We start from the raw sequence: 121896 nt of genomic DNA, 5'->3' as shown, positions 1-121896 counted from the left end.
GCTTAATAAATCCTCATTGACTGCTCTTTGAACTCCCCTTGTATTTATTTTATTATATTTGTTGTAGGTATTCATCTACGTGTATATTTTTTCATCCTATGTATTCCTTGAGGTAAGCTAAGAGCATGAATTGTTTCATTTTGCATCTTCCACATTTCTCATATAGGAAAGGCCTTTATTGAGCTGAATTGGATAGTTGACTGCTCTGCCAACAGAAACCCACAAAATCCAGCTGTTTTAAAATTGGTTTTTATTGAAATGCTTTTACCTACCGAACCTTTCTCCCTTTCTCCTTCCCAAGAGCCCTCCCATTTTAACCCCTTCCCCCCACCCCCCCACTTGCGGATCTCCTCCTTCAGACTACTGGCTTTTTGAGAGCCTTTTGTATTCCCTAGAACCTAATTAGCACCGCATCCGGTACCTAGATACGCTTACTAAAAAGTTTTAACTGATTCACCTCCCGCCTCTGCAAAGGGAAAGGGTGGGTGTGTCTCCCCTGTCGAGCCATACTCATCTTTTATAATTTTCCATACTTTTTTTTAGTGTGTTCTTTCCATTGGGCTACTAGGAGAAGGCAGGCGAGATGGGAATGGCTCTGAACCTGGGTCTGGGTTTTAAGGCAGTCCCCTCCCGCCCCGCCCCTCCCCTTCTCTCCCCTCAGTAGGAGCGCTAACGGCCGTGCTACTCCGTAGGTTTCAGCCTTCCCGAGATGGATGAGAAGTCACGTGAGGCGGGGTGGGGGAAGGGGAAAGGCGGCGCTTAGCACCTAGCCACGAGATCGTCCCAGTCCCCTGACGCCGCCGCCGCCGTAGGCCCCCAGTGTAGGGGAGTGGAAGTCGGAAGGGGCGACCGCTAGGCTTCTCCGCTGCTGAGGCAGAGCCCGCGGCAGCACCGGCGACCTCAACCGCTCCGCCCCCTTCTCGCCCTCTGTCAGGCTTGCCCACGGCCGGGGGCGGGGCCCTCGCTGTGACCTTTCACCCCAACATGGCCGCGCCCATGGGACCCGTGAAGTTCTGGAAACCAGGTAAGGCCTTGGAGGGGGAGCGGGCATGGGGAATGTGGGGTGGGCTGGCCCAGTCCGAGGCCCCAGGGCGCAGAGATCTTCTTCTGGAGCACGCTTAGTAGTAGGCGGTCCCTGGACAGAAGCTTGCCCTCTTGTAGCCCCTTTCCGGGTCATTCCTGGACACTGCCCTTTGGCCTCGGCTAGAATTAAGGACCCCCTTGGCTCCCTTGATCCCCGTTGCTTTTCAGGGAAGTTGGGTTGCCAGAGCGGTGAGCGCCTTTCTCCTGGCGCTCTAAGATTTTACAAAGCGCTTTTCTTTCGACAAGGTCGGCTGGGTGGATGGCGGCATCCCCATTTTACAGACGGAGAAACTAAGACTTAAAGTGGGGAATTGGCCAACTCAAAGTCGCACAACTAAGTACATGGTGGACCCTTGGATTTGAACCCGCGTCTCTGGCTTCTCCTCCGGGCACCGGGGGTCTTTCGTATCTGAATGGGCAGGCTTTTCCACTCGCCCAGCTGTCAGACTTGGACGCCCAGGAGCCCTTCCCTACTGTGGTGCAGTTTCATAAATCTCTGTCACAAAGTTGGGTTTCTCTTTCCCCATCGCATCTTTCTTTTGTCCTTATCTGATCGCTTTGTGCTGTCTTTGGTCCCTTCCTGATCTTTGGCGTGTGGTACAATAGTACCTGCCTGTTGAAGCAAAGGGGGTTGCAGAAAAAATAGGATGGGGAAGTGATACTATGTGGCAAGTAGAATTAAGGCTTCAGGGTTTTTTCCCAGCTCCGAGACACGATGTTAACTATGAAGAACGTGGAAGATGAATGAGATCCTTAGGTATGGTCTGCTTTCTGTGTCTTAGGGAACCAAAAAGGCATTTTAAAAATTACTTTTGCTTTATTGTTTGTTAATTTTTAAATATTTGTTTAAAAATTTTTTTTTCAGTTCCAAATTCTCTCCCTTCCTCAATTGAGGGGAAAGCAAACAATATGCCATCCATTATACATGTGAAGTCATCAAAACATTTCTGTATTAACCATTGGGGGGGGGGAATAAGAAAAAGTGAAAAAAAATGCTTTATTTTGCACTGATTTCATCAGTTCTCTTTCTGGAGTTGAATATCCTTATTTCTTTGGAATGTCAATCAAACATACTTCAATTCTTTTTTTGTAAGTAATCTGTAGACTCATTTCCCCCCTAATGCAATCTTATGATTCAGCATTTTAAGTTGCCAGCAATTAACGAGTAGCCAGAAATAAATAGTGGTAATTAGGACAAAACTACCAATCTAATAAGTATCCTTAACAAATGAGATATATATTTATCCCCTCATTTTTTCAGGGAGTTAATGACTGGTCAAAATGTGAAATCTAGATGTAAATTAATAAAAGCCGATTTAAACGATAGCTATTTAAAGAATCAGATCAGGCTTCAATTTTGCTCATCTTAAATAGTTTCAAATTGCTGCAATATTTTTATCTTGTTCTGCCACATTTTGGAAGTGTGTCCCTGATCTGTATTCATACCCTTGCCACAGTTTTCTCCTTAGTTATCACAAAATTATAAATTTTTAAACTGACACTTCAGAACTAGATTTTAGTCATTGCAATAGCATTTGTCTTCAAGTAAACATTCATAAACTTTTTTTTTGCAAGCTATAGTCATTCATTCAGTAATTATTTACTGAGGAACTACTAATTACTCTAAGAAATGAGATAATAAATAGAAATAAGAATAAGAAATTAAAAAAAAAACTTGAGATGGTTTGGGCTTAGAAATATTCCAAATTAATTTTTGCATTATTAGGCCTGTTTTGGATTTTTGATTTTACAAAAAAGAGGGGAAAAGAGCATTGCTTTCGTTGTATGTAAGAACTTAATCAGATTCCCTCCCTTGTTTTTTGGTAGTCTATCAAAACTTACCACCTTAAACAATGTATAAACTTATTAATACTGCAGGATGTATCCTTTCTAAGGAAATGGAAAGGTTCACATTTTGTCATTTACAAACATAGAAGATTAAGATTCAGTTTCCCTTCTTGTTTGCTAATCCATTCCAGGAGACTTGCAATATTCTACTAAGCATTTTAGGTAGTAAATAAGTACTTTTTTTAATTTTGAAAGATGTACTCAGAGTTCACATAGAGACACAGTCCTATAAAAATCAATTCAAGGTATTTAAGCAAAAATATTCATTTTGTGCAATTCCTATTTTGAATTTTTATAAAAAGTTGTAAACATAGTCAATTTTCATAGACTACAGCTGCTAATCTTGTCTTTCCCTTTTTTTATATTCAATAATATTCTGAATGTATCGATTTCATTAGATTTTTAAAGTACAAAATCACTTTAAAATTATGGTAGAGGAAACTAATGATTTTATTGGTTATAGACAGAAGTTTTGAAAAAAAGAAAAACATCAAAGGAAGGGGAATATTGAATTAGTCATATTTTATAGACAAAGAAAATGAGCATCTCAGACATAATGAGTTTTCAGAAGTTTCATTAATAAATGGCATAATTTTCATTTCTTTAAGCAAAGAATAGTGCACCTAAGGCTGAAAATGATTATAAGCAAATATATAGTGGACTGGGGAATTTGCTGGTAGTAGAAAACATTATTAAATTTCTGATTTGGTTGAGTAGAAATCTTTTAAAGGGAGAGATCAGGCAAATACTGAACAATAGCTGTCATAGAAAAGATTTCATAACAAGATATAGTAATACACTTAACTATAGTAGAAGAAAGGGGTAAGTGAGGAAGAGGAAGCATGGGCATGGGTGGGCTAAAAAAGTGGTGATGGGAGAAATAGTCACTGAGAAGTAGTGCGTCAGTGGGTTTTGTAATAGTTATGAAGAGAATATCTTTACAAATAAATTTTTTTTTTCATATTGCTTAAATTTTCCCTTGGATCATTTTCTCAACAAGCTATCCCATATAACAAATTTTTTAAGAGAAAAAACATCAAGTGTAGTGATATATTCCTGTAATCCCAGCCTCTTTGGAAGCTGAGGCTGGTGAATCCCTTGAGCTCCAGAGTTCTGGTCTGCAGTGGGCTATGCTATTTAGGCATCATCACCAAGTTCAACATTAATATTGTAAGTCCATGGGAGCAGGAGGCCACCAGGTTGTCTAAATACAAAGAAAAAATAGAACAGGACAAAGCTCCCTTGATAGTCACTAGTGGGAACAGGCAGTGAATAGCCCCTGCACTTCTAGCATGTTTGAAATGGGTAGACTCAATATTTAAGAGAAAAGAAAAAGAGGAAAAAGAGAAAAATGGATTATCAAAAGTGATCAAAAGACTACAGTCTTTCTAATAAGGGCCAGAAGGAAAAGATTAAAAAAATATATATATGAAGGTAAGAGAGAACATTTAACACGATTAAAAAGATACAACTTAAAAAGAAAAAAAGCTATCAGGTAAATAAAGGTGATAGTAGGGAAAATTATTTAATAATAACTGACATTTACATAGTACTTTAAAATTTTCTAAGCATTTGCCATGTGTTATTTTGGTTAGTGTATCATAACATCCTGCTATTTTTCGGAGCTTAGACTCCTGTCTAGCCTAGTCCTTCAGGAAATATAAACCTAGAGATAAGTAAGAAAGACAACATGGAATCTGTGAACTTTTTTTTTTTAAAGAAATTTTGGTAACTGTATTTTAATGTAATTGATTTTCTTCCTTTTTTATTTTGAGCTTTTAAATACATTTGTTTTGAGAAGAGTTCCATCCATATGTTTCACCAAGGGAATAAATACTGAGGCAAAAAGGTTAAGATCCTTTCCTTATAGTATCTTCTATAGACAATTCAAACCTATTTTGAGCATTTCCATTGTTAGAGAGTTCAAATCTGCCTCACATAGCTAGAATTGTTAGAAAATTATTTTGATATTTAGTCAAAAATCTCCCTTATTAGAATTTATATCTGCTTTAGCTTTCTAGGAGCATACAGGATGATTCTTTTAAATAGTAAAATCTATGTAAGTAAAGGTTTTCTTGTTTTATCTTTGTCCCTTGCAATGTTTCTTCAGCATTGTAGGCATTCTAGAAGTATTTCTAGAATAATTGATTTGAATCCCTCTTCCATGTGTCAGATACTTGACAACAGGTATGTGTATTGCTACCTTCCTCACCTCAAGATGCCCGTTCTCCATTATGAACATCCTCAGTTACTTTAGCTTTTTTTCATATGAAAGTTTTTAGATCCTCCAGCATCTTCCTGGTTACCCTTTTTTGGATGCAGTACAGTTTGTTAATATCCTTCTGTCCTTGAATTGTATCACCAGAACTGAACACAGTGTAGTACAGTGGGATTATTAACCTTCCATGTTCTTTATGGTATAATCTGTACTAGGGTGAAAGTTTTCCTATTTTGATAGGCAATTTTCAAAAGACTTTGCCCAAGGTGAAATTTAGTAACATGAAATACCATAATATGAAAATGTATTGGATATTTTAATTTCTATATATTTTTCTGCTCACAAGATGACAGTACCTCAATAAATATTTATCTTACAGGCACAGAAGGCCCAGGTATCAGCATCTCAGAAGAGAGACAAAGTACAGCAGAAAGCTCTGGAACCACTGTCATTTATAATCCTCATGCTGCCCTTTCTATAGAACAGCAGAGACAAAAGTTACCAGTTTTTAAGGTACTCTGTTATTCCAATATGCCTGAATTGTGTACTCATTGACAAATTTTATATTCAATTCAACAATCATTTATTAAACCCCTACTATGTTAGGTACTAGATATTAAAAGACAGAAATGAAACAGCCTCTGCCTTTAAGGAGCTTATTTTCTGCGGGGGACAAACAACATGAACATAGATAAGTAAATATAAAACATATTCCAAGTAAATCCAAAGTAATTTTGGGGAGACAAGGAGAGTGCTAACTACTGAGAGACTAAGGAACGACTGGGTACTTGAGCTGAGCCTTGAAGAGAGCTATTGATTCCAAGAATCAGAAGTGAAGGGGGAGAGAGCTTTCAGGGCATGGCAAACAGGGCATGTTGAGCAGAAGTGATTATATTTTAGCTTAGAGGCAGTAAGGTGCTGCTAAAATTTTTTTAGCACTATATTGACCTGATCAGAACCATGCTTTAGAAATACCAATTTGGCAGCTATGTAGAGAGGGGAGTCCAGTTTGGAGGTTGTTGTAGTATTCCAGGCAAGAGGTAATGAGTACCTCTTGAATTATGGCTCTTTGAATAGAGAGAGAGGGACAGATGTGGAGATTTAAAGATAAAGTTGACAAGAGTGGCAACTAGCTGTAAATGGGGAAATGGAAAAGTAGATGATAAAAGAATGAGTGAAAAAAGCATTTGTTGAGTGATTATTATGTGCTAGGCACAATATTAAGTGCTAAAGATAAAGAATATATAAAAGGAAACAGTCCTTGCCTCAAGGGAACTTCTAGTCTGATAGGGTAAGACAAGATATAGGATACTAGTGGCTAGGGAAGTGAGTTTTATTGGTCAGATTTGAGGTGAGGGTGTCTCAGATATGAACTGTTATATAGGATAGTCAGCTGATATGACCATCCTTGAAATAATGGTACTACTGGTTCAGAGCAAGAGATGGAAAATAGGTTAGGAGAGAGGAGTGTGGCCAAGAGGGTATGGGACAGATGCCCTGGGTGGGTGACTGGATGTAATGAAGCATCATCTAGTGTCTAGACTCACCACTAGATATGTTGGGCTATTTTTCATTCAGAAAGCCACTAGTCAGCTCAAACCCTATGGGCAAGACAATAGGGCAGGAATTAAAAGATGAGTGGATTAATTTCTATAGGGACTAGATTGGGAATCTGGAGACTGAAATTATGGTAGTGTCCTTGATAGAAGTAGAGAAAATCAGAAGAGAGATCATGAGTTTTTTTTCCAGTCATGTTGAGTTTGAGATACTTACAGGGGACATCTAGAGATGGAGGAAGTAAAACTCAGGAGAAAGATGTAACTTTGGGAGTTGTCTGTTTAGAGATAATAATTGAACCCTTGGGAGCTTTGGCGTTCAGTGAGACAGATTATACATAGAAAAGAGTATATAGCCAATAATTTTAGTTTAAAATAAATTTTAATGCATTTAACTTTTATATCACCTACATTTTCCACTCCCCCTTCCAGAGAGCTAATATTTATAATGGAATATTTTTTTTAAAGAAGAAAGGAAAAAAAGTTTTGTAAAGCTAGTTAAAATATTAAAGAAGTCTGATGTCCTTTGCAGTTTTCTATGCCCTTATATTTTGATTTCTGTTTTCCCTGCGAGCCAAGTTTGGCAGTTATAATTTTGCAGGCTTTTGTTTTGATTGTTTTGTTGTTTGTTCATATTGCTGTAATCATTGTGCATATCCTTGGTTTCACATCATTTTGTATCAGTTGATCTTAATCTTTCTGTATTCTACTGTATCGATTATCTAAATCTTTCTATACTTCTCTGAATACTTTTATTTTTAATTTCTCCAAAACATTTATTAGAACATATTGAAGACCTATGAATCTTAAAACCTGTCACCTCTCCCAAGTTGTGAAAATACCTATAATCCTTTTTTGCTATTTTTTTGGTAAAGATATTTTATTTTATCAATTACATGTAATAAAAATTTTCCACCTAAGGTTTTTGAAAGTTATGTGATCTAAAATGTCTCCCTTTCTCCCTTCCCTCTAACTCCCCAGAGCTGGTAAACAATTTGATCTAGGTTATACATGTTTTATCATATAACTCTTTTTAATCATTAAAGGTAACCTTGAAAGACTGGTGGTTTAGATACTTGAGCATATGAAAACATTTTGAAAATCTTTCCTTTAAAACTAATCAGGAATTATTTTTATTATACATATTTTATATTTTATTCCATCAGTCATCCTTTTGTTCCTTAACGAGGCATGAATTTGACCTTGATTCTCAAAGTCTATGCCAGTTGGAGGAGCAAGCTTTGGCAGATCTGTAAGAACTTATCTGGAAGAACTTTAAGTATTGGCCCTCCAAAAGACTATCCTGTCTTTGTTTTTTGAAGACCTTCTACCTTAGTTTGGAGGGGCTTATCACCAGATTGGCTGCAAATTGATGTTACATAGCACATCCTAAAGACTGTTTTTCTCCTCTCTCCTCTCCTCCCTTCCCCTCCCCTCTCCTCTCCTTCCTCCCCTCCCCTCCTCTCCTCTCTCCTCTTCTTTTTATACCCTTACCTTCTGTCTTCAAATCAATACTCTGTATTGGTTCCAAGGCAGAAGAGTGGTAAGGGCTAGGCAGTGGGGGTCAAGTGACTTGCCCAGGGTCACACAGTTAGGAAGTGTCTGAAGCCAGATTTGAACCTAGAGTCCCTTGTCTCTAGGCCTGGCTCTGAGCCATCCAGCTGCCTGTCCTACCCCCCCCCCCCCCCCCCCCGCCCCCAATTGTTTTCTAAAGGCTTAGCTATATGATCTGTGTCAGTTGGGGGAAATGACTGAAACCAATACACAGATTCTTGAAATATTGAAACAAGAATCATTACATCAGTCAGTCAGTTGATTAATAAGTTTTTATTAAATGCTGGGCCATGCACTCCACTAGCCCTAGGGATATAAAGCCAAAGCCAAGTAGTCTCTGAATTCAAGTTTATATTCTAACAGAAGAGTCAGTCAATAATAATCCATAAATATTTATTAAGTGCCTCCTGTGAGCCTGGTACTGTGCCCCTGGGCATACAAAGAAAGGTAAAAGACAACCCTTTTCTTTAAGATTATTCCTTTTTAATGGAGAAGAAAACATGTACATAAATAGTATAGACAAGATATAGACAGTGTAGAAGGGGGAAACTGAGTCCTGGGATGCATTGGAAATGGTTTCTGAAGAAGGTGGCATTGAGGCTGTTCCTTGAAAAGGGCAAGGAAAACTAAGAAATGGAGGTGAAGAGGGAGATAATTGCAGGCAGGGACAGACAGTGCAAAGGTCTGGAGATAGGCATATTGTGTTTGAGGAATGTGGAGGAGGGTCAGAGTCATGAATCATAGAGGACATGTAGGAGAGTAGTCAATTAACTCCCATTGCCTGACCTTTATTGCTCTTCTGCCATGGAATCAGCATATGATTAGATAAGACAGAAGGTAAGGGTTTAAAAAAAAAGAAAGAAAAAGAAAAACCAGAAAGGAAAAATACTAAAATGAGTTAAGCTTAGCACAGTACCTTTTACAGAATTTATTATATTAAGAAAAGTGATAAGAAAAAGTCTCTCCTGGGTTTAAATTTGTGATCCCATGATCTAATCAAGGGATAGGTTTATTGTTTGGGGCAGATGATATAAAATGGACTGCAGAAATATTTTGCTTCCATCTTTTTTTGTCAAAGAGAATGATTTATAGGTCTGTCAAAGTAGGATGAACATTATTAAGCAGAACTACAAGCATTATAAGAACTATAGGTGGGGAGATAGTAGGAGAAGCCAAAGTCATTACAAATGAATTTTAGTCTCTTATTGTAGATGAGTACCACTCCAGTAATAGGAAACTGCTTGTGCTTTTTTGAGGAAATATGAAGGAAAAAATTTGATGCCAAAAGGTTTGAGATTGATATTTTAATTTTTTTTCCAGGAAGTATGGATTCCAGTAACTGTAGATCAGTGAACTTGATGCCACTTTCCAGCAAAATTCTAGAATGGATAATTAAGTAGTTGACCTTTGAACCTTTAGAATGAAAAGCAGTGATCATTAAGAGCCAGCATGGATTCAGTAAGAATAAGTTCTTCTAGTTAGTCAATTTTCTTTTTAAATAAGATTATTAGACTGATATGTCAGGGAAAGATATAGATCATATATCTAGATTTTGTTAATAATGATTATTATTATAGCCTACATTTATGGAATGCTTTAAAGTCAAAATACCTCCTCATTTATTCTTACAACTCTGTGAAACAGGCAGTGCAAGTATTATCCTGATTTTACAGTTGAGTATTCATTTGCAAATTATTTAAAAGTCTGGTATGATATACTTGTAAACATTGGATTATAGTATACTTAAGGTATATTTGTAAATGGTGAATGCCTGGATAAGTAATGGATTGAAGCAGGTTTGTAGAGGAGGATGCTAAAGAGTTTCAACAGTAGCTCAAATGACATAGATGAAGATGTATACCTGTGACAATGATATGAGAGAATAGATTATGGAATTTGTGGAAAGACTAATGGGTTTGGAGTTAGAGCAATCATCCTTCCTCTAAACTCTTCTACTTTCTACCTTTGTGACCTTCTGCAAGTTACCTAATCTATCTGAGTCTCAGCTTCATCTGTAAAAAGAGGGAGTTGGATTAGATAACATCTAAAGTCACTTTCAGCTCCAAATCTATTATCCTTTTGCCTATACTATCCATTTGGTTGGAGTGACAGGCTGAATTTAATAAAGATAAAAAGAAAATTTGTCCACACTAACCAGAACAATAATAAAAGTACAAAACAAGAAGCAAAATCTTATACAAATACCTTAGCCTTTTAATAAGGCCTAATCAAAAGAATTGACAAACAAGTAAATGTTTTTTTGTTTGCCTTAAAAAATCCTTTTCTTTGTAAATTTGACAAGTGGTCACATAAAACCACAAAATAAAGAATAATATGACTCAAATAGACATAAATGTAAAGTCTTGCAATTAGGATAAAAAAAAATCAATTACGGGAGTATAAAGTTTTATACCTGAAAGGAACCTTAGGATTGGGAAATTGTGCCTAGATAGCAGTTCACTTAAAAACAACTTGGGGATTGCAAGCTCAATTTGAGCCTGTAATGTAAAGTGACTGCCAAAAAAGTTAAAAGTGAACTGCTACATTAATAGAAATGTAATATCCAGAACAGTAGTTAGGTGGTGAAATGGATAGGGCTTCACACCTGGAGTCAGGAAGACCAGAGTTCTGCCTTCTCAGACACTAGCTGTGTGACCCTAGGCAACTTAATCTTTGTCTCAGTTTCCTTATCTGTAAAATGAAGTTAATAATAGCACATGACTCCTAGGGTTGTAAGGATAAGTGAGTATTTGTAAAGCAGACTGCAAACCTTAAATTTAGTTCTCTTTATAAATTTAGTTGTTATCAGGGGAGGTAATGTTCTGATTTGACCACAGATGGAAGTATTCTTTTCTATTTTGAGCACTGTATTTTGAAAGACACTGACTATGCCAAAACAAGTACAGAATGACTGGGGTTCTTTCCTGGATGCTAACATCTGGATGTGGGGGTGGAAGATAGATTTGCACTTCTCACTCAGTGCTGGTAGTCCAAATAATCCATTTCTTCTCTTTTAATTGTCCCCCTCCTAAAGACTTGCAACTAGCTGTATGGCCCCTCTCCCACCCAGTCTTCTTACTCCACTTCCCCTGAACCTACATCGCACCCTGTCTGAGGACCTTGAGTTTGGGAAGGTTCAGATCAGAAGCACCTTATTGGCCCTCCCATATTCTTTTTATATTCAACTTAATACTTGCTCTTCTTGCTTCCTATCACTTTCTTCCTTCCTTTTCCCTTGACCATCTAAATCCTTTCTCTGTGATAGATGACTGTATTTAAACTGTAACGAATCCTGACTTAGGCTTCTGACTGGGACACTTTATAGTTTTGTGATTTTAGGCAAGTAATTTCCCCTTTCTGAGCCCCAGATTCATTTTCTGTAAAATGAAAGGGTTGGAGTAGATAACCTCTATGGTTAGTTCTAGCTCCATATCTGTGATTCCCATTATCCTAAAGCTCTTCCTTTCACATTCCTTCCATCTTCTAGATCTCACTGAAACTCAGTCTTTACCTAAAGACTTCTTGATATCTTCTAGTCTGGCTACTCCTTTTCTCTTAACCTCCTGACACTAGGCATCACTGGAGGCATACTCTTTGCTTCCCAATATCACTTTTAGGTCCTTCCTCTAATACCAGCAATCAGAAACCACTTATTCTCCCTTAAAGTTCATTTCATCCTGTTCACAGATGCTTGTTGCTGCTATCTTGGGACCTCTAGGTCATTCTGTCCCTAGCCCCCAATAAATTCAGCACTAAACTCAGTCTTCTCTACCCCAGCTTCTATACCCTTCAAATGTACTGGCCTTAGAGTTCCTTATTTATGTTCATCAAATTCCTGAACTCATGTCTCTAATTTACTTTAACCACACATAGGAGCACTAGTTTATGCTGCCCTCCTGCCCTCTCAGAGCACCTGAATTTGCCCTAGGTGCCTGGATTCCTTTTTGTGACTCTAGATCAGGGCTTCTTAATGTTTTTTGGCAGTCTTGCTTAGAATGTTTTGATTGGAAAGGATAGCAATTTTATTGAAATATAGTTATCAAAGATACATTTTTAGAAGTTCAGGTTAAGAACTCCAGCTCTAGATATTGACAAACTGTAACCAGTCCAGAGATTAATGAGCCAGCTAGTGGAGGGATTTTAACCTGCCATCCACAGAATGATTAAAGGAACTGAAAAGGTTTAGCCTAGAGAAGAAAAAACATAGAAAGGAGGACAAGATAATTCTTCCTCAGGTACTTGAAGGGCAATCATGTGGAAAGGGAATATTGATAATAATAGCTCACCTTTATATAGGTAGTACTTTATTAATATCCTTCATTGCAATCTAGGAATAACTTATACCACTGGTTCGTTCCCACGTACTCTAAGTAGCTGAATTGCATGTATTTTCATTTAAAATAAGTTGTCCTTTAGAAAGAAACATTTCATAGATTATAAGAATCTTTGTCTTGGTTGTTTTTAATATAGCTCATTGCTCTTTAATTTTTTCCCATTTCAGCTTAGAAATCACATATTATACTTGATAGAAAACTATCAAACAGTTGTGATTGTTGGAGAAACAGGATGTGGGAAAACTACACAGATTCCACAAGTGAGTATGTGTTCAATATTTGTTAGGTTTTGCTTAGAATCAGATAAAATGTTTTTGAGGAATGATTAATAATTTTAAAAATATTTATTTTCTCTTGTACTGAAGCATTTTAGTTACATTTTATTAAAGATATTTTGTTGATATCTATCAAGGATTTTTTTTTCTTTTAAAAAAATTTATTTTTATTGCATTTAAGACACTTCCATATTGGTCATTGTTGTAAGAGCAAACTCATATGTAACCAAAACCTCAAAATAAAATCATAAATACACTGATATATGAAAGACGACTCCAACAGTTCTTTCTCTGGAGGTGGATGGCATTCTCTGTCATAAGTCTTTCAGGATTGTCCCAGATCGTATTGCTGTCCCACGATCCCAGATCGTGTAGACAAGTTTTCACAGATAGTCATTACACAATGTTGCTGCTGTTATGTAGAATGTTCTTCCAGTTCTGCTTATTTTGCTCTGCATCAGTTCCCGTACATCTGTCTAGCTTTCTCTGAAATCATCTTGCTTATCATTTCTTATGGCACAATAGTATTCCATCACCAGGATGTACCACAGTTTGTTCAATCATCCCCCAATTGATAGACATCCTCTCAATTTCCAATTCTTTGTCACCACAAAAAAGAGCTGCTATAAATATTTTTGTATAAGTAGGTCCTTTCTTCTTTTTTATTATCTCTTTGGGATACAGATGCAATAGTGCTATTACTAGATCAGAGTATGCACAGTTTTATAGCCCTTTGAGCATAATTCCAAATTGTTCTCCAGAATGGTTGGATCAGTTCACAACTCCACCAACAATTTTGCGACATCCCTTCCAGCATTTACCACTTTCCATTACTGCCATATTGGCCAGTCCAATAGGTGTAAGGTAGTACCATAATGTTTTAATTTGCATTTCTCTAATCAAGAATGATTTAGAACATTTTTTCAAGTGATTATTGATGGCTTTGATGTCTTCATCTGAAAATTGCTTGTTCATAATCCTTTGACAATTTGTCAATTGGGAAATGACTTGTATTCTTATGAATTTGACTTAGTTCTCTATAAATTTGAGAAATTAGATCTTTATCAGAGATAATATGAAATTTTTTCCTACTTTATTGTTTCCCTTTTAATCTTGCTGACATTAGTTTTGTTTATACAAAACCTTTTTAATTTAATATAATCAAAATTGCTCATTTTACAACTTAAAATATTCTTTATCTCTTGTTTGATCATAAATTCTTTCTGTGTTCCCCTAATTTAGTTATGGTATCAATCTTTATATCTAATCATATATCCATTTTGACTATATCTTGGTATAGGGTATGTGGTCAAGAATTTTTTTTTTAGGCCATCTGAGCTGTTTTAATAAATTCTTTGACAATATACTAGTAACCATTATCTTATTTTTCTAGACTTATGAATCTATATATATTTAAATTTATATATATATATAATACCTTTCCTTTGAACTGTTCAAAGTACTAATTCTATGTGCACTAAACATTTCTGAAATATGTAACTCCTACTTGATGCTATTATTCAAAGAGAATATATATTTCTCAACATAAGCAAAATATGAAAACAGGTAATTTTCTAATGAACTGCTTGACTTAATGGAAATGGCACTGAATATAAAGTCAGAGGTCCTAGTTTCAACTCCTACCTCTGTCAATTACTGTCACTCCTTGTGTGACCTTGAGCAAATCTGGCCATGTGAAGTTGTGAAGTTGGACTAGATCTTTTCTAGGGTACCTTCCACCTCTAAATTTATAATCTCATAAACTTTTTTTTTTTAACCCTTATCTTCTGTCTTAGTATCAGCTCTAAGACAGAAGAGCATAAAGTGCTAAACAATGGGGGTGGGGGGTTAAATGGCTTGCCCAAGATCCCAGAGCTAGAAGTGTCTGAGGTCACATTTGAAACTAGGGCTTCCTGTCTCTACAGCCTGGTGCTCTAGCCACTGCGCTACCTACCCCTCATGTATACTCTTTTGATCAGTCCTATTTTCAGTAGAATTCTTTGTAATTCAATTAATAAGCCCTTGCTAACTCTAGCAAGGATTGTAAATGTAAAAGACATGAATTCTGGAATACCAAGAGGAAAAGATTTCTGTAGTAATGCAAATCAGTTGGCTTAAAATAAATTGTTTATTGTATGTTATAGAGGTTTACTTTATTTGCAGTATCTGGCAGAAGCTGGCTGGACAGCCGAGGGAAGAGTAGTAGGAGTGACCCAGCCAAGAAGAGTGGCTGCTGTTTCAGTGAGTTTCATTGGTATTTCTTTTCCTTCCCAGTTTTTGTCTTTAATTTCAAGAATTATTTTGTATCACTTTGTAAATACCTAAGATAAAAAAAGATTCTTAAATTTTTGACCCATCAAATAAAAAAAATCAATTCTGTGATGTTCTTCAGTGATTTCTCCAATGAGGTCCAACTTTATTGTCTTCAGGTTAGAAATAATAATAAAATTGATTGCATTTGTTATTGGCCAGCATTTCTCTGGTCATACATATGGAAAAAAATTCAGGCCAGTATTTGAATAAATAAGCATTAAATTGGCAGAGGATAAAGCTGAATGTTAATAAAACAGTACCTACTTACTGTCAATTGGATTGCAGAATCTTTTTACCATATAGAAAAGGGTTTTTTTTTTTGGTTGTTCTTATGTTTATTGCTCAGATTGATCTGCTTTTAACACATTACAATTTGGGTATTATCCAAGAATATTACAATAAATCCTCTATTCTGAGGGCAAGTTGTTTAATTTAATAAGTTACATTAAAATAATTATAGTAGTTATCAGTATTTTCAAGACAAGTTTTTCAGGAATCCAAATCCCAATCTACACCCAACATCAGCCACAAGTCTTCCTAGAGGCAAAGCTCTGCCTTTTAAAGGAAATGACATATGCAAATTAATTTATATAGCATATAAGTAAATCTATTGCATTTGGAGTGTCATACCCCAGAAGCTATTTTTCTTCTTTCTAAAGCCTGTGTGAATTTCTAAAATCTGAGAGCACACATATACCCAATGCAAATCAGATTACTTTACCTTTCTTTTGTTTAATTTTTTTTCATCTGTCAAATGGATAATAGTATCTGCCGGTCTGTCTTACAGAGTTGTCATGAGATTAAATGCTTGTAATGAAATACCAGGGCTTTTCCTAAGGAGAAAGAGTAGGGAAGGACCAAATATTTATCAAGCACCTCTACATGCCTGACACTGTCCTAAGCACTTCATCAGAAGCATTTTGTAGACATCAACCTTGGGGTATATGAGCTATTATTTCCTCCTTTTTGCAGATGAACAAACTGAGGCAGATAGAGATTAAATAATCAACGTTATATAGCTATAAGTGTTAGAGGTTATGGGGGTTGAATTCCTTTGGTCTTCCTTACTCCAGGGCCTGTGTTCTACTGTGTCACCTAGCTATTACAGATTCATATATTTTTATATTTTGTGATTTGAGAAAGTAGTCACATGTTCATTCCTCCAGCACCATTTCCTTTATTTTTTTAATTATGAGTACAAATATTTGAATAGTTTGTGATTTCATTGATATATGGGCATTTTTCCAACAATGTGGGTCATAACCCATCTATGCCTTCTTATCTTATGCTTTTCTTGTTCACATTCTCCTATGATATGGGTCTTCTTCAGTGAAACTTCCCCATGGTTTGGGGGCCTTCTTCTAAATCTCTTAACGTTGAGTAGGTATCAGTGATGTATATGAACTACCCATTTTTTTCCCCCTCACTGTCACTCTTTTGACTGGACTACCTCATTTTCTGGTCATAAACCTCTCTAATAATATCCTTATGCCACTTCTACTCAGTTTTTCTTGGATAGTATTTTGCCCACCATACACTTTGCATTGTATACTAGGTGACATAATTTTTATTTTCCTGAGACTTTGGTTTTTTATGATTTGCAACAATACAATATTACTTGTAGAATATTGATATTAAAAAAAATTGGCCATTATTACAGCTTCTGGTTTTCAGAACTCTACAATTAGAAGCACCCAGGATACTTTGCCCCTCATTCAGTTCTGGATCTGTTTATTGACCATCTGGAGTGTCTGTTGACTGATGGATCCTGTGCCATTTAATTGAGTGCCATAGTCTAGATATTGTGTCCTTTATTTGGCTGATTTTTCCAGTAAATGCTTTTGAGTAATTTTAGATCTGGTTAATAGGTTATGCATTAAAATTTTTTATATTTATTGATCCCTTTGTTTTTTGATTGCATTAATTTTAAAATATATTTTTCCCTTTCACCTGCATCTGGGTAATGCAGTGGATAGAATCAGGTAGCAATAAATACAAATCAGGCCTCAGACATTTACCAGTTTTGTGACTCTAGGCAAGTCACTTACTTGCTCTCTGCCTCAGTTTCCTCATTTGTAGAAAAGAGATAATAGTACCTACTTCCCAGGGTTGCTTTAAGAATTAAAATAATATTTTTAAAGCACTTATACAGTGCCTGGTACATAGTAGATGCTTAGTAAATATTTTTTCCCTCCTTTTCCAACCTCCCCTTTCTAAGTCAATCATTCCTTATAACTAAGATTTAAAGAGGAAAAAAAGCAGTTCAACAAAACCATCTAACATTTTGAATGAGGCTGACTTTACATAATATTCCACATTCATGGTCCCCCACTTCTGCACTGAAGGGAATATGATGCCTTATCTGAACTCTTCAGGGCAAGATTTGGTCACTGTATTACAGTATTTGGGTTTGTTTTATTTTTCTTTTGGCTTACATCATTATAGTCATTGCATATATTATCTTCCTGGTTCTTCTTAATTTACTCTGCATCACTTCATATAAACATGTTACTCTGTATTCTTCATATTCTTTTTTTTCTTGTGGTGCAGTAATGTTTTATTTTTAATTTAATTTCTTTTCTTTCTTTTTTTTTTAACCCTTACCTTCTGTCTTGGAATCAACACTGTGTATTGGTTCCAAGGCAGAAGAGTGGTAAGGGCTAGGCAATGGGGGTCAAGTGACTTGCCCAGGGTCACACAGCTGGGAAGTGTCTGAGGTCACATTTGAACCTAGGACCTCCCGTCTCTAGGCCTGGCTCTCAATCCACTGCGCTACCCCGTTGCCCCCAATTTAATTTCTTTTTAATTAATAAAAATTATATTACCTCGACCTTGAGGAAACAAGAAAAACAAAGGCCTTGTAAAAACAAAACAGATTCTTCCCTTGATTATGTTCCAAAGCTATATGTGGTAATCTGCATCCTTAATCCATCACTTCTCTGTCAGGTAAGTAGTAGGTGTCATCATTGCTTTTCTGTAATTGCAGTTCATCATTGCTTGATTAGTTCTTAAGTCTTTCAGAGTTGTTGATCTTTACAGTATTGTGATGATTGTATAAATTATTCTCTTGGTTCAGCTCATTTCATTCTTATTTCATACAGATTTCCCAGGTTTCTGTGAAACTTTATCCCCTTTGCCACCATGTCCTCTAACAAAGTAGTATTCCATGGTACATGTCATATATCACAGTTTGTTTGCTCATCTCCCAACTGATGGGTATCCTTTAGTTTCCAATATTTTGCCAGTACAAAAAGAACTGCTCTAAAATTATATAGCAATATTTCATTGTATGTATGTATGTATCATAGTCTGTTTATTCACCAACTTATAGATATCTATTTCATCTCCATTTTTTTGCTGCCACCAAAAGTGTTGCTGTGAATATTTTGGCATAGAAAGGATCTTTCTTTTTGGTTTTGGTGTCCCCAATATCATATACTTAGCAGCAAGACTCCTGGGATAAAAGATATGGACACTGTAAGCCCTTTCACAGTTTCTGTAGAGGCAGGCAACATGGTGTCATGGATGTAAAGGAGACCTCTGAGTCAGAAAGACCAGGATTTTATTTGATGTATTACCCTAGGCTCCATTACACTGAGCAAGTCACTCTTTCAATGCTGCAGGTAGTAGTTGGAAGAGTTGCTGATCTGTATTAATAAAAGTTTCCTGACTGGAAATTCCCCATAGCAGGGAACTTATAGGTCAGGTCCAAAACACATACTCTCCCTAATATCTTCTGTAAACTAGATTTTCCAATAGTTTCTTGCTAGGTTTGGAAAAGGAACTACGTGTTGATTAACAATTAAAGTAATTAGTTGATTGCAATAATAAGTTATTAATTGTATAACTGGTTTGGATTACTTGTAGAGCCCTATTAAGTTTTCATAAATGCTAACTGTTGGCTTACTCTGAAAACATATTTGTTTACTTTTTTCTACCTAAATCAAATCAATACTCTTTTAAAAGTTCCTACTATTGTCCTAAATCACAACAATAATTCTTCTGCTGTCATTCAATGATTCCTTTACATTTTATCATGCCCAGTTCAATCATAGTTTAAACGTATATTATCTATATAATTTTGACTAAACCAAGTGGTGATTGTGCATCATTGGTTCTTAAGTTTAAAGTTATAATTACATAATTTCTAAATTTCTCAAATATGTCAAACTTTTACCTAAGATTTTGCTGATGAACTTATATTACAATTTTAATTACACTGCAATTCTACTTTGCTATAGATTAACAAAATCACTTTGGCAGTTTGTGAGCAATATAAATAATTGATGTTTATTGCTCCCTTTCCTGAATATTCCTTTAATTTTTAGTTGCAGTGCTTATTGTTAACATGATAGCTCTGGGAACACAGATTTGTAGGTGGAAGGCACTTTAGAATGGCCATCAAATTAAAGTTCTTCATTTTTTAAATTAGGAAACTAAAACTCTAGGAAACTAAAATAAAGGAAATTGTAGCACCAATATAGGTGACTTTCCCAATGTCACACAGGTAGCCAGGGGCAGAATTAGAATTTCAACATGGGACTCTGACACAGAGTTCAACATTCTTTCATTGCATCATGCTGGGATTTGCTGCTTGGTGAATTGTAGGTAGGTATTGAGTAGCTGACTATATGAGTGGGTGGAACAAAAAGCAATTGATGATCCTGTAATTAATAGGTTACTCACTGAAGGGAGGGTACCTTCTTTTACAGCTCCCCAGTTTTTATATATTTATTTATTTTTTTGGTGGGGTCTAGCTGATAATACTTAATTTAGAACTTTTTATATATACTTAATTTTGTTGCTAAGGCAAATGTTGCCATTAATGTAGGGTAGGGATACATTCATAAGTAGCTTACATAGTGGAAACGTTCAACGATAATATCATCATTATCATATGTTTTTTTTTTTTTGGGTCCAGAGTTATGTGGGATTATGCTTGGAGCTGCTGTTTTTACATGTCATCTAGCACTGCTTTGCTCTGTGCAATCATGCCCTTAAAAATTCTACATTTTGGTGGGGTGACAGTGTAGACAATTCAGTTCAACTTACAGTGAAAATTCTACACATTAGATTTTGTTACTACTTACTCACCTCCATGAAACAACTTGTTTTTGAAAGTGGAAAATTAATATAATAGTAACTCTCATTCCTGTATCACATTTAGGGTATACAAGATACTTTCCTTATACCAACCTTGTGAAATAGATAGTACAGATGAGGTAAAGGAGACATGTGACTTATTCATGTAGATCAATGGTCGTCAGTACTTATATCCTGGCTCCTTCACTTCTTGTCTAGTGTTCTCTCTCTCTCTCTCTCTCTCTCTCTCTCTCTCTCTCTCTCCCTCTCCCTCTCCCTCTCCCTCTCCCTCTCTCCATCTCTCCCTCTCTCCTTCCTCCCCTCTCCCCTTTTCTGCCTTCCCTTTCTCCCTCCCACTCTTTCTCTCTCTCTTCTCTCTCTCCCATCATCATTCATCATCATCATCATCATCATCATCATCCATTGGAGTGCCTATGATGAAATCTCAAAACTTATTTTGAACTGTTATGGTAACCTATTCAGTTCATGAATTTGAAGAAGGTTAACCCCTCTCTCAGGACTGACAGAAGGGTAAAAAAATCATTCTTTTCTATTAGCTGAGTGAAAATATATTGTATTGTTCATAATCTTGACTTTTATTGCCTCCTCACCTATTTATTTATTCTCAACCAGTAAAACTGGAAAGGTGAGCAGGTGTCTAAAGGGAACTCCTTGTTAATTAACAATTAAAGTAATTAGTTAATGATTGCAGTAATAAGTTATTAATTCCATAACTGGTTTGAGTTACTTGTAGAGTCCTGCTAAGTTTTCATAAATGTTAACTGTATTGACTTACTCTGAAAACATATTTGTTTACTTTGTTCTACCTAAATCAAAAAGTCTTTTTGAGCCTACTATCAGCAAGGTACTCTGTTAGATCTCATGGGAAATCCAAAGAAAAATAACATTTTGTGCCTTCAGGTAGTATAGAAACCCAGTTAATAATGATAATGATGATTGTGATAACAATAAGTTTTATGTAGTGCTCTAAAGTTCACCAAGTACTCTGTATATATTTCATTAAAACCTTAAAACAACCCCATAAGTTATATACTACAAATGAGGAAACCTGAGACTGAGAGAGAGCTTAAATCCCTTGCTCTTGGTCACATATTTAATATAAAGTACCAGAGGTAGAATTTGAACCCATATCTTACGGATTCTGTGTCTGGCATTCTCTCGCCTTCACCATCCTGTCCCTTTTTTGCTGAGAAAAATTAAATGCAACCTGCTGTAGAGATTGTTCTTTTGCCATCTTTCCTCTTAGTGGTACTTATATAGTCACTCAAAGGAAGTTTATATTTAGTTTTTAATAGATTGTATGCAGTGGAATAATATTTTTGTTTTTGTTTTTCCCTCAAAGGTTGCAGGGAGAGTTGCTGAAGAAAGAGGAGCAGTGCTGGGCCATGAGGTTGGATATTGTATTCGGTTTGATGATTGCACTGATCCACAAGCTACAAGAATTAAGGTGAAATGTTCAAATTTCCCATTTAGTCTTTATCATGAGGAAGGTGGTAATTTCCTATTCATTTAAAGAAATGAAAAGATTTGTGTATATATATAGAGAACTTTAAAAAATGTTCCTGGTTATTCAAAATGTACCAAATTCTGGCTATACACTGTGCTCTGAAATAGGCACTGGGTAGAAGACCTAAGAAGTCTAAGCATGGTCCTTACTCTCCAGGAACTTTTAGTTTAATTGGGAAATATTTAATGAGAGTGAAGTCATAATACATATTTAGAACTAGAGAAAAAACTTAGTGATTAACTGAATTCTCTTAAGCAGTTGAGGTGTGTGTGTGGGGGGAAGTGAGGCCCAAGAGGTTACATGACTTGTTCAAGCAAAAGTAGCACAAAACTTGGGGGTCCTGATCTTTATTTCAGTGTTTTTCCCCCCATTATATCACATAGCTTTTCCATAATATTTATATTGAATAGGACTTAACACTTTAATCCAGGTAATGGAAATTGGTAAATTAAAGGATCTAAGTGCTACTTTTTCAACAATTATAACTTCTCCTCCTTATTACTTCGTATATCTCCATCTGCTTTTTATGTTTGCCAAGATTAAAATATTAGCACTTAAGCAATGAGTAAAATATTACAATATTCACTGTTCTTTATTTAACTATTAATGTAGCATTTCAATCAGGAGTCTAAGCACCCATTATGTGCCTACCCCTGTGCTACCCTTCATTTTAGAAAGAATTTTATTTTTTAAGTTAATTTTTATTTTAAAGTATTTTCCAATGTTAACATGATTCATTTTCTTTCCCTCCCCCTTCCCAGAGCTGACAAGCAATTCCACCGGGTACCCTTCCAAATTTCGAATGAGATTAGCAGTGAATTAGATTTAGTTGTGCCTGGAATAGGAATTCTGGAGTGAAGATTGAGATGTTAGTTTCTCCTGATTTTTTAGTATTTGCAACATAGACACAATTTTGTGAGCTAGAGAATTAACAGATAAAGCAAACTGTCAATTTGCATTTTTTGACTAGTTTAACCATACTTGTCGGATTTCTTTGGAAAACTACAAGTATATCTCAGACTACTTCCTCTATATACTAGATCAATAGGGAAAATGGTGTCCAAATGATATTTATGCATGTTTATACCACATAACTGTAAATATCTCTACAGAAATCTTTTAAAAAAAGACAAGCCCCACTTGATTGTCCACTTACTGCAACAATAATTGGTAAAAAAAAATTTCTCTACTGTACAGTTTAAAGCATTTAATTGTTTTCTTAGAATCTTTTGAGGTGGTATTAGTGTTGTACATAGATTCATCTTTTCTATAGATTATACTTTTAGTTCATTTAAGATTTTTTTGAGTGAGAATGTTGCAAATAATTAAATTATATTTCTTTTTTGCATTTAGTTTCTAACTGATGGCATGCTGGTCAGGGAAATGATGGTTGATCCATTATTAACAAAATATAGGTAAATATCTTTTCTATAGTTTTCCCTCAAACTTTGTTAATGCTTCAATAATACGAAGCATTTTCACTGAAATAAAATTTTGCTGGGAGAAGTCACTTTGTTGGATCAGGATGATGAGATAATAGTGATCTTATAGCTTAGATAGCAGATACACTTGCCGACATTTTAAAATAGTTTAAAAATATGATTGTTAAAACATCAGTAAATTGTGCTGAATTCTTCTTCCTGCTTATATACCAATGAGACCTTCACAGTGAAAGCCAAGTGAAAGAATTGTATAATTAATTAGCATACTTAAGACTATTGTAATAACAGAAAAAAAATCTAATAGCTACTGAATGAGCATCTACTATGTATCTTCATTTTTGTGTTTTAAGACAAAGTTGGGGAAGTTATGCTTTCATAGATAAAGCACAAGTTTCACACCTAGTTGTTTGTTTGACAATGCCCAGGTTAAATATGATTTTGAATTTACACTGCCCTTTGCCATTAGCTATTGTTTGGACTCACAGTTTTTCATTTAATACATAGTTTTTCTATCTGTGATACAATTCAGAATGAAAAATTGATGTCTTTTGTAATACTGTATTGATTTAAAACTTTAGAGATGAAAGTAAACACAGGATTGTTCCTTGAAAAGTCATTAAATATTAAGTTGACAGCACAAATTTTATTACTATTAATATCACTGCATTTTTAGATAGTTTCATTCCTATTAAAAGGCAATTGATGGCTAAATTCCCATAACACCTTTGGAAAGCTAGGTTTGACTATTCATATAGGGAAAACTTGGTTTTTAATGAAATATGTCCCTTTTTTATTTAATAGTGCTCTTATGCTGGATGAAGCTCATGAAAGAACTTTATATACAGATATTGCTATTGGCTTGTTAAAAAAGGTAAATGTGTATGGGGCTAGGGGACATTCTTGAGTATCTGAGTAGAATATGTATTCTTTGCTTCTAATTTATCTTTTTCATACTCTCACTGCTCAATCAACAGACTGCATTATCAGGGCATAAAGTGAAGTGTCTGACTTTTGAATATGCTGCCCTTCCATTAAGCCTACATATTATGTCTTTAAATTGATCCATATTTCATGCAACAGAGATTATTCTGTTTGGTTTATAATGAGTATTGATTCCAGAAAAACTTGACCACATCCACATCTGTATAGCATATTTGGTAAGAAGCGCAGATATTTGTGAAAAAGGACTAATTTCTCAGCCACCCATTTTCAGATAGCCATTCACCCCAACCTTAGTACTGCTTATCTCTATGTTGTGACATTGTTAAAGCATGTGCACTTCTCTACTCATTCATCTGTTATGCCATTCCTTCATGTATCCCCCACTACTCCAATATAAGAAAAGTGTTAATTGCATACTCCCATACCTGCAAACCCCTCATATATTCCCATTTTGCTGCACTTAACCATATACTGGATGTCAAAATCGCCTTATTAGTGATTACCCTTGGATTTGCAACATAACTCCATCCATCAGATTTAACCCCAAAGTACACCTTTGTACACCAGTTTATATTCTCTCCATAAAAACTTAAGACACTTTAATATATGCTTTTCATCATTCCTCAACCACATACTCCACATACTTTACCCTAGAGGTAGCCTACAATGCTCCAAAGTGTATCAAACAAGATTAAAACATAATTAGATACTTAAAAATTAAGTGAAAGTACATAAAACATATATATGTATATATATTTAAACTCTTACCTTCTGTCTTAGAATTGATGTAAGTATCAATTCCAAGGCAGAGGAGTGATAAGGGCTAGGCAACTGGGTAAAGTGACTTGTCCAAGATCCCACAATTAGGAAGTATAAGGCCAGATTTGAAATTGACTAAGCCTAGCACTCTATCCAGTGAGCCACCTAGCTGCCCCCAATAACATTATTTTAAAACCAAGTCAGTATGTGGCCCACAAGAATCCTCATGTATGGATTTAGTAGCCCTCATTTTTATTTCAGTTTGATATCACTGGTCTACCCCCATAAACTCATATCTAGCCATCTTCCTTGGCATGTACTTCCTTTCTTTATAATGATAGTTATGATAATAATGTACTAATAGCAATAATAGGGCAGCTAGGTAGCACAGTGGATAGAGTGCCAGGCCTGAAGTCAGAAAAAGTCATCTTCCCAAGTTCAAATCTGGCCTCAGAGACTTATTAGCTATGTGACCTTAGGCAAACCACTTACTCCTGTTTGCCTCAGTTTCCTCATCTGTCTGTGAGGCAGAGAAGGAAATGGCAAACCATTCCATGGTCTTTGCTAAGAAAACCCCAAATGAGGTCATGAAGAGTCAGAAACAACTGAACAACAACAACAACAACGATAGTTGATATTTATGATATCCATTTTATAGACACAGAATCTGACCTTCAGAGAAGATTGGTGATTTGTTCAGAGGCAACAGTTAATAAATAGTAATGCTAGGATTCAAACCTGTGAGTCTTTTGATCCTAAATCCAGAGCTCTTTTGACTATCCTTCACTGCCTCTCGTAGACTGATTCTTCTTCTCTCTCCAAATGAACATACTTGTATATATATGTACACTGATCTCCCCTTGTCGTACAGGTTGTTTCTTCCCTCTTCTCCTTAGTCCCCCAAACCTGTACAACAAAACCGAAAACATCTGATTTTTATTCACCCATATTGCCCTCTCTGTTCCACTCTGCCACATGCCATTCATTGTTTCTCTGTTTTGCATATATCCTTTACTTATTCCAAATCTTTCTCTCCATCTTTGCAGAATATATCTACCACTTAGTTCTTATAAAAAGTCACTTTTCAACATTACTGTTTCTTGATCCTTTATTTTATAGATTCAGAAGAAACGAGGGGATCTTCGGTTGATTGTAGCTTCAGCCACTCTGGATGCAGAGGTATTGCCTATTTCCTTCTACACTTTCTATTTTGTTTGAACTAAATACATGTCCTGTTGTACATTAGGAGATAAATTTTACCTTTTACAAAAAGAGTTCACCTTTAGTAGAATGACCTGCTTTTGCTGGGATTTCACATGTCGTCCTAGATTCAGTTATGATCAGAGGACACTCCCTTTCAACTTGTGGGTAGAAGTTAATTTGTAGCTAATTAAGTGAGGTCATGATTAAGTGACTTAAATTATTCTTCTACAAACTTTTTAGTATCTATGCAGATAGATTTTTAGTTTTTTGGGGGAAGTATTTTTATCTTTCTTTTTTTTTAAACTGTAAAACAAAAATTATAAATTCTTTGTGCAAATGAGCAAGGCTCTCCCACAGACCAAATTTTCAGCTTTTTAATAAAAAAGACTATATTTTGATTAGTACTATATAATGTAATTTTCATGGCTTAGTTCATTCCATATTTATAATTGGTAAAAGACTAAAATCAAAATGATATTATTTAGTCTATTTGTACACAGTCTTTTAATTTCTTAAGTCATTGTTGATTGATATTTAGTGAACATCTATGATTTTTAAGTTTCCTTTTTTCCCTCATATGTTAAAAATGAACATACTTTACTATTGTAAAAAGTTCATATAGATGATCTTTTTTATTTTACTTTCCATCTTAAAATCAATGTTTGTGTATTGGTTCTAAGGTAGAAGAGTGATAAGGGTTAGGTAAAGGAATTAAGTGACTCACCCAGGGTCACATAGCTAGAAAGTGTCTGAAGTTAAATTTGAACTTAAGACCTCTCTTCTATAGGTGTAACTCTATATCCACTGAACCACCTAGCTGCCCCCTTTGATGGTCTTTAAAATCAAGTTTTATTAGCTCCCTTGAAGCAAGATAATAGGAAGAAAATTATTGTTAATTAGTTCACATGCTTTGTTGTAATTAGTTCATCACTGTGTTTGTGCATGCTTATCCAAACAAATACTTATAAAGTGACTAGATAATAACTGAGGAGTATTGTATAATTTTTTTCCTTTATTTGTTTTTTCCTTTTATTTGTATTAGTATATATTTAATGCTTGCAAATTTTGCAAAAATGTTTGTCTCTTAGATAAATATTTGGAACATTTTGAAGATCACTTATTTTTTTTAAAGCAAAGTTTAAATTGCCGGCTTGGGGGAGGGGAAAATTCGGTTGACAACATTTTTTCATAAAAATGCACAAAAAGGTGTTTTATGGTAAGATATTTTATGAAGTAAAGTTTTTTTTTTTAAACCCTTACCTTCCATCTTGGAGTCAATACTGTGTATTGGCTCCAAGGCAGAAGAGTGGTAAGGGCTAGGCAATGGGGGTTAAGTGTCTGAGGCCAGATTTGAACCTAGGACCTCCCATCTCTAGGCCTGGCTCTCAATCCACTGAGCCACCCAGCTGCCCCTTGAAGTAAAGTTTTGATGAATATTTTTTATACTATTTTACAACATACTCGTAGTTGCTATAGTCACAAGCATCCGAGGTCAAATCCATACTTGAATGAGCATTCTGATGACAATTTAATGGGGAGAAGATTTTGGTTCAAAACCTTTAAGAAGGAAGATTTGTAATAGCCCTCATTTTTAAATAAGTTTTTCCTTTGATCAAACCTAAATCTGACTTTTTGCAGCTTCTACCTACTGTTCTAATTCTGACCATGGGCAGTTCACAATCATTTATTAAGCATATGGTTTATGCAGGCATTGGGGTACAAAGACAAAAATTAAACAGTTTCTGCTCTCAGTAGCTTCCATATCTGGGGAAATGATATAAATACAAAGTAATTTGCTAAGGAGAACAGTGTGGGGGTAGCAATGTTGAGATAAGGCCTCACATAGGCCAATTGCTCTTTTACAGACTTAATGTCTGTCCTTGTTCCTTCATTTGATCTTTATAACTCTTGATCTCAAGGCCCTTAACAGTCCTAGTTCCCCTTCTTTGGACACTTTGGTTTTCTAATGCCCTTCCTAAAATGTGAATTTGAGAGTAGGCTGTAGTACAAACTATCCTCAGCAGTGTGGATTACACCCATAGTTTGGAGAAGCAAGCAGCCTAGCATTTAAATTCCTTCTATGTGCCAGGCATTGTATTGGATTGGGCATTCACAGAGAAAGCAAAACAGACTCCAGTCTTTGAGGAGTTCACATGGTAATTGAGGAAGCAACGTGAATATAAATAGGTTTCCAGGGAGTAGATGGAAAGTAATTTTAGAACTGAAGACCCTAGCAGTTAGAGGGATTAGGAAAGGCCTCCTGCATAAAATAGTAATTGAGTTGAGTCTAGAAGCTATCTAAGGATTCTGAGAAGGTAGAGGTAAGGAACAAGAATATGTCAAACACAAGGGATAATCAATGTAAAGGCAAGGAGATGAGAGATGGAACGTTAGGTTTGAAGAACAGCCAAGTAGACCAGTGTGGCTTGGCCATTGAGGGGAGTGATTTATAAGAAGCCTGGAAATAAGATGGGATCAGCTTATGAAGAGCTTTAATGTCAAACAGAGGAGTTTATATTTGATTTTTGAGATATTAGCCACTGCAGTTCATTCAGTGAGGCAGGGAGGATATAACATGGGCAAAATTTTTCTTTTAGGAAGATCAGTTTGGCACTGTTTGAAGTATAGGTATAGATTGAACTAAGGAGAGATATGAGGCAATGAGACTGATTAAGAGGTTTTTGTGGTAGTCTAGGCTCCCTCACTCCTTTTTGCTGTTCATTTTTTACTCCATTTGTTTTGAGGTGGTTTTTAAAGATTGGTTTGGAAGGATTGTCAGAATGGTTTAGGCTTTTGCTGCTACTAAGCTACCATCTTGGCTCTGCCCCCTCCTTTGTGGTAGTCTAGGAAGAGAGATGGTGAAGACCTGAACTAAGATGGTAGCAGTATGAGTATTGAGAAGGGAATGGATCCAGGAGATGTTGATGGAAATGGAAAGGATAGAATTTGGCAGTGGACTAGATATGTGGGGCAAGTGAGAGTAAGGAGTTAAGGATGATACTGGAAGGTAGTGCTGCCTTTGACTTTAATAAGGAAGTTTGGAAAGGAGGTGAAGTTTGGGGAGGAAAGGGACAGAACATATTGAGTTCAAATTTGGATATTTTAAATTTGAGGTGATTGTAGGACATTTAGTAGGAAGTGTTCAATAGGCAGAGGATAATGTAGGAATGGCAGTCAGGAGATACACCAAAGCTTGGTACCTAGGTCTGGTAGTCATTTGCAGAGCTGATGATTGAACCTTTGAAAGCTGTTGTCAGAGTGGAGAGAGAAGACTCAAGATGAGAAGATTCAAGACAGAGCCTTGGGGTATACCCACAGAGAGTCAGTTTCAGATGGATGAAGATCTATCAAAGGAGGAGCATCATTCAAATTACAGGAGAATCAGGAGAGAACAGTGTTATTAAAAATCAGAGATAAGGTAGTAATGTGGTTAACTGTGGCAAATGTTGCTGAAAGTCAGTCTAGAAGGATGAGGACTGAGAAAAAGCCATTAGGTTTGGCAATTAAGATATTTTAAATTTGGAAGAAGCAATTTTAGCTTGAGGGCAGTACAGTAGATTCTCTTTATAACCCCTAATATACTGGTTTTCATATAGTAGGTACTTAATAAATATTGATAGGCTTATTCTATGAAATGATTTTGAAAAATGTAATTTGGAATTTTACTTAGCACCCAATTCTTTACTCAGTTTGCATTCTAGAATTTTTGCATTGTAAACTTTTTCTTTTCAACACAGGATTCAGTAAACCAGAAAGCATAAATTTCCTAAGAAAGAACTCCCTATCTGATAAGAACTATAGGGAAAATTGGAAAGTAGTTTGGTAGAAATTAGATTTAGGTCAACTTCTTATACAATATTCCATAGTAAATTCAAAATGGATATGTGACCTGAATACTAAAGATTTAGAAGAAGAGGATCAGGTACCTTTTAACTATTGATAGGAAATGTATTCTCTCTTTTTTTTAAACCCTTACCTTTCATCTTAGAATCAATACTGGGTATTGGCTCCAAGGCAGAAGAGTGGTAAGGGCTAGGCAATGAGAGTAAAGTGACTTGCCCAGGGTCACACAGCTAGGAAGTGTCTTAACCACCCAAAGGATAGAGGCAATTACAAAGAAAAAATAGACAGTTTTGATTATTGCATATGAAATTGAAAAGTTTTTATGCCAATTATATATCTAGGACAAAAAAGAAGATACAAAGAAAATCTTTTTGTTTGTTTATCCCAGGTATATTCACAACTAATACATATCACAGATGCATACGCATGATTAAAAGCCATTGTCTAATAAGTGAGTATTAAAAATATACGAAGAATTATCAAAAAAGAATTGCAGATAATTAACTGCGTGACGGAATGCCCCAAATCATAAATAAGAAAGATACAAATCAAAACAATCCTAAGGTTTCGCTTCACACCCAATAAATTGGCTTGATGACAAAAGCTAGGAATAGTGACTATTGACTGCAGAAAGAAAGGCACACTAGCATTTGGTGAATCAGTGAATCATAATCATTTGAGAAGGCAACTTAAACTTACACACATAAACTGCCTAAAATGTCCATTACTGAGATTTCTACTACTGTGCATATTTCTCAGAGAGATCATTGATAAAAAAATAAGGTCCCCATATATACCCAGATATTTACTATATTTATAATAGCACTTTTTGTGGTAGCAAAGAATTGGAAATGAATTAGATGCCCATCAATTGGGGGTTAGCTAGATAAAATATACTAAGAATATTGTAAAAAGCTTTTCAATTTCATGTACAATAATTGGCTAAATAAATTAAGGTAGATGAATGTAATGGAATATTACTATTCTGTAAGAAACAATGAGAAGTATAACAAGACTTAATATGAACAGATGAAGGTTGAATTAAAGTATATTCAAGAAAACTATACAGTGTTAGCAATGTAAATATAAAGAACAACCACCACAAAATAATCAAAAGCTAATGTTGGAAAATTTCAAAGAATAAGCTTGGCCCTAAAGAAAAGCTATGAGAGACATAAGAAGACATCTCCCTTGATTCCTTTGCTAAGGTGGGGAGGTATCCAGATGTGAGATATTCTATCTATTTTCAGATTTTTCCAGTGTAGTGATCAATTTTTCCTATTTTCCTTAAAAAATATTCTTTTATCTGGGATAGCTCCCTTGAAGTAGGACACATATGCAGCTGTAGACAATTAAAAAACAAACGATAGCAACAAAAATTATTTTTTAAAAAGAAATAATTTAGAGTTTGAGCTAGTATTTTAAAAGTACTCCCCAAATTACCCTCTTTGACAGCGCATATTTAGATTTTTATCTAAAATGTGGCATCTTATGAAATCAGGCCATAAGTACTACTTAAGGACTTCCCACTTTGAATTACTCATTAATTAATATGGGCATGTCATATTGAATGCAGTTTTGAAGGCTGATTTCTCTTTCTAAATTCTTATTGGAAATTCAGTAAAATTTGATTGCTTCAGACTATAATTTTAAAGACACCAGGGGATCTGTTTCATTATCATTATTAATATTTATGTATGCTATTCACATAGTAGGTATTTTTATATGTATATAAAATAGAAAGGATAATGATAGATAGTATTTCAAAGTTTGCAAAGTGCTTTACATGTATTATCTTATTAAAGCCTCACAGCAGCCTTGTGAAGTATTACAGGTATTCTTCTTTCACATTTGAAAAAACTAGGCTCCTAGAAACCTCCCATGATAGTAATAGTAATAGTAATAGTGATAGTAAGTGTGAGATTCTAACCCAGGTCTTCTTGACTCTTAAAAGCACATTACTTTCTCCACTATAACATTCCTGTAGGATTGTTTTCCATTTGCCCCTGTATTTAAATTCTCTTTTTGTTTGAAATATACATTTTGGAGATGCATGGTAAATTCTTAACATTTTTCTTTTTAAATATTATAGAAATTTCGGAATTTCTTTAATCAAAATGAAACCAGTGATCCTGGTAGGGATACATGTGTGATCATTACGGTGGAAGGGAGAACATTTCCAGTGGATGTCTTTTATTTACAGAGGTTTGTTGTTACTTTAATCCTTTAAATGGTGTTTTTTAAAAAATGTGTCTGATATGACATTATATACATTACTGTGTTCTATAGAGAACTGTCATTTGTACATAGTTAAATTGAATTGGTTTTTAGCTACCCAAAATTTATTGATATCTTAGAAATAAAGATTTAAGATACCTTTTAATTATTATTACATACAATATAATCAAAATATCATGTTATAAAATATGTAATATACTTAATTATTAACATGTAATTATTATAAATTATGATTATCAGTTAAGTATTAAGATACTTTTAATTTAATTTAATTTTATTTTTTTCCTTGATCAAAGCCTATTTCCATGTTGTTGGTGTTTGCATTAGGATGTTCATTTAGAGACTATATCCCTAGCCATATCCCCTTGACCCATGTATTCAAGCCCTTGTTTTTCTTCTGTGTTTCTACTTCCACAGTTTTTCCTCTGAATGTGGATAATGTTTTTTCTCATAGATCCCTCCAAGTTGTTCAGGATCAGTGCATTGCCACTAATTGAGAAGTTCATTACATTTAATTGTAACACAGTGTATCAGTCTCTGTGTACATTGTTCTCCTGGTTCTGCTCCTTTCACTCTGCATCAATTCCTGGAGGTCATTCCAGTCCCCATGGAATTCCTCCACTTTATTATTCCTTTGAGCACAATAGTATTCCATCACCAACATATGCAACAATTTGTTTAGTCATTCCCCAATTGAGGGGCATCCCCTCATTTTCTAATTTTTTGCCACCACAAAAAGCACAGCTATGTTAAGATACTTTTTAGATGGAGATCCAGTTTCTTTTATTATATGAATTGAAAGAAGAGACTTTGTTTAAAGTAACATTTCAGACCCTTGGTGCTTTGATTCCCATGGCTTCATAGAATCTATAATGGTGAAAAGTTTGCTTGTCTTTCTTTGGTTGAAGTGTAACATAAACATTTATTATTCTTTTCCTTGATTTGTTTTGCTATGTGACATTCTATATTTATTTACTTATGGATACACACACACACACACTCACACACACATACATGTTGTAGTGCACATATCCACAAATGAAGTAACTGGCCTAATTTTCTGGGCAGGTAAATGCAACTCTTGAACCTACCTCAGCATTTAACATTTGCAAAACTATCTCTGGAATTAAAGGACTTGGGCTTAAATATTGTTGTTGACACTATCTGTATGACCTTGGATGAGCCACTTAACTCTCTGAATCTTAGTTTCTTTATTTTTAAATGAAAGACTTGAATTAAGTGGCTCTGAAGTTCCTTCCAGATCTAGATCTAGGATCCTAATTTTCAGACTGGGAGCAAGTAGGACTTATGAGGTCTAGAAGCTTGTTTTAACAGTTGATTTCTAGTTAATATCCAGGTTACAGTAACCTTTTTTTTTTTTACAGTCCTGTTCCAGATTATGTCAAATCAACTGTGGAAACTGTGATGAAAATTCATCAAACAGAGGGTGACGGTGATATATTAGCATTTCTTACTGGACAGGTAATTCAATTGGATCTTTTTTTCTCTTAAGAACCAATGTTTCATTAATTTATTTTATTTCTTTATGCCATAAATCTTTCCTAAAAACTGTTCTTCCTGTAGTATCTTCTGTTACTTAATCATATACACACACAGAATAGTTTAGAATATAGATTCTTAATGCTTTCTTTAGCCATTCACTTAGTGTTGTGTATCATTTGCTTCCTGGATTCTAGAACACTGGCAGATCTCTGTGGTTTGAACTAATTTGCCATACTGCTTAAATTGCCAGTGAGTCATTAGCGTGTGGGGGCTCAGTGTGAAGTGGGTAGTCATGTTCTAAATTGACTGACTTGTTGTGTAGGAAGTTGGAGGGTGCAGCCAACAGCCTCAAATTCATTTGGCCTTTTTGTTTACAGAAGATATGTGTTACCACATCTTATTTTTTGTTGTGTAAATCTTGTTGCTGCATCCATCCAGCTTTTCCCAGGAATAGTCTTTCTGTCCCAGGCCAGTGGTACCAGCTAGCTTGACTATAACAAAACCCCAGTGCTGGTCTGTTATCAGAACACTCCTCAACTAACCACTTGAGTTGTAATTCTTTCCACTGTTAAACATTTTCCACAACATAATGATCTTTTCTGGAGAAGGTTTGCTGGAGTCTTGCAGGCCACAGCTTGTAGTAAATGTCTGTGTAATGTTTGGCTTCCAGTATAGTGCAGGAAAACTGATTAGGAGAATCACTGTTTTGATTCCCCAAGTACATCTTTCCTTTGTGCACAGTTCTCATACTTGAGTTAATCATTTTGTAACTGAAATTTGTTATCATCTTGGCAATATATATACCTAACACTCAACTGTATTCATTAATAAAGCTGGATCTCTAACCTCAGTTTTCAGTCTTGAAATTCAGTACCATTTTTACCACATTATACTACTTCTCAAAGATGCCAAGCATTAATTTCATTTAAATTTCATTAAGTATCACAAAATGCTATTTACCTTCTCTCTTCTTTTACTGTCTTTTTCTTTGCATTTTAGGAAGAGGTAGAGACCGTTGTTTCTTTGCTTATTGAACAAGCCCGAGCATTATCTAGGACTGGTATGAAAAGGCACCTCCGTGTTCTCCCCATGTATGCTGGACTGCCTTCATTTGAACAGATGAAAGTGTTTGAAAGAATGTCACATAATGTCAGAAAGGTAATTCTACTACCAATAGCTCCAATTTATATATTGCTTTATGATTTGCTCTGTGCTTTATCGATACTATTATTTTCATTAACCCTTACCTTCTGTCTTAGAATTGATACTCAGTATTGGTCCCAAGGCAGAAGAACTCTAAGGGCTAAGCAATGAAAGTTAAGTGACTTGCCCAGGATCACATATCTAGGAAGTTTCTGAGATTAGATTTGAATCCAGGACCTCCTGTCTCTGGGCTTGGCTCTCAATGCACTGAGCCACCTAGATGTCCCTTCCATTGCCCTTTTAAAAAATTATACTACTTTGTGTAACAAAGTAAAACAATTCTAAGTTATGTTCTTGAGATTTGACAAACCTGCTCTCTTATTGAGATTGAACTGGAGGTCATAATCTCATAGGGTATGGCATTATTTCCTTTTCTTCCATATATTTAAATTCCCCTTATGACAAAACTCCTTGGGCTTAGTGGCCATCCTAGCACATGATGCACCCATACACATAAGTCAATAATAAATAAACTATCATAGTTTTGGGAGTTTGGTTTCTAGTCCACTTGTTTTGAATCACAATTTGCCTGTAGTACCACTTTTAAATTTAAGTTTTGGCATGCCCAAAAGCACTTATTTTTGAGCCTGGCAGGGGGTTGGTAGGGAGCATTGCCTTGGGAAACTGAAGGAGCCAGCAATTCTTTTATTGTCTGTGCTTGGTTTCCCCAAGTGTAGCACTTTGTGCTTTTCCTTTGGGTTGGCAAGAATACATAGGCAGGTCAGAAGTTGGACTCTGCTGCCTTTAACATTGGGAAGGTGGGATGGTAGGGTAAGAGGGAAGCAGGGGAAATAGAAGTCTGGAGTCACCTCAAATTCTGGAGACTAGGGAAATGGAGCCTTGGGACATAGTATGGTCAAATTGTAGAGAGCAAAAGGTGGAGGAAGAAGTCCTGTGTTCTTTTCCTGGGTATATTATTAACTTGATATGTGATTTTGGTCGTCATTTATTTTCCCTGCTTTCAATGTTTTTATATGCAGAAAGGAAATGATCCTTGGCCTTCTTTTTTCACAGAATAATTGCCAAGGTAAAAATAAGAGTTTTAAAAGCACTATGAAAAAGTTGACCATGTTTCACAAAGACAAATTTATACCTTACCTACATCAGGAAAGCTCCTATAATAACTGAAGTAAGGCCTTAAAATTTGCAGTATATATGGCTACCTTAAAACATATTCTAAACATTAGGTTGTATTTGATTTTTATTTAAAATAAGAAAAGGTTATTTTGCTTTTTAAAAAATTATCTTTTGTTATTTTTAGGTGATAGTGGCTACCAACATTGCAGAAACATCTATTACAATCAATGGAATTGTGTTTGTGATAGACTGTGGCTTTATGAAACTTCGAGCCTATAATCCCAAAACAGCTATTGAATGTCTTGTGGTAGTTCCAGTGTCACAGGCATCAGCCAACCAACGAGCAGGACGTGCAGGTCGCAACCGCTCTGGGAAATGTTACAGACTCTACACAGGTTAGCATATTTATCTTGTTTTTATTGATTTCTTTTTTCATCTTTTTAAAGCCTTACTTCTATCTTAGAATTACTGACTGTGTATTGGTTCCAAGGTAGAAGAGTGATAAGAGCTAAGCAATGTGGGTTAAGTGACTTGTCCAGAGTCACATAGCTAGGAAGTGTCTGAGAAATTTGAACCCAGGTCCTCCCAACTCCAGGCCTGGCTATCTACTGAGCCACCTAGATGCCCTTGATCTCATTTTTCCATCACCCTTATTTTTGAAAATATCTCTGTCTTCTATCCAACCCAGTGAGTAAAGATTGAAGAACTAAAAAAAAAATCATCAGAACCAACTAATATATCAACTGTGTCTGATAGTAATATTCCATTTGGTAGGCTGTCTATAAATGTTAGCTAATATTATATTACATCATTTGACTACCCACCTTATTAATCATAATTAGCTCTGCCTGGCTCTTAAAATTTTTACATTAAACCCTTACTTTCTGTCTTAGTACAATTCAAAGATGGAAGGGCAGGGGCTAGGCAATTGGGGTAAAATGACTTTCCCAGGGACACACAGCTAGAAAGTGTCTGAGGTTGGATTTGAACCCAGGTCTTCCTTCTCCAGGCCTGGCTCTCAGTCTATTGAGTTACCTAGTTGCCTGCTGCCCCTCTGCATGACTTTTAAGTTTCCAAAACTGAACCCTCAAAGAATGAAGCCATTTTGTTATTCCTTAAAAAAATTCTGGTCTTCTCAGTTCTCTTTACTGAACTATAGTTATCTTTGTTTCCATTCTACTTCAGCTATCTGTAGTTTAACTCTCGTCACCTAATATTTAAGTATTTCAAATTCTAAGAATTGGACCTTTGAAATTGGTCTAGAAAGGTTGAGACACTTTCCCAACATTACACATGTATTGCTCTTTCCACTGTCCTACATTGTCTCTCTTATCCACCTGTTTCTCCTACTCTCTTATCTGAAAAGGGAGTATCTTGGTGCACCAGGAAAACTGTTGGTTTGGGAGTAGGAAGACCTGAGTTCAGATCCTTTGCTCATCTACAAGTTGCTTAATTGCTATGGGTCTCTACTTATATGTAAAAAGAAGGTGTTTGACTAGATGATTTTGTAAGTCCCTTCTGTCTATGAATCCATAATCCTGTGTCCTTTTGTAATAAGATGCTTCTCCAAGGCTAAATTTATACCTGTGCTCTTACTACTATCTTTTATTATTTCCTATGCCTTAACTATAGTTCAGGCAGCTGTGGTAGGGGGAAAAGAAGTCTGGATCTCTGGTCAGGAAACCAGCTCTGACAATTAGCTGTAACCCTGGCAAAATCACTTAATCTCCCTGACCTTTGGTCTCCTCATTGTAAGATGAGAATAATAAATACTAACAGTATTACATATCTCATCGGTTTTGTGGAAAAGTGGTTTGTTAACATTAAAATGTGAGGTTGTTGATGTTATGGTAAAGCTTAATTCCAGAAGTTTTTCTTTCCTGTCCTCAGAGGAAGACTTTGAAAAGTTGCCTCTGTCCACTGTACCTGAGATGCAGCGTAGTAACCTGGCACCTGTCATCTTGCAACTAAAAGCACTAGGAATTGACAATGTCCTCCGGTTCCACTTCATGTCTGTAAGTCCAGGCTCATTTTGAGCTCCCTCTACTGGCTGAAAGAATGCATCTAGTCCTCTAGCATCTAGCTTTCTAAGGTTGATTGTAAAGTATAATAGTTGAGCATTACTACAAAGATAATTCTCTATAGGTCATACTTAGAATGCATAAACACAATCCTCCTTTCCATTTGCCTTTTGTTATAGAGCTCATTATTATAGACTCAAAGATACCATAGGTCAAATTCATGATCCCTTAAATTACATTTAAGTGTTAATTCCATTTCCCAGTACAAACAGTATAAAACTTTCATACTAGTTCAGCTGTTGGGTAATAAATGTATAAAATCTCATTGAACAAAGGTCATTTATAATAAAAAAAAGCCATATAGGCCTTTATGTCATAAAGTGGAGTCAGGCTGAGGTAGAAATAGTTTTTCTTAAAATGCAGCTTTTGTTGTTAGCATTAGTTTCTACAGTTGCTTTAGTTATAGGTTGTTATAGTTGTTATATATATATAGTTATAGTTATAGTGCATTTTTCAAGATCCTTTTCTGGCTGATCACAAAATCAGTGTGGCATGTTATATTCTAGGCGTAGCAGAAAAGGCATTGGAGAATTGTGTTCTATTTCGTGTGTCTGTTATTACTCAATTATTTAAATCTGTGTTCTTGGCCAAGTCACATAACTTCTATCTTCCTCAGTTTATTATTATTGTTTTTTGACAAATGAGTATAATATTTGTTTTCTCACTATTGTATTAGAAACATAGAAGCTGTAGAAAATGTTTTGGGAAAGTGCTATGCAAATATAAAGTAGTGATATTGCTCTTTGGACCACTTTTACATGAAATTTTTAAAGATCTTTAGAATTATAAATCTAAGATCCAACAAGAAAAAGAAATAAATATGAAAAAGGCTAACATCTTACCCCAAACTCTTAGCCTGGAACCAAAAAAATTAACAAATAACAAAAATCAAGAAAGTGCTTTGCTCTGTCTCATTCTAAATTGACTCAAAATTTTGCTACTTTTTGACCTTGTCCTTTTTTCCCCTTTGCTTCTTTTCTTTTTAAAATGTGACTGAAACCAAAAATAGAGGTTTTAGAAACCAAGCAATATGAAGAAACTAGACAGAATCAGAAAGTAGTAACTAGATTAAAGTGAATACTTTCTTCAAACTCAGAAGTACATAATCCTTTCTCAGAAAAAAATATAATTATCAGTGTTTAGATATCATCTGATTGTTTCCCATTCATGTGGAGCTTCAGTGTGCTGTGTTTTAGTGATGGGATGAAGTTGATGTGACACCTTCTTTTTACACATAAGTAATGAGACCTACAGAAGTTAAGTGACTTATAGATGAGCCAGACAAAGAGTAAATAAACAGGAATTCAGGGGGGAAATTTTTCTTAATTTCACAACAGTGGAACAAAAGAGTTTAATTTAAACTTAATGTTTTTTTCATAGCCTCCTCCAGCACAGTCTATGGTCCAGGCTTTGGAACTACTTTATGCTTTGGGTGGTAAGCATATTTCTTTTTTCTTACTGTGTTTCTACTTATGTTATTCTTATAAGTGAACAGTAGGCTAACTCAGGTGGGTCATTAATACTCTGTGTGATATTAAAAGAATAGGAAGAAGGATTTGAGGCCTCGTGGAGTAAATATGGAATAATAGACAAAAGTTATATAAGATGAGATATTATGAAGGGTCTTTGATCCACCTCAGTGGAGGGGGTATCCACATTGATAAAACTGACTTTTTCAGAGGATCAAAATATATTGGAAGAAAGTGAAAAGTTCCTTTTATAGGTTATATTTTGTTTCATTAAGCTAACTAGGGTGTTAAAATACTAGTTTCTTTTATAGGCATGTCCTATTCATTGAAAAACCATTACATGGAATTACACACTTATGACAAAAAAGAAATTATAATGATCTTTTTGATAATACCTAATGTTAAGCCATTTAGACAGAGCAGACAAGAGATTAGGTTTTTCCAGGTAATATTAGTCTCAGGATAGAGATAAAACCTGACTTTAAACTGGGAGAAAAACATTTTCTTTTTTAGTGGCTCTGGTTCTGAGGGACTATATTATCCAGGATTATATTAAACTTTAAAACCATATTTTGACTTGTTTCAAGCATTAATATTAATCCCCATGGGATAAAGTTGTCATTGTTTCTTTACTTTTTTTGAGAGGAATTCATTAACTTTTAGTTATCCTTCATAAATGAAGGAAAAATGTAAGAAGTGTTCCTATACAGTAGCTAATAAACCTATGAAATAAACAAAATAATTTTAATTCTTTTCAATAAACATTTATTAAGTAGCCATTTTGTACGTGGTATTATACTAATATTCATCTCATTTCATAGATTTATTAAATACTATGTAAAGGAACACTCTTTACATGTTCCCCATATTTATAAACTTCATTTCATCTTTGAAAGTTAATGAATTCAATCATTCACTCTCCAGCTAGTCAAAGTATAAGGTAGAAGAAAACTTTTTATTCCTTTTAAACATTTTAAAAATATTGAAGTTTGGGGTTTGGAAGGACAGATATTCTTTTTTAATACTCTCAAGATGTAACAGGATGTAAATCTTTAGGAGTGTTCATTATTTGTCTATTTGATCACAGATCCTTAATGTTTTCCTTTTAAAAAGGCCACTCTCACCAAGATAATATGAGATCACTCATTTTAGAGTTTTTTCTTAATTATTTAGGTAATTGTTGTTGCTTACTAGTATGTCAGCATCCATCAGTTTAGTATTGATTCAATTTCATACTTTGGTTATAGACCAAACAGGATGTAAACTAATTAATTAATAACCAAAGAATTCCTCTTTGTAATCATCTTACATTGCACTATGGTTTGTGATAGTTTATGGTCTCTTACTTATTTTTGTCATTCATTTTATTCTAGATTTCTTCAGCTTTAAATCAGAATAACATTTTTGAAATGCTTAGCTTTGCAAGTTTCAATCAAAATATTGGACTGTCAAATTAGGTTCACTTTCAGCTCCAAAGTAAACACAGACACAAACATTTTTTCCAAGTCTGATTTAGGATAATTTGTCTGGTAATGTAGTTATGTATTAGCTCTTAGTTATCTGTTGGTATATAATTAAACAGTCAATTTGTATTTTGATTTTTTTAGAATTTTAAAAATATTTATACTGATTAAAAAAATTTAATGTCACCTACATTTATAAATATGTATTCTCCCCATCAACTCACAAGAGAGCCATCTCTTATAACAAAGAATTAAAAAGAAAAAGGGGAAAAATAGTTCAGCAAAATGAATTACTATATCCAACTGAGTCTGATGATATATGTGAATATGTAATGTCTTCTCCCATTGTTTCCTTCTTGTGCTAAAAAGGGAGACAGGTAGGGGTGTGCTAAAAAGGGAGACAGGTAGGGGTGTGCTGATAAGTGTTTAACAGCCAGCTATCTGGATATAAAAATTACCCATGACATACTTTTCAATTTAATCTACATTATTAACATATTCTCCATTACTTTAAGTTTAAATAATGAATAAAACAATAAATCAAACACAGATTTGTAGCATTTGTTGTAAATGTTCTTCCTGAAAATTTAATTATCAGTCCTTAAGAGCTAGTTCAAGCTGACCCCAGTTTCAATTAAGGCACATATTCTTCAAATGAGGCATGTTTTTTCATCTCTTCTTCTTGACAAAACTTGGTTATTATAATTACTGTGTTCAATTTCCATTTTTTTGTTCTTTCAATTTGTATTTTTGTGGTCATTTTATATGTTGTTTTCCTCTTTTTATTTAATTGCATTTTACTTCAGTTCTTATCTTCTCACTTTTTTTTTAATTCATTGTATTTATTATTTTTATGGCACATACTCATGATTATACAATGGTTTGTTTAATTGTTTCCCAGTTGATGGGCATTTGCTTTTTTCCCAGTTTATAAAAAAGCCACTTCAAAATGTTCTGCAGGGAATATTTTGGTAGTGTAAATAAATGACTTTCTCTCTTTGACTTCGTTGCATAGCAGTGGGATGTTTCTGTTAAAGGGTATTGACACTTAAGGCACTTTAGTCCCTTTGTAGCACACTTGCCACCTAGACCTCAGACAGCAAAACCAGAGTCCTTACTTTCTCCTGCCCCACTTCTCTTTCCCAAGTCTCAGTCCCCACTCCCTCCTTCCCAATGAGTGCCAGAAATTCTAGTAAAGTAGTTACTGCAAAGAATCCTTACCTCTTCTCTCATTTGTTGCCCCATTCCATTTTTCCTTCCCAGAGAAACTGTGACCTTTTACTTCCAACTCCAAAGTCCCACAAATACCCACTTCCTTTCAGTTCAATGTTTCAGTCCCCAATTCTTATTAATTGTGAACTGAATCCAACCAGACTTTTCTCTCACTTTCCCATAGGGTGGACATGGCCATTTTTACCACTTTGATGAACAGGGAGTCAACATCTATAATTCAGTAAGGTAGAACTGGTTGGCCTTACCATTTGCCCTGCTGCTCTGCCCTCCACACCCTTAGGCAGTTTCTTCTGCTCTGAGGGTGAACTTTTCTATATTGTGTTATCTCCCTGGTTAAAATTTGAGTTCATTGATAGGAGGGACTATCTCACTTTTCTGTTTGTATCCTCAGTGCTTAACACAATGCCTGGCACATGATAAGCACTTAAAAGTGCTTTTTACTTCTTTATCTATTTATTCCATTTCTTAGCATAACTTCAGATTGCTCTCCAGAATGACTGGATTGTTTCACAGTTCCACCAATATTAGTTTAGATGTGAGTATGGCTGTTTTTCCCGCATTGAAGAATATGTTTAGGTAGTCAAAAAACATTTATCCAGCACCTACTATGTGTGGAACACTGTGCTAAGTGATAGGGATACAAAGAAAGGGAAAAGGTAGGCTCTGTCTTCAGGGAGCTCCCAATCTAATGAGGAAGACAACATGCAGACAGCTATGTATTATCAGGCTATTCAGGAATATTGGGAAATAATCAACAGAAGGAAGACATAAAATTAAAGGAGACAATGAAAGCCTTCCTTTTTACAATTATACAGGTAGAATTTTAAGGGCAGGAAGACTCTTAGTCACTTCTCTCATTTTACAGATAAGGAAATTCCATAGGGGTTAATAGGCCAATGCAGTTTGAATGGTTTTTCAGTTTATATGCCTGAATTTGTTTTGATCCATTCATATTGCTGTGTAGAGTCCCCTCAGCTGTGGTAATGCCTTTTTTTCATATCTCTAATCTCATTCTGTTTTAATTTACTTATTGCTACTTGCCAGAATAAGAACCTAACTTTCTTCTTATAAAAAAATATTTTTGATAGCTCTTATTTTTACATTGCTTAGACTTCTTCCTCCCAGAGAGAGCCATCCCTCAAAAAAGATTTTTTCTTTTTTTTTTTTTTATCAAGTGACTTTTATTTATTTATTTATTTTTTAACATTATTTTATTTGGTCATTTCCAAACATTATTCATTGGAAACAAAGATCATTTTCTTTACCCCCCCCCCCCCCATAGCCGACGCATGATTCCACTGGGTATCACATGTGTTCTTCATTCGAACCCATTTCCATGTTGTTGGTATTTGCATTAGAGTGTTCATTTAGAGTCTCTCCTCAGTCATATCCCCTCCACCCCTGTAGTCAAGTAGTTGCTTTTCCTCGGTGCTTTTACTCCCACAGTTTATCCTCTGCTTGTGGATAGTGTTTTTTAGATCCCTGCAGATTGTTCAGGGACATTGCATTGATACTAATGGAGAAGTCCATTACCTTCGATTGTACCACAGTGTATCAGTCTCTGTGTACAATGTTCTCCTGGTTCTGCTCCTCTCGCTCTGCATCACTTCCTGGAGGTTGTTCCAGTCTCCATGGAATTCCTCCACTTTATTATTTCTTTTAGCACAATAGTATTCCATCACCAACATAATACCACAATTTGTTCAGCCATTCCCCAATTGAAGGGCATCCCCTCCTTTTCCAATTTTTGGCCACCACAAAGAGTGCAGCTATGAATATTCTTGTACAGGTTTTTTTCCTTTGGGGTACAAACCCAGCAGTGTTATGGCTGGATCAAAGGGCAGACAGTCTTTTATCGCCCTTTGGGTATAGTTCCAAATTGCCCTCCAGAATGGTTGGATCAATTCACAACTCCACCAGCAATGAATTAGTGTCCCTACTTTGCCACATCCCTTCCAGCATTTATTACTTTCCATAGCTGTCATGTTAGCCAATCTGCTAGGTGTGAGGTGATACCTCAGAGTTGTTTTGATTTGCATCTCTCTGATTATAAGAGATGTAGAGAACTTTTTCATGTGCTTATTAATACTTTTGATTTCATCCTGTGAAAACTGCCTGTTCATGTCCCTTGCCCACTTATCAATTGGAGAAAAGATTTTTTTTAAAAGAGGAAGAAGGAAATGAATAATTAGCCAAACCACTCAATTCACTGAAAAAAAAATCTGAGATTATATGTAATATTCCACAGTGTGGATCCTCTGCAAATGAGGAGGAGGAGGTATCTTCTCACTTCTTCTTTGGGGCCAGGCTTGTTCTTTTGAATTTTGCATCACTGAATTTCAATTGTTTTGTTGTGGTTTTCTTAAAAATTATTTTCATTATTATAATTATTCTATATCTTGTTTTCTTGGATCTACTTTATTATGCCTATGCTCATATGTCTTAATATGCTTTTCTGTATTCATCATTTTCATTGTTTCTTATGGGATAGTAATAGTCCATTACGTTCACGTACCATAATTAGTTTAAACATTTCCTGATTAATGTGCATTGTCTTTGTTGCTAGTTCGTTGTTACCATTAAAAGTGCTATTATAAATATTTTGGCATATATTCTTTTTTATTGGTGATCTCCTTGGGATATATACCTAGTGGTGGAATCTCTGGGTCAAACATTTTAGACCTTTTCTATTTGTTGTTCTTGCTTTTGTACCCTCTTTTTAGCCTTCTCCTATAAACATTATAACTTATAAACATTGATAAGGTACAAACCTACAAGTGAGAAGAAAGTTTATGTACTTGGGAGTATTTATATTTAGCACTTAAAGAAATCAGTTCTTGACCAGTTCTTTCTTATCCTTGATTTTTTCCTTTTTCTCTCCCCCTCCCCCTCCCTCTTCCCCTTCCCCTCCCTCCTTCTCCCTCCCTCACCTCTCCCCCCACCCATCTTTTCTCCTGGAATCATTACAATCATTCCAAGGCAGAAGAGCAGTGAGGACTACACAATTGGAGTTGTCATTTGCGCAGGGTTACATAGTTAGAAAGTTTCTGAGATAATATTTGAATCCAGGTCCCATTGAGCCTTTTAGCTGCCCCTCACTTTTGTCTCATTTAATTGACCCCTTGTGTCATCATTACAACAAAGAACTTTGTGGCTCTAGTACATGGTAGTTCACTAGGGCCACCACTATTCTCATATTTTCTTCAGTTTATATTGATCACCCTTCTCTTCTGTTCTAGTTCTTTATAACCATTCCTAGTCCTTTCTGTTGCTGATTTCTAGCCCCTTTGTTTTGATTTTTCCCCAGATTCATGACCTCATACCTGATCCGAAAGGTGGGCCCATCTACATCTTCCAGTTTCATATAGGACATTTTATTTTGAAGTAATGATAACCTTAATTATAGTTCTGTGTCCAGGCTTTCTCACTTCAGCAACCAATTCTAAAGTTTAAGATATTCTTGTTTTATTTTTGATTGCTTTTATAATTGCACTGAAATATGCCTACTCAGAGAATCACAGAATTTTGAGGTTAGAAGGGACCTTCATGACCATATAATCCAATTTATACCTGAAAAGGAATTCTTTTTATATCAAACCTAACATCTAGCTTGAGGGAAAAGGTCATTATTTCCATTCACTGATGACATTTTTGTAGGCTATAATTCTTAGACAATATTCTTCTTTTAATATAATATTTTGTTTTTCCTAATTACATGCAAAACCAATTTTTAACATTTATTTCCTAAAATTTTTAGTTTGAGATTTCTCTCCCTTGTCTCCCCTTTGGTTTTTTATCCTCTCTCCTCCCCCCTCCCTAAGATACTATGCAATTTTATCTAGATTATACTTGTACAATAGTCTTATAGAATATTCTTTATAAAAATTTCCGCCCAGACCCTAAATGACTTGCCTGCTTATTTTAATTGATTGCCCAGCATTCAGTTCAGCAAATATTCCTTCTACGATGGTACATGCTCAATGTATTCCATGATTGTTCTTTTTTCTGCTTTTTTTTCCCTCCAAAACAGTGGCCCATACTCATTAATTCATAATTCTGTTCCTTTGGCAGGTCTGGATAAACACTGTCATCTAACTGAACCTCTTGGAATGAGAATAGCAGAGTTTCCTTTGAATCCCATGTTTGCAAAGATGTTGCTAGAGTCAGGTAGGAATAAACAAATAGCTATCTTTGATTTTAGTGAATAATATAAATTTTTCTACTACCAAAAATGTTGTAGACTTGAGAATTAAGGAATTCCAAAATTGTGACATAGGATATCAGGTAAGAAATCACATTCATGTTACTAAGAGGTAATGAGTCTAAATTTGAGGGATTTGGGGAATATTTATTCTAATCCTAATCTCGAAATTTACATAAACCTCTGCATTAATAAGATGAGAGAACACTTAATCTCTTCACAGATTTTTAAATTTTGTGGTAAAAAAATAACAGGTAAAAAAATTATTGCTAACATTTTTAGTCAATAGTCAGTAAACATTTATTAAGCACTTATGTGCCTAGCACTTTTCTAAGGGCTAGAGATACAAATACAAAAAGGAAAAATAGTCTTTGCGTTCAAGTCTAACAGGGGAAGAAAATATATATATAGAAGCTGAAAAGGGGCAGGGAAGAATGTAACTCTCTAGGGGTATAATTTGATGTTCATGGAGTCAAAACCAAGCAGAACAGCTGATGGAAAATGAAGAGTTAGTTGAAAAGTTCTGAACCTTCTGTAAAGGCAAACTTTGGAGGAATTTTTCTGACAAACTATTTTTTCTGTTACCCGATTGAGGAGGGCATTTCTTATTAACAACACACACTTCCCTAACGTCATAATTCTCACATCCTGAAGACATATCCATGAGTATGGGAGAAGCTAGTTGGGCACATTTGGAGTCTTGGGATAGCTGGCACACCCTTCCTATTAACCTACCATGGCTTGCTCCATGCCAACCATTTGTTGTTCTAGAGGCAAATGTCATAGGTTTGAGGAACTAATGAAAATGGAGAAGGGATTCCGTTGATAAAACATTAATTTTTTCCCCCTTTCAATGCTCCTTTCAACTTTTGTTCTGTTTTCTACAGTCTTTGCTCCAGGATACGGCAGTTTCTCAGATAGTGGGGGTGAATTTCTGGTCTTGTGAATTGTCTGTGTTTGGCATCTGGAGTTTTGTAGGACTTGGCTAGGTAGGGGAGAGAACACTGGGCTTAGAGCTGATATGCCTTGATTTGAGTCCCAGTCCTGTCACTTATTCACACTGTGACTTTGGGCAAGTCATTTCAACTCTTTTAGGGCCCAGTTTCCTCACTTGTGATATGAATAGCTTTGGCTGAGTCACTAAAGTCAAGACACTAAAGTCACTAAAGTGAATAAAGTCACTTCCAGCATTCAATGTTTTTTGATTTTTGAGTAAATTTTTACCTGAAGGGTAGACATTTCAAAACAGAAACTAGTGGTTAAGGAGGACGGGAACAAGAAAAGTGGCGCAATCTATATGCTCCCTTGCCTCTCTTCTTCCTCCTAATTCTACAGTACAGGCCATGAGGTATCCCTGCTGGTAGCAGGGAGAGTGGGAGCTAGAGGGACAGCACCAGGTAAAGGTGAATAACTATAATCTGGACCTCTCCTACTTGATAGTCCAGCTGCTTTCTTTTCAAAGTCTCCATGTTGTGTTATAATGGATACCTATAAATTTCTAAATGCCTACTTTATACAAATAATGCATGACGCCTCAAGCATTTTTGTTTCACATGTCATACTTTGAGTAAACAACAATTTGTAACTTAATGAATCAATAGTATGGTACCTAGAATGCTTGACTAAGTATTCTTTGCTATAAGTCAGGACTGCTACTTGTCTTACAGGAAATTTTGGATGTTCTCAGGAGATTTTGAGCATTGCAGCCATGATGCAGATTCAGAATGTCTTTGTAATTCCACCAAATCAGAAAACTCAGGCTGTAAGTCCAATGATTTTACATGAATTCTGCATGCATTTCAGCCAACTTGTTCACTGTTGATTACATGACCAAAAATAATTGAAGAGAAAGTGCATCTTTCTACTTCAGCCCATTTTCTCCATCACTAGGCATAATCATTGTTTCACTGTCAACAACCTTTGAACGTTAAAATAACCTTCCCCTCATTTCTGTCTATCACTGCATATGTCCACTCTTAATGCCAAACTCCATCATTACTTCCTTCACAATTTCTTTTGGATACAGTGCTTTCTGTCTATATTGTCACAGACATTTGTCATCTGTCACCTATTCTTTTTAAACTTTCTTATTCAACTCCTCCTCTATGGAGTATATACCACTTTTGATATTGTTATCTTATCTAGAAATTACTTTGACCATTGCATAGATACTTCTTGCCTCAGGATCCTATGGTTATTTATTGCATCTATGTGACTTGAGCAAGTCTTTTCAGAGCCTCAGGTTCCTCATCTATAAAATGGGGATAATGATTCTTGCCCTACCTACCACATAGGGTCATTGGGAGAAAAGAGACTTTCAAGCCTTAACAGTGTCATATAAAATATTAGCTATTATCTCATCATCACCTCCTTAACCTTAGCTTGATTAGTCCATTTATTTGGCCTACAGTGTCACCTCCTAGAGGGCAGGGATATTGTAAAAAGCACAATCTAGTATAGTACCATATGCAACAAAATCTTAACTTAGTGCTTTCTTATAAATAAGATAATTGGATAAAGTAGAATGCCGAGAAAATTTGTAGGAGAGGATTGATTGAAGGAAATAGGTAAAGTGATCTAAGGAGACAGATAGTCCAAGGGATTTTGGTTTAAAAAAACAAACCAATGGAAAGCCATAATATGATTGCAAAGAATTAAGCATGGTCAAAACTTTAGACCAGGATAATTGGTAGCAACATTTAAAAACAACTAAAGAGGGTGGAAATTCAGTGTTACGTGGGATTAGATGGCAGGGAAAATTTTTGATAGTCTGTATGCACATGGTAATTGAATTTATGGGAACAGGTGACATTGCCTAGGATCTTGGTATATGGAGAAAGAAATAAGAAAACAAGGATGGAACTCTAGGAGGAAGGGATAAGGTTTAATGTTGCTTATCTAAAAGAGAAAGGATAGACAACAAATAGTAGATGAGTAATAACTACATAATAGTTAATAATACATGAAGATTTAAAACATTTTTCTTCTTTCAGATGAGGGAACACCGAAAATTTGCTGTGGAGGAGGGTGACCATCTCACTATGCTTAATGTCTATGAAGCTTTTATCAAAGTAAGCTAGTGAAAATATTTAACATACTGTTTTTCCTTAGGTGACCATAAGTCCCTGAAGATGAAGTTTATGAAAATAATGATGAAGCTATGAACTCTTGTTTCCTGTTTGTTTTCTCAGGAATACATCCATAATCTCTGGTTTGGGGTCTCTTCAGTTCAGTTTATTAATTATAATACTGTTGGATAGAGCATTAGTTCTTATGAATGAAACACGAATAAGTTTTAGTAGGCTTAACTGCTCAGCACTTTGTAGAATTCTCAGTCTTCTTAATCTGGTCTTGCCACCAGGGTAGTGAAATGACTCTCAATATGCATTTCAGAATTAAGACTTTCAGTTACCTTCTGTTCTGAATGAGGATCTAGAGGAGCAAGTTGTATTTTAATACTGAGTCTTTCATGTTTGATATAGTGAGACTATCTGGGAAATTTTCACACATCAGGTGTTCCCATTAAAACTTAACAGAATTTACAAAATTTTAACAAACATGGAGATTATGCTGGTACAAGGATCCATGAGTACACATACATCTTGTCAGTTGTGAATTACATTTAGTGTTATGTGCTATAAATGTGACGGGGTGCAAGTTAATATCTAGCTTCCTGCCAAGTGGCATATAACTACAAGTAGGGCACATTTTATCCAGTGGCTATGTTATATGTTGAGAAATTCTACACAAACTAATTTTCATAAGTTAAATCATCTCTTTATTAATTTAAAATATAATTTTAGAGTTGCATTCTAGGGCAAATCTTTTAAAATTGTACAAAAATATTAAAGTGCTTGTTTAAAGGGGAAATGATAATTTTTATATGAAATAATAACTAAGTTCACTGTAATTTGATTCCCATAAAACTGGCAAGATAAAGAGGCAAGGGAGCAAATGTAGTTTGAAGTCCCAACTGGATTAATAAAAACAATTTATGATAATAAGGTTGATGGTTTATAATGAAAAAGATTTGGTTTCATCTTCCTAATCATATTGGACACATAGGTTAACTAACATTAAAAATAATTCTGCTGGCCATAAAGTTTATTTTTGTCACTCAATGGTCATTGAAGTGAGGGCAGCCCTAGTCTGATAGGTGAAGGGAAAACCAGATTTTGAGCATAATAATTAACATCTAATTTGGAAAATAGTATCATAAAATCACCAGTCCCAAAATTAGGTCCTAAGATCTTTAGTACGTTGAATAGGGGGCATCTAGGTGGCATAGTGGGTAGAGTGATGGGCCTGGAGTCAGAAAGACTTGTCTTTCTAAGTTCCAATCTGGCCTCAAACATTTCCTTTGTTTGTGACCCCAAGAAAGTCACTTAACCCTACTTGCCTCTGTTTTCCTTATCTGTAAAATGAGTAGGAGAAGGAAGTGGCAAATCACTCTAGTATCTTTGCCAAAAAAACCATAATTTTTGGACATGACTGAAACAACTTAATAGCACATTAAATAAGCAAAGGTGGGAAGAGAAAATAGCTTCCTTTGTGTATATATTCCAGATGAGGAATAGTGCTGCCTGTTTGTAACAATTTCTTTTTTTGCAACTTTTCTTCACCTCTTCCTGTTCCTTTTCTTCCCCCTCTCTTATCCATTCCCCTTTCTCTCTTGTCCTCTCCCTTTTCTTTCTGTCTCTCCTTTCTTTCTCACTCTCTTCTACTGTTTTTTCTCCTCTCCCTCCCTTTCTTTCTCCTCTCTCTATTCCCTATCCCTTTTTTTTGTCTTGCAGCACAGTAGGAATTCACAGTGGTGTCAAGAGCATTTCCTTAATTATAAGGGGCTTATGAGGGCTGCGACTGTAAGGGAGCAATTGAAAAAGCTGCTTGTCAAGTTTAAAATACCGAAGAAATCTAGTGAAGGTAAGCAAGGGAGTAGGAAGGGAGCAAGAGAGGCTTTGTTCGTAATTTGACCTCCTCTGTCCCATTGTCTTATCCTGGAATTTTCTTTGTAAATAATAATGATGCTGTGTGTTTTAAGTTGGTGCTTTAAGGTTTATAAAACGTTTTCACAGTTTTGAACCTCACAACTTGTGCAAGTGTGTAGACACTACAGCCTCCCTCTCTCTTCTGTAGTGAAGACAGTTAACAAGAGGTTCCATGACTTGCCATGGTCACAGTTATTAATATCAGAGGGCTTTTCCTTTTATACTCCACTGACTCCTCTATCAGGGCAGATTTTTCCAAAGAGCAACATGCAGTCCTTATAACTGCAATTTTAGATTACAAGGTGTGTAGCTATAAATGACAAGTTTGATTATGCTGCAAGCTTTTGCATATCAAATTATATTTTCCCATAGTGATTTATTATGATTTCTGAGACATATTTCCAAAGAAAAATTGATGGCTATCAAAAATTACAGTTAACTTCCACCAACATCCACTTTAGAGAATAGTTAATATGAATTTGATTTTTTTCAAATGACCTCTACAAGAGGAGGTTAAATGGGAACTTTAGAAAATCTTCACATATTCATAAAAAACACTTATCATTTATCCAGCAAAGTGAAAAATGCTAAATGCAGAATAGTTTTATTAAAAAAAATTTTTTTTAAATGCTGTGTATTGGTTCCAAGGCAGAAGAGTGGTAAGGGCTAGGCAATGGGAGTTAAGTGACTTGCCCAAGGTCACAGCTGGGAAGTGTCTGAGGCCAGATTTGAACCTAGGACCTCCTGTCTCTCAATCCACTGAGCTACTCAGCTGCCTCCCAAAAAAACATTTCCAAAGAACTTGATTTTCAGTTTTCTTCAGAATTTATCCAAATGTGCATTAGTCTGATGTTTCATAGTGACTGCTTGTGTGGATAAATAATTGGGATTTTAAATAATTTCAGTAGGATTCTTCAAAGATCACTCTTCAGTTTTGTACTTTTGTTCTGGGAGCAAGGCAAGGATTAGAAGAAAAATGAATACATGTGACTTCAATGGTGTATAGTAAGTGGGTAACTGATAAAAAGTAAAATCAAGGTAGCAGGAGAATATAAAGTGAAGTTGACTACGAATGTACAATAAGACATATTTGTTGTGCATAAACTAAAGTTCAGTCATAGTCTAAAAATACATGAAAATTACCCCTTGTGTTGAAATTGACCTTTGAGACCCTGATTGTATCTTATATTATTAGATTGATAGATTCAAATATTTACAATTTAAAAAATTGATGTTGGGGTAATTTTCCAGTACTTTAATTTGTATAAAATGTTAAACATTGCCTAGCCTCTCTGGTGAGGACTGAACATTGCCCTAGTTCTGATCAGTATTTGTAATGTATATGCTTTTAGAAATGCTTTTGGTAGCTTGCATAATGATTGTATACATCCATGTTCAAGGTAAGATTGTTAGACCTTGACATTGGAAAACCTTAGATATTTGTTTCGAAAAGGTTTATTACTTTTCTGGTTAGAGAATAAGAAAAATTAACTTTTGTCTTAAAAGTTGTTTCAATGTATGCCAGTTTTTAAGGACTGATTCTTCTCCTTGCCTTTTAATGGAGGTGATTCTGCCTTCATAGTCACCATTTTATGTTAATAATGGATAAACTTCACATGGGATCAGTGTGGAAGGTCTGGTAGTTTCACTCTAGTCTTTTCACTTTTACATACAGATTATAATCATTGCTGTTAATCTCCTATAGCATTTAAAATTTTGCAGGCTGCAATAGTATAAAATAAACATACTTTTTAGAATTAGGAAATAAAAGAAGAGAGTAAAACTAGTTGTTTTCAAATAATGTTATTTTTTATAAATTTAGATATCAGAAAATGAAAAAACTGTTTAAAACTTAAAAAAATAAAGGCTTTGCATGAGAGAGGGAAAATATTACTATCAAGCACCAGAGATGTAATTGATTGGTTGAGTTTGGGAAATGTTGTAAAATTTTAATAAAATTAGTCATTTATAGAAAAATTTTTAGTTCACTGTTTACATGAGCTTAAAATTTGAGAGCTACAGAAAAAAATTTCCTTTATCTATGGAATTTTTTAGTAGCATCTTATAGCCATCTTGATAACCAAAGTTCTACCTTCCCAATTGTGATGAATATATTATTAGATCTTCAGCTAACAAAGTCACTGTGATTCTGAAATCTTTTCTGTTTGTGGAGGTAGGAAGCTAGAAAGGCTGATGAGCAGTATGAGGCTAGGTCAGAAGACAACTTAAGGAAACTACAAGGCATGCTGGACCTAAATCTTTCTGTAAATTTACTATTGACAATGTATATAGATTCTGCCTTCCAAATAGTCAGAGCTGTCAAAAAATTAAGAAATGGGGGGCAACTGGGTAGCTCAATGGATTGAGAACCAAGCCTAGAGATGGGAGGTCCTGGATTCAAATGTGACCTCAGACACTTCCCAGCTGTGTGACCCTGGGCAAGTCACTTGACCCCCATTGCCTAGCCCTTACCACTCTTCTGCCTTGGAACCAATACACAGTATTGATTCCAAGATGGAAGGTTAAGGGTTTTATTTTAAAAAAAAAATTAAGAAATACCAGGTTGTTTGTCAGCAGCTGGAACAGGAAGACTACAAAGTATGTTACAATTCACTGATAATAAAGTCCCTTAGGAGAATGGGATCCAGTTGATTACATTGGACTATTTAAATTAAAAATCATTTTGAGATGCTAGACTCATGAAGAAGTTGATGATAGTTTGGGATTCCCAACAGAAAGAGCAGGGACATATAATGTGGAACATATAACTGGAGTAAGGCAGTTTACAGATTGAATTTTTCAGAATATATTGAGAAGCAGTTATATTTCCTTATTAATTTATGTACAGTGTTCTATAATATTTCATTGTGATTTATTTTTGACTGAAATGCACACAATATGTTTATCGCTTGATTTTATGTTGCATTTGTACTGTTATCAGGTTTTTTATTATTTAACTGTAAAATGTAATGTATGATCAAAATATCTTTTAAACATTAGTTAAATAAAGTGCAGGTTTCTGATGGATGATTATTGCATAGATTTTATTTTTTTAAACTGTCTTTAGGTGACCCAGATCCTGTTCTAAAGTGTATTGTTTCTGGATTCTTTGCTAATGCTGCTAAGTTTCATTCTACTGGAGCGTATAGGTAACTAATATTTTATGACATTATCAATGAATAAAGGAGTATTGAAAATAACAACACTATGTTCACTCAGAAAGGTGATAAAGATAAACACAGAAAGTAGGCATTTAATGTCAGATATTTATAAAAAAGGTTGTGCTCATTCTGCTTTTTTTCCCTTTTATTTTTCTATATTGTTTAGTCCTTGGGGGGTAAAAGGAAAGAGAAAAGTTGGGAAAATGAGAGGTGGGAAGAAATATTTTCTTTGTGTATATTTGAGATTCATTCTTTTTTTCATCATTGAAGTATGAAGCATGTCTATAAGAAAATCTGGCTATAACTTTTAAAGGTTGATTGGACTTTTATTTTTAATTTCTAAGGACTATCCGTGATGATCATGAATTACACATACATCCCACTTCAGTACTCTATGCAGAAAAACCACCTCGATGGTAAGTTCCTTTTAGTTTATAGTACTTATAGAATCTCTTGAGAAGAGCAGAGAGGTACCTGCACCAGGCCAAATCTGGCCCAGCTGCCAGCCAATAGACTTTTCAAGGAGTTCAGTATCTGTCTCTCTGTTTTTTTTCCCTTCCTTAACTATTGCAGAGATTTTAATATCCATGTAGATGTTCCTTTCAATGTAATCATTAAAATTTGGTTTGACACAAATAATAATGCTTAAAAAAAAGAATTGTTGGTGTATATAAATTTAACTTCTTAAGTCAAAATGTTGTTAGTAGCTCTTAATTTAATCTAATATAAATATAGTAAAAGGAGGGAAATATATTAGGGAAGTAGAAAATATTCCCTAGCCTACCACTGTAGAGGTCCTATCTGAAGGAATTCAGCTCCATCCCCAACAAAGTTCTGATCTCTATGTGGAAGTCTGGTAGCCTCTTCAACAAGAGTCTCTTCAACCTAAGCATCTTTCTTCAGCTGGAGTCACAATGCAGTGCAGAATGCTTCTTCAGCCCGACTTACCAATACTGAATATATCTTCTTAACACAGAAAAAGCCTCCTCTTGAGCTGAATTCCTCAGGAGTCCTTGGGCTGGCTTTTTATAAGCAATTTCTCCATGTCCCTTCCTGTTTCTCTCCTACTTCACAGGAACCAATCACAGTCTCCCAATTTTCTTAGCACTGCCCAGGGGGCAGTGCTTGTGATCTTTTAGGTCATGGACTTTCTTTGCTAGTGACTTACTAAGTGTTAAGTAGGGATACTTTAAGTTCTTGATTGATTAGCTTAAAATAGACAGAAATTCCCTTTCACATTCCTTATGTCTTCTCCATAACTCTGCATTAGCCATATGTAATGAATGGTTGGTCAAGAGGTAGAAGAGGGTGAAGCACCGGGAGAGGTGAAACAATAAGAGTTATGATCAAAGAGGGAAATGTCAGTTTCTAATTAATGAAGTGAATTCCATAACTCCTGCCCATAACACCCTCCTCTACCTCTTTAGTACTCTCCAAGATCTCCATTTCTTTTATCCCTCTGTATTTTCTTAGCTCATTACTCTTGCTGTGGCTTCACTTTCCTCCCTCTCTAACCTCAGCCTAAGAGGTAGCCACTTCAGCCTTGCACTGTCCTTTGCTTTTGAATCCTGTGCCCCCTTGTCTTATTGCCATTCTTTGCCAAACTTCAGTCAAAGTTTACTACAATAGCCTCTTGCTGACCTATTTCTGAGCTATTCAGTGAAGATACAGGATGACTTATAACTGCTTATTGGGTACATTACAAACTCAAAGTATCAAACTTTAGCTGTCCTTGACTGGAGTAAGGAAGCTCTTTTATTCTTCTCTTTGATTTCTTATCCACTTGCCCCCAAACTTTTCCAGATCTTCTTTTCCCAAGTTCCTAACACCACCTTTTCCTGTTTTCTTTCAGTTGAAATTGGTGCTTCTCACTTTATTGGAAAAAAATCAACCATTCACCTTATCATATTCTCTTTATCTTGGAAAACTTTTTCATTATATCATATTTTCTTCTTTCTTTTATTCTCTGACAAGTAAGTGACCCTTCTCTTTGTTAAGACCAACCCCTCTCCATGTGCTCTTTATTCCATTGCCTACCTTCTCCAGAAGATCCCTGGAGAAGATTATTCCTGCTCTTGGATCTTTAACCTCTCACTATCAACTGATTCTTTTCCTGCTACTTTCTCCCCTATCCTTAAACAACCTTACTAGATGTTACCATCTCTTCCAGCTATCATTCTATAAATTTTCTCCTTTTATCAGCCAAAGTCTTTGAATGTCTTCTACACTTGCTGTCTCCCTTCTGTCCCTCATTTCTTAATCCTTTTGTAGTCTGGTTCCAACTTCACTCAAAAGAAATTCGTGAGTGTTACTCATGTTCTCATCATTACCAAATCTGATGATCTTTTCTCAATCCTAATTTAATCTGTGTCCTTCTTGACCTATCTATTGATGTTAGTCAATTTCTTAAGTGCTTATTCTAGGCTAGACAATATGACAAGTTCTGAAGATATTAAGAAAAAAACTCTGCTGTCAAGGAACTCGCATTTTAATGGGGAGACAATGTGCAACAACCCCTTTTATACTTTATATATATATACATACATATGTATATATAGTAAGTTAATGTAATAAAGTAAGATACATTGTATATATGGTAAGCTAATGTAATCTTAGAGGAGAGCCACTGGTAGTGGCATGTTGATGAGTAGGAGATGAAGAGGACCTAGAAAGGCAATATTTGAGCTATCTTGAAGCAGGAAAAAAGTAAGCAGAGGTGAGGAAGGAGGACATTCTAGGCATAAGAGATAGGCAGTAAATGAAAAAGCATAGTCAGGAAACTGTGCTGTGTATAAGGAACAGTAACAATAAGGCTAGCTTTATTGGATGATAGAGGATAGTATATAGAGGACTCTAAAGTGTCAAAAATATTAGAAAAGTAGAAAAGGTGCTTTAAATGTCCTTAAGGACTTTATTATAGGCTAAATAGTACTTTATATTTGATCATGGAGGTAAATGAAGTTCTTTTGACACTGATCTCTCCTCTTGAATACTCTATCCTCTCTAGATCTTTGTGATACTCTTCTCTCTTGGTTCTTGCCTCCCATTTTTATGTTCTCTCCTTTTTAATTTCTTTTGCTGGCTCATCACATACACTTGCCTGTGGATGTTACCCAAAGTTCTGTCTTGTGCCCTTTTTTTCTTCCTCTGAACTCTCTCAGTAACCTTATCAGCTCTCCTATGTTTAACTGCCATCTTTATGCATCACCAGTTGACTATTGGGCATTTCAAACCTTGATGTCCCAGAGAAATCTTATGCTTAACATTAAAAAACTGAACTTACTTTTACCTCCTCCTAAATCCTTCACTTTTCTACTTTTCCTACTTATCACAAAGGCATTTAATCTGGAAAAGTACTTTGTAAACCCATTGAAGGATTTTGGAGGCACTGAAGGGTCTTGAGTATCATAGTTAGATCTATACTATAGGAATATATTGATTCAGGATTTGAAGAATCTGACTGGGAGGCTTTTGCAATAGCATAAGAAAAAAGTGATGAGGACCTAAACTAAAGTGGTAGTTGTGAATGGAGAAAAGAGAACAGTTATGTAAATCTCTTGTGAAGATAGACTCAATAGCACCTGGCATGTGAATTGATACTTAGGGGCAAGGAAAACTGAAAAATTGAAGATGGCTCTTAGGTGGTAAATCTGAGTGATTAGAAGGGTGGTGATACCCTTGACCAAAATAGGGAAATTAAGAAAAGGGGTGGGAGGGTGTCAGAACTGGTTCCAAGAGGTTCACCTTAAGACCTTTGCCTGGACTCCTACCTCTGTTGCTATTGTGACCTAGCTGCTGTGGCTTTTGCTGACCTTTCACTGAGGAGTAAACATGAAAGGAGCCCCTAACAACAGCCATCTTGCTAGATTGCCATTTCTCTTCATTTATGCCATGGAGAAGTTTTACATGCCAAAGGAGATATCATATGCCATTACACCCTCACCCACCATTTCATTTCCCACTGGAAGGACTGAGTTTGCATCTTTAGAATAAGGTGGAAGACAACCTGAGGATATTATACTTTTATGTAGGGCTGCTTTCCTTGCTGACCTCCCCAGTAAATTGTCTTTGTAGCAACGAGTGCAGTTTAAAACTTAAAACCTCAAGGATGATAAGTATTATCAGTTTTGCTATGTGGATCAACTTGGTGTGGTCTGAGATATCTTCCCTTTCTTTGGCTGTCACTGCCTCAATTTTGGTCTTTTTTTCCTGTGATTCTTTCTGTAAAGACTTTCTCCATGTCTTTCCTGAGCAACAGGTAGGTTTAAATTATTTTGAATAAGCAAGAATAACAAATATTTACAACTCTGTTAATCTCTTAATTGCTGAAGAGAAATAAAATCCTCATCCATTTCAGGTGGGGGGGGGAGGAAAAGAAATGGGGTATATTTGGTGTAGGCAGTTAATGAGTTCAGTTTGGGGCTTGTGTTCATCCCCTGAACCAATCTAGTAAGTAGATGTAGATGAAGGACTTGAGCTCAGGAGAGAGATGAGGGCTCTGTATGTAGATTTGGGAGTAATCTGCACAAAGGTGATAATTGAAACCTTGAGAGCTGGTGAGGTCACCAAAAAAAGTGTGGAGAAAGGGAGAAGGGAGCCTATAACAGAGTCCTGAGGTAAATCCATATTTTAAAATAGGATGGATCTTGGGTAAGTAAACAGCAAAAGAGACTGAGAAGTAATAGTCATATAGGTAGGGGGAGAGCCAGAAAGAGATATATACAATGTTAGGTTTGGTTCAGAGAGGGAGAGGCAACATCTGGTTTTGGGGGATTGGCAATTAAGGAAGCCTTGATGGGCAAAAGGAGCTGAACTTTGAGGTATTGATAGGATTTTGACTGGTGAAGATACAAAGACTGCCTAGTAAGACGAATAGTATAAAAATATAGGACATTTTCAAGAAATCATAGTCAAATTTGTCCCTTCCTACTAAAAGTAGTTTAGAAGTATCTTTTCCAAAATATATAATACAGTGTGTTCTATTTTTGTCAATTCAGGGTTGTCTACAATGAGGTCATACAGACTTCAAGATACTACATGAGAGATGTGACTGCTATTGAATCTGCTTGGCTGTTGGAGTTGGCACCACATTTCTATCAGCAGGGAACGGTATGAATTCGGAGCTCACCAGAGGGGTTGGAGAGTACTCTGTTGGCTAGCATTTTTTAAAAATTTTATTTAATTAGTCAATTTAGAACATTATTCCTTGGTTACAAGAATCATATTCTTTCCCTCACCTCCCCCACCCCTTCCTGTAGTTGATGCATAATTAGCCACTGTGTTTTACATGTGTCCTTGATCAGACCCATTTCCATGCTGTTGATGTTTGCACTAGGGTGATCATTTAGAGTCTACATTCTCAATCATATCCCCATTGACCCATGTAATCAAGCAGTTGTTTTTCTTCGGTGTTTCTACTCCCACAGTTTTTCCTCTGAATGTGGATGGTGTTCTTTCTCATAGATTCCTCTGAGTTGTTCAGGATCACTGCATTGTGTTGGCTAGCATTTTTAACTTTACTACTTTCACTTCACCTAAAAGTTTTGATTTAGAAAAATGGAACAAGAACTTTTGAAACTGGGCCCAAGAAAGACTTCTTAATGATCTCCTGTGTCTTTTTTAACTTTTGAGAAATCCTTCCTAAATTTGCTTTGATTCAATAACATGTTCAAAAGTCTTCAAAGGAAAGATAAAATAGTGTCTTGTTAATCTGGAAGATTGTTACAGATTGTGAGAGTATTGTACTCTGAGTAAAATGGCAAGATACTTAATATTCATTTTAAATATTGATGGATGCTTAGTTGTTCAGCTATTGTCCAATTTTTATTCCTAATGTTGATTGAGCTTTCTGTTTTCTCTCTTTCTCAGGACTGTTATGATTAGCTCCAGGCAAAATGCCTTGGAATAGAAGTGAGGTTTAAATGAATAGTACTTTTGTGAAATGTCCAATCTTCTGTTATCTTTGTGATTTAAAAAATGATACTCTTTATGACCAAGTTGACTTGGAATGAGTACAAATGGTAAAGACATTTCACTGAAGATATTAAACAAAACTGTTGCAGTTAAAACAACTTATTAGCTGAGAATGCCCAATTTCACAGGCCCAGAAAATATGGACTTTTCATAGAAATGTCTGGTAACGTCAAGGTCCCTATACTGGTGGACTTTAGGCACAATCATTAAAGCAGTTGCAGATGATACTAATTGTGACAGTTGGTCTGCAAGGAGAACATGATCTAGGATGGCTACAACTTAAGATTATATAAGATTTGACATAACAAGCAAGTTTTATAAGTTTGATGGAAAATGACAGGGAAATAGTTTAAAAGTTTAGATTAACTAATCATTTGCACTCTTCTAACTTCTTTTCTCAGTTATGGTTTTAGTTTTGCCTATTATCTTTTCTTCTCTCAGGATCAGACTCTGAGGTAGACCCATTTGTTTCCATCCTTAGCAACTGACTCAGAGTTGGACTTCTGTCTATAGCTTGATTATGCCAAGAAATACCTTGCAATTACCCAGTGTAGTGAGGAAATTAGGATGATGATTAAGATAATGATTAAAATCCTTATTTCTATATTATCAAACATAAATAAATAGCTTTTTATATATGTAGTTTGTCTCCAAGAACCTTTAATACTGACCCAGGGAAGGGAAGGCAAGGCATCCCTGGCTTTCCTTCAGGGAGGAGAGTTAAAAGATAATTTTGTGGATACCAAACAAAATATCTTATCACATCCTCCTCCTCACAACTCCAATTTATCAACAGTATATAAAAAGCTATTTATTTATGTTTTGTAGTATGGAAATAAGGATTAATAACAAAGAAAACCTTAAACTAACAGGAAACTAACTTTCCACTCACTTTCTACATCTGTCTCATGACAGAGCCTTTGTTTCTTCTGGCTACACTAAAACTGCCTAGCACTTATCAAAAAACCCCGAAATGCTATCTGACTGTAAATCTACCTAAATATTTATTTATTTAATTTGATAAAGAGAGTTTCTAAGCACTCATAAATTCAGTCAGCCATGATGGCAGCCGCTTATAACAATTTAGTCACTCTGGTATTGCCCAGAGACCAGACAAACAGCTTCAATCTTTCTCCTTCTCCAAAACTGTTATCCAGCAAAGCAGATCTATCAGCTTCTTTTTAAAGATGACTTCTCTTGATCAGGAAAGTACAAACCCTCTCCAGATGGGATTCAGAGGTCTCCCTTCCCTTCCACCAGCCAAGAGTAAAGTCATAGATATCTGACCAGCGAGTGTCCCAGTGAGAGGACCTCACCAACTGAGAACCTCACAATCTGTTCCTGTGTTCTTCCTTCCAAATTCTGGTCTCTACCTTGCACTGCTCTCTACCTTGCTTGTACCCTCAGAAATCTCTTTATCAAATATATTATTTTAATCATTATCTTAATCACTATCTTAATTTCCTCACTACACTAGTGATACTCCATTTGTAGTATATTTTTGGAAAATAAGTCTCAGTTACCAGAAACTATTTTGCTATTTTGTTGATATGTGGCTTCATCATTACATGACCCTCATTTTTCACAATTCAGTTGAACAAATATTTAAGTGCAATATATTTTTTATTACAGTCATGAAGTTTCAGAAAAAGAACTTGTTGATGGTACTCCTTTTCATTTATCAGTATTACTGTTTTTCTCTTGTTTTATTTTTAATGAAAATTTTAATGAAATCTTTTTAATGAAACAATTTTCAACACAAGTTTTCTGAGATTCACAATGTCTCCCTTCCTCCCTGATATGGCAAGCAACTTGGTCTGGGCTGTTCATGTCTGATCACATAAAACGTTTCCATGTTGGTCAAGCTGTGTTCCTCATTGTTTTTGAAAAGTAGTAAGACTGCATTTTTCCTTAATCATCTTTAAGGCATGAAAAGAAAGAGTAGTTTTCCTTTCTTTGTGCCTATCTTTGAGGTATAAGATGTTAATAGCCAATCTGCTTAGAACCTTCTATGCATTAGCAATGTTCAGAGGGGAAAGAGGCCTGTTCTTTCTCAATGGTAATTTTTATACTCCAGAGACAGAACCTAAATGTTGTCAGGGCCACAGAGAGAGGATCATTGTCCCAGATCATAGTTGGCCTCATTAGAAGTCCTATTTTGCAAACAGATGACTTTGTATTTCTTTAGTTTTGAAGGAGAAAATGAACAACAGTAAGAAACTGACCTACTTGTATATTGGAAGAAGAATGTTTTAATATAATAGATTTTTATGTATTTACACCACCTTTTTTTTTTCTTTTCCTTTGCAGCCTCTTTCAATGAAAGCCAAAAGGGCCAAGGTTGATGACCAATGACCACAATTCAGCTGCCACTCAGAGTACCTCCAAGATGTGGCTTTTGGGCCTTGGGACGTATAATCCTAAACTTTTCACTGATTTAAAGCTGACTGTTCTTTACTTTTTGGTCAGTTCATCAGCTACTATTCCTCTCTCCACTAAATGTAAAAGCCTGTCAGGATCCTGTAGGAGTTGATGCATGAGCAGGCCATGGCAAAACTAAAGCTGAGCTTGCATTGTGGACATTTTACTTCTTGGCTGATGTGGCCATATTTGTTAGCCTGGGCATATTGTCCCTTTAACATGGGTAGACAAATGATCAGAAAGTACCCATGTAACTTGAGTTAGAATTAGAGCTTTTGAGAAGGAAAAGAAGCTTTTGAATGCTGTAATGCCATGTTAAAGAGGACAAATAATTTTGCATACCACAGCTCTTACCCTTAGACCATGAATGGCCTGATGGATATGCTGCTGCTTTGTTCAATGCAGAGTAATCCAGGGAGGGATCTGACCTTAGAAAGAAACATCAGGAGTTTCAGTTGAAATCTTTCTGATACCTGGAGCATGCCTAACTAGTACAGGACCCTAGAGCAGTAGAATCAGTTCCTGTAGCTTCTCATTTGCCTTTTTCCCCTATTTCCCAACTGTATGAGACTTTAGAATGACATTCCATTTAAAGTGAAATGAACAATATGTTTACATACAAACTGTGTTTTTTAGCCCTTGATTACTCTGGGCGCTCCGGGTAATTTTGGAGAGCTTTGAGGGCCTTTTGTGAGTGATACACCTCTAGGACCCATGAGCACATATTCCCTTATTGCAATGAATGTATGCATTTTCACAAGTGGGCTTGGCACCCTTTTTGGGGATTAGATATTTTAACCTTGATGCCACTGGCTTCAACACTAGTGAAATCTTATGAAATTCCAGTTGGGAAAATCTCATGAGAATGCTTCTTAAGCAGGAATTAACAGTTTAGATGCTCTGAACTTCTGTAAATCAGAAACCTATCTATAGTATATTAGTATTGGGTTTATTTTGGCTCTTTGCAGTGTTTGGGAGTTATTTGGAGGGGGTATCCTCCTTTTCCCAGCAGGCTCTGGTCATATTGATGCCCCAAGCCTACTTTGCTATAATAGTGTTTGCATTTAAACACAGTAGCTGCTGTAGGTTTATTTATTTATTTATTTTTACTCTTTCAGTGACATTTATTTTAAAAACATTTAGCTTAAAAATTTATTTTTGTACTGACATTTATTTGGTGAATATGCCACTTTGGGCACCAACATGTATTTTCATTTTTTTCTTTCCATTTTTAAAATGTGTAAATAATAGTAATATCTTAATGATGATAATATCTTTATACCTAGAATAAATGTTTTCCTCCCCCTCCCTGGCTTCTGTGACTTATATTATAAAAGATATTCTCATTAATGTAGGCCTTTGTGAGAAGGGGGGAGGGGTTGGAGAGTGAGAGAGAAGTTATAACATTCCACTCTGTGATAAGCAGTATATTTGGAGGATGTTAAGTAAAATTTCTCATGTTCAGGGTAGAATTAGAAATGAATTAAAGTCTACAAGGAAGACCCACAAAGCAAGTGAATATTAATAGTGTAACATTGGAAGACCCAAATCAAATATAGTTGTAGTTGACAAAGAATGAGAGATAACAAACTTCTGTGAATTTCTTTTGCCTTTTCCAGAATTCAGATTCTGAAGAAACCAAAAGCATGTCATTTTAAAGTGGTGTTTTCCTTCTTAGTAGAATTTGCTAACATTTGCAAACATTGTTTTGAAGAATATTTATTAAAATCCTACCTATTGTTGATACTTGCTTGGTAATGTCCAAAGCAAATAGAACAGATGTGAGATGTATGTGGTGTCATAGAGGAAACACTAGATTTCAGTCAGAGGACCTGAATTCAAATTCCAGCTGGATTACTTACTATCTTTGTGACCTAAAGCAAGCCAGTTCCCCTCTCTAGGCTTTGGTTTACTCATCTGTAAAATGATGGATTAGTCTTTTTGGGATCTAAGATTGTAAATTTGATGATTCTATGAACTGGTCCCATCAATGTTTTGAATCTTCAGCATTAATGTTTATTTGAAGTAGAGAATCAATTCTCTGTTGATAACAGAGTAGAGAAAGTTCTGTGTGTGGTTTGCAAAGGAGAGAGACATCCATAATATGCCTACAAAATGTTTTCTGAATAGGAGCAGCTAGGTAACACAGTGGGTAGAGTGCCAGGCCTGGAATCCGGAGGCCTTGGGTTCAAATCTGGTCTTGAACTTTTCCCAGATCTGTGGCCCTGGGCAAATCACTTAACTGATTACCAAGCCATTGCCACTCTTCTATCTCAGAGTTGACACTAAGGCAAAAGGCAAGAGTTTTAAAAGGAAAAAAAAGAAAAAAAATGTTTTCTGTGTTCTTAGCTCTGGAAAGTTGGCATATGTTTCTTGCTGTAGGTAAAATGGCAAAAATCCCAAAGAGAACACAGGAACATTATATCACAGATTGTGCTTGACTGGTAAGAACCTTTGGTTACAGTGGTGACTTATGAGCAAAAGGATTATTTGAAACCGAAATTACTTTTAATAATTGAAGGATTCCATATTTGGAAACAAGGAAATAGAAAAGATTGGAATGAAAATTCATCAGTAGGTGATTAGGCAGTAGTTGGAAAACTGAATAAACCAAGTAATTAATGAGTGTCTGCTATTTGCCAATGGTGTGCCATACACCCAAGAGTTTCTAAAACTACTTGTCCCAGGAGCTTAGCTCACAGTCTGATAAGAAGTTTTATAGGAGAGGTGAAGCAATGGTATATGAAATAAGTAGAAAATAATAAAATCAACCCATGATCATCAGTTGAATGAAAAAATTATCACTACATATCTAAAAGCATTTATTAAGCACTTAGTAAGTTTCAAGCACTGTGCTGAGCACTGTAAAGATTAAAATTTGTTTCTCTACTAAAAGTATTATATTTTTAGAGGTTTATTAAAGATTATTAGAATTAAGAAATAAAGAAATACAAAATAAGAAAAGCATGTGCAACCTACATCTTGCCTGCCTGGTAGAGAGATGCATGTGCTTAGAAGCGGAAGCAGAGAGAGCAAGTAGGCGGTACAGTCAGTTTAAATACCCATTTTGTTCTCGTCCCAGGTGGGTATCTCAGGTGGGATTATAGGGAATTCTGGGAACTACCAAAGACTTCTGGGAATTGAAATCTGGGGTTCAAATCTCCATTTTTACAGCACTGGGAATATAATTATAAGTCAGCTAGATGGTCCCTGCCCTCAAGAAGCTTCTGTTCCAATGTGTTTATAAACATATGAAGGGGAGGTAAGAAATGGAGATGGTTTCCGAAAAAAGATGTTTAGCCACTGGATGGGGCAGGATTACCAGCAAGAAGGGAGGAAAAAAAGGCATGGGAGTGTAGAGTCAGGACTCAAGTGGAGCAGGGCTGGGGCTCCTCCTGAAATGGTGGTTGGGAAGGCTTGGAAGTTAGGAGAGCTGGGGCTCAGGATGGAGTTTTCTCAGTGGGGCAGTGATTGTCAAGGAAGAACGAAAGAACTTCAGACTATATTAGTCAAATATTTACCAAATCATTTTGTTCAAATTTCTGATGTTACTACAGTACCCCACAATGTCATACTTAGTTGATGTTTTCACTCATTCAGAGCTACCAAAAAACTGTCCTAGGGTTGTAAGGAACTTTATTCTTCAGTGTTTAGAGCTGAGATCCTTAATCTGCTGGGTTCCATAACTTTTTTTTTTTTGTATTTTGATAACCTAGTATAATTGGTTTTCTTTATAATTCTCTTTTATACTTTTAAAAACATTCTTCTGAGAATGGCTACTTCACTACCATGGCACAAAAAAGTGAACCCCTAGTCTAGAAGAACTTCCTAATCAAAAAACCATTTTTTGAGAGGGGTTTCTTTTCTTTCTGTGCTAGTTCATCTCAGGGTTACTGTCTAAGAATTTAAATTCTAGAGGGACTGAGGCCATATTTTTGTTGAGACTCTGCCCCATCTTCCTAATTGCCTGCTACCATACTCTAGAGGGAAAGGAAAAAAAGTTTTGAAAAAAAGAATATTTTAACCTAATTACATGCAATTTTTTTTTTTAAACCCTTACCTTCCATCTTGGAGTCAATACTGTGTATTGGCTCCAAGGCAGAAGAGTGGTAAGGGTTAGGCAATGGGGGTCAAGTGACTTGCCCAGGGTCTACATGCAATTTTTTTAAACATTCACTTTTTAATAAATTTTGAATTCCAAAGTCTTTCCCTCCTTCCCATCCTTCCTTCCTCACTCTCTCCCACCTCTCCCTCTTCCCTTCTCAATGCTCAATAAACCTGTGGTTTTGGAGACAGAGGCTCTATTCTAGTTTGTTCCTTCTATAAGAAGAATGATTTGCTAGCTGTAAGGAACAAGGTCTGTCAGACCCTCCAGAATCATGGGATCATCTGCTTTTGCATAGAACCCATCAACTTCCCTGGTTTATATTGGCATCTCATTGCATATGACTCAGATCTGTTTATTCAACCTCTCTCCTGATCTCCAGTCTTGTATTTCTAACGTCCCATCTTCAATTGGAAGTCTTGAAGATATTTTAAATTCAGCATATTCAAAACTAGACTTTACCCCCAAACTTCCTCTTCTTCCTTAACTTCCCAATGACTGTCACTATCATCTCAGGCAGCCTCTTACTCTACTCCAAATCTAATCATTTGTCAAGACCTGTTGTTTCCAACTTTGTAACATCTTTCATATAACTTCTCTCCTCAAACATTTCAGCCCCCGGTACAGATTCCACTCTCCTCAAGCCTGGAACATTGCAGTAGTCTGTTGGTTGGCCTCTGTTTCAAGGCTTTCCCTATTTCAATTCAGCCTCCACTCAACTGTCAAACTAATTTTCCTAAAGTACTGGGTTGACCATGTCACTGCCTCATTCAATAAACTCCTGTGGCTCCTTAACCTCCAGTAGCAAATATAAAATCCTGTTTGACTTTTAAAGCCCTTTCTAACCTGGTCCCTTTCTACCTTCCCTTCCCTCTTACATCTTATTCTTCTCCATGCACTTGGCAATCCAGTGACAACGATCTTGCTGCTCCTTGATCACGCTAGAGCACAAGTCACGCCATCTTCTGACTGTTTCCCCCGGCTATCCTACATGCTTCAAATTCTCTCCCTCCTTTTCCGTGCTGCCTAGCTTCCGTCTTTCTTCACATCTCAGTCCTACCTCCTGCAAATAGCCTTTCCTAGGCCTTAATTTTAGCACCTTTGCTGTGAGACTACTCTCAATTTAGCCTGTATATGGAGTGTTTCCACAGGGTTATTTGCATGTTGTTTCCCTCTTTAGTTTGCAAGCTTTTTGAGAGTAGACTTCTTTATGTCTTTCTTAAGTGTTTAGCACAGTGCCTGGGACATAGTTTGTGCTTTATAAATGCTAGTTGGCTTATTGACTCTGGGCCTTAGTTTCTTTGATTAGATGATAAAGTCCTTTTTAGCCATAAATCTTAGGGTCTTCTGACTCATTGAGCTTACTTTAGGTTGCTCATATCTAATGAGATCTTAAAGATACAGCCCTCGACCTACAACATCTTTGTCTCACACCTGGATTCCAGCAACAGTTTTCAAGTTTCTCTGCCTCCAGACCTCCATTCTAATTTCTCCTGCATGGGCTGCCAGATTAATTTTTTTTCTCACATTTATATAACACTTTAAGATTTGCAAATTGATCTGCATAAATTATCTCATTTGATCCTTAACAACACCTCTGGGAGGTGGGTGTAGTGACACATGAGTAAACTCAAGTTCAGAGAAGTATCTTGTCCAGAGGTCGCACAACTAATAAAACACTTAAGTTGGGATTTGAAGCCGAATTCTCATGATTCCAAGCCCAGTAATCTATCTATTAGGCCTCAGTGCATTTCACTTAGAATCATAAATATCACACAAAGAAAAGCAAAGCTCTGAACATGTCATATCCCAGTGTCTCTTAAAATCTTCTGTGATTTTAACTACCACAATGATTCACCCCTATTCTGAACTTGTGACATATCTGTAACATGGTGGGGCAGGTCAGGACCTGGTCCTAACTGTCGGTCCAATATACCGAAATGCCTCAGACACGTGGAAACCCTCAGATATACATGCACACAAATATACATGTAGACAAATATGTGACTACACATCCCCATATTCCTTCTCGGGCTCCTCTTCTTTTCTCTTCTAGTTATACACTGGCCAATGGCATGGAGAACCTTAATGATTATTGGCTTTAAATTCAGGGTCTGAGGTCAGTCTCTTCTCTTAGAAAAGTGGCTCAGATTGTGCTGAGCAGGAAAGCACTGACCTCTGCTGGTCAGATTGAGACTGTGTCCCAGAAACTTTTTTTTTTTTAAATTTTTATTTAGAATATTCTTCCATGGTTACATGATTCATGATCCCTCCCCTCTTCCCTTCCCCCTCCCAAAGCTGACAAGCAGTTCCACTGGGTTATACATATATCATTGTTCAAAACCTTTTTCCATATTATTCATTTTTGCAGTGATCTTTTAACATCAAAACCCTCATCACATCCCTATTGCACTATGGGATGGAGCATATATTTTCCTAATGCATTTCTGGTTCCACAGTTCTTTCTTTGGATGTGGATAGCGTTCTTTCTCACAAGTTCCTCTGGATTTTCCTGGGTTATTGTGTTGCTGCTAGTAGAAAAATTGATTGTGCCATAATGTATCAGTCTCTGTGTACAATGTTCTCCTGGTTCTGTTCCTTTCGCTCTGCATCAATTCCTGGAGGTTGTTCTAGTTCAAATGGAATTCCTCCAGTTCAATATTCATTTGAGACAATAGTATTCCATCACCAACAGATACCACAATTTGTTCAGCCATTCCCCAATTGAAGTGCATCCCCTCATTTTCCAACTTTTTTCCACCACAAAGAGTGCGGCTATAAATATTCTTGTACAAGTCTTTTTTCTTATTATCTCTTTGGGGTACAAACTGTGAATTTAAAAACTATTCCACCCTAATCAGACCATTCTTTAGAAGATGTGATTTAGCTATTTCTTGATCAGTAACAATGGCTTGGAATAACAGAATCAGGTCTTGGAAACTCTATAGTTCTCCTCCCTTCTTAGTTTAACAAGATTTGGAAGGTCTGCATCAAACTCAAGATTTAATTATCTGAGGAAATGGCCTTCAACAGACATGTGCAGAAAAAAAGACAGACCCCTGGGCTGTCCTAAGTCAAGCTAAGCCATCATTGGTACAGATGAGACTCAGGAAAGTGATGTAAAACTGGCGATATAAAGCACGTCACTTCCTCTCTCTACCTTTTTCTCTGGAGAGGTGACTCTGGCTGGCAGTGTGCTAGGCATTCCAACATCTTGGGAGTGGTGGCAGTTATTTGTCTGGGTTTTGGCAGTGAATTTTGTCCTTGACCTGATTCAGGTTCAGGCATCTCAGCTGAGCCCCTTTTGGAGTTCAGGTTGATTCCTTCCTCCTTCACACTCCAAACCCTTACTTTCTAGATCTTCTAATCTTCCTGTCCGGTACCAGCCAGGTGGGGGGAAAGAAACCCTTCACCCTCTCCTTCTCCTTAATCTCCTCCACTATCAATTAAATCACCATAAAAAAGTACAGCTGACTTGGGTATTTTATTATTTGGGATTTCCCCTGGCGACCACTTAAATTTAGATTTTTCAGTCTTAACCATAATTTTAACCTTTACAAAACCCAGCAGAGGTATGGCTGGGTCAAAGGGCAGATAGTCTTTTAAAGCCCTCTGCACATAGTTCCAAATTGCCCTCCAGAATGGTTAGATTAATTCACAACTCCACCAGCAGTGTATTAGTGTCCCAATTTTGCCACATCTCTAACATTTATCACTTTCCTTTGCTGTCATATTGGCCAATCTAATAGGTGTGAGGTGGTACCTCAGAGTTGTTTTAATTTGCATTTCTCTAATCAGGAGGGATTTAGAACACTTTCATGTGCTTATTGATAATTTTGATTTTATCCTGTGAAAACTGCCTATTTATGTCCCTTGACCATTTGTTGATTGGGGAATGGCTTGATTTTTTTGTAGATTTGGCTTAGTTCCTTATATATTTGAGAAATTAAACCTTTGCCAGAGAGTTTTGTTATAAAAATGTTTGTTGCTTTCCCTCTAATTTTGGTTGCATTAGTTTTGTTTGTACAAAAACATTTTAATTTCATATAATGAAAGTCATTCATTTTACATTTTGCAATGTTCTCTATCTCTTTCTTGGTCTTAAATCCTTCCTTTCCCACAGATCTGACAGGCATACTAATCTATGTTCACCTAATTTATTTGTGATTCCCCTCTTTATATTTAAGTCATTTACTAATTTTGAATTTATCTTGGTATAGGGTGTAAAATGTTGATCTAAACCTAATTTTCCCCATACTGTTTTCCAATTTTCCTAGCAGTTTTTTCAAATAGTGAGTTCTTTTCCTAAAAGCTTGAGTCTTTGAGTTTATTGAACACTAGCTTACTGAGGCCCTTCACCCCTAGTCTATTCCATTGATCCACCTTTCTGTCTCTTAGCCAGTACCATATTGTTTTGATGACTCACTGCCTTATAGTACAGTTTAAGATCTGGTACTTCTAGGCCCCCATCTTTCACTTTTTTTTTCATTATTTCCCTTGATATTCTTGATCTTTTGTTCTTCCAGATGAACTTTGTTTTAATTTTTTCTAATTCTATGAAAATCTTTTTTGGTAGTTTGATAGGTATGGCACTGATTAAGTAGATTAATTTGGGTAGGATTGCCATTTTTATTCTATTAGCTCATCCTAGTTAATATTTTTCCAATTGTTTAGATCTAGTTTTAATTGTGTGAAAAGTGATTTGTAGTTGTGTTCATATAATTCCTGTGTTTGTTTTGGCAGATTGATTCCTAAATATTTTATATTGTCTAGAGTGAGTTTAAATAGAGTTTCTGTTTCTAACTTCTGCTGCTGAATTTTTTTGAAATATATAGAAATGCTGATGATTTATGTGGGTTTATTTTATACTCTGCAACTTTATTAAAGTTGTTAATTATTTCCCCTAGCTTTTTAGTTGATTTTCTGGGGTTCTTTCAGTATATCATCATATCATCTGCAAAGAGGTAGTTTAGTCACTTCACTGTCCACTTCTGCTTTAATCCCTTCAATTTCTTTTTCTTCTCTAATTGCTACTGCTTGAGTTTCTAGTACAATATTGAATAAAAGAGGTGATAACAGGCATCTTTGCTTCACTCCTGATCCTATTTCGAAGCCTTCTAACTTGTCCCCATTGCAGATGATACTTGCTGATGGTTTTAAATATATATTGTTTAATATTTTGAGGAATGACTCTTTTATTCCTATGCTTTCTAGTGTTTTCAATAGGAATGGGTGTTGTATTTTGTCAAAGGCTTTTTCTGCATCTATTGAGATAATCATGTGATTTCTGTTGGTTTGATTATTGATATGGTCAATTATGTGGTTGGTTTTCCTAATATCAAATCATCCTTGCATTCCTGGTATAAATCCCACCTGATCATAGTGAATAGTCCTCATGATCACTTGCTGGAGTTTTTTTGCTAGGATTCTATTTAAGATTTTTGCATCTATGTTCATTAAGGAGATTGGTATGTAGTTTTCTTTCTTGGTTTTTGGTCTGCCTGGCTTTGGGATCAGTACCATATTTGGGTCATAAAAGGAATTTGGTAGAGTTCCTTTTTTGCTTATTTTGTCAAATAAATTGTATAATATTGGGATTAGTTGTTCTTTTAATGTTTGATAGAGTTCACCTGTGAATCTTTTTGGCCCTGGGGATTTTTTCTTAGAAAGTTCCTTGATGACTTGTTCAATTTCTTTTTCTGAGTTGGGATTGTTTAAGAATTCTATTTTCTCCTTTGTTAATCTGGACAATTCATATTTTTGTAAATATTTACCCATTTCACCTAGATTGTCATATTCACCTAGATTTGCCATATAATTGAGCAAAGTAGTTCTTAATAATTGCCTTAATTTCCTCTCCATTAGAGGTGAGATTGCCCCTTCATTTTGATACTGTTAATTTGATTTTATCTTTCTTTTTTTTATTAGATTGTCTAGTACTTTATTTGTTTTTTCAAAGTACTAGCCCCTAGTCTTATTTATTAGTTCAATAGTTCTTTTACTTTCAATTTGATTAATTTCTCCTTTAATTTTTAGGATTTCCAATTTAGTTTTTATCTGGGGATTTTTAATTTGGTCTTTTTCTAATTTTTTAAGTTACAAACCCAATTCGCTGATCTCTGCCCTCTCTATTTTGTTGGTGTAGGCACTCAGTGATATCAATTTTCCCCTGAGTACTGCTTTGGCTATATCCCATAGGTTTTGAAATGGTGTCTCCTCATTGTCATTCTCTTTAATGAAGTCTGTAATTGTTTCTTCGACTTCTTCTTTGACCCATCTGTTTTGAAGAATTAAATTATTTAATTTCCAATTAACTTTAAATGTGCCTTTCCATGGACCCTTGTTAATTATAATTTTTACTGCATTATGATCTGAAAAAATTGCATTTATTATTTCTGCTTTTCTGCATTTGTTTGCAATGTTTCTATGCCCTAGTACGTGGTCGATCTTTGTATATGTACCATGTACTGCTGAGAAGAAGGTATATTCCTTTTTATACCTGTTCAGTTTTCTCCAGATATCTATTATATATATAATTTTTCTAGTATTTAATTTACTTCCCTTATTTCTCTCTTATTTATTTTTTGGTTTGATTTATCTAGTTCTGAGAGAGGAAGGATAAGATTCCCTACTAGTATAGTCTTACTATCTATCTCCTCCTTGAGCTCTGTCAATTTTTCCTTTAGAAATTTAGATGCTATACCACGTGGTGCATAGATGTTTAGTAATGATATTACTTTATTGTTTATAGTACCTTTTAACAAATTGTAATTTCCTTCCTTATCTCTTTTAATCAGATCAATTTCTACTTTGGCATTGTCTGGTATCATGATTGCTACTCCTGCTTTTTTGACTTTAGATGATGAATAATATATTCTGCTCCAGTCTTTTACCTTAAATCTGTGTGTGCCACCTTGCCTCAAATGTGTTTCTTATAAACAACATATAGTATGATTCTGGTTTTTAATCTACTCTGTTATCTACTTCTGTTTAATGGGTGAGTTCATCCCATTCACATTAAGCATTATGATTACTAAATGTGTATGACCCTCTGTCTTATTAATCCCTTTAAATCCTGCTCTATTCCCTTTCACTCTATTCCTTTTCACTAGTATTTTTCTTTTTGACACCCCCTCCCCAGTTCCCCTTTCCTTCTATTAACTCCCCACTTCCTTTATCTTTTTCTCCTTCTCCTTCTCTGTAAGGTAAGATAGAATTCTATGTCCCACTGAATATACTTGTTTTTTCCTCTCTGAGCCAGTTACAAGAGAGTAAAGTTTAAACATTGCTCATGACCACCCTCATCCTCCCATCTCTGTATTGATTTTTTCACCTCTTTATATTATATAATTTACCCCATTCTATGTCTCCCTTCCATTTTCTTTCAATGCAACCCTCTCTTTCAGCCCTTGATTGATTTTTACATGTCATTCATATGCATACATATCACATCATACAAACATATTGTTCCATATCATCACATTTATATATACATCATATCATAATCAACTTACTTTTCCACTCTCTTTCTGAATAAGTTCCTTTTATCTTCTCTACTACTGAGTTATTTTTGAGAATTATACAAATCTTTCCATAGAGACACATAAACATTTTTACCTTAATAAGTCACTTAAATTTTCTCTTTCTTATTTACTTTTCTGGGCTTCTTTTATGTCTCATATTTGGTCTTCACATTTTTTGTTTAGGTCTGGCTTATTCCTCAGGAATGCTTAGAAATCTTCTATCTTATTGATTATTCTATCTTTTTTTTCCCCTGAAAGAGTATACTCAGTTTTGCTGGATAGGTGACTCTGTGTTGTAAACCCAAATCTTTCACCTTTCTGAATATCATATTCCATGTCTTCCAATCCTTTAATGTAGAAGCCCACTAGATTCTTAGTGATTCTGATTGTAGCTCCTGATTGTAGTATTTGAATGGTTTCTTTCTGGGTGCTTGAAGTGTTTTTTCCTTGACTTGGTGTCTCTTGAATTTGGCCATTACATTCCTGGAAGTTGTAAATTGAGGATTTCTTTTTGGAGGCGATCTGTGAATTCCTTCAATTTCAATTTTATTTTCTTGTTAAAGGATCTCTGGGTAATTATCTTTGATAATTTCTTATAATATGATATCCAAGGTGTTTTTTTCATCATGACTTTCAGGTAATCCAATAATTCTCAGATTGTCTCTCCTAGACCTGTTTTCTAGGTCCATTGTTGTTTTTTAAATAAGATATTTGATGTTTTCCTATGTTTTTTCATTCCTTTGATTTTTTTGTTTGTTTTTTTTTTATTTTCTTTATTGTTTCTTGATTTCTCATGAAATCATTAGTTTCTAGATGGTCATTTCTGATTTTTAAGACCTGGTTTTCCTCTGTCAGTTTTTGGTTCTCCTTCAATTGGCCCATTTCTTCTTGCATCACTTTCATTTCTCTTCCCCACTTTTCCCCTACCTCTAATAATTGGTTTTGGAAGTCTTTTTTGTGCTCTTCCAGAATCTGTGTCTATCCATATTTTTCTTTTGGACTTTGGGGGCGTTTCCTTTGCTTTCGCTGTCCCCTTCTGTGTCAGCACCTTGTTCTTTATCTCCATAAAAAGTGTTTAGAGTTAGGTGCTTTTTTAATTGTTTTGCTCATTTTCCCTATCTAATTATAGATAGGCTCTGTTTTCTGGGGAGTTGGGATACCCTCTTAAACTTCAGTCCCTCTTTGATGTTATTTTCTGCTTATTTTCTGGGTTGTTATTAGTTTACCAGATGGCCTGAGAGCTGTGCAAGTCCCCTCACCCTGTTGATTCAATTGACCCTTGAGATGCTGATAACTTAAAGACTTTCCTCAGGCTTGGGTATAAGCTTTTGATCTCAGTCTGAACTTGATCAGGTCAGGTGCTGATCAGATTCTAGTCCTAGACTTAGACTCACAGTTTTTTTGTCTCAAGGTGTTCTTGATTCAATCAGGCACACCCTTGATTGCCCAGCCCTGGAGCTCCACTATTAGTTTTGGGCAAAAAGATTCTGGGGAGGCTTCCCCTGAGAATTGTGTCCTGACCCAAAGCCCAGGCCAGGATTCCTCACTTCTCTCTGAGCACATGTGGATTGGCCCCTTTGGCCCAGATTGCCTTGGGCTGGAACTCCTCTGGACTTCTCCACAGGTCTGCAATTTCAAGGGGTGTTAGTTGGCTTAGACCACTAATTGCCTGGCAGAATCTCAGGGCCTGACTTAGCTTAGGTTTAAGTTTGTAACCTGTGAGAGCAGATATGTGGAGTGGTAGGGGTGTGTGGCTTTCTCTTGGCTTGCTTTTTACTCACTGCTATTATCCCTGCTAGCTCTACCCACCTCTCACCTCAGGTTCCCAGGTGATCTCTGCCTACCTTTTGGGTTTTTCTTTTTTTGAAGTTTGGGTTTTTATTTTTTCCTCTGTCTCTTTGTTGATTCCTTCACTCCTGTATTTGTTTTGTGGCAAGATTTTACACTTGTTTGGAGAAGATTTTCATGGTGAAATGGCATACTGCTGTTCTAGTTACTCCTCTATCTTCAGCATTGCCTTGATAATTTGTATCTTAGAGAAGGAATCCCTGCAAACTTTTGATTGGCTTTTGGAGAGGAGGTGGAGATGGTGAGGATGGCTGGCCCCAGGGATGGGGCAATCAGAAGGACGTAAGAAGGGTTACTAGTGGCAGCCCCTTGTCTCCTGGCAGAGGAATTTACCAGGTATATAGCAAAGTATTGACTATGTCAAAGTAATTTTAAAAATCTGGTCAACCCTTGGGGGATTTTCAGAGATCCCTTTCCAGACTTCTCCCTAGCATTAGGATTTAGGGAAGTAGTAGCTCTCTTTAATTGTAGCATTGCTTTTTTACTTTTTAAAGATACATTTTATTAATGAATTTGGCTTTTGTATTACTATAATTTCTAGAAATGTCCTAGACTCCTCCTGAATCCCAGATTTCTAATCAGTTGCCAAAGCTTCCTTCACAACATCTGATGGGCATGGTGGTTCTCACCTATAATTCATGTTTATGAGGAGGCTGAAGCTAGTGATTTGCTTGAGTTAGGGTATAATGAGGTATTCAGGGAAGAATTGCTGATCCCTTTTCAAGCCTGCTTATCCACCTTTGTTGTCCACTTTCTCACCTGGCCCCAAGAGGTTATAGCATGTGAAGTGGCTGCATCCTGGTATATATGTACTGATAAATGTTTAATGACTAGCTTTCTGGGAAAACACACACACACATAATGACATACTTTAAAATCTAATCTGGATAGGTTGCTGTCTCAGATACCAGTTGTGTGACCCAGGGCAAGTCACTTAACCCTGTTTGCCTCAGTTTCCTCATCTGTAAAATGAGTCAGAGAAGGAAATGGCAAATTCCTTAATGTCTTTGCCAAGAATAGCCCAACTGTGGTCATAGAGAATTAGACATAACTGAAATGACTGAATAAAAAAAAGTCTGCATTACTTATCATTAGACTAAGTTAAATTTTTATAATTAACATTTTCTTAAGTCATTCATAGTGTGACCTCCAGAGAGTCACTTGAATCCTCAGTTGTCATCCAGGCCATCTCCCTTGCATTAGCCACTATCTCTTTTCTCCATTTGACTTCTTTGGGGAATCAATTCAGCTCTATAATGTCCTTCTTTCTTAAAATCCTAGCCCCTACAAGCCTCAGCCTTTGACTGTTTCCACCATTTGTTGCCTTTAAGCCTAAATGTGTTGCTGAATAAAGGTGGAGAAAATCACACAAATGCTTTGCCTGGGTCCACAACAAATTTATGTTACATAGCCTTAATTTGGTACTTAACTGTTGCTAGGCAATCTTACTATATATCTCCCTCATCAACTCACTATCCCACTCTCTACCAAAACTCTTTCAAACCTTTCTAATCCTCCTCAAATCTTCCATTACTTTCCCTTTCCCCTCTCAACTAAGAACCTTGTCTCTTATTTTACAGAAAAAACAACAACTGAAGCTATTTACTGTGAGCTTTCTCTTTTTCTTCCTCATCTCTGATCACTCAGGTACCTTTTGCCACTCTCTTCTCCTTCACCCCTACCTCACATGATGAAGTAGCCTTACTCTTTACCAAGGCTAACCCTTCTATTTGTTCAAGTGATCTCATTCCATCTTGTCTCTTCTGACAGATTGCTCTTTCTGTCATCCCTGCTCTTTCACTTATTTTTAATCTCTCCTTGTCTACTGGTTCATTCCCTACAGCCAACAAATAAGTCCATGTCTCCCTCATCCTGAAAAAACCCACATTTGATCCTTCCATCTCCGCTATATCATTCTAAAGCTCTTCTGCCCTTTGTAGCTAAACTCTTCAAAAAGACCATCTATAATAGATCTTTCCACTTTCTCCTCCTCACTCTCTTCTTAATCTCTTACAGTTTGGCTTCCCATCTTATTCCACCAAAACTGCTCTCTTCAAAGTTACTAATACTTTCTTAGTTGCCAAATCCAATACCCTTTTCTCACTCTTCTCCTTGACTTCTGGGCAGCCTTTGACACTTTTGATGGTTCTCTCCTCCTAGATACTTTCTTCTCTCTGGGTTTTCAGGACATCACTCTTTCCTGGCTCTCCTCCTACCTAACTGACCAGTCCCCTGTTTCCTTTTTCTGGTTCCTTCAGATCACACCTTCCATCCATAAGTGTCTGACAGAACTCTTTCCAGGGCCTTCTCTTCCCCCGCTAAACCATGTCCCTTGGTGATCTCATCAGCTCCCATGGGTTTTATTATCATTTCCATGCTGATGATTTTAATATCTACTTTTCCTGCCTCAGTCTCTCTGCTGACCTCTGATCTTTCATTCCAACTGCCTTTCAGACATCTTGAACTAAATATCCAGTAGATATCTTACAGTGTCTAAAATGGAACTTATCCCTCCCCCCAACCTCCATCTCCTACCTTTCCTATTAGAGGGCAAAGCCATCCCCTAGGAGTCATCCTGGGTTTCTCATTATCTGTCATCACCCTCCTTCTCCAGACTTTTGCCAAGGCCTTTGAGTTTCCCCTCTGCAACATCTCTTGAATACTCCCCCCTTTTCTTCTCTGACTTCACCACTGAAGAAGGCCCTCAAGTCACACCTGGATTATTGCAGTATCCCACAGGTGGGACTGTCTGCCTCAAGTCTCTTCTCCCCACAACAATCTAGTGATTTTCCTAAAGCACAGGTCTGGTTATATCATGCCTCCCTCCCCGATTCAATAAACTCCAGTGACTCTTGCCTCCAGGGACGAGTACAAAATGCTCTGTTTGGCATTCGAAGCCCTTCATAACCTAACCCCCTCTGACTTTTCCAGTCTTACTCCCAAACACATATTCTTTATTCCAGTGACTAGCCTCCTGGCTGTTCCATGAACAAGACACTCCATTTCCTGGCTCTGGGCCTTTTCAGTAGTTAACCCTCATGTCTAGAAGGTGTATTTTTATATGTACTTGCTTCCCCCATTAGAATGTAAATTCATTTTAACTCTGGATTATTTCATTCTTTATAATTGTATTCTTAGTGCCTCACATTGTGCCTGATACATAGTAGATACCTAAAAAATACTTAGTGATTGATTGAAATATCTCCCATATCTCCCCAAATTCAACTCTCTTGTGAAAAAGAAAAACAAGCAGAAACATCCAGTATAGTGAGTACATCTGACAGTGTTTTTGTGATGCACATATGCATATGTGTATACAGATATAAATGTAATAAATATATGGATATGTAATATGTTTTTATTATCTGTAATTGTGGATAATTTATGACTTTAATTAAGAGTTTAACTTCCTTTTAGTGACCATTTAACCCTGTTATTATATATAATTTATTTTCAGTTATTCTTCCTTTACTTTGTCCCATGATTCCCCAAACTCCTCATATTCATGATTTCTTTTTGTACAATAATGTTACATTATTTTCATATATCACAATATTTTTCAACACATTTCCTAAATTAACTTTAGTATTGTGTAAGAGAGAGAGCATGGTCAGTTTGGAGACAAATGGCCAGGTCTGAGTTCTATCCCTGTCTCTGCTGGCTATTGCCTATGTGACCTTAGGTGAGCCATTTACCCTCTCTGCACCTCAGTTTCCTCATCTGTAAAGTGAGGGAATTACCCTACATATTCTCTAAGATTCCTTCCATCTCTAAATCTATGACCCTAAGAGATCTAGGAGTAAGTAGGTAGAGAAAAATGAAGGATATTAGGTTCTTTTCCCTACCCTCACTGGCTTGAGCCAAAATAACAGACAGGGATGCTTTTAGAGGTTCAGAAAGCAACTTGCAATTTTATAGGTTAGTTGGTAGAGAGCTAAAAATTTACATCTGGGAGTTTAAGGAGGAGATGAAGATTCTGACAAAGGTAATTAAAGCAATTGAGATTCCTGACACAGCAGTAAGTCTGAGTAGGCAGCTGCAAACAGAGGATTCAGAGAAGATGTGGCCTGAGATATTGAAATCACAGGGAGGAGAATCTATCACTCAAGCATCATAGAACTGGGAGCAGCTAGATGGATTGAGAGCCAGGCCTAGAGACAGGAGGTCCTGGGTTCAAATTAAACTCAGACACTTCCTAGCTATGTGACCCTGGGCAAGTCACAACCTCAGTTGCCTAACCCTTATCATTATTCTGTCTTAGAACCAATACATAGTGTTCATTTCTAAGATAGAAGAAAAGGGTTTGGAAAAAAAAACAACCAAGAGTCATAGAATATCTTGAGCTGTCAGGGACCTTAGTGATCAGCTAGGCCTGACTCTCTTCTTTAATTGAGGAGAATAAGTTATAGAAAAACTGACTTACCCAAGGTCACAGAGAAAGTAAGAAGGGCAGCAATTTTAATCCAGTTTCTTTGGTTCCAAATTCCTTGCTTTTTTTTTGCCACACATACTGCCTCTCTGTTTTTCCTTAACACTTAAATGCATTGAATATAGGAGGAAAGAGGTTGTAATTGGGTGAAGAAATGGAGTTCTTGAGCAGGGGCTCAACATTTTCCATATAATTTTCTGTTCAAGTAATTCCCTAAACCTTGCCTTGGAGGAGAAAGGATGCAAGAGGGGAGGTTCAGATGATCTTCTCTAGATTTGATGGTTATGTGGAGAAAGGTCAGTGGGAATATGCCAGGTGGACCACCTCAACCTCTCAGATCAATATGTCCCAAGATCAGGGAGAACTTTAGGGAAAGTAGCATTTGAACTATGCTTTGAAGGATAGTAGAATTTGCAAAAGGAAGAATTGAGGTGGACCAATGGGACAGTTTTGAGTAAAGACATTGAAATATAGGAAAGAGTTTAGGAGATAATGGTGAAAGCTCTAGTTTGACTGAAGATGTAGAGTTTTTTTTGGGGGGGGAATAGTGTGAAATAAGGATGAAGAGATCAGGTAAGAGTAGCACTAGATTGTGATGGGGCTTCAAAGTCAGATTGAGGAGTTTGGATTTATTTTGAGGTTATAGGCAAGGCACTTTTGTTTCTGTGAGTATGGAGAAAACCAAAGCAAATGTTTGTAACCAGTGGTTCAAAATTCATTTGCATAAGACTCTCTTTCTTGGTGCAGAGTGAATATTCCATGTTCCTCACTTGTATGAGGTGGGGTAAGGTGAAATATTGTGAGAAAAGAGATCCTAGTCTTTTGAGAGAGAAGACTCAAGGTTCCATATTCTCTTCATGTCCTTGAAAGGGGGTTGGGGGCTGGGAAGACTGGGAAGAAGCCAAAGGAAGAGGAACGGGTACCTTGATGATGCCCCTGGCCCTAGCTGAATATACTAGAGGCTTAGGGAAATTTCCCTTTGAAATCTGAGATTTTCTCTCTTTATTCAGCTATGTCCTTCACTCTGTATTGCCTGAAATATTCTCATGTGTACACCTTTTCTGATTTCTGTTTTGCTATTGAGTTGAAGAGAGCTTGTTTGCTATTTGCAATGTGTGCTCTTTGTGAAATTGGCATTTAGTGGGAAGAAAATTAAGCCATGTATATATAGCTTGGGGGACTTCTTTCATATTATGGGATAGTGATCAGGAGATCAACTTAAACCCAAGAAATATTTTCTTCAGACTAACAATAGTTAGGGAGGCAGATAGATATAGTTCTGCCTGATACCCCCTCTGGCTGAGGAGAGCAGAGTGGCCAGCCTCTGGCCCCAGTCTCCTGCTTCCTCTTGCATCAGGAATCAAAATCTCCTTTGAAGAAGGTTCAGGGAGGAAATTCTAGAAATAACTATTCTTGGCTACCTTCAAATCACATCTAGACAGACCTACATAGAATCTACATGGACAAAACACACAGCATGCCAACACACCCTAAATTAAAAAATGAAAACAGAAACCAAGAGAAGCACTTAAACATGAAAAAAAAAAAACCCCACAGGTGTAAGGGGGAGGTACTGGGCCAGCAGCTAGTCTCACAAAGAGACCCTTCACTCTTATGAAATGGAGGAGGAAAGAGGTGGTAATTAGAGGAGAAAAAGGAACTTGTGGGAAGATGCCCAATCTCTGTGTAATTTTCAGTTCAAGTAACTCCCTCCTTACCTTAGGGGAGAAAGGCTGGGAGATTTGGGGATCTTGGGCTGAGCCTTTCCATGTCACTCCTCTGCTCATAAATCTTCATGGTTTCCCTCCTACTTCTAGGACAAAATACAATTTGTAAGCTCGATCTAGCCACAAGCTGGCTTCAGTCTACCACTGCACCTTTACTTTACATTGTTTTCTTTACACTCTGGATTTCAGCCAAACCAGGATACCACTCCCCTCTCCCATTTTCTGTTTGGCATTCTCTTTTCCCACCTGTATACTTTTACATAGACCATCCCCCAGCCTGGAATGATGTCCCTTCTCACTCCCATATGCATGCTTACCTATCACCTCCTGAGGGAAGTCTTCCTTGATCTCTCTGGTTAGTACTCTCTTCTTCCTCAAATTCTTTATATTTACTTACTGCTCTTCTGCCTTGAAACCATTAGAATCGGTACTGATTCTAAAACAGAGCAGGTAAGGGTTAAAAAAAAAAAGGAATATGGATTAGAATGGGTTGAACAGTACTTTACCAGATCCCCAGCTCCAACTTTGGAGAGGGTGTGTGGGCTTACACGTGGGAGGAGTGTGGGCAGGGAGCTCTGACCAAAGGGCCAACAAGGAACTGTCTTAGAAGTTGCCAGGTGCACCAGGAGGGGTAGAGGTAGAGGTAGAGTTCCTGCATGAAGCCTTGCAAATAGACATGTGCATAAGACCTCTCTGAACCAATTCCAGGCCTTTTTTTTTTTTTGAGGGCCCTCAATTTGAAGCACCAATATCCTCCCATAACTCGGATTTCCAGAAGGAAGCCATCCTTCATTCCTCACTCTCCCTGGAGGGCCTGAAAGATTCCATCAGTGGCCAGATGTTGCTAATTCTACCTCTGCATCATCTCTCACATCCTGAGCCCTTGTTTCTACTCCTACAACCACCACTCCTGTGCTGGTTCTCATCACCTCCCACCTGAATGATTGCAGTGGCTTCTTAATTGGTTTCCAGGCTTCAGGCCTCTTCCTATTCCATCCTTCCTACAGCTTGAAGCTATATTCCTAAAGCTCAGGTCTGATCATATTATTCACTTATTCAAAAAGCTCCGGGGGCTCAATTGTCCCTTAGATAAAATACAAACTCCTTTGGCATTGAAAACTCATCCTAGTCTAGTTTGATTCCGGTTTATCTTTCCAGGCTTCTTACATATTACTTACTTTCTCACATACTGACAATCTGGCCTACTTGCTCTTTCTCATATATAACATTAGATATCCTCCTTCCCTCCCTCTTTCTTTTTCTCTCTTTTTCCTTTCTCTCTCTCTCCCTCCCTGCCTCCTTCCTTCCTTCCTTCCTTCCTTCCTTCCTTCCTTCCTTCCTTCCTTCCTTCCTTCCTTCCTTCCTTCCAAGGAAGATCAGCAAAAGCCAGATATTTGGAGTTAAGTGACTCTTCCAGGATCACACAGCTAGGAAGTATCTAATAGGAAGTGTCTAAGGTAATTTTTGAACCCAGGATCTCCCGTCTCTAGGCCTGGTTCTATTGAGAACTAAACTCCACTAAGCCTCCTTAGCCCACGTCTATGGCCCACGTTGGCCATGTCTTCAAATAAAAAATAATCAAAAGGATGGTTGTTTGGAGCCCCCACAATCAGTGGTAACCATAGCTCCCCTGGATTGATCCTGCTGCAAGACATGCCCTTTAGAGGGGAATGTAAAAGTTCCTGCATCTCCAGGCCTTGGGCCTGGGGGAGGTGATGGGGAGGGTGGTGAGGGGGAGAGTGGGGAAACAAATGGACTCGAAGATATCTTAAAAAAGACTCTAGCTTATTGTCCAGATCAGGTCAGTGGGAAAAATATTGGGAGGCAGAGCAAAGAGACAGGCTGCTCTAGCAGATAAATGGACTGATCATTTCATATTGAGGAACAATCCGGAAAGCAGAGTTTACTGCACAGCTGAGCGCCGAGACATTTGCTGATGCTGGGCCCCCGGCCTGACCCTTGGCGCGAGGGGAATTAAATGGCGTGGGGCTTTTTGATGGTTAAACTCCCCAAAGAAGACACTCCATTTGTTACGGAGCTCTGATGAAGTAAAGTGTGGTTTATGTGTACAAGGCCGGCCTTCAGCTCATCTCAGAATGAATGGAGAGGTAAAATTGAATTTTACACTCCTGCTGCTATGATTAATGGGGGGTGGGGGACCCCTCTGGGCCTCATCTGTCCACCAGGGGGCACTGGAGGCTTACAAGGGGGAGCCCTTAGCCTGGCTGTGCACACAGCTGCCAATAAAGACCAGTCTGCATAAATGAATATAGAGCTGCCAAGAGGGGGGAAGGAATAAACCTGTTAGAGTCATAAATTCTCCGCACCTTCCTCCAGTGAGGTTGTACCTGACAAAGGGATGAACTTGTTAGAGGGATGAGAGAGTCTGGGCATCATTAGAGCTGGAAGGGCCCTGAGAGCATCATGTCCAACCCCTTCATTTTGCAGACAAGGCTAGAGGTCCAGATTTAGTGAAATGATTTACCCAAGGCCTCATAGCTAGTGAATGGTAGAGCTGGGATTTGAAGCTAAATCTTCTGTCTCTAACTAATGCACTCTTTCTACCATACTGTCTCTGGAATAAAAGTCGAGACAGAAGGGGGTCCCTGCTCAACCTTAGAAACCATTTAGTCTATTGGCTTCATTTTACAGATGAGGAAATTGAGGCCCAGAAGAGCAAAACAATTTGCCCAAGGTCATTCTGGTAGTAAGCACCAGAACTAGGATCTGAACTCAAACCTCTCTTCACCTTACAAGGGACCAGCCTGGCCTGAAGGCCAATAAGAACTATGTGGAATAAGGAAGCTAGAGTGGAGGAACTTTGAGAAAAGTTCTCTTTAGGAGAAAGAATAGTGAGGGCTTGTCTTTATAAAGTGAGTTATCATTTATACAGCCTGTTAGGTTGGCAGGGCAAGGAATATAGGATTTTAAAAAGAGACAGCTTAGGGATTAAACAGTGTAATAGAGGGTGTTTTGGGGTGGTAAAGACCCCGAGAGGGAGAATGGAGTGATTCCCCCCCTTAAGGCAAGGCAAAGGAGGTATCTCTGCTGTTAAGGTTGACCGGGAAGGAGGAGGGTGAGTCTGCTTGGCTCCCCTTTCAGCCTTCCCTAATGATGGCTCTTCACTTAGCCTGCAGGGTTACTCCCCTCTATCACTTTGTTGCTGTTCAGCAAGCTCCTCTTCTAAGGGGAGAGAGCTCCCTTCACTCAGCTTAAGCTGCCCCTTACTCAATCTTCAGCTAGTTATAAAAGCTCACAAATTTATTCTAATGTGGTAATAAAACAGGATAGAGTGAGGAAAGGTTGATAAGTTGAGGCAGGAGAGAAGAGGAAGGAGTTCCCAACTGTATAAACTCTTCTCTCTCTAAAGTTGTGGGGAACTTGGGCTCACTGGTCTCAAGTCCCAGAAGGGGTTCAGAGTCTTGAACCCTGATTTCAGTCCTGCCCAACAGGAGTTTCAATTCAGGTGGGGAGACTAGAGATTCTTCTTATGGACTTTTCTTCTTTCTGTCTTTATCCACTTGTTGGGGTTTGACAGAATGGAAATCAGGATTTCAGGAAAAGGAGGTTTTCTTGGGATCAGTCCAGACAAGACTGGACTTCACCTCAGCTATGAGAGAGAGAGAGAGAGAGAGAAAGAGAGAGAGAGAGAGAGAGAGAGAGAGAGAGAGAGAGAGAGAGAGAGAGAGAGAGAGAGAGAGAGAGAGAGAGAGAGAGAAAGAGAGAGAGAGAGAGAGGGGGGGGGGAGAGAGAGACAGAGAGAGAGGGAGAGAGAGAAAGAGAGAGAGGGAGAGGGAGAGAGAGAGAGAGAGAGAGAGAGAGAGAGAGAGAGAGAGAGAGAGAGAGCCAGAGTCCCAACTGCCTGTTCTCTGTATTCCTTTTCCTTAAGATTCCAAAATATCTCCAGCTCATCCCCTGCTGCTACTGGAACCTTTGCTCTTTTCATTTCCACATAGTCTCTGGGGTCTCTTGTAAATCTCCTCTTCTACTCCAGTCCAATCCCATCCCATCCTGCCCCTTTTTATAAATCATTATGAAATTTTAGAAATGATTTAAAGAAATCCTTCTAGTTGGGTGGGTGAAAGCTAAAATGATTGAGGAATTGCCTAACAGATCAGGACCAACCCCATTCTCAGCTTAGGACTGGACCCCAAGTACAGGGGCAGATAAAGACTTTTCTATGTTAAAAAATTATTCAAGTAAGGCCAATTAATGAAAAAGAAACACCACATTAGATAATCTGATTTCTAATTGGAAGAAAGATTAGGGACTTTCCAAGTTTGGAGGGGGAGAGTGAACAGGCACAATTCCTTGAAATCGGAAAAAGGCATCCTGTCCCCCCTCCCCCCAAATATCTGTGAACAATCAGAAGAACATGGAAACAATAACTGATTAATCAGTACAGGGACAGATTTCAGATGAGACATATGGGTTGCTTGAGATGTATAATTGTGAGGAAACTTTGGGGGGCAGCTGAGTGGCTCATCAAATTGAGAGCCAGACCTAGAGACTGGAGGTCCTGGGTTTAAATCTATCTCATATACTTCCTAGCTGTGTGACCCTGGGCAAGTCACTTAATCCCCTTACTTAGCCCTTTACCACTCTTCTGCTACGATACCAATACATATGTTGATTCCAAGATGGAAAATAAGGGTTTATAAAAGAAAAATCAAACTCCTTGCTTCACTCTTTGGATCTGGCTGGGTTTCTAGTCAGTGTAACCTAGGTCCTTGGTTAAGGATCTTTAAACAGCAGATAGAGGTGGTCCAGCTCCCCAGCCACACAGGGCTAGGTCCAAACAATGCAATAAGGTTTCCTCTCAATTTCCACAAGTGAATAAAGTTTTCTCACCAGACAGAAATTGCACCAGACCCCTAATTGGATAGAAAGAGTTAACTCCAGAGTTGGGTCAGTGTGGTTCAGTCAGTTCCCACCACCACTTCCTGCTCCAATCCCCTCATAGATGAGCAAACTGAAGTCTAGACAAGACGACGATTTGTCTAAAGTCATACACAGTGTCAAGATGAGCTCTAGAACCTGGGTCTTTGGATCTCAGGCCTGGAGCCTTCCTTCAAACCAGTTTGCTTTCTACAACGGGATGTTGCCTTGCATGGGGCCTGTTTTCAGCCTTGTTGCAGAGCCCTGGCCACCTGTGAGGCTGTTGCCCCAATAGGGACCCCTGGGAGCTGGGACTTGGGAGGCTCTAAAGAGGGGGCTCCTGAAATGTCCCCAGTGGGGCCACTCAAAAGTCTGTCTAGGCCAAGGACTGTGCAGGAACCTTATGTCTCTAGTCCCTCCTGTCCCTGCACAGCCCTGCGGGGAGGGAGGGGTTGGAGGGAGGCCATTCAGACACAAATAAATGACTGGAAGATTGCAGCAAACCGGGGAAGAGGAGGAGAAGGAAATTGTTTTTTGACAATTTCAGGGGGAGGGGAGGGGATGGGGAAGCCCTGTCCTGATGGGAGGAGGGGGGAGAGGGGGGTGCACTATTGGAGGGGATAACTTAGCGCTAAATGGACCCTGGTGACAGGGGAGGAAATGGTGGGACAGCTGGAAATGTGGTAGGAGATCTGAAAAATCAATAGGAGATAAGCGGTCCAGGGGCATCGCTGTTCATCAGGTGCCAAAGGAAGAGGCTGCGAGTCCCTGTGAGGGAGAAAATATCACTGACCCCCTGCAGTATTGATCAAACAGCTGAGACACCGAAGGCCAAACTCACTAATAAAGTGAGCGGAACAGCCAGGCTGATGTGGGCAGGGAAGTCGGGCCTGTGAAGGTCTTAGGAAAAAAACAAAAAACACTTAACTGGAAAGTTCTTGTTAAACTGTCTTTGTTTCTGGTGGCTGTTAAGGGCCCCAGCCAGGCTCCCCTGTCAGGCTGTGATTCCTGATCTGGACCCTGCCTTTGGCTTTTTCCCTTGTTTCACAGTGAGGAAGGGGCTTCAGAAGGGGCAGGGAGTCTCTAACCAATATTCCCTAGAGCAGTGTAGCCCAGCTTTCTGCATGTGGCTGCTACGTGTGCTACCTTCATATGTAGGATGCAGCTCATTGTGGGTTTGCATTATGCACATGTGTACAAGTAGCAAAGGCACAGGAATCCTCTTCCGACCTAGAGGGGCACTGCCTTTATCTCCTGACCAAGAGGAATGGCCAGATTGACAGATCATTTAGTCCTGGGGCACAGATGAGGAAACGGAGTCCCACTGCCCAAGACTAGTCCTGGGCACTAACATCAGACCATGTCACATCTTGAAAAGTAACAGAAAGACCACCATCATCATAACTAGCATTCCTTTCTCAGTTGTCATATAGCCTAGTTCTACTCTATGTGACTCCATCTTGGACTTTTGTTGGCAGAGATACTGATGTGGTTTACCATTTTCTTCTCCAGCTCATTTGACAGATGAGGAAACTGAGGTTGTCAGAGTTAAGTGACTTGCCCAAAGTCATATAGCTAGTAAGTGTCTGAGACCAGATTTGAACTCAGGAAGAAGAGTCTTCTTCATTCCAGGTCGGGCACTCTATCTAGCTGCCTTGCAGAACTTATAAAGTGTTGTAAATAAGTTATTTTATTTGACCATCTCTACAGTCCTGTAGATTATGGGTTATTATATTCATCTTACAGATGAGGAAACTGAGGCTGAGGAAGGTTAAGTGACTTGCTGAGGGTCATACTGTAGAGGATTTTCTGATTCTAATTACTGACACAGTCAGTAGATGGTACCAGAGTTCTGATCTCTCAGCATTGTGTGGGCTGATGGGCCCTGAGTCTGGGGCCTTTCTTGGTCTTTGAGAGATACTGGCCATGCAGATGGACAGTGGGTTGGGGTTTAGAGGAATCCAGCTCTTTCCTGGGAGGCCCCCAGTTCCCCAGGATTTGCAGCAGGTCAGGCACGCTGTTTCTGGATCCTTGATCAGGACCTTGGACAGGTGCTAATCTAAAGGGTGAAGAGGGCCCCAGGCTGGGCATCATCTGTTATGACAGAAAAATGAAGATTCCTGGAGCAAGTGGACAGAGATTGTAAGCTCTCTTCTACTTTGGATGGCCACCTCTTTTGGAGGGATTCAAGGACTGGATTAAGGGGGTCCTAGCCTCTTCTCTCTTGCTGTACTTGCATCTCAGTCTAATTGGGTTGCCAGGACATTGTTCTTTTTTAAACCTTTACTTTTGCTTTAAGCATCAATTAGACAGAAGAGCAAAGGCTAGGCAAATGGGGTTAAGTGACTTGCCCAGGGTTGCACAGCTAGGAAGTGTATGAGACCATATTTGATTTGAACCCAGGTCTTCCCCAACACCAGTCCTAGTGCTCTATTCACTGTGCTGCCTAGCTGTCCATTTCTTGTCTTCTTTTGCCTTTAGATCTACTTCCCTAGTGGAACCTCCCTTTTGAGGGTCTCCTATTATAGAGTTCATTCCATCAGTGTCCTCCCATTGTGAATGAGTAAGAACTGGAGACAGTTCCTGAGCAATGTCCATCTTACTTTAACAAGTCTGTCAGGGATAATAAAAATAGAATTTAAATAAGATGGCAGGGGAAATTTTAAAAATTCTTGGGGGAAAAGGTTTCCAAGTGCCTACTTACATACAAAAGAATGGTGGTGTGTTCTAGTGGATAGAAGGCAGTCTTTGGCTTCAGGAAGACCAGAGAATGAGAAATGACCAGGAGCAAATTGCTGCATGTCTAGCCAACTAAGTTACGGGTGAATCATTGATTTGCTTTAGTGAAGGAAATTTCAATACTGGAAGTTCCTTACATTCCTGAAATCACAGGTCTGTCCCCTCCTCCTGGAATAAATTATGTATAATTTAGATATTAATTACTGATCATTTAAATATATTCATCAGATTAATTTAAGTCAACACATTAAAATGTGAGCTCCTACTCTATATAGGGCTCTATGCAAAGATGAATAAGATAAAAGCTGAACTCAAGTTTATAATCTGGTAGGAACTCGGTGCCTGAGGAATATTGATAATTTACTTATCATTTGCTAGGATTACTATATTTCTTGAAAATATTAAGACTAAGGGCCACGAGGTGGCTCCGTGGATTGAGAGCCAGGCCTGGAGATAGGAGGTCCTAGATTCAAATCTGGCCCCAGACACTGCCTAACTGTGTGACAATGGGCCAGTCACTGAACCCCAATTGCCTCTCCTTTGTTGCTCTTCTACCTTGGAACCAATACTTAGTATTGGTTCCAAGACAAAGGGTCAGCTTTTTAGAAAGAAAAGAAAATGTTAAAACTACATGGCTTTAATCTGGAATTATGTCCAAGAAATTATAAAACTCTGTATACCTTTTGACCCAGCAAAGCCACTGTTAGGTCTGTTTCCTAATGTGATTTGGGGAAAAGGAGAAGAACCTCTAAAGTCTAAACTCTTTATAGCAGTTCTCTCTCCCTCTCATGGCAAAGATCTGGAAATTGAGGGGCATGCCCGTCAATTGGGAAATGGCTGAACAAATTATGGCATAGGATTGTGATGGAATATTGCTGTGTTGTAAGAAATGACAAGTAGATTAATTAAAAAAATATGGAAGCACCCATATGAAATTAGGAAGAATGAAATGAGCAGAACCAAGAGGATGTTCTATGTAGCAAAAGATTTTGTTTGAAGAGTAACTTGTGAATGTCCATCTCCAGAGAAAGAACTGATAAATAGAAACAAGCCAGACATTGTTTTATATGTACATAGATCTTTTTTTGTCAAATGATGCCTTCTTGGGTGAGAGGAGGGAAGGAAAGACAGGAACTATCTGGTAACAAACAAATGAATAAATGTGGAAAGAAAAACTATGTAGCTCTGAGAAAAATGTTATGCAATTGATATTGTTCCCTGATTAAAGTGGCCTTCCTTCCTTCCCCTCCTCAAATTCTTCCCACCTCTCCTTGTGAAGTGTGGCAGTGGATACCAGGAATGTGGCTACCATCAATTCTTCCCAGATTAAACTGTCATGGATCTGCGGGCAATATAGAGAAGCAATTGTCATAGTTAAAGAAGCACTAGATTTGGAATCAGGAAAGCTTGGCAAGTCCTGTCTTCGATACGTACTAGTTAATTAACCTTGAGAAAGTCACAAAACTTTCTGTTGCTCCATGCAACTGAGACTAAAAATGACTGACAAGTTACCAATGTGTATTGGAGGAATGAGTTTCCACGACGGGAGTTCCTTAAATCAATGAAATCATGGGCCTTGAGGGAAAAAGATGTGCACATTTGTCTGTTTCCCTCACTCTAGTCCAGAGTGATATATGGGGGTTTTCTTTCTGGCAACCAAATTTGCTCTGAAAAAATTCTAGGGGGTTCTTATCTGATTCTTTCTGTCCTGTCTGATCAAGAATTTTAGCATTTCAGAGATGGAAAGGACACTTAGCCATCATCTGGTATGATCTCAGCCCATAAAAGAAAGTCCCTGCCAACATATGCTTGCCAGGTGCTCGTCTGGCCGTTGCTGGAACACACTTTCAGTGATGACTGCATTTAATCCGCTCCCTCACAAGGCAGCTCATTCAGATCTCTTTGGTAAAGAGTTATTTATTCCTCCTATAGTCCGACTTCTCCCTGCCTCCCAAATTCGCCGCCTGGGAACCCACTCCTCTGAAGACACAAAGAACATGTCTCATCCCTTTTCCATATAAGATCTCTTCACATATTGGAAAAAAATGATTGTGGTCAATGGAGTGATTTGTACTAAACTTATTTTAGAAAGGGGTGAGAGATTTTTTGGAGGGGGAGGGGGTAAGAAAAGGCTTTTAATCTCCAGATTTAGGGGTCACATGGCTACATAGGATTGCACAGAGTCCAAATACATGCCTATCAGTCTCCATCTACTTATATCCGGAAGGAAGGATTTCCTCCAGCCTCGCGGAACTTGGGAGTAGAATGGAGGACCCCGGGGACTTGGCTTCCTCTGCCCTCCCCAGACACCCTGGAGAAGGGCCACATTCTTTTTTTCTGGGCTCCCCCGCTAGAGGAGCAAACCTGGGCTGGGGCCGGGCACCTTCCTGCTCTGGGAGATCAGTGAGCAGGCCCTTCTGTTGGCATGGAAACAGCCCTTTATTTAGTGAAGCGGGCCATCCATATCCCAGCCCCGCTATTTGTACTTGTCTAATTATTATTACTCTTTGCATTTTCCTCCAGTGGATGAGTAATGGGGGAGGGTCAGAGGGAAGGGATGGCGGAGGGGCCTGAAGCAGTGATTTGTGGGCTAGGTATCTCGTCTTTGAGAGGAGACCATTCATCTTTCTGAGCTCCAGCGAGAAGCAGGGAACAGTTGGGGAGGCTCAGAATTGAGTCTGGGTGTGCACACTGTATACACAGCCGTCAAACTTGTGCAAGGGTCTTTGTGAATCCGTGTGGGTACTTCTTATCCACACAGTCGTCAAACCCGTGAGTCTGCCCACGTGTGGTTGTGTCAGCGTATGGGCAAGCGCGCCATACTTGATTATCAAATGGATTTCTCTATGTCCCTCTGCATGTGTGGCTATATTTTATGCACACAGAGATGTAAAATATTTGAAGGTTAACAAGTAAAGGATGTTAGAGGCGGCACTCTTCACAACAGAGAGTGAAGACAGTGCCCAGCCCTAGCCCAGATTGGTTTCTCTAGCAGCTTTGGGAAGTGATGAGCTCCCCATCACTGGAAGAGTCCAAACATAGGTGGCATCACCTGGGATCACGGAAAAGCATTGCTATTTGAGGTGAGTCGTTGAACAAGATGGTGTTTAAGGTTCCTTCCAACTCTGGAATCTATTCCCTTCAACAAATATTATGTACTTATTCTGTGTGAGGCACAGACCATCCCATACAAAGACAAAAAAAATCTAGTGCCTGCCCCCAAGGAGCTTATATTCTACTGGGGGACACAAGCGAGGAACAGACTGTGAAATCCACTCTGGGAGGAATAAGTGAAGCCTTTGTGTAGCATGGGGGTTTAAAGGAAGCCAGGGAGTCCACAGAATGGTTCCTGTCTATTTCTTCTAGGATTTTATGATTTCTTGCCCTTGGTGACCATGCTCTTTTGGATTCAGAGAACTCATAGTTTTAGAGGATCTTATCTAGAACCTTATTGGAGATGACAGAAGTAAAGGTAGGTGGTATAGAGGATAGAGCACCAGACAACCCAGAAAGACCCAAGTTCAAATGCTACCTCTGACACTCACAAGCTGTATGTCTCTGGGCAAGTCACTTAACCTCTCAGAGTCTCAGTTTTCTCACTGTAAAATGAGATAATAAATACTATCTACCTCCCAGGGTTGTGAGGATCAAATGAGTTAACATATATAAAATTCTTAGCAAACTGTACGGTGCTATACAAATATTAACTATGATTATCCTTGAATGCATTGTATTATTAGTCATATGTTTAGGGCTTATCTCCCCAGCTACATTACAAGCTCTCCAAGGGAAGTGACATCCTTTTTTCCCCCTTTGTATAGAACATGCAATTTTACTCCTATAAGGAACTCCAGTGAGGAAGTTCCCTCTACCTTTCAGTCTTCACAATTATAAGTTTAGAGAGTTGCCAGGGGGTACTACTTGGGAGATGGGGGGTGGGCTGTGTCAGGGTAGGACTTGAACCCAGGTCTGCCTGATCCAAGGCTGGTCAAATCCCCTACCCTATGCTTTGTTCTTATTGTTGAGTTGTTTTAGTTGTGTCCAACTCTTGTGACCCCATTGGGGTTTTCTTGGCAAAGACACTGGAATAGTTTGCCATTTCCTTCTCCAGTTCATTTTATATAGATGAGGAAACTGAGGCAAACAGGGTGAAGTGACTTGCCCAGGGTCACCTAGCTGGGCAAGATCTGAGGCCAGATTTGAACTCAAGAAGAAGAGTCTTTTCTGACTCCAGGTCTGGCACTCTATCTATTGTGCTGCCTAGCTGCCCACTCCACTGCGCTCCTCTCTTTAGCTTCATGTATGTGCTAAAGAAACACTTATTGACTTGAGTGATGTTCAAGTTAATTCACAACCCATGCCTAAGATTTCACTTCTTCTACTCTGTCTCCTTGATTTCATCACCCTCTATTTTCCATCCTTCAGAAAATATCTGTGAGTGATCATGGCCATTTATACATATACATAGAAACTCCTACCCAGTCGCAGACAAATAGCCATAGTCAGACGTTGAGGCACGAGGACATTTATGCTCCCCAAATATCTGGGATGTGTGTGTGTCTGCCTCTCTGTCTCTGTCTCTCTGTCTCTCTGTATCTCTCTCTCTCTGTATCTCTCTCTGTCTCTCTGTCTGTCTGTCTGTCTCTCCTTCTCTCTCTTTCTCTCTGTCTCTGTCTTTGTCTCTTTGTCTCTCTCTCATCCTATTTGGGGTAGATTTTTCTAATTCTAAAATAGACGAGCATCAGCCCTGCATGTCTCAGAGGCCAGGAGATAGGATCTTAGAGGAAACAAGACGCTGAGAAGGATATACACACTTCAGCATGGGAAATGCTGCAAGAAATTAGATTCTTCCCTCTTGTTTGCTCCCCTGATTATACCTCAAAGCTGCTAATTGTGACAGGCAGTGGCTTCCTTAGGCTGATGACCGAAGTGGAGAGTGCTGGCTAATGACATCCTTAAGCCACTCTGCCAGCCTGGGGGCACGCACCTATCTGTTTGTCCTTTCCAATCAGACTTAAACCAGAAGGGCCAACGGGTCAAGGGGAATGACTGTAACAGTGAAAACTGGATCTCTTTCCTCTCCCTGCTTTCCTAATGTCCTGGGTGCTGGCCTGGGGCTTGGCTTTAGTATAGATACATAAAATAGGCTGAAATCCAGGCGGAGGGAGTTATTGGTTGACATCACTGAGGGGAAACTGGGCTCAGATGAGGCAGGGCCCACCTGCTGCTGAAACCCAGATTTACAGAAAGAAAGTTGCCCAGCAGGCCCTGGATTTGGTTGCCTTCCTTTGCTATTGTCACGGATTGTAAACAGATCCATGGGTTGCTAGAGGCAGATTGTCACAGAATTCTAGATGGAGTGTCATGAAAAGGCAGATAGATTGTTGTGGAATCATGGATTGATTGTTGTATCTCTGAGGACAGATTGTTGGAGAAATGTAGAGGGATTGTCAGGGAATTGTAGAGGGACGGTTAGCAGAGATGGAGGTGGATTGTCGTGGTACTGTGGACAGATTGTTGTGAGAACGTCCCCATGCTATGGGTAAAATGATAGGCAGATTCAGGTGAAATCATAGGCTTGTCACAAAATTGTAGACAGATGGTCTTTAGATTCAAAGCTGTTTTAGCTATGAGCATCTCTACGTAGTTTAAGGGAGCTCTGGGCAAAGCTGTGCTCTAAAGAAACTCCTGACTTTTGGAGGGAAAAGTGATTTTGTGTCCACATGATAGCAGACATCTGGAGGAAAAGATAAAGAATTGTGTCAATTCGAATGACCAGGAGCTTTCTTATTCCACATCAAAAAACCAGGCTGATTTCAGTCGTGGTCTATCTCATTTAGCCATCTTTTTCCTGTGAAAGAACCCTTTTTATAAAGTCCCAGACAGAGGAAGAACTAAGACAATGAGAAGTAGGACCGATGCTCCTCTCTCTTCTCCTTAAAGAAGTGTAAAGGCCAGCAATGTAAGGGGTTAAAATTAAAGAGCTGGACTAAATTATTTCAGTGTGGTTGCCAGGAATTATTACTCAATTCCAAATGATTTTTTAATGGGAATTTATTTACAAAAGGAGAAAGAGTGAAAGCAAGAAAATCAAAGAGAGTAGATATTTACTCTGGCCCAGTGGAACCAGGCAGGGCTTAAGAGGCTGCAGCAAAGGGGGCCCAGAGATAAATGAAACCAGGGTTTTAGCCACAAGGTCTCCTCTAAGATGAGGGGCCTCTCTGGAGGCTAGTTCCTCCAGAACAAGCCAGGGAAGGGAGTTTGCCTTTCTCACTCACCCACGTAGTAGTCCTAATAGAAACAGTCCTCAGCCAGAGCTCCTCCAAGGTCAAATTGAAGGCGAAAGACCTCGTCACAGGAAGTTCTTGGCATTTTTAAAGACCATTCCTCTTTGTCACTTCCTGTGCCTTCCTTCCATTTTACCTGGACCAATTACAGCTAAACCTTTGCTTAGGACTGCCCAGGGGGCAGTCAGTGGGTTTTGATTCATCATCCACTTTCACACACATGGGCCACAGACCTCCCCCACTTAAGGAAAGTAGGGTGTATCTGCTTTTGGTGATTAAATCTAAAAAATGGGCTGGGGAGAGTTAATCCCATCTTCTCCCAGAAGTCTCCATTGATAAAGCCCAATTAGTCTGAAATATACCTTTCCTTGATGCTAAATAGCTTGGACCTCCTAGATTAAAGGTAGCTTTTGCTGGGGTTAACTCAGTGTTTTATTAAAGGGATGGTGTGGGAGGCAGCTGTGTGGCTTGGTGGCTTGAGAGTCAGGTCCAGAGACAGGAGGTCCCGGGTTCAAATCCGGCCTCAGACACCTCCCAGCTGTGTGACCCTGGGCAAGTCACTTAACCCCCATTGCCAAGTGGTTACCACTCTTTTACCTTACAATCAATACACAGCATTGATTCTAAGATGGAAGGTGAGGTTTAAAAAAATCTCTCTATATATTTGTGTGTGTATATATATATATATATATATATATATATATACATATATATATATATAATATAGAGAAAGAACACTGGACTTGGCAGCAGTCTTGTATTCAAATTCTGATGTTGCCTCTTATTAGCCCTATTACTCTAGGCAATTTACTTAACGCTTCAAAAAACTCAGTTAAAATAAGGGATATTCTGTATGACAGCTAAAGGCTTTTTAGGATCTAAGGTTCTGAGCCCAGCATTCCAGGTTGCAGAAAAGAGATGAAAAATCTCCAAGACTGTAACTTTCCTTGCTTAAATGTGGTATTTCCTCTAGTCACACGTGAAACCCTCGCCAGGTCGTCAGCAGGGTCCTGGGGCTTTTTTCAGGAATCCCTCTCCATGGAAAGAGGCTAACCTGGGGCTGGACTGACCTGGGCACAGTTCTCTAAGCCCAGGACAGAGGCTTCTGGCTCCGAAGAGGTAGGAGCTCCTCTCCTGCAGCACATGGACCCACCAGGCTCAGTGGGTTGACAGCAGATGTTGGAGCAGGAATGAATGAGGCTCTTAGAGTCGGGCTGTCTCTTCCCAAAGTTCACGGGGGATAATGAGCTTCATGACATTTGATTAACGAACATCTGATCTTTGCTCAGGCTCAGGGGGTCAAGCATAGAGAGTCTAATGAGGCACATACACTAACCTTTGAGAAGAGAAGAATCACTGAAGAGAGAGAGGGTACAGGTGGGAATGAGAGAGAGAGCTGCTTCCCACGAGCAGACTCTTGCAATGGATCTTCCAAGCCCAAGAAAGTCCCATTTTATTGCCTCTAAAAAGTGAGAGAAGAAAGTTTGAAGTTGCCTTAGGAACTGAGAGGAAACTTAGGGCTTCAAACAGCTACACATAGGCTCTAATATAGGATCAGAGAATGCTGGAGCTGGAAGAGACCTTGGAGAGACCATCTGTCTAGACCAGCCTCAGAAAGCTAAAATGACTTGTCCAAGGTCTTAAAGGTAATAAGTAGCAGAGGTTGGATACAGGTCTGGTCCTCATCTCTAATTATAGTGATCCCTCCACTTCCCCACCCTACCCTCAATGCTTTCAAGAATTAAAGTGATTTTGAGGGATACGGCCACGATATTATTCTTCCCCGATCCAACTAATTTGCACCCTATCTATTTTTCTTTCACCCTAGGGCCACATGCTTTGAAAAGGGGGAAGCCAGAAAGGCTTCTTTTCCTCCTTCCTTTCTCCTCTTCCTCCCCAGATGTCCCCAATGAGTATTTCATAATACTCATAATTTCATTTTAGAAATACTTCCTTTAGTTTATTTTAATTTCTTTGTATTTTTCAATAATAAATAGTTTTACATTGATTGTTCTTTCCCTCTACCCCTACTAAAGCAAATGAAAAATCCTCAAAAAACAAGTAACACATTTCAATACATGAGAATCCAGCAAAATAAGTTTCTGTATTAACCATGTGCAGAAATATTACTCTGTTTATTTTAAATTCATCACTTTTCTGTGAGAAGGTAAGTGGCATATTTCAGCTTCCTTCTTTTGGACTTGTGGTTTGTTGCATTGGTCAGAGTTCAAAAGTCTTTCAAAGCTGTTTTTTCTCTGTAATGTTTATCATTATATATAAATTGTTCTTATAGTTCTGCTCGCTTTGTTCAGAAAGATTTTTCCATCTGGCCTCAGACACTTCCCAGCTGTGTGACCCTGGGCAAGTCACTTGACCCTCATTGCCTAACCCTTACCACTCTTCTGCCTTAAGATGGAAGGTAAGGGTTAAAAAAAAAAAAAGAAAGATCTTTCCAGTTTCCTCTGAAATTATCCATTTCATTATTTCTTATGCACAACAGCAGTGATGAATAATTAGAATAATTATAGCTAACTTTATATAGTATTTTAAAATTTTCAGAGAGCTTTACAATATTCTGTTTTAGTCTTACAACCCAGGAAGTAGGTGCCATTATCCCCATTTTACCGATGAAGAATCTGAGGCAGACGGAGAGGTTAAATCACTTGCCCAGGAACACCAAAGCTTGTAAATATCTAGAGTTGGATTTGAACATAGATCTTCCTGAACTCCAGCTCCAATGTTCTATCCACCTAGTTGCTTATGATATTATCCTATTGCATTAAGTGCCACAATTTGTTTAGCCATTCCTAGATAGGAGGACTCCCCATTAATTTTCAATTTTTGACTACTATAAAAAGAGCTTATATAAATATTTTTGTAATAAAAATTCTTTTCCTATTGGTATAGCTGGGTCAAAGAGTATACAAGAACAGATAACTTTCTGAATATGGTTCCAAATTATTTTCTATAATGGCTGAACTAATTCTCAGCTCTACCAACAATGTATCTGTTTCCCCACAATTTCTCTAACAATGTCCATTTTCCTCTTTCGACATATTTGCTAATCTGAAAGATGTGAGGTTGAACCGCAACATTACTTTAATTTGCATTTTCTAATTATTAATGCTTTATATCATTTTTATGTGATGTTTGATAATTTAGAGTTCTTTGAACACTTCCTGCTTATGTCCTTTGGCCATTTGTCTAGTAGGGAATGGCTCTTAGTCTGAGAAATTTTCAGTAGTTCCTTATCTATCTTAGTAGTCAGAGCTTTATTAGGGAGACCTGTTGCAAAGATTTTTTTTTGGACCAGTTTCCCATTTCCCTTCTAATTTTCACTATATTAGATTTGTTTGTGTAAAACTTAAAAAAATTTATCTAATCGAAATTGCCCATTTTATCTCATGTGATCTTCTCCCCCACTTACTTAGCAATGAATTCATCTTCTTTCCTTAGAAATTTCTTCCTTTCCCCTCTCATTTATGATGTGACTTTTTATACTTAAATTACATATCCATTTGTTGTTTATCTTGATAAATAGTGTGGGGTGCTGGTCTAAACTTTCTTTCTGCCAGACTGCTGTCCAGTGTCCCCAGGGGTTTTTGTCAAATACTCAATCCTTTCCCCTGTAGTTGGGTTCTTTGAGTTGATGGAACATTTGGCAATTGTTTTTATTTGTATCCCTATGTTGTATCTCTAGGAACATTCCACTAATCAGTCTCTTTTGTTTAAGCCAGTACCTCTTGGTTTTAATGATTCCTGCTTTGTAGTGCACTTTGAGATCTGGTACTGATAGACTCACTTCTTTCCTCCTTTTTTTTTCTTTCATTATTATCCTTGTTATTCTTGACCTTTTGTTGCTCCATATGAACTTTGCTTTTACTTTTCTGCTTCTCTAAAATATCCTTTTGAGAGTTTGATTGGTACAGCCTTCTTTTCATTGAAAGATACTGTCTCTTATTAAGATATATATTCTCCTAAGAGGAAGTAGCTAATAAAAAATAAATTTCTTTCTCCCAGAAAGGATTGGGGCAGCAAGGTAGTGCAGTGGATAGAGCCCTGGCCTAGAGTCAGGAAGACTTGAGATCAAATCTAGCCTCAAACAATGACTAACTGGGTGACCCTGGGCAAGTCACTTGACCTCTGCTGGCTTCAGTTTCTTTATCTGCAAAATGAGGATGAGAATAGTACATACATAGTACATCCAGGGTTGCTGTGAGGGATGAATGAGATAATACAAGTATCCCTTCCACATCATAGAGAGTAGAGGGTTGATACCCTTGCAATCTGGAGGATTCATGTAAAATTTTTTGGTTTTCACATACCTTTTACTTATTTTAACATCAAAAAGAAGTTGTGTATATTTATGCTACTCATTCTATAATACTATACATATATTTTGGGCATTTCTGAGTTTTCCAAACTTTTTCGGTGTCATCTGTGGCTTCTGCAAAACTCTCCCCAAATTTGCATTCAATTTCTTATGATGACCCCTGAAATATTGAAACCTCATTGGGGAAAGGTGCAATGTGGAAGGGATAGCTGTATTTATAAAGTGTTTAGCACAGTATGGGGCTCATCCTAAGTGCTATATAAATATTAGCTAGTATTATTTAGAGGGTGACTTTCCCCATAAGTTTAAAACCATAAGTGGGAGTGTAGCATCCCAGGCACTCTTAAATGTAAGCCCCTAGAAAAATTACCTCATCTTGATCAATAACACATGTAAAACCCAATGGAATGGTATGTTGGCTATGAGAGGGGGGTGGGGAGGGCAGGGAAAAAACATGAATCACGTAACCATGGAAAAATATTTTAAATTAGTTAATTAAATAAAAATTTCCAAATTAAAAAGAAAAGAAAAAAAAGAAAAATTACCTCTGATTCAAGACATTCTCTACATCTAAATTCATTCAATAATCAATCAAGAGGTAGGGGCAGCTGGGTGGCTCAGTGGATAGAGAGACAAGTAGGTCTTGGGTTCAAATCTTGCCTCAGACACTTCTTAGCTGTGTGACCCTGGCAAGTCAACCCCCATTGTCTAGCCCTTACCACTCTTCTGCCTTGGAACCAATACACAGTAGTGATTCTAAGACAGAAGGTAAGGGTTTAAAAAATAATCAATCAAAAGGCCGTACAAATATGTCTACTTTTATTAGTCAGGCAGTGGAAGAAATCAGTTGAAAGCAATAAAACCTTCCTTCTTCCTCCACAAATAGGGCATAGCCTCCCACAAAATTACCCATTATTAGTGAAAAGATAGACACAAATAGGGATCCTGAATGGGACTTCCCCAAAGGGAATCCATGCGGCCAGAGCTCACCTATGCAGGTGTGCCGTGCTTCTCATATGGCAGCTTCTCCTGATGATGTGATCATTGCTGCTCTGCTGAGGGCTTCCCCTCACCCCCCAGGCATCCATCCCTGTTTTTGATAACTTGATTTCTTGCTCCCTGGGTATGAGATTCGGGGCTTTATGTCTTTAGAGTGTAAAAGCCCATCTTGATTTTCTTCCGCTTGGCTACTATGAGTAGAAAGTTCCTCCCTTATAAGGGCAGGCTGAATTTGGCATTAAATGCCTTATTTTCAAACCTTCCCACTACTAGCTTACTAGATTCTTCTACTTCCTAGATGGATCACTTTTCACAAGTCACCTAACTTTGCTGGTCCTCAGTTTCCTTCTCTGTAAAATTTGGTAAATGACCTCAAAAATCCCTTCCAGCTTTAAGTCTAATCTCTGGTCTAATTCTCTCATTTTTTAAGTCTAATCTCTGGTCTAATTCTCTCATTTTCTAGATAAGGAAGCCAAGGCCCACACAGGAAAAGTCACTTCTCCCCTTCTAAAGAGGCGAATTTCTCAGCCTCCCTTGTTTAATCCACAGCAAATTCCCTTTAAATGAAGTTAAGCCATTATTGTTAAGGAGGGGAGAAGATGGGATGGGACAGGATTTGTGTCTTAAATGGCATAGAGAAGTCTCCATGAGGAAATTCCTTTAACTAATCCAGACTGGCACCTTCTCTTCTTGATCCAGGAAGGTGGGAGGATCTGAATGGGGAAGGAAAAAAGGGCGGAGAAATAAAGAGAGGGGAGATTAGGGGTGGGTAAGTGTTGCCACTGTGTCACAAGAATGTGAAAGCAAAGCCCAATGCCTAGCTAACATCTATTCCAGAGGGGGACTATTCAAGGTTATAATACAGCAGTCTTAATCTCTGTTGGCTAGTGAATGTCTCCAGGTGAGAGAAAGGCTATCCTGGGACCGTTAAAGATCCTGGTCCTTGGCCCCCTTGCACTAGCATCTGTGTGAGGGTCCTAGGATGAAGGCAGTTTGGGGCTAGATTGCCCTTTCTTATATAGGGGGAAAAGCTTCTCTTCTGGTGCCATTTCTAAGCAGTGGTCTCTCTTTAAATCAGTCTTGAAGGCTTGGAAACACTAATTAGTCAGGGCATGTGTGACTGAGCTTGTGGACAGTTTCCTAAACTCACGATGGATCTTTTGGGCAACTGCTTTGGCCGGCATTCAAGGCCCTCAGTGGTCTTAGACACTGGTGGCTATTAGCTGGAGGGGAAGCCTATAATGGGCAGTTTCTCATAATTAGCCTAAAGTTGACATATATTCAATGGCTTGGGTAGGTGTCTGTTATCTCAAGGTGAATTATCTGCCCAGTTCAGGTAGCAATAATTATTTTGAGAATTATATTTCAAGAAGTTACCATTATTGTAGAGCAAGTGACAGGGGCAGAGCTGACTCAACTCCTCCAAAGGGAAAAAAACAAACAAACAAAAAAAGCCTATTGATCTTTTTTTTCTTTCTTTCTTATCTTGTGTCACAGAATCAATACTATGTACTGATTCTAAGGCAGAAGAGCAGTAGGGGTTAGGCAATGGGGTTAAATAACTTGGCTAGGGTCACACAGTTAGGAAGTGTCTGAGGCCAGATTTGAACTTCCATCTCCAGGCTGGACTCTCTGTCTACTGAGCTACCTAGCAGCCCTTTGGACAGAATCTTTCAAAAGTGGTTATTCTTACAGTTTCAGTAGATGATAATTGATAAATGTAGGTATGGGTAGCCTCTCTTTTAGAGGTAGGAATTCATACATAAGCAACATCTCAAATGGTGACAGAGATCATAGTGGTCAAAATAAGGCACTGAGAGAAAAAGGCTGCCCAAGACATCTGTCTGAAGTTACACAGCCAGTGGAAAGCAAAGAAGATGCAGGAAGTTGTAGAGCTAAGAGTCCTTAGAACTCACCTAGTCCAAACAGTTCATTTGATCATTTTCTTTGCCCTCACCTTCCTTCCCTTCCCCTTTCTGTTTTTCCCCTCTTTTTCTTCCTTCCACTTTCTCTTCCCTTTCTTCTTCCCTTCTCTTCCCTCCCCTAACCTAACCTGTGGTTATTTCCCAGTCCCTTTTTCTTTCTCCATTCAGATCATCCCACCTTCCTTGTACAAGAACAGAAGGTGCCCCTTTGGATTAGTAAAGGGAATTTCCTCCTTGAGATTTCTCTAGACTATTTAAATCACAGATCCAGTCCCATCCCAATATCTGCCCCACCTTAACAATAGTGGCTGTAACTGTAAATGCTGTTAGGAGCTGGTGGGCATCTGTCTTTTTTCTTTCTCTCTAGAATTTCTCAGTGAAAGTTACTTGGCACCACTCATCTCCTAGAGTGTTTAAAATTTTGCCTAGTTTGTGTACCCATTTTTAACCTTCAAGTTGTACAAACTTTTGAGGGGTTCAAAATGATTTAGGAAAAGTTTGGGTGAAACTCAACTTTTTTCAGTCATTCATGTGCCTCTATATGTATACACAGTGTCTACTTTATTCTCTCTGTCTCTGTCTCTTTCCTTTTCTTTCTTTCTGTCCCCTGAAGCAGGGAAATACTGTATCCTCTGTCACAGCCAAAGCAAAAAGAGAAAAATCAGAATTCTAGCCCTGTCTGTAAAGTAAAAGGGACAAATTAGTTTCTTGTCAGCGCACTGCAATAAATACATTGTCATTTTTATCCCCCAGTGAATCATAGTCTCCATTTCCCCCGTAACTATTATACAGTCTGCTGGCACTATATCATTTTTTGGTAATTTTATTTTCACCAATTGTTTTATGAAATTTTTGAGTTTTATGGACACTAAAACAAATCTCGGCTGCGAGTGTTATAGCCCTTTAAATCATCAGCAGGGAATCTCAAGGTTCCTCCAGACTGTGGGAGAAGGAGGCTTTAGGAAAGAAAGATTGCCCCTCGCTTATAAACTGAGCAAAAACCCAGAGATAAGTTTGTAAAAGGGACATAGATCATGGTGGGTGAAAACTGGGGTGTAAAACATTCCTCTGCTCAGCTCCTGGAAGAATAAAAATGGACTTTTATTTAGCCAAAGCACTAAAGTAGTTGGGAAAAGGAACACACAAGTGTTTCTCTGCTTTCTTAACCATAACAATCCCTATTTCCTGGGAGCCAAACATCACTTGGGCTGAGCCCGGCTGGGTTGGGTGGGGGCAAGAGAGAAGCTTGGCCACCAAGACTGCAGGGATGCTCTAACGTTAGTTCTCTAAGAGGAAGGAAACTGAGCTGGAGGGATTCTGGGCAAAGCCAATATGTAGGGAATCATTTGTCCTATGTTCCTCCTTGACTGCTGAGACAGGTGTTGCTTAACATCTGAGTGGTGAGCAGTGACAGGTTGTAGCCAAGAATCTAGAGGTTTTCCTGCATGATGAGGGACGCCTGGGTCCTTGGGACCATCAGGTCCCTGATTTAGATTGCATACTTTTGTCCAGGGGACATATATAATTGGGGGAAAAGGTGAGGTAGAGGAGGGATGAGAAAGAGCAACAACAGAGATTTGTGTGGTTTGCTTGGTATGTTAGTGCCCCTGAATAAATGTCGGGTTTGCCCTTCACTTAGGATTTGTGGAAAACTATGGACAAGACCACAAAAACTCCAAATAAGAAAGGATAAAGGGAAGACCTGTACTACATGTGGGTGCTACTCTCTGCCCTCAACTTTATTGTTCCTTTGCTCCATCCTTTGACCCAGGTTTTCCCAGACACCACAAGGCAGCCAGTCAAGAAGGGAGGTATGACTGCTTACACTATTTGGATGAGATGAAAGTCACCAGTTCTAATTCTTCTAGTGAGATGGAGAAGCAAGTCATATAATTATTCTGGGCTGTATTTTTCCTCTTCTTCAAAATGAAAGGATTGGGTTAGAGGACCTGGAAGGGTCCTCTCAGTTCTAAAATCTATGATCTTGTGAACTGGAGTCATTAGTTATGAGTGAGAAGAGCCCTAGGGAAGTTTTTGCTCCAATAGAGATTACAGGTCTTCTGAGGTCCTTTCTCCTCAGATAATCTAGGACAAGAACTCTTAAGGGGTTTGTGGGGATTTTTCAGGAAGGTTTGTGAAATTGGATGGAAAAAAAATCTTCATTTTCATTAACCTAACTAAAATTTGGCATTGACTTTAGTTACAAGACAATCAATCACTATTATGATAATAAACACTAATAGGTTTGGATACATTTTAAGGTTTGTAAAGTGGTTTACGTTTGTTACCTTATTTGATCCACACATCAACTCTGTGAGGTAGGAGTTTTTATAATCCCCATTTTACAGATGAGGAGACTGAGGCAGACTGAGGTCAAGTGATTTATGTGAGGTCACAAAGTAAATATCCAAGGTTAGATTTGACCCTAAGTCTTTTTGACTCCAACTTCTATGCTCTGTCTACTTGCCACTAGGTAGTTTAGGAAAAGGGGTTCAGAGGCTTCACCAGACTGCCCCAGGGGTTCATAGAACCCCTGATCCAGGACTAAACTCCACTGCTCCAGCACCCAAGACAGAACTCTCAGGGTCTTAAAGGGACCTTGACTGGCTGAGGTGCAAAATCTCTTTCTTCAGGCTTGTTTTGTGTATTTAATTTTTTCCTTTTTTTTACAATTATAAATTTAATGACATTCTTGACAAGTAAAGGCAATTGAACAATTAGAATGTTGATGAAAATCCCAAATAAAACCATATAGTTGGAACTATTTTCATATTTTATAAAGAGAAAATATTTAGCAAAGTTTAACAAAAACAATAACAATAATAATAATAATTGGAAAGAACACTGGTTTTGGTGTTAGAGGACCTAGGTTCAATCTTGGCTTTGGCACCAACCCCTTTTATTTATTTAAAAACTCTTGCCTTTTATCTTAGTATCAATTCTAAGGCAGAAGAGTGGCAAGAGCTGTACAATGAGGGTTAAGTGACTTGCTCAGGGTCAGACAGCTGGAAATGTCTGAGATCATATTTGAACCCAGGTCCTCCTGACTCCAGGCCTAATTTGCTATCCAGTGAGTCACCTAGCTGACCCTCACTTTTATGACCTTGGGAAAGTGGCTTTATTTTTCTGGGCCTCATCTTCCTCATCTTTAAAAGGAGGCATGGATTAGATAGCCTTCAAGGCTCTTTTGAGCTCTAAATCTATATTCTTATGGTTCTTCCTTATATCTTTTCTGACTGTTCACAAAGTTTTGCTGCTATTGTTTTTTTTTTAAGTCACTGTTCTAATTCTGCCTTCTTTACTTTATAGAAGTGTTTCTTTTAATACCAGTTTCTGAAGAAAGGGCCACATGCCACATTCTTTTTTCCCCAATCTTTTTATTTTTTCAGTTACGTGTAGAAACAATTTTTGACAAATTTTTTTTTGGCATTTTAAAATTCAGATGTTCTCCCTTCCTCCTCCCCTCCCTGAGGTGGTGAGTAGTCTGAAATAGGTTATGCCCATACTTTCATATAATATATATTTCCATATTGCTCATTTGAAGACAGAAGACACGTAACAGCCATACAATGGACATATCATGTAGGAAATAAAGTGGAGGATGCCATGCTTCGATCTGTACTCAGACTCTACCAGTTCCTTCTTTGGCTACAGATAGATAGCATTTTCATCATGAGAAAAAGACCACATTCTCATGAAGATTCCAGGCTTTAGAACTGGGAGGAACCTTAGTGATCATTTAGTTCAACTTATTTTATGGAAGGAAGTAAGGTTTATTAAGCATCTTTTATATACTGGGAACTGTTCTAAGTGACTCAAATATTACCTCATTTGATCTTCCCAACAACAGCATTGGGAGGTAGGTGCTATTATTGTCTTCATTTTACAATTGAGGAAACTGAGGCAGACAGAGGTTAAGTGACTTGTTGAGAGTCACACAGCTAGTAAAAGTCGAGGGCTGACTTTGAATTGAGGTCTTGCCTTGCCTCCAGGCTCTATGTCATCTAGTCACTTCTGGAAAAAGGAATTCCTTATAGATAAAGAAAGACCCCATAAGATTAGACTACTTGCCCCTCCCATGTAGTTATTAGGTTGCAGAATCTGCATTTGAATTCAGGTCTTCTAAAGCCCAAAATCTACCTTTCTTTTCTTCTATACCATATTGCCTTTCCAATGGAGGGGAAACCAATTACTTGCTTGTTTGCTTTATCGGGGAGGGAGGAGCAGGAAAACAGAAGTTGAATTCAGTTTCAGAAGCATTAAGTTTTAGAGCAATGTTAGGACATTTAAGTAGCCATTTGCCAGTAAGAAAATGAATTTCATTTATGTGGCAAAAAATTGGAAAATGAGGGGATGCCCTTCAATTGGGGAATGGCTGAACAAATTGTGGTATATGTTGGTGAAGGAATACTATCGTACTCAAAGGAATAATGCAGAGTGAGAGGAGCAGAACCAGGAGAACATGGTACACAGAGACTGATACACTGTGGTACAATTGAATGTAACGGACTTCTCTACTAGCAGCAATGCAATGATCCAGGACAATTCTGAGGGACTTATGAGAAAGAGCACTATCCACATTGAGAGAAAGAACTGTGGGAGTAGAAACAGAGAAGAAAAACGACTTCTTGATCATGTGGGTTGATGGGGATACGCTTGGGGATGTAGACTCTAAATGATCACCCTAGTGCAATGATCAATACTATGAAAATAGGTCTTGATCAATGACACATGTAAAACCCAGTGGAATTGCCCATTGGATATGGGGGAGAGGAGGGAAAGAACATGATTCATGTAACCATGGAAAAATAGTAAAAATCAATCAATTAATTAATTAGTTAAACTTAAAGAAAAGAAAATGAATTTCAGGGAAAAGGTGGAGGGAGCTAGAGAACTGAGAGAATCATAGAATCAAAATTTCAGAACTGGAAGGAACTTCAGCCACCACTAGCTCAACTCAGACTTCCCAAAGAATGATATTTCTCTATGTGGTCATTCAGCTTTTGCCAGAAGAGTATAGTGATAGTTGGAGCCATAAGAATGGATTTAAGAACTCTATGCATGAGTGAGTGTCAGAATGCCAGAACCAGAGACAGAGCCTTAAATGATGCTGGAGCTTTTCAAGGAGTGAGGAATTTCCTTTCTGTCTTTTTAACTCATTCCTTCTGCTTATCCCCATTCCATTCCTAGATGCTTGTTTGTTTTTATGAACACGAATGGTTGGGAACAAAGATAGAAAGGCAGTACGTGCCCAGGAGCACATCAATTGTCTCTGCTGGCCTTTTCATGTTTTATTAGGTAACTCACAGGCTCAGACAGACAGCCTTCCAATGTGGAGAATGCTTCATTTACAACAGAAAGGGTTTTACTTTAATATATCATTGTCTCTCTCTTTACCTTTTGTGCCCTTTAACTTTGCTGAAGTCTAGGGGAGGGAGGCAAATGCTTAAAAGTTCAGTTGAGGGCTCAGGGCAGTTCCTTGAAGAGCTTGCTCAAGTATTTTTATAGGAGATGTTCTAGTTGGTTTCTCATCCCTGAATTCATGAGCAGTGATGGTGAGTGTTTTAGAGACTGAGTGCCCAAACTGCAACCCTCATACTGCATGCAAGTCCCCCCCCCCCCAGCCTTACCCAGGCAGGGGAGGGAGGAAGCACTCCCATTGGGCTGCTGGACAGAGGGGCAGGTGAAGTGAGGAATGTCCTCAGGGGTGGTGGAGAGGGGTTAATATAAAATTATTGGCCAGGAAGTAGTGGAATGGACTAGAAAGAACACTGGAAGCATTATCAGGAAATCTGGATTTGAATTCTGACTTTGACACTAATTTTGTGTAGATCCTACTCACAGGGCAGCAAAGTGGTGCAATAGATAGATTGAAGGGCATGGAGTCAGGAGGACTTGAGTTTAAAATGCTGTCTAAGAGACTTCCTAGGTATGTGACCCTGGACAAGTCATTTGACTCTGTTTGCCTCAGTTTACCCATATGTAAAAATGAGCTGGAGAAGGAAATGGCAAATCACTCTAGTATCTCTGCCAACCCCCATCCCTCCATGAAGTCATGAAGAGTTGGACATGATTGAACAACAATAACCAATGCTCCTCCCTTCCCACTTTCAATAAACTCATTGGCTCCCTATTATCACTTCTAGCATCAAATATAGTCTTCCAGCTGGTATATTAGGCTCCTTATAACCATTTCCCTTTCTACATTTGCAGTCGTCTCATCTTTACTCCCAACCAGCCACTCTACAGTCTGTCAGCTTGCTGTTCCTCCTACTAACCAGGTTCCCTCTTTGTACCTTTGCACTGGTGGTCTCTCATGTCTAGAATGTGCTCCCTCTTCTCCTCTGCCTTGGCATTCTTGTCTCTTTCAATACTCAACTCAAAAGTTCTCTCCTACAAAAGGCCTTGCAGCTCTCCCTCCCCCACCCCAACCTTCCTTTTTATAATTGCCATGCTTCTACTCCATATCTTGCATGTATCTATTTATTTATATTATCGCTCCCAATAGTACAGAAACTACTCGAGAGCAAGGGCTATTTTTGCCTTTCACTGTATCTGTATCACTTGACATAGTGCATGATATTAATGGAGTTTAATAAATGTTGGCTTGTTCACTGATTGACCATGGACAAGTCTCTTAAAATATCTTAGCCTCAGCTTCCTCATTTGTAAAATGGAGGTGCTTATATTTGTACCATTTTCTAAGGAGAAAAGTTTGTAAAATCTAGTTCTATAGGAACAGAAGAGAACATGATTATTTTTGAAGCAGCAAAGAAAATTGTTGAATCACCCCAACTTTGCTCCTTACTAATAGTATGGATGACCTTGGGCAAGTTGCTTTACCTCTAAGGTCCCAATTTCCTTAGCTGTAAATTGAGAGAATTGGACTAGATGAATTCTAAGGTACCTTATAACTTGCAGCCCTGTGATCCTATATATCCTGATTTGGGGTCTGGAAAATATAATTACTCTTTCTCTTTTTAAAAAAGATAGATGAAAATATCTATTCCAAAAAGCACTGGCAAGATTTCAAGTTTTTCAAAATCTGAAGCCTTTTTCTTATATTTCCTATCTATTTCATATTATATTCTTTTTTCTATTTTTATTAAATGCTTAAATAGAAGTGAAATATTGAATAAGACAAATGTTTTAAATAGGTCTTATTTACATTTAAATTAATTTTGTAAAATATCTTAACTTTTCTGTCATTGCTTCTTAGTCTCCATTAGGATTCTTTGTTTATCCACTCATTCTCATTCATTTTCCTCATGTTGATAGTGCTTATTTTGTTTTTCTGGTTCTGTTTTAGAAAAAATTACATTATTTCATAAAAGCCTTTCCAGGTTTATTTACATTCTTCATCTGTATACTATAATATGCCTTATTCCTAAACTATAGCATGATATTCTCATTGAATTATGGCATCCCAGTAATTTAATGTACCACAATTTATTCAAATATTCCCTGATTGTTAGACATTTAGGTTGCTTCCTTTATTTTTTTTATAATTACAAATAATGGCACAATGAAAAATTTTGAACAGATAACTCTTAATGAAATAAACCTCCCATGGCAAATTCCTAGCAATTGAATTATTGGGTCAAAGAACTTTATTTTAAAAAGTAACTTCCATTGTATTTTGCCAACATGCTCTCCTAAAAGATTCTGCAGGTTTGCAACTATTAAAAAATGGTATATGACAACAAATGCCATTTTAGCCATAATCCTGCCAACACTGAGGTTTTAATTTAATTATTGCCAGTTTGAAGAGTTTAATGGATAAATATTGTTTTAATTTAGGTTACTAGTAAAGATAAGCATTTTCCCAAGTGATTAACCATTTGTTTTTCTTCTTTTTAAAAACCTTTACTTTCCGCCTTAATAACAACTCTAAGACAGAAGAGCAATGGCTAAGGCAAGCAGGGTTAAGTGACTTGCCCAGGGTCACAGAGGTAAGAAATGTGTGAGGCCATATTTGAACCCAGCTCCTACCAGCTCTGGACCTAGCTCTCTATCCACTGTACCACCTAGCAGCCCTTATATTTCTTCTTTTGAAAAAGATTCTGTTTATAGCCTTTGGCCATTTATCTATTGTTGCCTAGGCGTTACCTTTGTGAATTTTTAACAGTTCCTCATAGTTTAGATGTCAAATTTTTATTTGTCCCATTTGTCATAAATATTTTCCCAATCTGTTCCTTTTCTTTATAAATATTAATTTGGCAGCTCTGTAGAGGATGGATTAGTGAGAGAAGACTAGAAACAGGAGGTCAATTAAAAGGCTATTACAATAATTGCCAGGCAAGAGGTGATTAGGGATTGAATTTAGGCTAGTAGCCATGGTAGGAGAGAGAAGAGGACATATGAAAGAGATGTATAGATAGAATCTCTAAAAGTTGGAAATTGATGAGATATAAACTATAAAGAATAGGTTAGAATCAAGGAGAGCTCTGAGGTTATGAACCATGGTGGCCAGAAGGATGGCTACGCTTTCAGCAGAAATCATCTCGGTGTGTAGCGGTAGAAACCACTAGGCTAAGAGTCAGGATGATCCAGGCTCAGATTCTCCTCTGACACGTATAGGCTCGTGATCATGGATAGGGAGTGACAGAGAGAGACTGGGGGTTCCAGGAAGGATGAAGAATAATTTTAGAGGGGAATAAAAGATGTTTGGGTGGATGAAAGGAGCATTTATTACTGGAGAGGCTTCAGTGATTCAGTGCCTTCTGGAGGGAGTCACATTTACATGGATGCAAGTGGATTCCAAGAGCTCCCAAGAAGCTTGACTCTGGAAGATTTTAAGCTTGACTTGTCCCAAAGGGTCCCTGAAGAATCCTGAAGAGGGACTCAAAAAGGGATTCTTGCTTGGAGAGGCATGAAAGGGATCGACTGCAGATGGAAACTCTTGCCTCTAAGTCAATTCTGTCTTGCCCCTCACAAAGAGCAGGACATTTGCTCTGCCAGTAAGGAGAGAGTCCCATACCCTTGGACTTTGGGACATGGGTTACTCAAGAAGGGAGAAAGGGAGTGTGAAAATGGCTAATAGAGGTTCCAGCAGGCACAGTGGAAGGGTAAATTATCTGGACTGCATTTCCCAGAAAGACTATGCCTGAGCCTTTGAAATGTTGATGTGGAAAGCAGTTGGGTAATGAAGTGGATAGAGCAGGAGACCTGTTGTCAAGAAGACCTGAATTCAAATACTGCTTCAGATATTAAAGAGCTATGTGACTCTGGGCAAACTGCTTAGCTCCTGTTTGACTCAGTTTCCTTAACTGTTAAGTGGCGATACTAATAGCAATTACTTTAAAGGGTTGTTGTGAGGATCCAATAATATCATATTTGTAAATTATTATAAAGTGCTTAGCACAGTGCTTGACACATACCAAATCCTTAATAAATGTGTGTTACTTTCTCTTGATGTCCCTTGCCATAACCTCTGAGTAAAGTCACTGTTCCACAGGGAATTATAAAGCACTGTTTGAATCTCACCAGAGAGTCTGGAAAGGAAAGAAATGGCATGACCCTGGTCAAAGGTGTCTTGATTAATAATGGAATCCTGCCTGGACCACGATTATGGCTGCAAAGGTTTTGGCAAGGGCTTCAGTATTCTATTCATTGAGTCCGAAGTAGTCAGCACTCACTACCTTGTTACACTAGGTTTGAAGGGAAAGCTCATTATTTCATGTGGTTTTTCTAAACTTCATTTTTTAGTGTTAGGATTCTGACCTGATTGAAATCCACTCCAGCTGTGGTCAGGATGCAAGGGGTTTAACAGCTAAAATTTATTTGGATTTTAAGGTTTGTGAAACACTTTACAAATATTGTCTCATTTGTTCCTCATGATAACCTTGGGAGGTAGTGCTATTGTTATTTTCATTTTATAATTTTATAATCAGAGACTTAGAGAGGTTAAATGATTTTTCTGGGATACACACACATAAAATGTCAGAGCTTGGAGCTCAGATCTTCCACATTCCAAATCCAATGCTCTTTCTACTATATCATTCTGCCTCCTTAATGTAGTACTCCCTTGGAGGAGCAGGCAATGGCAGCCATTGTACCTGGCTACCAAGAATGTTTACCACCTGATTCAATTTCTTGTGACCTTATTATAGCATTTTAATTAAATGTCTTTTGCTTTTGACTTAGAATGCCTATTGCAGTGATGGTGAACCTTTAAGAGATGAAGTGCCCCACCCCCCAGACCATGTGCCTTGCCTGCCCCACCCCAGAGACCACATGCTCTGTCCCCTTACCCCACACAGGGGAGGGAGGAAGCACTCTTATTGGGCTGTTGGATGGAGGGGCAGGGGAAATGAGGAGTGTCCTCAGCAAGTATAAAGAGGGCCCAAGCACTCCCCTCCCCTCCAGCTCTGCCTCCTGTGAGTCATCCACCTTATCCTGTGTGTGTTCCCATTGGGCTGCTGGGCAGAGGGCTGGGGAGGCCTGGTGTAGAGGGGGAGGAGAGCAGTTCCACCCAAGTCCCTCTGCCTTTCTAGTAACCAACTCTGGGGAGGGGGGTATCTTTGGCACCCAGGCCATAGATTCACCATCACTGGCCCATTGGAATGATCTGGTTTAGAGATGTGTTGATGGTGGCTCAAGTTGTATTTTTAATAAATGATAACCCAAACAATGGAAACAGATTGTAACAAAAAGGTGTTCTCTGTATAGGTTTAACGAGCACTAATCTTTTGTAGGAAGGAAGGAAAAAAGCAATATTAAGCACTTGCTATGTGCCAGGCACTGTGCTAAGTGCTTTATAAATATTATCTCATTTGATCCTCACAATAACTTTGGGACACGAGGGCAATTGTTACTCCCATGTTGAGGAAACTGAGGTAAACAGAGATTAAAGAGACTTGACAGGGTCACAGAGCCAATAAGAGTCTGAGCTTAGATTTGAACTCAGGTCTTCTTGATTTCAGACTCAGTGTTCCATCTATTGTGCTGTATATGACTGCTGTATTCTATTTTATTTGTCTTTTTCTCTAATTTTTGGTCAGTACCAGATAGTTCTGATGATAACTGTCTTCAAGTGTAAGGGGGATATGTGGTATCGTTAGGTGGCTCAGATTGAGACCCAGGCCTAAAGAGGAGAGCTCCTGGCATCAAATCAGGCCTGAGATACTTCCTAGCTATGGAACCCTGGGGGAATCACTTAACCCTCATTGGCTAGCCTTTAACCAATCTGCCTTGGAAACAATACACAGTATTGATTCTAAGACAGAAGGCAAGGGTTAAAGGGATAAATTTAAGGGGGAAAGATTACATTGATTTTTTTCACTCTTTATCTTGATATTTTTGTTTATTTTTCTATATAAATTTCATTATGGCGTTACTAATCACTATATCTTAAAACAAAGATAAGGCTCATGGGGGAATAGGGGGCAAATCTATACCAAATTTCAGCCGCTAGAATTACCCTTCCTCCTGTTTCTGAGGCCTACATTGGGTCCAATCTCACATTCTTAGCCTTCTTCCAAACTTCACTGAGAGATGGGCTTCTTTTTATATTCCCTCATGTACTCCTATTCATGGCTCTAGATGCTCTCCTCCCCTAAGCCCCTTTGGAGCTTGGTCTCAGCTCCAAAAATCTCTTGGGGTTTCGTGCAGTTTAATCTCTACCTTGGCACCCTGAGCCTGCTCTGTGTAACAACAGTTTTGTCATGTTGCCTGTCAGGGGCTCGACAGGTCTGTGACAGCGGGCAGATGGGCCTGTGATCGATGTGTTCCCCCTGTGCAAGGACAGCCGGATGAAGGTGCAAACAGCCCGGCTAATAGATGAGAAATGCAGAGCGGGGCTGATAAGGCCCCAGCACCCGAACTGTGATGAATGGGGAAGGATGCAGCGGGCTATTTGTTTCCAAGAAATGAGTGACTTCTGGGGAGAGAAATGAGTGAGGAAGACAGAGAGTGGAAAAGAAGAGGCCAAAGGAGGTAAGCCTGGGAGAAGGGAAGCTCTTTGGGCAGTGCTGCTGACTAGAGACTCAGGACCCTGGGTGAAGGGGTCTTAAACTTACTGTGGCAGGTGCAGAGGTGGCTGAAGGCCAAAGATGAGGAGGTGAAGTTGGGAGAAAGGCAAGTTGGTTACCAGGATCCATCCTTGGACCTCTCCCTCTTTGTGCTAGGTATACAGCTGGAAGGACACTTAGAAACCATCCATTTTATCATCCAAATCATTTATAGATGAAAAGAGTGAAGTCTAGAGAGAAGTAGGGATTTTCTCAAGATAACACAATTAAGAAGTAGCAGAATTGAGATTTAGACTCAGACCTGATTCCAAATCTAGTATTCTTTCTGTCTGTCTGTCTCTGTCAGAGGGGCAAGATTTCCACTTCACAAAAGCCAGGAGTCAAAAATCTTCATTATCCACACCAAAGCTTTTAGTCTATTAGGATGTTAATCCTGAGGGTTCCAAACTCCACAGGAAGTTCATGGAGAGGATGGGTGGGCAGGGATTTCTGGGCTTTTAAGCAGTAGGGATGTCAGTGTCTACCTCATCTCCTCTTGGTTCAAATTTCTTTCCCCCAAAGAAGGCAAATGTTTTAATTTAACACTCTGCTATGACACAGTGCCACTCCCAGAGCCTTGTTTAAAGACCTGAAATGTAGGTACCCATCATAGCACCCCTGGGATGACACAGTCCAGGCTGTTATGCCCACTAGTCAGACTTTGCAAGTGGAGGTGGTGATGGGGAGAAGAAAGAACATCACTTTTCACAGGTAGGCTTCTCAGCTGATTTGCTGGGTTGCCAGGAAAGATGTATGTCCAAGCTGAAGTGGCCTTGTATTCTGGTCATGTTTTTGATTGACAAAGTGTAATAACAGATGGGGAGGGTGTGGGCTAAGGAATATTATGTTTTCAGTAATGACTTGGGGAAATAGTCTAATTGACCTGTAACAGTAAAGAACATTAGAGACCACAGGATTTTTGTGAGTAAACGATTTTGTAAATCTTGAATTGGGATATTAATTTGAATTGTCAGTCCAACCCTTTCATTTTACAGACTAGGAAACTGAGGACTAGAGAAGGATTGGTTTGTCCAAACTTTGAAGGTAGAAAGCGGGAGAGTCATGATTTGAACCCAGACTATGGAAAAGTTTTTTTTTATACCTTATTGATCCATGTTATGACCAGCTTGGAACTTTTGATATTGATCCCAATACCTCTCTAAAATTGTAAATTATGGGGAAGATTCTGACTTGCAGTCATAGAAGGATTCTAGAGTGCCTTACATCAACAAAATAATGGCTCCTTCTCCAAAACCCAAACCCAAACCCTAAACCCTGTTCAGTGAAAGGTAACTTCACTCACTAGGTAGAGATAAAGTTAGAGAAGTCATAAGACCTGGATTCAAATGCTACTTCTGACACATTATTTGTGTGGTTCTAGGCAAGCCATTTAACTTCCAAGTCTGCTAAGACAACTGTATGAGTCCTCGAGACTGTGTCAAGGCTGATCAGCACTAAAAGTGAGTTACTAGAGGGCTCCCTACAACAATGAAATCAAAGGACAGGTTCTCCCCTCCCCACTCCCCCAATAAACATAAATATGAGCAACCACACAAAAAGCCCCTGATTCACACTTGACACAGGGACAGTAAGTGAACTGGCCACATCCGGCGTGTGTGCCAAGTCCTGTGACTCCAAGAGCGAAATCAGGTGTGGGGAGATCGGAGGAGAGGAAAGAGACCAGGCCAAAGGAGGGGACAGAGGCTGTGCGGGAATCACAACTGAGGCCATTTATCTACTTTGCGTTGTTTCAGCCCAACAAGACCATCTCTCTGAAAAACACAGAGAACCCCTTAAGAGGGTTCCCTCTGGATAGTGCTGTGAGGAGCGGCCCAGGGATGGGCGAGGCAAGCCTGGGCTGGGCTGGCACCGGCCTGAGATTGGGTCCAGCTGGGCTGACTGAGGCTGCCCACCCTCCCCCCGGTATCCAGCCCTTCCCTCAGCCACCCATTTACTGGCATATAAATTCCTGAGCTCCCATCCCCCGTCTGTCCCTGTCAGGGACTTATTTAGACCCGACCGGGGATGGTTTATTACGGCGCTACTTCCTGCTCTGAGTAAATAAGTCTGTCTCCTTTAAACTCCCTGGGCAATTAGAAGAATGAAAGACTGAGCGGCGGATTAGCATTTATTTCCGCCCAGCGTTTATATGAGGCCATTTTCCCTCTGACAAATTGTAGGGCAAATTGTTCTCGAAAAAGTCTGTCGGAGGAGAAGGTGTGATGATTAAACGGCCGGTGTAAATTTGGGGGCCATAAATCCTCTTATTGCATTAATGGGATTTATTTGCAGCAACCGCCATTAAGGACCCAAAGAAATAATAATAAACGAGCCCGGGGCTGCACCTGTTTCAGGGTAATTACCATGCACGTGAAAATAGAGGAGGCTTTCCTTTTAAAACCTAACAAATGATGCTTCTGGCCGCTCCTTTTGGCAAGCCCTTGGCTGCCCTGGCTTTGGAGATGGATTGGGATCTTCCGTGATATGGGGTCAATCGCAGTTGGGTGGGTGGGGGGAATGGTCTTAGCCTACGGCGTAGTGGACATCCAGGATGGGGAGAGAACCCCGAGCTCCGAGGGTGTTTAAAACAGAGAGGCGTCATCAAGGATGCTCTGGACCAGGGCATCCTTGCCTCACTCTCCCCACTCCAGTCTACCTTCCCCTCTTTCTCCCCCTGTCAAAACCTGGCACAGAGGGAGGGCCCGAAGATAGCAGAGATGGGCAGGACTTGGGGGGAAGTGAGGGAGTACAACCCAGAGCTGAACGCAGCTGGCCAGATGGGGGTGTCAGTGCCTGCCCACACAGAGGGATGGCTTATGGGGCCTGAGATCCCCTGACCTTTGTAGATTTCTGGGAGATTTCCAGGAGGGTCTGAGACAAGGAGAGTTTTAAAAATTTATTATTTTGAAATGTTTTATTGATACTCTTAATTTTTTAATATTCTTGCCACTTACTAACGACTGCCCTCAAGATAATAGACTCCTCTTTTTTGTAACAAAGGAGTATAATTAAGCAAAATAAATAGGTTGGCCAGGTCCTTGTGATGCAATGGAAGGCTTATTGTATTTAGAATCAAAAGGCATATTTACCTAGCTCTGCTTTGAGCTTGGGCAGTCCCTGTTCACTTCTCTGGGTTTTAGTTCCTCATCTCTCAAATGAAGGGGCTGGACCAAATGATCACAAAGTCCTTCCACCTCTGAATCCATGATTCTATGTACATTAAACCTCATTCACACCTATCATACACCATCTCTCTCCCAAGAGGCAAGTTTCATTTTTAGACTTCTAGGAAAAATAAAAGATCAAGATAAAAAATGAAAAAAGAACTGATAAAGGTAGTCTTATTCCCCCCACACACCCCCAACTTTTAAGACAGTTATCAAAACTATCTTATACAAAGTGGATAGAGCTGTACTTGAAATCAGAAAGATGAGTTCAAATGTAGCCTTATGTGAACCTGGATAAGTCACTTAACTTTGTCTGTTTCAGTTTCCTCAACTGTAATAAGGGAGTAACTAAAGTGTCTACCTCCTAGATTTGTTGTCAGGATCAAATGAGATATTTGTAAAGCATTACTCTGGGTAGTCTGCCTAGTAGTCAGTCAATTGCTTAATTGAATGCCTTCTGTTCTAAGGCCATAGTTGGCTCTCTATCCACGGTACCATGCTGTTTCTCTTGATTTGCTCATATTTGGTTACATTTTCATTATATTTTTAGAACCTCCTTTGAACTTGCCCCTTGACTCATCTCTATTTCTGGGTTCCATGTAACCCCCCAAATTCCTCTGCCAATGGATTTATATACAGCAATAACAACAATAATAGCTCATATTTATATGGTGTTTGCAAAGTGCTTTGTATAGCTTGTCTCATTTGATCCTCACAACAGCTCTGTGAAGTATGTGCTACATAAAGGTGTAAGGCTGCTGTCCTCGATTAGGATTTAGGGATGGAAGGAGGTTTAGAGATTATTTAATCTAGCCCCATCATTGTACTTATGAGGAAATGGAGGCCTAAAGAAATTAAACGGCTTGTCCAATATCCTTTAGGAACAGAGATATGCTGGTAAAACTTTTAACAACAGGTTCTCTTAAAAAAAAAGAGCATACTTGACCCCCTTTAAAATTTAATCTTCATTTTTAACATTACTCCCTTACTTTCTTAAGTCTAGACAATCAACAAAACAGTAAATGAAGCCCTGATTTGTAGCTTTTGCTGATTTTTGAGTTGTAAATGATCACACAAAAATTTAACAACCAGCTCTTAACTGGGCTCTAACCTTTGACTAGACACTAGGTGATAGAGCTTGGATTTGGATGTGGGTGCTCCCACTTAGACCCAGTGCTGCCTCCACCCCTACCAAGTGGCACATACACACCCCCACCAGGGGTGTGTGCACTCATTTTATTTTTCTTCTTCCCATTGTTCATTTTTTTAGACACTTCCCTGATTTCCTTGTTTTCTTCTGTGTGACAAGGAGCTCAAGAGCAAAGAGAAGCTCCCAAAGACTAAGCTACTTTCCAGGTGTGTGAACTAAATAAATGACCTGTATATTTTTCCCCTTCTCTTTCATTTTGTGAAGTCTATACCATTCCTTTTCTACAGTAGCTTCTATTGTGTTCTGGTGCTCTATCCCTGAAACTCTACTCCTGAACACACCCACTGTGCATTCACTTTCCTGAGTCATAGGTCATGGCTCTGGTTTCTCTTGGACTGGAAATAATCAGCCTCTAATTGTAAATGAAAAGTGGGTAGCATGTGGTTACCTATCTCTTACCACTCTTACCACAGTTATAGTGCCCAGATTCCCATTGGTCAGTGACTCTGTCTAGGGCTCTCAGCACAAGGGAGTATCTTTTTTTACCCCAGTTATGACATCTCCTCAAAGTTTCATAATTTTAGAATTGAAAGGGACTTTAAAGATCACTTAATCCAAATTCCCTCTTTTAACAGAGAAAATTCTTAGATTTATGCAAAGCAACACAGGGAGTAAATGGAAGACCTGGGATTTGAACCAGTCCTTGGCTGTGGTGTTCATTATTCTTTCCATAGCTCTATACTGACTTCATGTGCACTGGAGGGGACACAGCAGAATCTTTAGCCTTGACCCATTTGGTGGAATTAGTGCAAAGTTCTCCCAACCATGCAGAAAGATGTGTCCCATGATACATTCTCTCCTCTTCCCCCAAATCTCCAGGTCTAATTCTATTATTTATCTGAAATTCACTTCTAATTCTTTCACAGATTTCAAGTACTCTACTAAGCCCTTTGAGTTAATGTCAATTGAATCAACAAGATGGGTCCTCACTTCTTGCTATCTCTCTTTTTAAACCTGTATCTTCTACCTTAGAATCAATATTAAATATCCATTCCAAGGCTTCAGAAGAGTGGTAAGGGCTAAGCAATCGGGGTAAAGTGACTTGACCAGGGTCACACATTTAAGAAATGTTTGAGGCCAGATTTAAACCCAGGTCTTTCCAACTCCAGACTTTGTTCTCTATCCACTGGGTTACCTAGCTCCCCCTCACTTGAACCGAAGAATTGTTTTTATCTCCTTTGGAGTATGTCCTCATCACTTAAATTTTTCCTTCAACCGGATCCAAGAAATTGTATATATGTTCCTCTTTCCCTCCCCCTAAAGCTCTTTTGGAAAATAAACTAGAAATATAAATTTTCTTGCCTTTTCTGCATTTAAAAATTTAATTTCCTCCTTCCCTTCCTTTGGCTTTATCTCTGCTTCTTAGAATTTTTAGTTTCCATTGTGGATCAACTCAGGTACCATATCCTACCAAAAGTCTTCTTCAACTAGCCTAGCTGTTACTATTTTCACTACTCCTTGAATGAAGATCTGTATACCTATTTATATAGTATATTTCCCATGGCTTTTATGGAGTAGGCATTTTAAACATATGTGAAACTGAATGGAATCTTGATAAAATTCTTCAACTTGTTCCTGGCTTCTTTCTTTTTCATATCACAGAATCTCAAGTGAAAAGTACCTTGGAAGTTATCTAGCCCCCAAAGCTGGTGCTGTGGTACAACCCCAAAGGGTTTGTGATTAGTTAGTAATAATGGGTGGCTCAGTGGATTGAGAGGGGGGGT

The 121896-nt window shown here is 38.0% G+C and overlaps 1 protein-coding gene and 1 long non-coding RNA gene across 4 annotated transcripts in view; both read left to right on the top strand.

Moving 5' to 3' along the window:
* Positions 1–667: 667 nt before the first annotated feature.
* Positions 668–64298, top strand: DHX35 (DEAH-box helicase 35). 3 transcript variants are annotated; one of them, XM_001381672.4, is made up of 22 exons: positions 668–1024; positions 5529–5662; positions 12761–12853; positions 15032–15109; positions 21627–21731; positions 23145–23206; positions 24035–24104; positions 26054–26113; positions 32073–32185; positions 33604–33700; positions 34721–34879; positions 36186–36396; positions 37892–38016; positions 39463–39517; positions 46319–46414; positions 48116–48210; positions 49442–49519; positions 51242–51371; positions 54504–54585; positions 54942–55013; positions 59595–59706; positions 62881–64298. In XM_001381672.4, exons 1-22 carry the CDS (start codon positions 985–987, stop codon positions 62923–62925), a joined length of 2112 nt encoding a protein of 703 aa, XP_001381709.1. In that variant the 5' UTR covers positions 668–984; the 3' UTR covers positions 62926–64298. The 3 variants fall into 3 exon arrangements, with proteins under 3 accessions (XP_001381709.1, XP_007474405.1, XP_016283754.1); XM_007474343.3 differs by lacking the exon at positions 668–1024 and adding an exon at positions 1098–1840; XM_016428268.2 differs by lacking the exons at positions 668–1024; positions 5529–5662 and adding an exon at positions 9584–9717.
* Positions 64299–120230: 55932 nt separating this feature from the next.
* Positions 120231–121896, top strand: part of LOC130453651 (uncharacterized) — a 6916-nt gene continuing 5250 nt past the window's right edge. The window contains exon 1 of the long non-coding RNA XR_008911109.1: positions 120231–120318. This is a non-coding gene — a long non-coding RNA (uncharacterized LOC130453651). The remainder of the gene's footprint in view (positions 120319–121896) is intronic.

The sequence above is a fragment of the Monodelphis domestica genome, chromosome 1 (assembly GCF_027887165.1).
Source record: "Monodelphis domestica isolate mMonDom1 chromosome 1, mMonDom1.pri, whole genome shotgun sequence".
Lineage (NCBI taxonomy): Eukaryota > Metazoa > Chordata > Mammalia > Didelphimorphia > Didelphidae > Monodelphis > Monodelphis domestica.
The sequence above is the reverse complement of the archived record's forward strand: the minus strand, read 5'-3'. Positions and strand labels throughout refer to the sequence as shown.

Coding starts and splice junctions, on each gene's coding strand:
- DHX35 (XM_001381672.4), top strand. CDS start 985: ATGGCCGCGCCCATGGGACCCGTGAAGTTCTGGAAACCAG. Junction 51,372..54,503: donor ACCGAAGAAATCTAGTGAAG/GTAAGCAAGGGA, acceptor AACTGTCTTTAG/GTGACCCAGATCCTGTTCTA. Junction 55,014..59,594: donor GCAGAAAAACCACCTCGATG/GTAAGTTCCTTT, acceptor TTGTCAATTCAG/GGTTGTCTACAATGAGGTCA.